The 144,179-nt window shown below is 38.0% G+C and overlaps 1 protein-coding gene across 1 annotated transcript; it reads right to left on the bottom strand.

Annotated features, from left to right (window-relative positions):
* Positions 1 to 32,331: 32,331 nt before the first annotated feature.
* LOC114652696 (G-protein coupled receptor 54-like) lies at positions 32,332 to 102,836 on the bottom strand. Its single transcript, XM_028803025.2, has 5 exons — positions 101,808 to 102,836; positions 95,639 to 95,763; positions 56,725 to 56,860; positions 54,983 to 55,221; positions 32,332 to 33,245 (listed from the first exon to the last, which is right to left on the bottom strand). The coding sequence occupies exons 1-5, from the start codon at positions 102,145 to 102,147 to the stop codon at positions 32,895 to 32,897; spliced, it is 1,191 nt and encodes a 396-aa protein (XP_028658858.2). The 5' UTR covers positions 102,148 to 102,836; the 3' UTR covers positions 32,332 to 32,894.
* Between the last annotated feature and the right edge of the window lie 41,343 nt (positions 102,837 to 144,179).

The following is a 144,179-nucleotide window of genomic DNA, read 5'->3' as shown; positions in this document are numbered from 1 at the left end:
CCTGCATATCAGAACATGAGGTAAAGATATGTTCATCATTACTCAATCAAGTTACAGGCTACCAGATCCATCATTTCTATAAAACTCTATTTAAGGTGTGTTTAAATTCGATCAGAATTTGAAGGGGCAACAAGTGTAAACAGCCTTTAATACGTCTTTTGGTCATTATGGATTTCTTGTCATGCCACTTAGTTTGACTAATACACTCGCCGTATTGAGATCTGTTGTTAATTACATTTTTTGAGATGTGTATTAGTTTATATTGATGATGAGGCCCACCAAATCAACATGCTAATTAAAAGGGAAGGCTCAGTTGTAGGATACACTCTGGATCCCCTGGAGGTAGTAGCAAAGGAGAGAATTAAAACAAAACTGATTACCATTATGAACAATTCTGCACGGCCTCTGTTTGACACACTAATACTGAGAAGTTCCAACCAATTAATTATTCAGCAGAAATGTGTCAAGAAACGCTACTGGGGCTCTTTTATACCAACAGCAATGCATCTGCCTAATGCCTCACTGGGACTGTGACTCCCAAGTCAGAACTTTTCTTTTTTTTTATATTTTCTTGCTTTATAGTCATTCTGGTGTGTTATTTGTTTGTGTTTATTTATTTAATTATCTACCCATTTATGTATTTATTTATTTATTTAAAGAGCTTCTGTAAAAAGCCAAATTTCCACTCAGGGACAAATAAAGGTCTTATCTATCTATATATCTATCTATGACATCTTAATATGCTCACAGAACAGCATATTCTACATGTGAGGAAGGAGTTGTCTGGACTGCATAAGAATGATGTATTTGACTTATTTAGACAAATGTTTGCTTTATCTCATATCCTGCATCTTCCTGAAGTTTCCTTACCGGTTGATGTATGATGCATCAAATATTGGGATTGGTTTACAGTGATCCCCCGCCTATTGCTGAAGTTACGTTCCAGACCCATCAGTGATATAGAAAGACCATATAAATAAATATTTTTTTATAGTTTAAGCCTTAAAATACCCCTCCCACCATGCTTTAAACACATGTAAACTTATTAAAATACACTTTGTAAACATATATGATATGTGGATGTCGGGCTAAGGATATGAGTAACATCTCTCTATTATAAAACATTTTAATGTCATGCAAGACAAGGCAGTGAGACAGAAGAACAGCTGCTGTACAGGCTTTTAAATTATCGACGCGCAGAGCAACAAGCAGAACAGGCATATTGGCAGAAGCAGCACCAAGCCAGCAGCTGATCCAACCACTTCTGCATAGCGTGCATTCAGCTCCCCCCCCTTCACAACACAAGCGGCAAGTGGCAGGAGCGTAGCACGCCTCCAGGGGGGTTGATCGAAACGATCGAGACCAGATCATCTCGGAGAGACACTTTGACGACACGCAAGACTAGACATTACAACCTTAGGAAGCAAAACCCGTGAGATGGTGACCTTTGCACATCACGCCCTACTTACAAACAATTTAAAACAAGTTCACTGACATCTAACCTAGCAGTTGTAGGAATGCTTTTGGCAGACAAACTTCATGTGCTCCCAGCTCATAAAACAACAACAAGCAGAACATGCAGCTTATCAGCAGCAGCTGCAGCAAGCCTGCATTTGAGCCGAGCACTTCTCCTTAGCGTGCGTTCAGCCCTCACCCCCCCCTCCTCCTTTAGAACGCTAGTGGCAGAGACGCGAAGTGGCAAAAGGACAGCTGCTGTACAGGCTTTTAAGTGATTGACGCAAAGCGTGACAAGTGCAACACACAGCTGGCCAGCAGCAGCAGCAAGACACCAGTTGAACCGATCACATCTGTTTAGCATGCGTTCAGACACCCCCTTCACAACGCAAGCAGCGTTATAAGTCCCGCGAGAAAGAGATTTAACCACACCCAGAGCAGGAAATAAAGGGCAAATATTGTGTTTAGAAAAGTTTTAAAGTCAAAATGAAAATAATGCATATGTAACAATTCCCATGAAAATAACAATCTCTTTAAATTGTTTATCCGGTAAACCAAACCAGGGGGTGGGCGAGCCCCCTAGTAATAATAATAATAATAAATCCGGGATATCGCGGGGGTGCGATAGCTGAACTGCGATATAGCGGGGGATCACTGTACAATAATCCCTCCTCGATCACGGGGATTGCGTTCCAGAACCCCCTGCGAAAGGTGAAAATCCGCGAAGTAGAAACCATATGTTTATATGGTTATTTTTATATTGTCATGCTTGGGTCACAGATTTGCACAGAAACACAGGAGGTTGTAGAGAGACAGGAACTTTATTCAAACACTGCAAACAAACATTTGTCTCTTTTTCAAAAGTTTAAACTGTGCTCCATGACAAGACAGAGATGACAGTTCCGTCTCACAATTAAAAGAATGCAAACATATCTTCCTCTTCAAAGGAGTGCGTGTCAGGAGCAGAGAATGTCAGAGAGAGAGAGAAAAGCAAACAAATCAATAGGGCTGTTTGACTTTTAAGTATGCGAAGCACCGCCGCACAAAGCAGTTGCAAGGAAGGCAGCAGCTCACACCCCCTCCGTCAGGAGCAGAGAATGTCAGAGAGAGCGAGAGAGAGATAACAACAAACAATCAAAAATCAATACGTGCCCTTCGAGCTTTTAAGTATGCGAAGCACCGTGCAGCATGTCGCTTCACGAAGCAGCTGCACAGAAGGGAGCAACGTGAAGGTAATCTTTCAGCATTTTTAGACGACCATCCGTATCGTCTAGGTGTGCGAACAGCCCCCCTGCTCACACCCCCTCCGTCAGGAGCAGAGAATGTCAGAGCAAGAGAGAGAGAAAAGCAAACAATCAAAAATCAATACGAGCTGTTTGATTTTAAGTGTGCAAAGCACCGTGCTGGAAGTATATCGCTTGATAAAGCAGCCATATGTAAGCCCAGCAAAGAAGAGAGAAATGTGACGGTAATCTTTCAGCGTTTTTTTGAGGAGTGGCCGTGTCCTCTAGGGGTGCGAAGAGCCCCCGTGCTCACAATATATTTGAGGAGTTTTATTTAATAGGTAATACGCGCTCTGGTTGGGTAGCTTCTCAGCCATCTGCCAATAGCGTCCCTTGTATGAAATCAACTGGGCAAACCAACTGAGGAAGCATGTACCAGAAATTAAAAGACCCATTGTCCGCAGAAATCTGCGATCCAGCAAAAAATCCGCGATATATATTTAAATATGCTTACATATAAAATCCGCGATAGAGTGAAGCCGCGAAAGTCGAAGCGCGATATAGCGGGGGATCACTGTACTCCTTTTATAACCCTTCTCCTGATAGTGGGAAGCTTCAATCTTGTGTCTTCTATTCAAATAAATTAACTTCTATGGAGCAAAATTGTGAATTGGGCAATTGTGAGCTTCTAGCTAGTAAATTATTGCTTAAAGAATATCATTGGTTTGAGGATACCAAAGACCATTTGATTATTTTTATAGACAGTAAAAAGTTTATGTACTTGAGCTTAGTCAAATGTCTTAACTCCAGGCAGGCCATATGTTTCTTCTTTTCAGCCCTTTAACTTCATACTATCTTAGTATGATGGCGATAAAAATGTAGCAATTTATGGTCTTTCCAGACAGATAATGATAAGATTATTTTGAACCTGAGAATACTGTACTGCCCAGGAGGTTTTTAGCTGCCACCAAAGGAAAGGTTTCAGTAATTTTAACAGTTCAAACTCCTCAGAATGTTTCTAGTGATGTTCCAGATGGAGTTTTGCATGTGCCTTTTTAACTCTGGGGCAAAGTTTTACCATAGGGATGTTCTACTGCTGCCTTGGCTTACTCTGATATATCTCAAACCACTGAATTAATAAAAAATATATTTTAGATGGGAAAATATGCAATACAATATTATGGGCTTTACACTATCCTGTAGCATGTGTAGTCAAACTAAGGCTAATCATGATTTCCCCATGAAATTATCACAGACACTTCTGCCACACAACAAACCCCTAGAGAAACTGACAATGGATTTTATCATAAATTTCAAACCTTCACAAGATTTTACCTCCATCTCGGTAGTAGTTATTATTTTCTAAGGGTGTACATTTTATTACCCAAAGAAGCTTCCTGTCTCCAAGAGGTTAGTGGGTATCTTTATAACAGAAGATGTTTAGATTACATGATTTTACAAAATCAGACATTTCAGATAATGGCCCTTGTAATCTGGATTTTGACAGTTCTTCTACTGTAAGGTGGGAGTTCAGACAAATGTCACGTCATGCTAACATCCAAAGTGTAATGGGTAGACAATGTGGGTTGACTTTGAGAGGTTTCCAAGATATAAAGTAGAATCATTTTGGACTTACTGGAAATCTGTCACCCATTTCAAGTAAAGTTTTGTATAATTCAGCAATACAGATCTCATCATTTGTGTGGTTTTAAATCAGAACTCTCAACAAAAACACCCACCTCATGGTTACATCTCCTGAAAACTGGCTCCACATATTCTCTTCCCAGGCACTGTTGGTTCAAATAACTTTAAATTGCTTTGCCATTCATTTCAAGATTCATTCCATTTTTTTAACATCTCTCTCGGTTTAAAAATGTACACTTGTGCATTTATCAGGAAATCAAACCCTATATCCACTCTTTTAGTTGAAGGTGAACATGCTGCTAGTTCTAGTTGAATTAGGGAGACAGTACTCTTGCCTTTACTTTTATACAACTTTTGTTTAGTGTGTTGGGTTTGGTATTTCAGCACTTTGTGGTTTTTCATCCTTAAGCCTAGGTTATTTTTCACAAAGTTACCCCACCTTTCTGGTTCCTTCCTTAAAGCTCGGCCTTAGGTTTCCCCTTTTTTCAACTCTGGAAGTATAGCATGATGCAGTAGACAATTATAAAATAAGAGGGAATTCACATAATTTCCTGAAGAATGCAGTTGACCTCATTGGCATTTTTTTTTTCAGGCTTAGAATTCTAAGTAAATATCCAAGTCCAAGGGTCTCTCAGGGATAAGCTGTATTGTTAACATGTATGGTGTTAAGCCTGAATAGCAATTGCTAATGGATAAAATTGGACCATGCATACAAAAATTAATGAATATTTCTGTGCATTTTGCCAACACTATGGTAACTACTGAATATTCATGAGTGAGTGCAGAGCTATCAACTCAATACACACTAATGAAAAAAATATAAAGTCATCAGTTGAATCAAGTGATAGTGATGACAATGTGAATTAGCCATCAGATGTTGACACATATTGTATAGTGAAAAATGCTTACAGCAGCACTGTACTAGCGAACCACTGTGATACACCTGGTGAATTCAGTTAGCATGGCAAAAATTTTTAAATAATTGCAATCAAGTGGAAGGAAAAGAAATGTTTAGCCTCCTAAGCAATGTTCAAAAATTCAGAAGTGTTCAGTGTGGAAGTCACTAAGCCTTGTGTTGTGGTAGCCACTATAACACAATGGGCATGCCCATTGTGCGGATCAGGCAGCTGACATTCTACCCTGTCATGCGCAAGCAACAGAAAAAAATATTATAAGAAAATTGCACAGATACAGCGGACTAATATAGAAGATGACCATTCAGTCTTCATGATTATGTTGTCTAGTTTTTAAAGTATTTAAAGCATCTATAAATCATTCTGTCTGATATGAAATGGAATTGTGCCACATAGTCAGTCTGAGTTGTAAATAAAACAATGCTTTTCTTAGATTTCACACTGGCAGTGTGTTGGAGTCTGCTGAATTACTTTCCCAGAAACTCATTTCTGCTTTAATGGAAATTATTATGAAGTTTTGTGAAGCTTGTTTTTTTTCTGATTTTAATTATCACTTTTTGCTTTTCTCATAGACTTACAGTATTGCAGTACTGACATTCAATAATTTCATCTCACACTTTTATTTAGCGTCTTCACTTCATTGGTAGCAGGATTAATCTTTTCTTGAATGAAAATGAATTTTTCATCTAACTCGCACTTCATGTTCTCTCGGTGTACATGAATTCCAAATTAGGGAGAGGATTAACTTTAAAAGGAAATAATGGTAAACAACTTGCAGGGGTAGGATGTTATATGTAGGAGGGTGATCCACAGTGAGAAACAGGGAAGTCATATCTTATAGCAGCTGTATTACTAACTAGCTGAAGTACCCAGCGTTGCCCGGGAGGAAAATAAAGTGTTTTTTTTTATTGTTTGAGAAAAACATACGTAATTTAAAAAAAACACAACTTTAAAAATAAAAATAAATTAACAAACAATAAAAACTCACTAATGTGCTTGTCTTGCGGTCTTGTATGTATGTTATCATCCAGTTGACGCTTGGAACCAGCCAACTCTATTTAATTTGAAAAACAACAGGGGCGCGGTGCCGCTTAAACATAAAGAATGCTGGCAGTTGCCTGCTATATACTAACTGTGTATAGCAACGGGATCCTAGAAAGCTATGAAATCGTCAGAACTACTCAGGCAATCTCACTCCTAGGAGGATTTGTGTTGCTGACATGCTTGCAGCTCGTTTGTCTACATATAGCAGCTAAGCGACTTTCTTTCTTATGAGCTTTCCTTTTGCCGGTATGCTGGCCTCGCTTACGTATCCTCAGAGCTGGAGCCCTCACACCCGACTCTGCCTCTCACTTCCGGGCCGGACCAGACCACATACACTTCCACGCATAGATGTTTATATATAAGATATATATACAGTATGGCTGTTCGAGGTCACAAAGACAGAATGAGTCCCCCCAAAAATAGTTGGGATCCCAACCCCCGGTAAATTCTATTTAATTTCAAAAGCAACAGGGGTGCGGTGGTGCTCAGACATAAAGAATGCTGGCAGTCACGTCCAGTTCATCCTCTGGAGGTCGTTTCCGAGTGTCAATTGGATGATAACATGCATACAAGGCCGTAAGATCACCTTCCAACCCTACCCAGAAAGGGGGTGGGGTAGGGGTGATTTCACCCTACAGTAATTTTTAGTCGACCATTGAGAAACATGTGTACCCAAGTTTCATGAAAATCGCTTCAGCCCCATTTGGGACACAATGCTGGAACATACATACATACACACATTGACTTTTTATATATAGATACTGTAAGTAAGTTGTTTTGTCACAAACAGTTGATGAGGGTTCATATGTGGAAGGCTGCTATGAACCATGGCAGAGAATCCAAAGAAAGAAACATATCAACCACATATGTCAAGAAAGAGTTTTGGGGGGAGATGCCAGCATAATCAACAGTTGAACTGCAATCATCTAATCATGTGAGCAGTCCAAATCAGTTACAAAAAATATGTCTTACATTGAGATATTAGTTTCTGTTCTGAGACACCTGTATCTTAGATCAACCTTCATTGGTGTGATGAGTGGAGTAGAATTACAGATGTTGACCCATCCCTATGACCTATTACAATTCAGCCATTTTAAAAAACAAGGCGGCATATTTAAATGGAATCATTGTGCTCTAGAAACATTACATTTCATTTACATTAGTGCGATCCGTATCCCTGTTATGAAATAGGTCACCATTTCTCTTATATGTTAAAAAAGATGACTAATGAAGGTTGGAGTGAGGAATTGTAACTGTCTGCTCCAATACTCATTAGAATCTGAGATTCCAATGAAGATGGGTGAAACCTGATTTGTGATGGATCTAGACGCTTGATAACTAGGGTGGAGGGCAGTATGGCCACTTTGGAGACGAAGGTGGGACTATTTTCAGTAACAATTGTGGAGGAAGGAAAGAATATAAGTATTGTGACTTACAGTAGAATATTGGGAGTATGATGGGAAAATCAGGTGAAGTGGAGCAAGTGCCGAACAGAAGGTGAGTAGAGATGTGTTGCATAAAAGAAAGCAGGTGGAAAAGAAAGGGGCTGAAAATGCTTAGTGGTAATGGCATGTAAAGATGTACAATTTTTCCGGTCAGGAAAAAAGAGGTTGATGGTAATGCTGGAGTGGGTATAGTTGTATCTAAAAATAGGCAGACAAAATTGTAGAGTTGATGAGAGTTAAGCAGTGTGTTGTGGGAGATCTTTTACTCAGAGGCATGTAGAAAAGTAAGAGGAAGTTTGCACCATGGCTGCAGGACTAAAAGCTGAGTAAGGAAGAGAGTAGGAGAATTAAACTGGTTGGAACATTGGTAGCAGGAACGAATGAGGTTTCATAAACATCATGTGTGAATATGTAGTTGCACAAAGAGACTACTGAGACTTAAGAACACATTGTTGTGGAATGCTGAGGTACAGCTGAGGAAAGGAGAAAGTGCCTTAGGAGTGACAGAAAACCAACGCAAAAAAAATCACTGTGTCACGGACTACTACCACTACTTCTAGATACACTGCAACACACTGCTTTGTGGTTTGAATGTTGCTAGTCTACACAGAGTATTGCATTCATTATTTGTACTACTGTATGAATTTATGTATGAATTTCTGAAGGCTTGTGAAATATGTTTTTCTTGCTTTTTCTCTGCATTTTTGATGGTACCATGGACTAGGCCAGTGGGCCTCTTGCAAATTGCTTCTGGGTTGCATGTGGCCTGCTGGCAGCCATTCGAATAGACTGGCTTTATGGGAATGACTCAGGGCAGATTAAAGCAGAATATGAAGCAAAGCTTGACAGAACAGAGATAAGAATGATTAGGTGGACATATGGAGTGTAAGGGTAAGACTTGGTGTTGAGGTGATATGCATTGTGCTGAGGAGGAACAATTTTACTACTTTACTATAAAGTAAAGTTTATTCATTCCTAAAACTTGCAAGAAGCTGGATGAAAGGTCAATAATGAAGTTATTCCACCCACATTAAATTATGAGATAGTCTTAACAACATTACCTATCACTTCATTCCTTTTTTTGGAAATTGCTATAAAAGGCATTTTACTGTTAAATTCATGAATGCTAGTGAAGGCTAAGTTCTGGTTTGTTAAGGTTGTTTAATTGGCTCTGTAGATGCAATAATATGAACATTTTCCGAATATTTACATAGTCCAACATTTGTTGTCAGAGACAGAAATGTGTTTTGCCACAGAAACATTTTATGTCCACTTGAGGTACTTGTCAGTGTCATTAAATCCCCAAAATTCTTCAGTGATATTTAAATCATAATCCACACCTGTAATGAACATGGCATAGTGTGATCTGTTTGATGTATGTGCTCTTTCATCAAGAGCTGTAGACAATTTTTGAAAGCTTTTATCAGTTTCAGTTAACTGTTATTGTACAATACCACCTACATTTACTAATCTGCAAAAACTGCATTAGCATTCAGTCTTATTTTTTCAAAACATTCTTCCTGTATGTTAAAGTGCCATTTCCAAATTACTCAATGTAAAGATTTATATCTCATGAAAAGACTTTTTGTTTAGTGTTTTGAAATATCCTTTTTATGTTCTTATTTTATATTACTAATGGACGGCTTTTACAGTTATTAGGTTTCTGAACAGATGAATCTATTCAGTTTTCTTGTTATTGTGATTTTTCAAAAAAAGTATTCTGTTCATATGTTTTTTAAACATGAATAATAAGTATCATGTTAATTGTACGGATGACACTGGCTAAAAAACTCCTGCTATGTTATACTTTTATGGTGCCCATAGCCAAGCGTCATATCATCATTGATAAGGCCAGGCACCAATTACGCAACTGTCACATATTGAAATATATATTGTTTGCAACAATTTAAATAGGCAATTTTTTTTTCTTAGCTTTACTTAATTATTGTAAATTAAAACCTTTACTTGTATTACATGTTCTCATGGTGAACCTTACTAAATTCTGAGATTCTAAGGTTTGCCCAGAGCGGAGAGGGAGAGGGTTTAGCAACAATAAGTATAACATTTATTTCTATACCACATACAGGTGCTACCTCAAGCCAGATGATGAGTTGAGATTGGGGAGACTTGACAAAGGTTTATAGGTGGCAGAAATAGGCTGGGGCATAATGTTCTTATATAGTAAGAGGGAAAGTCGTTTGTTGTGGTACTTGGAATAAGTCTGATTGGGTGTGTTACACTGTTTTTGGTATTTCTTTAACATTTAAAAGCTATGTATTAAGAGTATTAAGAAAAGATTACAGTATTTTCTCATTTGATGTAAAGACCTAAAAACTAAAGATGGCAAAACTTGTACTTAATATTCTAACCTAAACTGGTCACCACTGTCTCACTCAGTTTCCAGATTCTTAAGACATCGTAGTACTTGAGCTGGGTGAGCTGAGTGAGGAAGGCATTCAGCAGCCACACTTACAGTATAAAATAAACTTCAAGATGGTGCGGCTGAGTATGGTCGCCATTCCGACTGTACATTTACTTTGTATTAAGTGTTATTTTACTTACTAATTATGATCGACAGATACTCATAAACATGGGATCATGGGTCACTCACCTTAGACTCCATGCATGCTGACTCAGCTTGGTCGAGTGAGATCTATAGAAAAAACTACGAGAACAAAAGCAGAAACACCTGAAAGAAACACCGAGAGAAACTCACCTATAAAAATGAAGTGATTCAGGAAGCTAGACATAAGCTCTTCTCTGCCAAAGAAACTGGCTCCATTACATTTTCATATTGCTCCAGTAGATCCACAGAAAATGCCATGACCTTGATCCTTCATACAGTACTGACCCACCTGGACAAGAAGAGAGGTAAATTATGCGAAAATGCTATTTATAGACTATAGCTCTGCATTTAACACAATAAAGTCCTCTAAGGTCATCACTAAGCTCAGGAACTTGCATCTGAGCACTTCATTGTGGAGTTGTATTTTTAAATTTGTAACAGTCAGACCACAGGTAGCTGTACTTCATCATCCCTCAACCTTAACACAGGCGCTTCACGGAGCTGTGTTCTGAATCCACTACTGTACTTTCTCTACATGTACAATTGCATGGCTGCACATGTCTATAACATCATTGCCAACTTTGCTGATGATACAGCTGTGGTAGGCCTGATATCTAACAGCAATAAGCAGGCTTAGCTGGATGACAGGACAACAGTCTACTTCTGAATGTCAGCACAGTGGATTTTGGAAGAAAACAGCAGAGGCACTACCACCCCTCAGTATTAACAGCACTCAGATGGAGATGGCGGTTATTTTAAGATACCTTGGTGTCCACATCACGAAGAACTTGACCTGGTATAAGCACATCATCACCTTCGTGAAGAAGGCATGGCAATGTCTTTACCTATCTCAGATGCCTCAAGGATTGTAGGCAGTCCTCCCAGGTACTAAAGAACATATATACATTGTGAACCACTATAGGGTGTTGCAGCCCCCCAAACCTCAGAAACAACAACACAAACACAGTTTCAGATTCAAATAAAGAGATTTATTGCCATAAATACCTTAATGTATTCCACAGTTCCAGCAATATGTCTGTCTCCACCTAGGTGAAGTTCATCTGACTACTCTCCTGACTCTAACTCTCTAGGTGAAGCAGAGAAGCTTCCTTTATGCTGGAAGTACCAGGAGTACTTCCGGTGTCATCACATTGCATCCAGGAAGCATTTCCAGGTTAGGCGGAATTGCCCCATGATAGATAGATAGATAGATAGATAGATAGATAGATAGATAGATAGATAGATAGATAGATAGATAGATAGATAGATAGATAGATACTTTATTAATCCCAATGGATCTGCCTCCAGCAGCTCCCCATATCAGCACCTGAGGACCTCAACAGGGCTGCCCACCAAAACTACAATTCCCATGCAGCCCTGCTGGTGTCCAAACAGGATGTATACCAGAGGGATGTCACCACCCAGTATACTAGGGAAGCACATTGCCCTGGGAAGAAGTCTCCCCTGACCATCCATTATAATAGCCTCCCGACTATGAAACCTGGCCAGGGAGCTCATTCACCCACATCCTTCCATTAAAAGGGCCTCCCAGCCAGGTAAGAACCCATCCATTCTGGATGGGATGCCAGTCAACAAATGTTGCCTTTTACAAAATCCACCACTGAAAGTACTCTTACAGGAAGTATCACCTCCTGGTTTGAACACAGCATGCATTAGGCTCTGCAGAGAGTGGTGTGGTCAGCTGAATGCATGACTGGGTGTGCACTCCCTAACTCCCAAGACATCTATACCATGAGATGTTGGACCAGGGTAAAAAAAAATTCTCCTTCACACCAGCCATCCCAACAACAGTCTGTACTGTGGTCAGGTAAATGCTACCGCTGCCTAAAGTCCAGTTCAGGGAGACCAAGGAGAAGCTTTTTTCCCACAGTCCATCTCCATGTTAAAGGAATGTGTCTAGAACTACAAGATACCCTATTGTTAACTCTCTTACATTAAGTTATTTGTTATTATTACTATTATTATTTATCACATATTTATAGTTCATTTAACAATTCCTTGAATTTATAAAGTTATGTCCCATTATATTTGTCTCAAATATCACAGTCATATGAGTTGAGCAACTGAGCATTTCATTACATAGTGACAAATAAAATTTGATTTGATTTAAAACAAACTGTAAAAATAGTCTGCTGAGTCAAATTGGCAATAATAACTCATACACGTGGGCCTTTTAAAAACTAGGTGTACCTATGAACCTAGGCCATTTATCATGAGTTAATGACAAACATTAGCATTAAATATAGTTGCTCCAAGAAATAATTTTAATTATAAAACTTTTTTTTTATTATTAAAAGCAATTAAGAGGAACGCACAAACACCAGTAAGAGAATAACTGTAAAAATACAGTTATTTCACTTTGTAGTTGTTCTATGTATGAACATGAAAATGCTTGCTTCTGCACAAACCATTAATATCAACTGATGTGTTATACATCACAACAATTAATTCTTTGAAAAGATTTGTGTTTGTTAGCATGTTTGATTTGTGTTTCTTAAAAAGTTCCATTTGTAAAAAGACCTGCCCATAACTGTATGTGCTACCAATAGCTATGCCATGCACACAATAGGCTTGAAAGGCCTTAGAAACAAATTCTAAGTAACGTACAGTCAGTAGAAATCAATCAAGGAATCTTTGGTCAACGGATAATTTTAAGATCTCTAATGCATTGGGGTTCAGTTACTTCCAGTTGTAAGATGCGTAGGACATTGTCCACATTAACAGCAAAAGGATGTGAAAAAAATGGCAAAATTTGTCTTGCAGTGCTTAAAGTCCTGAAAGTGAAATGCAAATTTACAATGAAGAACCTTTCTTATTTGTATTCCTTAAATTTGGGGAAATCAACTCAAGTTTTGTCTGTTGCCACTGATATTAATGTAAACTTTGAAGAATACAAAAAAAATAAATTAACAGCGCTGTATCAAATCTGAAATGTCTTAATCAGGAAAGCCGTAACTATCCTCTGCTGATTTGGCAATAAAGCATTTCAAAAACACACACACACTGCCTAAAGGCAATGTTGGGATGCTGCTGCTGCTGGTAAATATATTTTACTCTCTGTCTCACCAAACATATGGGTTGAAATACAGAAATAATTTATTTTGGTCGATCCGTAACCAGAAGACCTCTCTCCATCTAATCTCCTTTTTCACATTTGTGTACAGACCCAGAGTCAGTGCCACTGCTAATCATATACTTTGCTAATAAATTCAGCCACTCACAAAGTCTGATTTTTTTTTAAAAAGAATGCAAGGGACAAAAGCAATCAAGTTGTTAAAAACATAAATCCTTACCCCTCTATGTGGCAGCGATACAGACTGTCCCTATTTGTAAGGTAAAAGCTTGGCTTATCCTATTATTTTTTTGAATGACATAACCCGGCAACTTGTTACACTTAACCCAGCCACCTGTACTATCATCTTGTTAAAAACACCTAATGTGGTCCGGAATATTATATATACTATACTAGGGGTTTCGCCCCCTGCTCACTTCACTCACCAATCCTCGTGGCCTGTGCTACATCAACAACAACAACATTTATTTATATAACACATTTTCATACAAAAAGTAGCTCAAAGTGCTTTACATAATGAAGAAAAGAAAAATAAAAGACAAAATAAGAAATTAAAATAAGACAACATTAGTTAACATAGAAAAGGAGTAAGGTCCGATGGCCAGGGTGGACAGAAAAAAAAAAAAAAAAAAAAAAACTCCAGAAAGCTGGAGAAAAAAAAAAATAAAATCTGTAGGGGTTCCAGGCCACGAGACAACCCAGTCCCCTCTGGGCATTCTACCTAACATAAATGAAATAGTCCTCTTTGTAGTTAGGGTTCTCACGGAGTCACTTGATGCTGATGACGTGACAGCCACTTTGCGTCTCTGCTGCTCATGTTGTGAAGAGGGGGGCTGAACGCACCCCAAGGAGATGCAGTCACTCTTCCGAAACCCCCTCTTAAACAGTGATACAATGGGAAACAAGTACAGTTTTTTTTTTACCTCCTCTTTGCTCGATCAGGTGCTGGCCTGCTGCTGCTGCTGCCGTGCCATATGATCTGCATTTCGTGCAGCGCTTTGAACATTTAAAATCCTGTACAGCAGCTGTCTTTGTCATCTACTCTTTGTCTTTTATTTTTGGCCCCCGGGCGTGGTTAAATCTCTTGGTACAAAGTCTCATCTTATGGGACGTGAGTTCTTCATATTTTAGTTTATGATTTAAAAATGGAATAAGAATCTGAAAATCTAAAATCACATTAAAGTTTGATAAATTCTGAAAAGAATGATACCAAACATATATATGTAGGTTTTAGAATATGCCCGATTTAAAGCGTGACAAAAAACGTGACATAACGATGTCATATAAAATCATTGCACAAAATCGTTGCACTTTTAGGTTTAGGATTTTATATATATTGAGTAGATTACTACAAGTAGCCCATGGGCTATAGTTTGCCCACAGCTGATATAGATAAATGTCAGAACTTTAAGAATAGCATCTCAAAATATTGTTATTCAAAAATTTTAATGGCAAACGTAATGCAGTTGCAATCATACTGTTATGTGATGTCTTCATGGAAGTCACATAAACTGTTGAGTGTATATTCATTCACAAACATTCACAAACACAAAGTACCTAAACAAATAAAGACAAGTGGATTTCAAATTCTATATTTTGTAATGGCAGTGCTTTACGTTTGTGTCAGCGAAGAGCTATTTACTGATTTGTTAACAGGATCCGCCACATGAAGACATGATTTTTATAAAGATGAAAGACATGATTCCAGTTCACCAGTTTTCAAACTAGCCAGGCTGCTTGCACCTCCAAACTTCAGCAGACTCCTACAAAATCTAGGAAAGACAAGAACAGGAACACAGCACCTCACCTGGTTGCTGCCTTCATCTGCATGCAGGAACTCTGTCGATTTTTATTGTGGTCTCCAGACAGAGCCTGTTTGTGGATTCCGTGTTCAAAGATTTTATAATACAAGCTAATTATAAAATGATTGTGTCATGGCATAGTTTTGTTGTTGATGTGGTTATTTTGTCACTTTTGTGGCTCTGAAGCAGCACTGTTTGCACAATAAGCTGTTCAAAGTGCAATAACCAGCATTGAACCTGGCACTCCCTGCTGGACACTGTATCCAGTTCTGCCTGCATGTCAGTAAATGCTGACTAAATGATTATATTTAGCATTGTTGAAGGAAAAGGTTTCTCACTGGGTCCATGTATGAGTCAATACTGACACTAGCTCCTACAGATAAATGTTGTGGCTCCTTTGGAAAGTTAAAAGTGCGTGTCTACAAAAAGCACCCATGTGCCTATAAATAATTCTGGGGCTCCTAAGGAGTTCTTTTTACTTTAATGCTTTCAAAACAATAAAAAAAAACATTCAGTTTCGCAAGGTAATGAATACTTTATTCAAATCAAATCAATGTGAAAGTATCTAATCTCATTTGAGGAGTTCTGCAAAACAGCTAAGATAATTCCTCGGTGAATTATCTTTTCATGATTTCCTTTGGTAAATAATGACCATTGTTCAGTTTCATGCTCTCCAATAAATTCCTTTTGCAATTTGGTTTCAGCTTAATTTTTTTTGTCACTGTTGGATATTTTAAGAGGCAATGAAGCTGCCCTTTTTTAGTTATTAATGAAGTCTCCATTAGAAGGCAGAATCTCAAAGACCCTTACTTTCACAGTCTATGGACATATTTTCAATTTTCAGCTGAATTGGCACCCTTTTATAAAAGTAATCTCTGAGTCATCTTTAATTCATTCTGTGTACTGGAGCAGTGGCAGACAATGATAAGTGGATGGTTGTACTGTACCCAATTTTATAATGTCAAACATAAACTGACACAGCTAAATAACATGTAATTTATTAGTACCTGGAATATAGTGCACTTTGCCAGGCGTCTTCAGTTTAATATTAGTGTTAATGAATGAAACATTTTAATTGGAGCACAATAATGTTTCTGCTTATTCATGGCACAAACAGAATGAAAACATTGTGCGCATAAATTAAACATAATGATACCCTTACTGCTCAAGTAGACACAATAGATGACTAAAAGAGATATCCATAGCATAATCAGCCTGTGTGGTATCTAGGCTGATACTCCAATGAATCTGCCACAGAAATAATGATGACTTGGTATGTAGAAACTCTAATTAAAAGGAGGTCACAATCAACACTGCTGACAAGCAGTGGTGTAACAGAATACAAAATATGTTTGTGCCTTTTTGACACTCCTGTCACTTTGTTGTTTCTTTCCTAACTGTTCACTCATGCTACATCTAGTACTAAACAGTACTAAAACTGTGAATTCTTATGTTATCAGGGCCGAGAATTTTATTATCCATTCCAGAATATATCTTCTTTCAGACCTCTCTGTTTAATTAATCAGTATACATTTTATTAATTCCCAGTATAGGCAGTGTCAAATGATGCAAAGGACACTATAAAAAGGTTTGGGGGTACCACCCTGTATACGTGAAGATTTAGTAGATCAAAGAGAAAAAAACAACATCTTTTTACAGAGTTGAGTCAACAACTGAACTGATTTGAAAACACAGAAATGGTGTTTTTAAAGCCAATCAGAGGAAGCAACACCATCGAGACCGGAAGTGATGTCATCGGGGCCAGAAGTGATGTCATTGGGACCAGAACCAGGCTGAATTTCCTATAGTTGGTCTGCAGAAGAATGAGATAAAGGATCAGTGCAGTCTGCCTCCCCCTGCTCCAGCATGGAATTACCCTCTTTTGAGCCCTTTAGCTGCCTCTCATGGGCACATGTGTGACAATAGATAGAACTTTATTTGTTTACAGGGGCTTTACACAAAAGCTTTTCAAATAAATAAATACAGTAAGTTCAGAAACAAAAACAGTGAGAAATACAATACATAACATAACATTCTACAACTCTTATACCAATTCAGGGCTAACACTTCATTATTGCACAAATCACACTTCTGCATTTTGTCAAAACAATGTCACTCTTAAGGAGAATGCCATCTCTTAACAAAACACATTTTTGACTTTGATTAGACTAGATAATTGTTTCATTTTAGAACATTTATCACTCACCCTGCAATGTGCCGACACAATTGGACGAGGACATCAATATCTAAATTTGCAAGCAGCTGCTGCTCCCACTTGATTCTACACTCAGCAAAGAAAATAATTCTCAAAAATTTCAGATCTTCTACATTGACTTGTAGGAAAAATATAAACAATACTAACATTTCTGTTCTCCAATCCATACTACATACATGTTATGAAAGCAGTCTTTCCACTTTGTCCTAACGTATTATTTTTGGGATTTCAGGACACACCACTGCAATTTAAAGGAAAGGAACACCAAGGTGTACCATAAAAAAGATGAGTCTTTTCCCCAAAAACACTAAGTGCATTCACAGTTACATCTGACTAGTGCAGCTAGCTCTCAAAATGTTTTTTTCCTGTCCTCAGTGGATAATGGAAAGTCATTCTTCAACTTATAAAATGACTACACTTCTTCATTTACTCACTGACTCACTCATTCGTGTGTCATTCACTGAAACTGTGAATGAGGGAGTAGCATTGTTATTGGAACATTGCCTAGTAAGACAAATAAAACCAGTACTCTGTTTTAGTTGTGATGGATTAGGAAAACCAACAAACAGACCAATAACCATTGTTCATCAGGGTATGGTCATTCATATCAGTGTCTCTATAGATGTAAACAAAACTTACAAAATAATCTGGTGTCACCCTATGGCACAGTGTACCCCATTGTGCTATTTGAAATCATGCCCCTGAGGAAGAGGCCCAATAGCTTTAAAATGCATCTCATGAAGACATGTAGACTTTCAGAATGGTGTGGGGTGGTGTATTCTAGCTGAATGTTAGGGCTGTCAGTGTACAATTGGTTGCCCTCTGCCTATTTGAAGAACCTCTAAGTTGTGTAATTATTGTAGTAAAAGAAACTTACATTTAGTTAATTTAGTTAACAGCAGCTTCCCGGGGGACCATGTGAGTGCGGACAGGAATGATCTTACATTGGAGAGTAGAGTGGAGTCGAGCCCGTGTAAGAAAAGAAAGCAAGAAAGAAGGACAGGTGGGAAAAACAATGGACATTATAGCTCTTGCAGGCGTTTAAAAGTGAGAGTTTAAGAAGAAAAGAAAAAACGTGCTGGTCAAGACAAAGAATACGGGCAAGGGAGACATGCCAGAGTGGGTGCAAGTTGGACCTTCTGAAGAGAGAAAAAAAAATAACAACAATGAACGGTTGTCCTTAATTTAGTTAAAAGAGATGGTTAAAATGAAAACAATGAAAGTGTGAGAAGAGTTAGGCAAGTCACCAAGACAGATGGAAGAGCGCGCATTTCAGTTGAAAAACACGGCTTGGTCACATGTGAAGAGGCGTGCCACAGGGGGTGCGTGGAGGGTAGCAGGAATTAATAAACCACCAACAACAGGTGTGAAAGCTCCTACACTCACTGGGAAAGAAAGTTTTGGGGGCAAAAATAGAGAGAGTGAGAGAGCTAAGCCAAACAGAAAACAACAGGACAGCAACACATCATTGACTGAGTTACAGTGCTTGGGGACTGGTAGAAAAAGCGCCTTCTCGTTAGTGTGTGTATATTAATATTGTCTTATGTTTTACTCGTCACTGTCTTTTGGGAATAAAGCATGCAAAAACCAAACAGAAGAGACTCCATTGATGGACTAACTATACAAACGATTGAGCACTGGAACCATTACAGAGGTAATTTTTTATTTTATGTTTCCTCATCTGTGTTTTATGTTTGCATAATGTTTGCGTGTTGTCAAAAGAAAGGGCAAACGCCACAAAAATGTTTGGGAATAGCCACTCCGTATAATAGAAATTGGGTTCAGGAATAAGCAGTGAAACTGTATTCCAACACTGAGTTCAAGACAGAACTGACTTATATGAGACAAAATGGTGGAGGAAGTGAAGTTAACAGGGTACTGAAACAGAAGTGATGTCATCGTGGACCGGAACCGGAAGTTACGTCATCGGGGCCAAGCAGAATTTCCAGTAACTGGTCTGCAGAAGAAAGAGAGAAGGGGTTAGTGCACTCTGCACCTGATCCAGCATGGAATTAACCTCATTTGAGCCCTTTAGCTGCCTACCATGCGCACGTGTGACAGTGTATAGTTTTCATATTTATGAAATGCATTTTATGCAGAATGAAATTTTTTTTGTACTTTACATGAATCTGTTACATTAAGAAGTACTTCACTGTACATTAATCTAAAAAATACTCGATAAGAATTATACAGTATACATAGAAGATATTGTTACTTTGTGATTTTATTATTGCCTGTTAGAGAATTAAAAGTAACATTATAGTAGAACAACTGACAATGTTAAGGCAAACCATTGATTTATAAAAAAATGTTTTATTTAAATTACTTTTATTATAAACTTTTTTTATATGTAAATGCATTTGTATTCTCTCGTTATTTATGTATAGTTTAATGAAGTCTCTAATGTTATTTTGAACAACTAAGTTATTTGTGTAGGTTAATGGAGTATTTACTGTTTAGGGAAATTAATTAAACATGCAAGGATTATTTTAGTTTATACTAAGAGTTTCTAAAGTCTGGATGAGAAACCCAGGATAACTTAAGTGCAGTAGTATGGTGCTAAGGTGAAGGGATGTTATAGGCACTTCTCAGTTAACACTAGAATCCCCAAAGCCTATGAAAAAACTTGGAATCCCGGCCCACCTTAAATCCCCTTGCACCTCTCCATCAGTGTCTTTTGTTTTGTAAATGTGTTGATTGTCTACTTAATGTTAGTTAGCCAACAATGTTTTCTCCGTCTCTCTCTTTTTTCACTACTAAAAATTGATTTTTGCAACATTAAAAAAGTACTGTTGAAAAGCACTACACAACAACAGCATCACAAATGACAAAGGATGTAATATGTTCATGGAGAATTTCCTTTTTAATTGTCAAGGTAAGTTTGTTATCTTTTTTATGCCAGTATGACAACAGATTCAGCTAATCTTTATTTTTTATTTACCTTTTTATATTTAACAGTAGTGCATTCTGTACTGACATACTGCTATATTGCAATATGTAATAAACGAGGTTAATTAGCTGTAATCTTATAAAAATGACTGTATTTGATCCATGTTTACTCGGTGACCATTTATCTCCATGTTGTAGTTAGCAAAGCTTCCTTATTGTTATCATGTTACATCAGGAGGTTGCTCATCATTACCTCTTGACCTGGAAGTCATTGAAAGTAATGAATAAAATATAATATCTTTATTGTCATTGCACAAGTACAATTGTCTTGCACAAGTACAATGGAATTACAATTTCACCTTGTGTACCTGATGCTATAAAGACAACAACTAAGGTAAAAACAGAACAAAAATTTTAAAAAGAACAGCAATAAATAGAACAACAATAAAATAAGACCACAATATTGTAAAAACAAAAAAAAGATGCTCTACCGCCTGACAACCAAGCTTTTGCATTTCATTTACCAACAAACGTATACGGTGATAGGAGACAGTTTTTCTTAAGTATATTTGGCCAAAGAATTTGCAGTTTTTCTTTCTGATTTCAAGCTTAGCTTACATTCTGAAACTGGCAAATTTTGTTTTTGTTTTGATTTCTCTGTATTTTTATATTTTTTCTTCTCCTTTTCTTGGTCCATCTTTCATTTATTTTCCTGCCTTTTCCTATTCCCATAAAAAACAGCATATTTAATATGTCAGCTAGAAATCAACTAACCATTGGTAATATATTATATGCAAATAATTTACTTACAATTACACCTCTAGATGAGTAATTTATTAAAACTATAAAAACAGACTATAGATTAAATAAAAAATATGCACAAAGCGACGCTAATATGAATAACAATCTTAATCTCAAATACTCATAATGCTCTTATAACTCAGTTCTGCTCTTCCGAGACATTAAATATGGCCTTATTAAATGTTAGAGCATTAACCAATCTTATTAGTGATAGGGAAATTGATTTTATTGAATTAAGTGAAATGTGGCTTAGCTCTGATGGTGCGGCTGTTTTAATCGAATCTGCGTCTCCGAATTACAACTTTGCTCATACGGATTGCCAAGGTAAGAAAGGCGGCAGTTTAGCAAACATTTACTCAAGCCAGTTAAAGTGTAAAGATGTCGGCTTTGGTACAGTCAAGTCCTTCAAGTATCTTTCCATTGTTATTCTTGGAGTTTCTCAGTGCCTAGTATTGTCCGTGTATAGACCTCCTAAATACAAAGCCTCTTTGTTTGAGTTATTCTCAGACTTGGTGTCAATTATAATTACGAAGTATGACACATTCCTAATAGTTGGATACTTCAATTTTCATATTGATAATCATTGTGACCCGAAAGTAAAAGAATTCATGAACCTCCTGGACTCTTTTGATTTGAGCCAGCATGTTAGTCAGCCAACACACAAAGCAGGGCATATGCTGGATTTAGTAATTACTAAAGGACTAAAAGTTGATGTGAAGCTGATCATTGATACTGGTTTATCAGACCATTTTCTCTTACTATTTAATATAGAAATAATGATAGGAAAAATTAACGAGAAACAAATTGTTAAAAAACGCTTCTTTGATTCTTCTGCAGCTTCAAAGTTTACAAACATTCTAAGTAACCAGTCTGTTTGTAGTACTTACTACAATAGTGAGGATAATGTTAATAGTAAGGTGGAAAATTTTACTACTAAAGTGAGAGCTGCTGCTGACATAGTTGCTCTTGAAAAAACAGTTAAAAAATCCTCTAGCACTGTTACACCATGGAAGACCCAAAGAACATGCCGGAGAGCTGAGCATAAATGGAGAAAAACTAAGTTGATTATCCATTATGAGATATTGAAGGCTAAAATAACAGAATACAACAACATAGTCTGTCTTGAGAGGTGTTATTTCTCTAGAATTATAAATAACAATGCTAGTAATCCCAGAGTTTTATTCTCTACAATTGATCGTCTGGTAAACTCAGGTCACATAATGGAATGCCTACCAAAAACTTCCAGTGAAACTTCTGAGGCTTTTGCTATATTTTTTAATCACAAAATGAATGATATTAGAAATAATATAGTACATCTCCCCAATATTGATCCTCTTAAACTCTGGTACTCCATTTTAAACAAATTAAATTCTTTCACCAGGATAGATTTATCTGATTTATATAAAATAATTTCTCAACTGAGACACACCACCTGTATCCTTGACCCAATACCAACAAGTTTTTTCAAAGAAGTATCTGGTGTGCTAATTGATAGCATTCTTGACATAGTAAACTCATCATTAGATACGGGGGTCTTCCCAGACCGTCTTAAGACTGCTGTAGTTAAACCCCTGCTCAAGAAGAATAATCTTGACTCCTCTGCTTTTGAAAACTTTAAACCTATTTCTAACATGCCTTTCTTAAGTACAATATTAGAAAAGGCAGTCATTATGCAGCTAAATGACCACTTCAATAATCATGTTATTTTTGATAAGTTTCAGTCAGGTTTCAGAACAAATCACAGTACAGAAAATGCACTAGTTAAAGTAGTAAATGACTTGCAGGTAAATGCAGACAGAGGCCGTCTATCTGTTCTCATCCTCTTAGATCTGAGTACTGTATTTGATAACATTGATCATAGTATTCTTAGAAATCGACTTAGTCAATGGTCGGGCCTCCCTGGCAGTGTCTTAAATTGGTTTGAGTCCTACCTGGCAGGTAGAAAATTCTTTGTTAGTTGTGGTAATTATACTTCATAAACACATGATATTCTATATGGTGTTCCACAAGGCTCTATCCTGGATCCACTGCTCTTTTTGATCTACAAGCTTCCATGAAGTCAAATTATTTCAAGGCATAACGTGAGCTACCACAACTATGCTGATGACACACAACTGTATTTATCAATAGCACCTGATGACCCCGACTCTCTTGGTTCACTGACACAATGTTGTGTTTCTGATTGGATGAGTAGTAATTTTCTCAAACTAAATAAGGAGAAAACAGAAATTTTAGTGATTGGCAAAAATGGATATAATGAGGGTATTAGAAATAAACTTGATCAATTAGGATTAAAAGTCAAGACGGAGGTAAAGAATTTAGGGGTAATTAATGAAATTAAATTTTAAATCACATATTAATCAGATTACTAGGACAGCATTTTTGCACTTAAGAAATATAGCAAAAGATAGAGCTCTTATAACTTTGCAAGATGCTGAGAAATTAGTTCACACTTTTATTTTCAGTTAGCTAGATTACTATAATGCACCCCTCTCAGGACTACCCAAAAAAGACATCAATCGATTGCAACTAGTGCAGAATGCACCTGCTAGAATCTTAACTAGGAAAAGAAAATCCAAGCACATCTCTCCAGTTCTGATGTCACTACATTGGTTAACTGTGCCATTTAGAATTGACATTAAAATACTGCTTATGGTTTACAAAACCTTAAATAATCTCGCTCCATCCTATATTTCAGAATGCCTTTCACCTTACACTTTGAGAGCTAAACTTAAAAGAAGTGGTGAGACATCCTTCTGCTGTTATGCACCTAAAATCTGGAATAGCTTACTAAAATAAATTTGCCAGGCTAATACAGTGGAACATTTTTAAAAACTGCTAAAAACTCATTTTTTTAATATGGTTTTCTCATAGCTTCATTTTAGTTTAATCCTGATATTCTGTACATGCATTTAATTATCATTATAATTCATGGTGGCTCTGAAATCCGTCCTAACTCCTACTTTCTCTGCTGTTCTTTTTCCGGTTTTCTATGGTGGCGATCTGCGCCACCACCACCCAGTCAAAGCACTGCGCTGTCCCTACAATGATGGATTGAAGGTCAGAAGTCCACATGACTGTCATAATCAAGATCTTCCATGTGAACCCTGAATATAATCAGGACTGATTGAGATCATTTATGTTATGTAGAATGCCTAGAGGGGGCTGGGCGATCTTGTGGCCTTGGAACCCCTGCAGATTTTGTTTTTTTCTCCAGCCGTTTGGAGTTTGTTTTTGTTTTTTTCTGTCCTCCCTGGCCATCAGATCTTACTTTTATTCTATGCTAATTAGTATTGCCTAATTTTATTTTCATATTTTGTCTTTTTTCTCTGTCTTCATCCTGTAAAGCACTTTGAGCTACATCATTTGTATGAAAATGTGTTATATAAATAAATATTGTTGTTGTTGTTGCACATGCCAGCATTCATTCCTCAGAACATTTGTGACCACAGTAGCTGTGTGTGTGTCCTGGTTTTGTCCTGCTATAGGATCAAATGTCTAGGAGATATGAGAAGAGGGCCTCTGATATTTGGCTTGGTCATAAGGCCAACAGCGTAAAGCCTGCCCCTCACTATCCTGTCAGTGATGAACTAATTACATCCAGTGGTAGTTTCAGCAGCAGTACAGATAATAGGTCTGGAGCAATGTCTCAAATGCACCAGTCTGATGTCTTGGGTTTTTGCTTTTTTTTGCTTCTCTGCTGAAAAGTAATTTGCAGTTGGGGCACATAGAGCCACTTAATCCTTAGTAGTAGGATGGAAATTTGTCACATTGCGCTTATGTGCATCTTTCTTTTCCTAACGAAGGTTGTAAAGTACAGTAAAACTGAACTATTTTTCAGGTTAAATTGCACAATTAAAAATTAAAAAACAATGTTTGTATAGTATTATTATGAAAAGTCATTTTAATTACAAGGCCTCACATAAACCATGTGCTTTTATTAAAGACAAGTATACATCACTAGTTTTGCTTTTTCCTTCAAAGCGCAGCAAAGTGGATTCAGTAAATCTGAAATCATTAAAAGCAACCAAGCTGCCACAGCAATATAAAAGTATACCATCATAAAAATAGACACCAAATGAACAATGACCTTAAAGAAGAAAACAGGAAAAAACTGTACAATGAATCTATATATCCCCTTATGAAAAGAAATAATAAAAGCTATGCACAACTATGATGCATTTTTCTTTTCTAAGGCATCATTTTTATTGCTAACAAAATGACATGGACTGTATGATCAAATCATAAAATATTCTAAATAAAAATACACTTTATTGACAGGTTATGAGTCACAAATTGTAATTCCAATTTCCTACAAGCATGACAAAATGTTTTGACCTCATTGTACACTAGATTTTCTGTTAAATTTGCATTTAAAAGTAGAGTCATCTTCTTAATGTTCAATATCCAAACTTAAAAGGCCACAATAGAGGGTGTCAAATAGAAACATTATTATGGCTTGATTTTATTTACCAATAAAATGTGACCCTTTCCCTTTGTAAAAGCCAGTGACTCATAACTGTACCAGACTTAAAGTATACAATAATAAATCTGAAAGACCATACAGTAGATGGATGGTAGAAGACACTCTTGTTTTGAAAGTTACAGCATTTTTAATTTTTTGCTTATTTGATCAAAGACAAGAGATCACAGTTTTATTAAATATTTTTGTAGCAAAGTCATTCGATAATAACAGTGATAACATAATGTAATTACACCTAGTAGAATACATAAAACATAGCATTTTAAAATTTCATGTAGTTCAAACCAAGGGCTAAATAGGCTTGGAATGACAGAAATGACTTAGATAGACACCTGATTCCAGCACAACTAAATCACCTTGACTGATATACTATGTTTAGTTGTCAGTTGTGGAGGGATAATGACTAATTGTAGTTTATATTTCCTAAAAATAAAAATTTTGAAATACAACTGAAATTAAATAAAACCTAGATGAGTATACAGTATGCTGAATTAATATATTAACTTAATACGTGGCACATATTAAGTTCAAATCCTTGGTACTTGCCTACAGAGTAGTCAGTGATTCTGCCCCTTTATATATTGAAGATACCACTGAGGTAGTATGCTTCTTCTCAACCACTGTGGTCCACTGTTGAGCAATATCTGGTGATGCCACCTCTGCGTGGTATCAAATCTCAGTCCAGAATCTTTATGTGTAGCTCCTGGCTGGTGGAATGAGCTGTTCATCCCCATTCAATACTATGACTCCCCGAATATGTTTAAGAAGTGTATGAAGAGATTCTTGTTCAGTGAATTTCTGTCTTACTGATATTAGCTGTTAAGTTTTGTAATCTAGGAATTGTAACTAGTTTGTATTTTCTTCTAAGCTCACTTGTGATGATCATTATTGTAACTTTGTACTGTAATAGTCACTCATACTCATGTTTACTCAATTATGTTGACCTTTTGTAAGTTGCTTTGGAGAAAAGCATCTGCTAAACAAATAAATGTAAATTTAAAATTGATTATGGTAACAGATAGTTGGAGCCAGTTAACTGGTCAGACAGCCATATATGACTCACCCTTTGTAATCAGAATTTAAGTTCTTTAAGACCTTCATTCCTTTTTTCTGCTTTTATAGAGTGTTTTTGTTTTTTGTGTTTTTATAACACAAATACAGGTCCCGGATAAAATAAATACCTCTCACAGGCTTCTCTCAAACATTGCACAATGACAAAATCCAAACAGTAATCTTCTTCCCCCTCTTCATCTTTCCTCTCCTTCCTCTCCTCCAGGTGAGCTTAGTCCTCTTCCACCCGACTCTAACTCCCTGATTGAGGAGGAGTAGCTTCCTTTATACCGGACCTGGGAGTACTTGCAGTGCTGCATCCAGAAAGCACTTCAGGTCAGGTGGAACCTCCCTAAAAGGAAGAAACCTCCTCCCCACAGCTCTCTCCAATTCCAACTCCAATTCCCATCAAGCCTTGTGGCAGAGTACATGAGAGACCTACTAGAGAGCTGCTGCCACCAATTAGGAGTCGGGGTGCAAATGGCTCCAGGTGGTGGTCTTCTATCATCTTTCCGTTAAACTGGCCTCTCAGCCAGGTAAGGAACCTTGAACCATCTTGGTCAGAATGCCAGTCCATGTTTGGTCTCCATCACACACGTATGCATGGGAGGCAGCTAAAAGGCTCAACTGAAGGTAATTCCACGCCAGGCCTGGGGGATAGCAGAGTACACTAATCATTACTCTTTGTCATTGGCAGACCAATAGGAAATTCCACCTGGATCCCATGACGACACTTCAGTTTCCAGGCCCAATGATGTCACTTCTAGTCCCGGCCTGATGATGTCATTTCCCCTGCCTGCCTTTAAAGCTGCCATTTTTGCCTGTCTTTTTGTTCTTGTTTTGCACTGAGTTCTATAAACATTGAACCAAAACCTTTTTTTTAGGCAGCCTATTTCGAGTATACGGGCGGCTGCCCCCAAACCTCTTTCTGTGTCTGTTGAATCCTTTCACAATATATATGTGTGTGTCTGTGTGTGTGTGCATGTGTGTCTGTGTGTGTGTGTGTGTTAATAAATATACTGTGATTTCTTGACCTGGATTTTGTATATCTCCATATACAGTATATTTTGGAGTTCATTTCAGTCAACATTTTATGGATATGTTATATCAAATATAAATTATATACATCAGTATACTTATTTTTAATTAGCAGTTGAATGTATTGAGTCATATTTTAATGTAGGATTTTTTTTTTGATCAGACTTGGATATTAGTTATCTCCATCATAGATTATGTGCTCATTAGGAGTCAGAAAATGAAAAATGCAAACTGCTGCTTCATGATTTTTGCCAAAGCAGCTGTACAATAAAGCAACTAAATATTGGCAAAAACAAAAGTCTTCTCGTATGATGACATTTTTTCTTCATCTTTAGTATGTAATAAATATGCTTGTCAATCTGAATAGCTCAGAGAAACAGCAATATTTGAACACAAAATAAAGAAAGCTCGTGATTTACTATTGTTAACATCTTTTTTTTTAAAAGTAATATCTTTTCAGCATAGGCAAGCACACATTGACAATGGAGATCAGTGATGAAAGAAACCAGGCTGTGAATACATAGCAGGCAAGGAAGCCTTCAGGGACTTGGATGTGATCCTGGCGCAGAAGATAAGTTTGTGCATTCTAAGATGAAAATATTGTGTTAAATGTTTGACAGTCTCCATACTGGAAGCATTTTCAATGCTTTCCAATGTTCAAGTGAATTTAAGACTATTGCAGATTGTTAAAACAGTAGACATTTTATAACATGCTATTGACATAACAAGCATTTAGTGATAAGGCTAACTTTGAAAGATCCTTTAATCCGTAATCCTTTAATTCCATTACAGGATTGTGAAGAGCTGGAGACTAACATGGCAGCTTCCAACTGTTTGCCAGGCTGGAGTCAACTCTGGACACTGTGCCAGTCAATCACATGGCATACTCAACATACACATCTACAATGGGAAAACGTACAGTCAAAAATCAACCATGTGGCACAAAACCCACACAAACATGGGATTAACATGTAAATTCAGGCTGCTATTTGAGCCAAGGTCCCTAGGGTTCTAAGGCAGCAGGATTAACGTCTCTTTAACTGTCCACTTTGCAACATATTGCACAAAATAATAATTGACCACCTGTTTGATTTTTATTCTGAAGATATGAAGGGGACAAGCTGACGTAATTAAAATGTAAAGGTTTTGGTGACCCTACTCGCTATTAAGAGAATTGTTCATTCTGCTGGAATAAAATTAAAGATTAACACAGACAATTCCAAACATCTGCGTGAGAAAAGAAAGAAACTCTATTTTAAACATGTTTTGTTTTAGTTTTCTTTGTAAACACATCGTCATAAAGTGAAAATGTGTGCTCCCTCCAATGCACAATTAAATGTATATCCATTTCTGCACTCATGTCTGAATTAAAAAAAATGCAAAACATGGAGTTTGTTTTACAGTGTTTAATCTACACGTTTGTTCTATATGCAGTTTAACTGCCTCCTGGACCCTTCCAAAATTTCATTATTTCACTTCATTTACTGTACATATCCAAAATGATGCATTTATTAAAACATAGAGTATAAGTGTATATGGTATTATGATTAAAAAACAAACAAAATCCTCCCTCCATTGATCCTGACCAAGGGATAGTATGTTGTACTTTAGGTTTAGTAGGAAGGCTTGCCTGCTTACGCACTTCCAAACCACAGCAGAGGCCCAGTACTCGCACCTCCTTTCTTCCTCACACTTTATATGTTATGCTGAATGAGTGAGCCTTTTCCTAAGTTAATCCCGGACTAAAAGGTCTGCTGTGTGAGGCCAGGATTTAGTTGCTGTTTTTGTACCTAGTTGTAATTCACATATGCAGTATTGTATGTGTCTGAGGTAAGAGAACACTGTAAAATAATCTCAAGCCTGTATGTTCTGTTATCTTCAACCTAAATCGGCACACTGCTATGAATTTTTTATAGGCAGAATTCCAACACTATATAGACAGGATAAGATATAAGAACTATAACTATTTGCTAGCCTAAGTCTTGCCTTTGGAATTCTTTTACACATTACTAGCTGTACAGTGACTATCTACTACCTACTAGTTACTGTATATCCTCTTGCTTTTTTTACATTTCTTCCTACATGTTCATTTCAAGGCACATTTGGAAACTCCCTGTGTCTGCCAACACTGTTTCAATTTGTAATAAAAGATAAGACTCTTCTAAACAAAGTACACCAACAGAAATTATAAAGTGAGTTAGATGCTTTCGATTAGAAAGTGTTTTAATTTGTTGCAAGTCATATGTTTCTTTCAATAGCAGAGAAAAGGCACCCTTTGCAACTACTTGCCAAATCAGTCTCTAAAACTGGAATGATGCCTATGGAGAAATACTATTCAATACCTAATTATTGTTGAAAAGAGCACTAATTATGTATTAGCTATTCACCAGACCCTTTAACCTGCAGTATTCCTGGAAATGAATTATAATTATAGTTCCTATTTTTCGGTGAATAATTCAATGCATTATATCTGATTAGTAATAACAAATGAAACAGATTCATTTTATTTTGCATAGTTTCATAAAATTAACCCTAAAATTTGAAAGAAACTCACTGAAGAATTTTTGTGGAGTTCTTTAAAAGTTTTTTTGTGGTACAAAAAGAGATTTTTTTGTATTTAACCTGTGTTTTTGCTTGCTTCTGCATAACATATTTTTGGCAGCACACCAGTAAAATTTATTTCATTTTATGGCTTTCATTCATATCATCAAGGAAGAGTGCAGTGCATTTTTAAAAAATGTGACATTCTGCATATTTTCTGCATGATAATGCACCGTTGTGCACACATCCTGCATTTCCTCTGCATTAAAATGCAGCATACAAAAACAAAAACCCTGTCTTTATGTAGCCACCACCATTTGCTTTTTCCAGCTCCTTGCAGATGAGGCTGACAGTACGCATGCTTTCAAGTGCCATGGAGAAATGTACAAAGTATTGTTTCCGTCTTCAACATATCTTTTGGTTTGCTATCTCCAAGACTGTCATCATAATTGGCAATGCAAGCAGAATACTATCAGTACAATCAACAACACACATTTCATGCGACAGAAAACGATCTTGGTGATATTTGTTTTTACTTGAAAACTTTATTTTAACACTTAACAAAAGTCAGAAGCATGTGGAATTCACCATGAGATGCTCCCAGATAGTAACTAACATCTTTCTTTCTGTGTCAAAGGCACAAATTTTGCTGGCTGTGAAGCAAATAGAGTTTTGCTCATCACTACAGAGTGTACTTTAGCTGTACTGTTTTGCTTTTTCATTTAAACATATTAGACTTGTTGTGTCATAACCTTTTTATATTTTAGGATCTAATTACACTATTTTGTGACATACCAGTTCAAGTTTGATTCCAGTGAACCATTTTTTTGTAAATACAGTGGAACCTTGGTTCACGAACGTCACGGTACACGTACAAATCAGTTTACGACCAAAAAGTTCACCAAACTTTTGCCTCGGTTCACGACCACACACTCGGTATACGAACATGCCAGTTTCCCTTTCGGTTTGTACATGTTCAGTCTCTCCCTGTGCATTTCCTGTGCAGCGAGCAAGAGAGAGAGAGTGACACACACACACACACAGGCAGCGCGAGATAGAGACAGACGCACACACACACAGGCGGCACAAGAGAGAGAGCTGGACGCATAAGGTAGGAAGGCAGTTAAAGAATGCACTGGGCTTGATTTTGTTTTCACTTCTGTTTACAGCGATCGGTTCGTAGCGTGTATTGTTGCAATGTTACTTTTCTTGGTGGTTTATTAAATTATGGATTTTTTCAAATGTTCATTTTTTTCCCTGTGCTTAAAACTCATTAAAAAAAATGTTTTTAGCCAGCGGTTGGTAGCGCTATAGTGCGAACTATTGCAGTGTTAGTTTTCTCTGTTGTTCAAGGTTTTCTCAGTGTTATTCAATGTTTTTACATTTACTTTACTATTACGCTGTGCATTCTATGGTTTAATTAACTATATTTGTGCTTTAAAACTTAAAAAATATATATATTTACATACAGTTCGTATGGTCTGGAACGGATTAATACTATATTAATTAATACTTTACATACAATCCTATGGGGGAAATTGCTTCGTTCACCAAATCGGTTTACAACCAGAGTTTTGGAACGAATTATGATCGTGAACCGAGGTTCCACTGTATATGGTGTTTAGAATAAATAACTTGCTTTCCTAGAAATGCAGTCTGGTAGCCAGCTGATTACTGGCTTAGAAACCCAAATGTTTGTGGGTTTAATCACCATTTCTGACTAAATATGAGAGTATGAGCAAACCACTAAACCTGCTAGTTCTCTGTATTTCTAAGCGTTTTTGTGAAAAATGGCAATTTGGGATTGTGCTCACTATGTAAGTCGATAAATAATGTAAAAGTACTTATGTTTAACTGAATTAAATAAACAAGTCTTATTTTAAAAAAAACACGTTAGCAAGAATTTTTTTCCCTACAAAGCCAAAAAGGCTTAAGAAAACTGGAAAAAACAAGGTTATAAATCTTTTCAACATAGCCAGCTTATTAAAAGTCATACAAGATTGACAATGAAATTACAACCTGTGCTTTCTTTTCCTTTACAGCAGCTTACTCCAAGCTAAGCATGACCACACAAAGTCATTTTGAGAAAGACGTAAGGAGTGATACCTTTTAAGCAGCTTTTAATAACTCTTTAGAACAGGGGATTCTTAGGTGCAAATATTAGTCATTTGCTGCTCTCTAACAACATCTTAAGAAATGCTTTGCTAGCTTTTAATTTGACATACAAAGCACCAATCACAACTCTTTTAAATAGAGGCTATCTGTAGGAACCAAGACTTTGTTTATGTTACATAGAAATAAGTCCCTAATGTTCTAAAGAGTTACCAAGAGAACACCATAATCTGTGGTTGCTGGTACATGTTTTAAATTTATTGTGTTTTTCACTATTAATATATATACCCGTACACAGCCCAATGTAAATATCTATTTAAAATTTATTTTCATGTCTGGTGACTCTTAAGTACCAGGAACAATACAGTTCTTCTTTGTCTTTGCAAATGGGCAAGTTGTTATAAGTCAGACACTGAAAGCAGTTTCCAATAATACATTTTGGTTATCTCAAAAGATGCACAAATAAGTTGATTTTGGTAATCAAAAGACTTTAAAGGGCAGTGGTTCAACTGGCAAGTGCTTCTTTTGTTTTCTGATTTCTCAGAGGTTCCAAAAACTCTTGGTGCCATGGTGTATCATTATGTCCCAGATGAAACAAATTGCATTTCTGTATTCACAACAACCCCCCGGGTGATTCCCACTCTCTGTTTGAAGATGAATGGAAAGGCTTTTTTAAAAGATTTTCTGAAATTGGCTCCCATGAAGGCATACACAATGGGGTTGATGGATGAGTTGGAGTAGGACATACAGTGGGCCCAGATTTTGATCTTGTACGTCTCATAGTTCCTCTGAAAGTTGGAGTCAAAAGCTTGAAACAGGATGAAAAACTGAATGGGACCCCAACAGATAGTAAACAGAAGGACTATGACCACCACCATCTTGGAAATCTTAGTGCGTGTGGCCTCGGATCTTTCTGCCAGAAGCTGAACCTGTAATGGATTGACAAGAATTGTATTCTAAAAAGGATGTATATGGTATATGAAAAACAGTAAACAAATTAGTATGACATCCTCTAATAAGCATATAATGAACATAATGATATAGCATTTTATGTACAATACAGAACATTTCACATTTATATTTTATATTTGTGATTCTGTGGTCTCAGCAAAATAACTACTAACTGTAACTACCCTGTAATTTTCATTAAAATGTGCAGTAAATAAAGTGCTACATGTAGACAATCTTCTCTATCCTATACTATATACTTTATTCAACATTTTACCACATCTTTTAAGTTCCTTAATATTTTGTCTTTATTTTCTTGCAGGCTCTGATGTTGAGAAATAAATTAACTATAACAGGCTGTAGATCATTTCCCTCCTACATTAACATTCTTTTTTTTCCCTTTTGACCTATTTTGTAAATAAGCAGGAAATATGATTCATACAGTTTATAGTTATGTTTCTTGTGTATATTCTATATACAGATTTATCCAATGGTGGATAAGTGGGGTGTTAAATTATCCATGGTTCAAGCAGCTCAGTGTATTATTAGACATATTAACCGCTTGGCATTGTTGCATGTTGTACTCCTGCCAATGCCTTTTGGCTAGATGCACGGCTATCAGCTGGGAGCCATTCCCTCGCTGATGTTTTGCAAGCAATAATACTGTAGCAAACTATAAATGCCATATTTTATCTTCTGCACCATCTCTACAGTTATCCAAAAGCTGAAGTATGCTAGCTGACGTGTGCTGGAGCTCAAGAACTGTAATTATTTTTCCCTGAATATACAATTATCAGTAAGTGTCACTTGCAGAAATTGTCATACGATTCTGCACTTATGAGGTGTATTGATAAACGGGATGAGACAGAGTATATGAGTCAGGTGGAGAAGTTTGTTTCTTGGTGCAAAGAGAATTATCTGTATCTTAATATCAGTAAAACCAAGGAAATAGTTATTGACATTCACTGCACCAAAGAGCCTCTGTATCCAGTCCCTACTCAAGGAGTGGATGTAAAGGTGGTCCACTCCTGTAAGTACTTGGGGGTCCCCATTAATGAGAGGGTGGACTAGTCTTGGAACACAGAGGAACTGTGGCAGAGCAGGCCCTTTTTAAGTGGTACATTGTGTTCCTTTAAGTGACATAATTTGCATCTTCTATAACTCTGTGATGGCCAGTGCAATTTTCTATGCTGAGTTGTGCCGAGCTGGTAACATCACTTCAAGAGGGGTGCACCGAATCAACAGGCTAATTAAAATGGCAAGCTCAGTTATAGGATGGACTCTGGACCCCCTAGCAGTAGTAGCAAATTAAAACAAAACTAAACGCTACTACTGCGGTGGGTTGGCACCCTGCCCGGGGTTTGTTTCCTGCCTTGCGCCCTGTGTTGGCTAGGATTGGCTCCAGCAGACCCCCGTGACCCTGTGTTCGGATTCAGCGGGTTGGAAAATGGATGGATGGATAAACGCTACTATGAACAATGCTGCACATCTTCTCTGACACACTAACACTGAGTACTTTCAAGTCAGAGGTTTTTCTTTTTTTTAATTTTCTTGATTTATAGTCATTCTGGTGTGTGTTCAGACCAAAGTGTGTTTATATTGATTTATGTATGTATGTACTTATCTACCTATTTAAGTAGTTATTTATTTAAAGAGCTTCTGTAAAAGTTGACTAGTGTGGTGTCTGCCATTGCACAGCTGCTCTTGGGTCCTAATTTGGGATTTTCAGGTGGTTCATCGTATGGTGGGTGCGTCAACGTGCCGTATCAGTGCATGCTCTCGACCAGTATAAGTCAGATTTCCCCTGGGGACAAATAATGTTCTATTTAGTATGGGACAAAATGTACAATAGTGAATTATTAATAAAGTACAATGGTATTTTTTAAATTGAAATAGATTTTTATAATATCAGACACATATACTGTGGAGGATATGGAGGATACACATCTGGATGTTCCATGGAGCCTACTCCCAGTTGGACAAAGCTGGCCCTTACTGTCAGGATAATGTCCTTTTACTTTTCCACTGCTTCTAACACTCACTGATTGCGGAAAAAGTGCAAGGCTTTAAACCTTGATGCTCTCACAGTCTCCTGTATCATGGACTATCTGACAAACAGACAGAGGTTTGTGAGACTGAGGAACTGTGTATTAGAAATGATGGTGTGTAATATTGGAGCACATCAGGGAACTGTCCTGACTACCTTCCTGTTTACCCACCACAAAACAGACATCCAGAACATTATCAGTGCTTGCAATCTACAGATATTTTCAGACCAGTCACCATTGAGGGCAAGGATAAGGAAGTGATGCAGAGCTATAGGGTCATGGGAAGAAGATGTTCTTCTTTTTAAGCCAGCGTGTGCTGGGTTCATGTCCAAGTGTCTGTTAATGGCGTTTTCGCTTGATAGCCATGATTCAGCCTGCTCTCTGGCACTGTTGGTATTTGCTCAGAATTTTACTTGCACCATGTCCCAAATGCTTACTTAGAAAGATAAACACCAAAATAATAAAAAAGACTTTAAGATCAACACCCTCCATACCCCACCTTACTAATCCACCCCTCTTACACCCACCTACCTCCCCCCCTCATTTGTTATATATGGCCTTTGATTCCTGTAAGTCTAATCATTTTCCACTAATAATGACACCTGAAAGGTGTTGAAAGCTCAGGAATAAAAGACTATTTTAAGATATGTGATTCATTTTCTCCCCTTGTGGATTTCCGGTTCTAAATATACTGTATATATTTATATTTTTAGCCATTTCATTAAGTACACCTTGCTAGTACCGGGTTGGACCCCCTTTTGCCTTCAGAAGTGCCGTAATTCTTCATAGCATAGATTCAATAAGGTGCTGGAAACATTCCTCAGAGATTTTGGTCCATATTGACATGATCTCAGTTGCTGCAGATTTATTGCCTGCACATCCATGATGTGAATCTCCTGTTCCACCAGGACTCAAAGGTGCCCTATTATATGGAGATCTGGTGACTGTGGAGGTCATTTGAATCCACTGAACTCATTGTCATGTTCAAGAAACCAGTCTGAGATGATTTGAGCTTTGTGACATGATGCATTATCCTGCTGGAAGTAGCTAGCAGAAGATGAGCATAGTATGGTCATAAAGGGATGGACATGGTGAGCAATAGTACTCAGGTAGGCTGTGGCATTTAAACGATACTCAGTTGGTACTCAGGGCCCCAAAGTTTTCCAAGTATCCTTACATCATTACACCATCAACAACAACCTGAACCATTGATACAAGGCAGTATGGATCCATGCATTCATGTTGTTGACACAAACTTGGTCCTTCTTTTAGGAATAGGAGTAAAAGTATTTTATCGATTTTTCTAATTTAGGAGACTACTCCTAACTTTACGAGGATATAGGAAAAGTCGTGAGCTATCCTTACTCACTGGGAGTTGCCAGAAGATGGCATTCAGGCAGAGATCAGCGTGCACATCCTGAAGATGCAGAATATTTTGGAAACACTGGACAACAATGAAATTGTAAAAATATAGCGATTTGACAGAGACGGTAATTTTAATATAAAAATCTTATACATTATGAGACTGCTCTAAGCAGAAAAGCCATACGCTGTCAACCAACAGAAGGCATTGGTAACGTTTTTGCCACAGGAAAAATGCAGCTTTGCAATAGCAATGATTGGTGTATGTCACAACCAATAATTTCTCGATTTGTCATCAAACTATTAATGCCCTTATCACCTCTAAGTTAATATGTAAATTATTCGTTTCCCCAAAATGTTTTAATGCACCCTACAGTATATGGCTCCATGTTGAAATACTATGTGGTTTACTTGTAAGGTTTTATGGCTTTGTTCACAATTAAGTAGACAAGTAAAATTTTCAGGAATTCTACTGCATGAAGTTTTGAGTTGAGAAATGCTGGCCTTCATTTTCCAGGGTAGTTTACGTCTTTTTATTTTTTTTACTTTTTTTTTTAACCTGGCAATATTCAACGAAATTTTGAAAAGAAAAACATTGGTATTTGTTTGGCAAAACAAGTTGTTGTCATGTATATTTTTGTTAAATTCTTATTTTGTTACACCAATCCAGACCATTTACAGAGTGTGCTGCCCCAGGAAAGTACCGGTTATGTAATATACTCCTCTCATTAGGTATAAACTCCTGCACCTTTTATCTTTCATCTTCAAGTAGTATTGTTTCTGCAACTGCACCTCTTAGTAACTCCATAACTCCAGGTTGTGGCAAGTCTTGCCCTGTGTTTCTTCAAAAAGCAATTACAATTCCACAGGCTGCATGTCTCATTCACTTTGTCATGCTGTTAATTTGTTATACTATTAGCAGTACAATTAAATTGACTTTATTCTTTAATGTCCCATATGATGCACTGGACTTCTATTCATGATTCAGAACTGGTTCCTGCCTTGCACTGGCTACTGAAGAAGACATTGGTTCGTGGCTCTCCCAAGACTCTAGCTTGAAATAACCAGGTTCAGAAAAAATTGGCTAGTAGATCATTTTGAATATGATGTAGCAGAATTCTGAAACAAATTACAGTATTTTTGTTTTGGCTTCTGCCTTAGTCTATCACTGAATTAATATGATTTTCTCATCAAATGTAGAAGTTGTATGTTTGCCTCCAAATATATTTTTAATCCTGCTTTGGGCTGTTATAAAGCTTGATCTGCACATTTCAAGTATTTGAAGTTTCTTATAATGTGATTGCTATATCCATTTGCCACACATAATCTTATACAACAGATGTAACCTTACCACTGTGATACATTTTATTCACCCGTAAGGGTAATTTATGCTATGTTCTCCTTATTATCGCCAGTTCACTAACTCCATTTCTCTTATACATGTAGCTGACTAACACTCTTGCTTCTCAATCAGCATGCATTGAAAAAAACATATTTGTAACACTGGGGCAAAGCACTGCACATTAAGCTGCATATCTTTTTATATTTCATTAGGAGCTATGAGGGCAGCACGGTGGCGCAGTGGTAGTGCTGCTGCCTCGCAGTTAGGAGACCCAGGTTCACTTCCCAGGTCCTCCCTGCGGAGTTTGCATGTTCTCCCGGTGTCTGCGTGGGTTTCCTCCCACATTCCAAAGACATGCAGTTTAGGTGTATTGGCGATCCTAAATTGTGCTTAATGTGTTCCCTGCAGTGGGCTGGGGTTTGTTTATTGCATTGCACCTTGTGTTGGCTGGGATTGGACCCTGTGACCCTGTGTTAGGATATAGGGGGTTGGATAATGGATGGATGGATAGGAGCTATGAATGTACGATCTTGATTACCAGTAAATAAGAATTTGATAAGTGTGCTTGCTCGAGAAATATGAGAAATCTTATTCAGGGTAAATTGTACACTAGAAATGCAGCATTTCTATTCATTTTTTGTTACAGTTTGGACTAATCATGTATCTCTTAAAAAACAAAAATTGGAGATTTATTTAACACTTTCTTATTACACTTCAGTTAAATCCATTACTATTACTTGACATTTCAGTTGCATATTTGAGATTTCATTAATGTCAGCTTCTTTGTGACAGAAGACACAGATAATTACTTTGGTGTTTAAATGTAAATGTTATGCTTGTCTTATCAGGTTGTAATGTGTTAATAGGCAACAAGATGGTTTTGCATTAAAATAATAATTTCCTTCTATTTAAACATAGAAGACATCTTTTCAGTCTGCCAAGAAGACATCTATAAAATGCACTCCAGTTTTGTAAAATGAAATCTGGATTTAATTATTTTCAAAGTGTAAATAATAAGGGATGGTTACATATCAATGAAACTTAAGTAATTTTTATGTAATATATTATGAAAGTTTGCTTGGTTGATAAAGCATTGCCAGAAACAAAGACTACAGTCTGGGTGGCAAGTACAGAGTTGTATTTAATATAACAAAAAACAACAACGGCAGTGTTAATTGGGGCCAGAAAGGAGCAAATAGTGACTGCAATATGCAACACTGATGCCAGTTCTTTGAGGGCACCATAGTGAGAGACATGTTTGGTAAACAACTAGAGACCTTCTATCTAGCTCAACAAGTGGAGATTAAGGGGTTCCCAGGTGGAAAAGGTAAGATCTTGTTGCCTGCAATGGCAAGGGAAAAGCACAATTAAAGACAAGAGTGCCTATTCCTCAAACGGAGAATACATGTCTATAGGGGAATGCTAGGAGGCTAGGTGAATTCCTTTGTACCAGCAGACAATAGAATGTGTATGCTGTCTGATAAAAGTGGAACCCTGCTTCAAAATACAGAGACCTGGCAGCCTAGAAAGTGCCATTGCAGGGCAGCTCATGACTGAAATACAAATATTTTAAGTACTGGCAGCTGCAATCATGGCTTAAGGCTATATCACATGTGACGAACGGTCAGATCCCATGCCCGGCCAGGACGCCCCTGTTGCTTATGTTCCGGGGGAGTAACCATGGGCAGCTCAATACCTCCCCCGGGACGCTTGGTGGCAGCCTCCCTGGCCCACGGTGATTCCCCAACCTCCTGCAGGGCTCCATGGGCGATGGAGTCCTCCACAGCCTGGTTGGGGCCCGGGGTGGCCGCTAGAGGGGGCTGTCTAGTGTCAACAGCCCGGCTGGATGAATCTTCAGCCCCACCCGGAAGTGCAATTAGGACCAGGTGGTCAAGCACCTGGAACACTTTCGGGTGGGCTATAAAAAGGGCCAGCCACCACCACTCAAAAGCCAGAGTCGGGAGGAGGAGGACTAAGCTTCAGGAGTGGTGGTAGAGGAGAAAGGATTGTTGGTGTGTTGTAGAAGTGCTTTATGGACTGTGTATTGCCTGTGGGTCACAGGGAAGACGTGCGCCCACGGGTGAAGAAAATAAAAGTCTATTGTGTCCATCTGTGTCGGGTCAGGCACCTATATAGTGCCTTCTGTTACACACATTATGCAGCTGTTCCAGTGGCTTTTCAGTTGTAGTCTTCATTTACATACTGTTAGCAAGTTGGTGGCTTGCTCCTGTGAAACTAGCCTTGTAATGTGATATACTCAGCAATTCCCTCCAACTAGTCCACAACTTGCTCCGACAAAACCAATCAGGTTCTGTGCACATGAGAGCTGGCAACCAATGAACGCTCATCTGGAAGTGTAATGCATAGAATGCAGTGATGAGGAATAAGCAATGCAGGTGTTTTGGACCTCACAAACAGAAGAGAAGCTCATACATTTTTTACATACCATGAAAGAATGGGAAAAAATAAATAAGGCAGAGCAAAACTGTGCTAGCAAGTCAGCACTCAGTCAGTAAATGTAACATTGGCAGCGATTTTCAGTCATTTGAATTGATCGGTAACATAATGTGAAATCAGCTTTAGTGGGGAAAAAAGTTTGTAACTGCACCTACTTCCCTTTGTAAACACACCCTGAGACCAGAAATGTTGTTCATCTTCAATAACGTACAGTGTTCTAAAGAAAAAATAGGACTACAGATTTAGACACGAGAGTCAAATGGTTTTGCAGTAGGAGTTAGGATGTGAAAGTGAGGAAGTCACGCCATATAAAAAGTGCTATATAAATGTAATGAATTATTATAATTATTATATAAAAGGCATACATAAAAACCTGACGGACTGTCTTTTGTATAGTATTCTATATATTTGCTACTTCAGGTTTCTATTTGTGTTCATTCAACCTTTGTGACTTACTTAATTAAACCTAATTTAGAACTGCAGGTAGCTTCAGTCTGTCCTGTGAGTATCAAGCACAAGGCTCAAAGCAACTCCAGCCCATCACAGTGCACAATTAACTACACACTCAATCTCTCTAGTGCTACCCTCCGCGTAGTGCAAATCACCCGTCACCCTCAGCAAGCAAATGTCTTTAAAAATGCTTAAATACATTTTTATGCATTAATGGACTCTCGGTTTGTGCAGGTGACAGTTAGGCCGGGTTTATACTTCACGCGACGCGACACATGCTGCAGTGGACGTTCCTGCTATACAAGCGTTTCACTGTTTATACTTGTGTGCATACTTTACATAAATCTGGAGGAATCCACCAGGTGGCAGTACGAGATATTATCACAGGGAAAACAGGTTCAGCTTCGCTGTGTTGTGAATTGCCTGGAACACCCATTTAACTCCAATGTCACCTTACCACAATCTCTGAAAAGGATGTTTAATGATTAAATCCATTAGTCCAGGGATTTGTCCATTTCAGCTATTATTAGGCATGAGACTGAAACAATCCCTGGACGAGGCATCTGCTCATCGCAAGGTGAATACAAGCACACACACATACATGCTGGCGTCATTTTAGTGTAACCAAATCTGCATATTTTTGGAAGGAAACCGAAGCACACTGTGGAAACCCAGCAGGAAAACATGTAAACTCCAGGCAGGGAATATCAGTGACGTGACTCCCTGCAAGACAGGAGCGCTAACGCTCAGCCACAGTGTCACCCCCATGTGTGTCATTATTAACAGTATTCATTATTTAAACAAAATTACCGATTTATCTGTAAAATGTAACATATATACTTCAGTGCATTTCATCATGAAAGTGATATAAAGTATAAATCTAAGGATTCTAAATGTGCAGAGAGTTGGAATATCATACGTTTAATGTGCTAAGTGTGGCGATCTATTGCTGTTTGCCACTGCTGTCAGTACCGGAGGAAGCCCTAGAAAAAAAGATGGCACAGAAGAAGGTATGTGAGACTTTTAAAATGTATCGTGTCATTACGATCAGGAATATGCAACGCTTGAATATAAAAGCACCACGAATGCATCTGTATTTTGCCATTTTGCTTCACCACTTTGAACCATTAACAAGCGCGCACACTGATCTCGTAGGATCCGCAAAGCGGGTTTCTGTCACATGTAGATAGTAACCAGAGACTCTGATGTCACATTCCAACTTTTAACACACTGTGCCCCCCGACTTTTTGCTGGGACTGCAACTCGCATATGCGGCGCGTTAATTTCTGAGTACCTGTTCAGAGGACACATCAAATAAACGCTGGAAACGCGTGGCAGCCATGATGCGGGCGCATACGCGTTCTGAGCGTGAAGTATAAATGAGACCTAAGAGTAGACAACTGGCTGCTGAACACAATGGATTCTCTACTGCACAAGAAGCTAAAGTGAGGATCTTGAGCAGAGATTTGAGAAATGTTGAGTATTTACTTTACAAAAAAACGTTTAAATTACATTAATGAACTCCAGAGGAGAGCAGGCTACCTGGACAAATGCCCAGTAAATAAAGAAAAGGCGTGTGGCTAAGCCATATTTAATAAAAAGTGCAACAGACATCTACTAGTGCCATATTCCTTGGAGAATGGAAAACTAAAGTCAGTAGGATGAATGTGGCACTGCAGGAGCATGTAAATGTTAATGAGGCTCTGCATCCCATCAGCTAAACTTATCCAAATTACCCACCTCATGCCAAGTAATTTAACTTTCTGCACCAATGGAAGTATGCAACCAAATGTGTATTTTATCTCACACAGAATAATAATTGGATGGATTATTTCAGGTATTATTTTCTATCTGATACTGTGCATTTGTAAAGGATTAGGAGAGGTGGAAAGATTCAGCATTTTGAGAGACATTACTAGCATTATGTAGAACCTAAATCTTACACACACAAGGTTATTGTAAAAACCTGTGTTTTAGCCAGCTGTACATCTCAAACATCAATTTACAAGCACCAGTTGTCACAATATTATTGCAGGATGTTCTTTTACTTGCAGTTTTCATTTGTCAGAACATCTGGATTTGTTTCAGCTCATTTTATTGCAATTGTTATTAAATTCTAGTGTGATGTAATTTCAATATTTTCTTATACTCTTTTGAGAAATGCTAGTGCATTTTTCCATTGATAACCATTCATACTGTTGATGGTAACAATGCACAGTGCTTGACATGTAGACTAATGAGCAAAGGTGGCTGTTTCTAAAGACCTGCATCTGAATTTTGGAATATTAAAAATAAAATGTGATAGGTATTGATAAAAGCAAAGCAAGAAAAGGAATATAGGTTTGCTTAGCAACACATTCCGTTATGTTTTGAATTTGGTAAACAGTTCTGAAGATTTATGTGTATAAGACTTCTGCCTATGAACAATATCTTTCACTATTCTCCAAGAAATAACAATATTGTTCCTCCTTGATGCTTAAATCATTCCAAAGTCCATTATGAAATTAACTTAATACCAATAATTCCATTAAGCAAGCAGTAATCCTCCCATTTTTTGTATCCTTTGTCCTTATACAGAAAACAACTATTACAAAGCAGATCTTTTACACATGTTTCTCTACTTTCACCTCTGTCCTCAATCCTCCATCATCTCCATCCTCAGCCTTATTGACTACTGATGGCTTTGCCATCTTTTTTCAGGAAAAGGTGTCTGTCATCAGCAGTCAATTTTTGTCACCCCCTCCTGCCAGTCTACTTCCTCCTAATCATATGACAGCAGTGTCTTTCTTCCCTCTTTTTTAAGTCACTTTGAATAAAAGTTTCTGCTCAGCAAAAAAAAAATGTACTGTAAAATAAGGAACCAATCGTTTCACGCCTGGAATGTGGCTCCATAGCTGCAATGTTTAAATTGTTCTTAATTTCTTTACAGTACTCTTTACAAATTACATTAATTCATTCTTCTGAGTTTTGTTCTCTGTCAGCTCCTAGATGCAACACATAATTGCTTAATCAAGTACTGAATGAAAATAAATATACACATTAAATAATTTCTATTTGAATATGTCTTGTCAGTGTCAAAACATATCAGAATTAATAATAATAATAATAATAACAAAAATTGGTACTGCAGTGAATGTTCTCCTCATTACTAAGTAGGTTTCCTCTTGGTGCTCTGATTTCCTCCCACAGTCTAAATACATGAAGGTTAGGATGACTTACAATGCTAAATTGGCTGTGGTGTGTGCATGTTCACCCGCTATGGACTGGTATCCTGTCCAGGTGTTGTTCCTATCTTGCACCTGATGATTGTGTGATAGGCTCCAGCTGCTCTCTGATCCTGCCCTGGACAGACGGATGGATGGATTTATCCATGTGAGAGAAACAACTGCAAAAAATAGTATATTCCTCCTTTGAATTATCATTGATAACTGATAAATTATTGGCTGGCAACTGCAGAACATCTGAATGTTTTGTCTGTAATATGTACAACATGATGTTAGCTGAGTTTCAGCAATTATATGGGCCTTAGCACTAAGTTAAAAATATGGACAACAATTGCTAACCTCTGTACAGTTTACTAATGATAAGGCAGGAGGTTAACTAAAGGAAAAATTTAAACTCAGAAAGCATAATAAGTATTAGATATGCTGTGGTGCTGAACACAGCAAGATTCCAAATTAAATAAGTCGTTTTCATTGTATTATGTGCTGGAAAGCTGGAGTTGCACAAACCTTTGCTTAATAAGGACTCCGAGCCTGAACTCAGTGAAGAGCCCTGAGAAACATTAAATAAACCGTTGCCTGCTGAAAGTAAATGAAATACTTAATAAAACAGCCATAGGGTATATGACATTAATCTTGCTAATGAAACAACCATAGCATATATAACATTAATCTTGCTGTATATTACCATGTGTATTTTTCTTTCAAATATCACAGATAGCCCTTTCATTACCATAGACCTCTATATCTAGCTCTAACTTGAGGCTCTGTCAATGACAGCTTACTGTGTTTATGTTGTAGCTGACTCTTTTGTATAGACTCTATTATAATTATGCTGCCTCTGCTATGCTTTCAATTGTTACTGTCAATTTCATTTCTACAGCACATTCACTTTCATTTTCTTTTCATTTTCATTCAGTCACTTGTCTAGTACTTATCTTTTATTCTACTGAATCATTTTGTTTTGCTTTGTATTATATTCTTTTGAGTTTTGTAAAGTGTCTGGTGATCCAATTCCATGTCAAAGGTCTTTTTGAAAATAAAGACTGAGTGTTTGGTTGATATAATTTTCTTAGCGTAACTTTAGCAGGGAAAAAATGCTTTTCTGCCTTTAACAGTTTCAGCCTTTTGTTATTTAATGCTCATGCCCTCTCACATGTGCTAAAATAAATCAATTATGGCTTGTGGAATAACCTTTTACTTCCAGTACATAAACATCTGCTAGATTAGTAATTAGGTGACAAAAGGTCAAACCTTATATATATTTACAGAGAATTAGCCCATAATATGCACATATACAGACTGCCAAGTCATTCTGTGGACAACATGTAACTATGGTACAGTACTTTTGATTTAATGAAGGTGTATAGCGCATCACTATAATTCAATGCATACAATTCCTATACAGTATATTTTCTATGTTCTTTTAGCCATTTTGTGAGTACAGCTTTATTGTATATCTATACATTTGCTTCATCTTGTAAAAAGTATTTAACTGTATTCAAATATGTAAGTACAGAAATGCATTTACTTGTGAAATATGGAATAACTTGATGGTAAAATCAAACTTTAGATCTGATACAAAATGCAAAAAGCCTTAAAAAAAGCTTTTCTTTAAAGCACCACTTTAGGGAAGCAGATAAGCTTTTAATTTGCAGTTGAGTGATATGCTGTTTTCATGTTTTCCCAAATAAACAGCAATTTTCATATTTTTGTCTGAATAGTTTATATGTTATTTTTTTATTCTACTCTGAAATATTGACTGGCACTTCTGGCAACATGTTGCTGACAGGAAATCAGCCAGATTGACCATATATTACAAATGAATTGTGACGGTGCTGCATGAATTCCTTTGGTTCTTGGCTTGAATCCGGACAGGCTGATATAGGTTGTAGCCCCTTAAAACATGGATTAAGCAGGTTTAGAAAAGTGGACTGATGGAAGAAAATGCAGTACAGTACACATAAAAAGGAGCCTTCGACATCTGAGATATAAAGTATTTAAAAGGTGACCTTTCAGAAATGAGGACTGCCTTTAAGAGAACATAATCAGCATGAGGAGCATGTTTCCATAGAAGAGAATAATACAAGAAACAAGCCTGAGTTAAAAGGACTAAAAAGGTATTACTTTATGAGACCTGATCAATTCATTTCAAATCATTATGCACAGCCAAAAATAAATGGAATATACATATTACACAAATTGAAGTGATAATTTTCCAGTTAAAAAGAAGGGTAGGACATTGGGTTTTAGAATTTAAGCATGTTGTGGGTATGATGCTTTGGCATGGGCAGTACATGTTAATACTGTGTCATGCACGTGTGCCTGTAGATCATCCTGAGGGCTCCTCTAAGGTATCTAGTACCATCTCAGGCTGAGAGGGGCCACTGTCACTAGCTATATCCTCTGCTTTTCCTTCAGAAGCACAGAGAAGATGCCCCCAGAAGGTATCTGACTCTGCATCATCTGTTTTTTCCGCAATAAACTGCAAACTGGTTGAAGGAGAAAGAGCACTGCGAGCAAAGCACAGTAACATTGATCTTAACTTAAGCCCGTCTTTGGATACTTTGTTGATATTATTTTGTTGCTTTTGCGCCTAGCAGTGCCTGAATTTTTGTTATCATCTGAAGAAGTAATCAGGGATGACCAATTTTGTGCCCCAACATTCTTCTGCTTGGGATATGCAATTCTTCACTCGCCCACAGCTGTCATTGTGCAAATCCTCACATTCAATCTAAACAAATGGCAAAAATATTTAAAAAATCCACAAGAGCTGTATGATAATAGCATAAGAATATGCTCAAATTTCCCATTATCTTGACAGCAGTGGGTTGGAGAGGGTAGTTAGAGTTCTGATTCCCATCAAGACTATTTTGCTACAGACGGAGCCAGAATTGCTTTCATTATACTTATTGCTTATCAGCCACAGCATTAAAATCACTAACAGGTGAAATATCTAACATTAATTATCTTGTTACAATGGTACCTGCCAAGGGGTGGGGTATATTAGGAAGTGTAGATGCCACAGGGGCAGGACAGGCATCCTGGCCAGAAGAGGGAATGGTTCCTTACCCGGACGGGAGACTCCTAACAGGCAGATGGGTGTTCTCGCTGGGGAGGAAAAGGGATCAGACCCAGAAGGAAGGACCAGAAGAGATGGACGGACAGCCCACTGAAAACGAGAAATGGCGCTGGGGTTTTTTTTCTCCCCCAGCACTCTAGATGACAGCAGCCCCAGATATCTATGCCCACTGGGTGCCGTGAGAGGGCACTGCAAGGAAAAAAGCTCCCTGTTATAATGGACTTCCATGTGACCTGGAAGTGCTTCCATCGGGCAATCACCCTGGCACCGGAAGTACTCCCGGGCCTGTAATAAAAGGGGCCACACTTCCTTATTCAGGTGAGTCAGAGCTGGGAGGAAAAGAGGCAACACTCGCCTGAAGGAGGGCAGTGTGGTAGTAAGACTTGGAAGGAGAGAGAGATTTTGTGTTTAAGGAGAGAGAAACCTGTGTTTTGGTGCTTTTGTTACTGGTTTAAGGAACAATCTGGTGAATAAAACGATCTTTATTTGAACCCGGGACCATGTTTGTGCGTTCATGTCAGGGTTTGGGCTCGCCGACACCCGCTTTCCATCACAGCAGCAGGTTAACATTCAGTTCTTGAAGATGATGTGTTGGAATCAGGAAAAATGGTCAAGTGTAATGATCTAAGCGACTTTGACAACCGCCAAATTGTGATGGCTAGACAACTGGGTCATGGCATCTTCAAAACACCAGATCATGTGTGGTGTTCCTGGTATGCAGTTGTTAATACCTACTAAAAGTGATCTAAGGAAGGACAGCCAGTGAACCGATATCAGAATCATGGGTGCCCAAGGCTAATTGCATGTGGCATGCAAAGGCTAGCCCACCTGGTCCAACCCCACAGAAGAGCTACTGGGCTCAAATTGCTGAAAAACAATGCTGGCCATGAGAGAAATGTGACAGAACACACAGTGTACTGCAGTTTGCTGTGTAGCCACAGAGTTGGTCAGGGTGCCCACACTGACACCTATCCATTACTGAAAACACCTACAATGGGCATGTAAGCATCAAAACTGGACCATGGACCAGTGGAATAAGGTGGCTTGGTTTGATGAATCATGTTTTTTTTCTAATTTTACATTATGTGGATAGCCAGGTACATGTGCATCATTTGCCTGGAGAAGAGATGGTAGCAGAATGCACTATGGGGGAAGGAAAGTTGGCAAAGGCAGTGTGATGCTCTTGGCAATGTTCTGCTCTGAGACCTTAGGTTCTGCATTCATCTGGGTGTTACTTTGACACATACTACCTACCTAAAGATTGTTGCAGACCATGTAAACCCCTTTATGGCAAAAGATACCCTGATGGCAGTGGCCTTTTTCAGCAGGATAATGTACTCTGCCACACTGCAAAAATTGTTCAGGGATGGTTTGAGAAAAATGACAGAGTTTAAGGTGTTGACCAGGCCTCCAACTGGTAAAGTCTAGGTGCCAGATACCACAGGACACCTTCAGAGGTCTTGTGGAGTCCATGATTTGAGGGAGTTTTGACAGCATGAGAGAGAATATACAATATTTAGCAGGTGGTTTTAATTTTGTGGATGATCAATGTATGACTTCTGCATGGCAAATCTTTACATAGTGCAACAGCAATGTTTAATAATGGAAATCCCAGCTTCTAGAGACGGATTTGAGGCTTCTGAAAAAAACAATGGGACACAATTTGAAAGGAAATTTAATCTGTTGTTGAAATTATTCATTTTACATATTGGCATCTAATTCATATGAACCCAGAAACATAAACTGACTCTTGGGATGTGGAATGTCACTTGTCTTGGTGGGGAAGGGGGAGCCAGAGTTGGTGGGTGAGGTGGAGAGATACCAACTAGATATAGTTGGGCTCACGTTCACTCATCTCACTTGGTTCTGGAACCAAACCCCTCGAAGGAGGCTGGACTCTCCTTTACCCTGAAGTTGTCTGGTGGGGTAAGGCATCAGGCGGGAGTGGGGTTCTTTATTGAGTGCCTGACTGGTTGATGCCATGTTAGAGTTTGTGCCGGAGAATGAGGGGGCTGTCTCTGTGCGGCTGAAGGTTGCAGTGGGGAGGACTCTGACTGCCATATACGCCTATGCATCAAATGTCAGTTTGGAGTACCAGGCCTTCTTGGGGTCACTGGAGGGGATCCTGAAAAGGGTCCCAGCGGGGGATTCCATAGTTCTGCTGGGAGACTTCAAAGCCCATGCAGGTAATGATAGAATCATCTGGGGAGGCATGATTGGGAGGAATGGTCTCCCTGATCTAAACCTGAGCCGTGTTTTGTTATTGGACTTCTGTGCTATGTCCATATAGGACTTCTGTGCTATGCCCATGGTTTGTCCATAATGGACATCATGTTCGAACATAAGTGTACCTGGTAAGAGAGCACCTTAAGGCAAAGATCTGTGATCAATTTCCTAATCATATCATCACATTTGCGGACATATGTCATGGACACTCGGGTGAAGAGAGAGGCAGAGTTGTCAACTGATCACCACCTTGTGGTAAGTTGTGTCAGATGGTGGGAGAGATACCTGGGCAGACATGGTAACCCCAAGTAAGTAGTGAGGGAGGCCTGAGAATGTTTGGGAGATGCCCCTGCCTAGAAGACATTCTATTCCAACCTCTGAAAGAGCTTTTCCAGCATCCTAGGGGAGGCTGGGGACATACCTGTAGAGTCCGAATGGGCCTTGTTCAATACCTCCATTGTGGAAGTGACTGCAAAGTATTGCAGCCTGAAGGCCATAGATGCCTCTCAAGGTAGCAACCCAGGGACCCAATCGTGGTGAGGGATGCCATCTGGCTGAAAAAGGAGGCCTTCCGTGTATTGCAAGCAAGGGAGGCTCCTGAAGCAGCAGGGTGATGCCAACAAGCCAAATAGGCTGCAGCCTTGGTGGTCAGGGAAACAAAAAACCTGGGTGTGAGGGAGTTCAAAAAGACCTTAGAAATTGACTGTCAATTGGGCTGAAAGATGTTCTGGCAAACCATCGGGCGACCCAAAAAAGGGAGGTAGGGATTTACCTAGGTTGTTCTCAGCAATGGTGGAGAAGTGCTGACCCAGCCTGAGGATTTTGTCTGGCAGTAGAAGAAACACTTTGTGGAGCTTCTGAACACGATGAACATGGCTTCTGTGGAGGAGGCAGAACCAGAAGCTAATGGGGGATCAATGCCCATTTCTCTGAGGGAGGTCACTGAACTAGTTAAGCAACTCCACAGTGGCAAAGCCCCAGGGACTGATGAGATCCTCCCTGAAATGCTGAAGGCTCTGGACATTGTTGGACTGCCATGGCTGACATGCCTGTTCAGTGTTGCATGGTCATAGGGAGCTGTTTCTGTTGAGTGGCAGACCGGGGTGGTGGTCCCCATATTTAAAAAGGGGAACAGGAGATTGGGCTCCAACTATTGGGGGATCACAGTCCTCATCCTCCCTGGGAAAGCTTATGCCAGTATACTAGAAAGGAGACTCCGCCCAGTCATGGAATCTCAGATTCAGGAGGAGCAATGTGGGTTCCGTCCAGTAAGTGGAACAGTGGACCCACACTTTACCCTCACAAGGATTCTGTAGGAGGCATGGGGTATGCTCAATTGGTCTACCTATGTTTTGTGGACTTAGAGAAGGCATATAACCGTGTTTCGCTTCCCGGGTCCGCCCTGCGTGGAGTTTGCATGTTCTCCCCGTGTCTGCGTGGGTTTCCTCCGGGCGCTCCGGTTTCCTCCCACAGTCCAAAGACATGCAGGTTAGGTGGATTGGCGATTCTAAATTGGCCCTAGTGTGTGCTTGGTGTGTGGGTGTGTTTGTGTGTGTCCTGCGGTGGGTTGGCACCCTGCCCAGGATTGGTTCCCTGCCTTGTGCCCTGTGTTGGCTGGGATTGGCTCCAGCAGACCCCCGTGACCCTGTGTTCGGATTCAGCGGATTGGAAAATGGATGGATGGATGGATATAACCGTGTTCTTCGAGAGATGCTGTGGGGGGTACTGGAAGATTATGAGGTTCTGGGGCACCTAGTAAGGGCTAGTTGGTCCTTGTATAATCACAATGAGAGCTGTGTCCACATCTTTGGAAAAACATCAGCACTGCTTCCAGTGGGTGTGGGACTCCACCAGGGTTGTGCTTTGGCACCTATCCTGTTTGTTGGTTTTCATGGTCAGGATTATCAAGACGCAGTTGGGGAGGGGGGTCCAGTTCAGTGACCTTAGAATCGCATCATTGGTTTTTGCAGATGATGTGGTCCTGTTGGCTTCGTCAGGCTGCTAACTCCAGCATGCACTGGGATGGTTTGCGACTAAGTGTGATGTGGCAGGTGTGAGGATCAGCTCCTCCAAATATTAATTTATGGTCCTCATTAGGAAAAAGGTGGACTGTCCTCTCAGATTGGAAGGTGAGATACTGCCTCAAGTGAAAGAGTTTAAATATATCTTGTAGTTAGGCTGTCGCTGTACTGATCTGTAGTGGGGAAGAAGGAGGTGAGTCAGAAAGCAAAGCTCTTGATTTAGCAGTCGATCTACGTCCCTACTGTCACCTATGGTCATGAGCCTTAGGTAATGAGAGAAAGAATGAAATCATGGGTACAAGCAGCCAGAATGAGTGGCTGGGCTCTCCCTTAGAGACAGGGTGAGAAGCACAGACTTCCGGGAGAAGCTCAGAGTAGAGCTGCTGACCCTCCAAATAAAGAGGAGCCAGTTGAGGTGGTTTGGGCATCTGATATGGATACCTCCTCGACACCTCCCTGTGGAGGTATTAGAGGCATGACCAGCTGGAAGGAGACCCCAGGGAAGACCCAGAGCTTGTTGGGAGGATTATATCTCCCAGATGGCCTGGGAATACCTTGTGATTCCACAGTATAAGTTGGCAATTGTGGCTGGGGGAAAAGGTCAATTGGGCCTCACTGCTAAGACCGTTGTCCCTGTGACCCTGCTTCAGATAAGTGGTGGAAAATGAATGAATATATGAATAAATCTAATTTAGATGGAAGAATACACTTTCATAGCTATATTTCATGATTGTTTATCCAAAAAAGTGTCATTATTTCATCTGGCTTTAAAGAGAGAGTGTAGGAGGCATAACGGTGTAAGTATCAACAGTCAGATATATATTTGAATCTAAAAAAGCAGCTCTAAATTGTATTATACAATTGTTCAAAAATACACTCAAAATGGGCTGATTCTCCCCTTGCCTACGTAATGATTTGTCTTAAATACACTTTCCCTTAATTTCCACTGGTCTTCTGGAGTACATGATTCACCCTTTAGCTGAAAATATTTTGCTGGATCTACTTTATCAATGCCTTTAAGGATTCCAAAGAGCTTGAGACTGAACAGATGTAATTCTCCAAATCTGTCAGTGTATGACAGGGGTGGCCAACTCCGAACCTGGAGAGCCACAGTGGCTAAATATTTTCTTAATTAGTGACTAGTTTTTTTTTAGTTTTTTTCTTTTTTTAAATTAACTTCATTTAATTTACCCTTTAAATCAGGGCTGAGCAAGATTGGTCTTGTAGGGCTGCAGTGGCTTCAGGTTTTTGTTCCAACCCAATTGCTTCATGAGAAATCATTCATTGCAGATGAAACACTTGTTGCTCAAGTGATTTTTTTCTGCTTCATTTTATTTTTTTTTTTTTTTGTTTTGTTTTTTTTTTTTTGTTCTTTATTTCGCCTTATACAATTTCTTGTATTAGGAATTTGTTAGTTTTCGCATACCCCATGGGGTCAGAGCGCAGGGTCAGCCATTGTACAGCGCCCCTGGAGCAATTGAAGGTTAAGGGCCTTGCTCAAGGGCCCAGCAGAGTAGGATCTCTTTTGGCAGTGACAGGGATTCGAACCGGCAACCTTCGGGATACTGTCTCGCTTGTTAAGATTTTGAACCCTTAATTGCTTGTTTTAGTCTTAAACAGCTGTATTAATTGTTTTAACTGCTCCTTATTTGTAATATGACACAAATAACAAAGGAACCAGCAGTTCCTCATTTAGCTCATCTTCATTTCCACCCGTGTGTATTCATCATTCACTATTTGGTTTAATGAAATACTCAGAAGGAAACTGAAGAGAAAGTGAAGAACTGAAAATTGCTCATTCATTTTAGGCTTCAAATCACTTGCATGATACATGTATCATTAGAAAGGAGAAAGATCTATGATTTAAGAATGAACTGACATGGTGGAGTTAAAACACTAACAAATCTTGAAATTAAATAAGATCTGTTATTGGTGAGGAATTGGCTTCTAATTAGGCAACTGGGTTGGAACAAAAACCTGCAACCACTGCGGCTCTTCAGGATCAGAGTAGGCCCCCCGGTGTATGACATGTTCTTAAGTCCTGGGATGAACCTGGTTGCTCTCCTCTGGACTGCTTCAAGTGCTGCTATGTCTTTTTTTGTGGTGTGTTGACTAGAACTGCACACAGTACTCCAGATGTGATCACACTGGTGCATTATATAGTCTGAGAATAACATCCCTTAATTTATATTCCATAGTTTTTAGAATATAACCTATTTTTGTTTACCTTTTTAATTGTTCCGCACATTGTTTAGATGATGAAAATGTTGTGTCAACACGAAACCCTAGATCCTTTTCGGAGACTGCTTCCTATATGATAGTGTCTCCCATCTTGTATTCATAATTGATGTTCCTTTTGCCCGCATATAGCACTTTACTCTTTTCTACATTAAACTGCATTCTCCAGGTGTTCGCCTAGTTCTGAAGCTTTTCTAGGTTTTTTTGAATTTTCTTTGCTGCCTTCTCATTGTCTGTCATTGTCTCCTCCAGTTTTAGCGTCATCTGCAATTTCTCAGGTCTATTATCCATACCAAAATTAATGTCATTAATATAAATCAGAAAAAGTAGTGATCCAAGAACAAATCCTTGAAGGATTCGACTGATGACCTTGCTCCATTTGGAGTATTCTCTTCTTATTTGTACTTTTTGTCTCCTGCTGGTTAACCATTTTGAGACCCTGTTTCATAAGGTACCTCTGTTGCCCACAGCTGCTAAATTAAAGTCTAAATACATGATATTTATTGTGGCTTCAATAGCAATTTTTTCTCTTTTTGACCTTTCAAATGCTTTTTTGAGCTCTTGATGTAGTTTCCAGTAATCCTGTCAGAATTATTTGGGTGGTGTTTAATGTTCTTGTACAGTGATCTTTTCAGTTGTATTTTTCTCATAATGTCCTTCTTTACCCTTTTTAGATGATTTTTTAGTTGTTTTGTTTTGTTGGTTTTAAGAATAAACTTATTTTCAGCCTGGATCAGGTTGTCTCTGAAGGGAGACATTCTGATAATTCATGCATTATTGTATAACTGAGCATGTGCTTGGGCAGAATAAAATATGACTTCTAAACACTGGGCATCTTCAGAAGACCATGAAGAAAAATGCTGAAATGTAACTTGACAAGCTGGCAAGGTCAGCAAAAAAACTTGCTGCACTTTAAGTGAATGTTTATTCAGATATGTGTCATTGACACCCTAGAAATCTCTGTCTTGACTATATGTTTTCAGTTTGATTCAGTGTTCATAACCAGAGGATCCCATGCCTTCCATTCTTATAATAACCAAAATCTTTGTAATTTTTGATTAAACACCCTGTTGACTTTTCTATTATGCTTTTATTTACTCCTTATTTTGCTGACTCCATAAGATATTGTTTTAGAAATGGTTCACTATGAAAGTCATCACATAATGTACATGTAACAATAATGACCAATAAATATATAAATCTATAACACAAAGACCTAATGAAGAAATAGCATTAGACTCAGCATGCTGTTACATGCAGTTACACCTTACCTGATAGTTGTTATCAATTGGCTCCACCACTGGTCTGCTCATTCTTTTTAGCATAAATGCATAGCAAACACAAATTGTAATAAGTGGTAGAAGATAAACTGCCAAGAAAGTATAAAGAATAAATGCTTTCTGGTAATAAGGAGAAGGAAAATCTTCAATGCAATATGTCTGGGGTCCAAACCAGTATCCTGTGTCAAGTCTTTGATATATTGCAACAGGAATAGAGACAACAAAAGAACCTAGGAGGAACAAAACAAAAAGAATTTCAGTGAGTTACCTACCAAAGACTAAATTCATTGGATGATTTATTGTAATGTATTTAATACATTTCATTATGCTTGAAGCACTTGGTTAGATCATTTCTCAACTTAGTTTTCCATCATTCAAATTTTTTTATTGGTTTTAAGGATTGTCAAAAACATTGCTCTCTTACACCTTCAGGTAAATAAAATTCTTTGTATTCACACACAGTTTAAGTGTAAAATGTAGTACAAGCCAAACAAAATTAACAGGCAACCACTACTGCCTGCTACTACTGCACTTATAAGTAAAAAAAGTAAATAAATAAGTTTTTAAGGCGTATTGGCTTTTAAGATACATTTTTGCACAGGAAATAACTGCTGCACACATGTTATTTATTTGTATTATGGTTAGCTGTCTGGCTATTAAAGGTTAAATTTAAAACTCTTTCCCACTGTCACTTCAAGGCTGGCCCTTTATTGCTACATTGGCCCATGGTGTCGCTCCATTCCAGAGCCCCAGTAGACCTTAGGGTTTTTGGTCTCCAAAGCAGCTACAGATCCACATTTTATTTAAATGGACAACATAATTCTATTTTTTCTAAACAAGGAACCTGGAGGACTTCTGGCATCTTACAATCCCACTACAGGCTCACATTCACTTAGTATTATCATGTGGTTGGTTTCATTTCCTCTAGTGCAGTAGCTCTCAACTGGGAAAGGGCCAGTAAACTGTGGAAATGATATAGAAAGGGTGTGCAGGTTGCTAAATAAAATCATATTGATTCAAAACTCTTATAAAGATATGATAATGTTTTATGGCTACATTTCAATGACTGTATTAATCATTTATATATTATTTTACATTAGATATGCAAGAGAAATGGCTTATTTTTTATGTTAAACTTTGTCCAGTAATCTATTTCTGCAAATTACGGAGCCGTCTGCAAACAGTTTTTAAGACATTATAGATTATACAAGTCCAAAGAAGATGAAACAAATTCCATTATTTAGCCTTCTCAATGAAATTGCAATATTTGCCTGCAAATTATTCTAAAGGATTACACTTAACTTGCCCTAGAGGTAATCCTTTCATAAAAATGTTAAATATTAAAGAACACAGTCTCTACTTTGAAGATCAGTTTGAAACTAAAAATGCATTTACATTACACTTGTTTTATTCATCATTAAATTATATTCAGAGCTTTGGGAAGTACTTGAACTTAATTTCTCATGTACGTTTTACCTGTCAAAATAAAGTGCAGCACTCTTCCTGTGAAAAGACAGGCTTGACAAGTTATGGAAGACAGGAAAATCACTACATTTAAACCAATTTACTGAAAAGTAAATTATGTGTAACTTGCAATAATCCCAAATTGTTCTTTACTGTTAATTATATAATTCGTCATATGCAGTAGTGTGGGTGTGATAATAGAGATAATATTATTTAGATGAAAAGGAAATGAATTGCAAATAATGCTTGGTTAAACACAAGACAGATACCTATCCAGATGCCAATGCTAACTGCTGTGGCTACTCTGGGGGTGCGATGCCGTAAGGATTGCAATGGGTACACAGTGGTATAGCAGCGATCCACACTCATAGCTGTTAATGTGATGCAGGTGGCTTGTGCTGTAACCTAAAACAAACAAAAAGAAATTAAAAGAACATTAAAAAACAGTATTTTTAACTTTGCTTCTTTTTATTGTAATTTGTTTTAATGATCTATATACAACATCCAGTTGTGTTGTATATACTGCTTTTGAATGCACGATTATTGCCATTGTTCATTAGTGTTAAAACACTGTGAAGTGTTGTTAATTAAAATGATCCTTCTAAAATGAAGACTGATTGACCAGCCATCAACACTAGTTGTCTAGTTGCTTAAAGGCTAGAATCACTCTTTCATGAAGCTCGGGTCTCTTAGCCTCCTGCTGTCTAAATAGAAAGGTGATATAACTTATGTTGTAAGGAAACTAATTAAATAAAATAAAATTAATTCAGGATAACTGTTAATAAGTGGTATATTATATGCTAAGCTGAAGTTGGATATTAGAAAGAGAACATGCCTTTGGCACACTGGCTTGATGAACAAGAGCAACACAGCTCTTAGAATGAATAAAATGAGAGGAAGCTGAAGATCTGGGTGAGAAAATTACTGGTGTCTAATAATTATCTGCATGTTTGGAAGATCACCTGTAATATGGAAGAAAACCTGCTGGATGTATAATGAATGCAAAGATGGTACTTGTGTTGCTTGAAAATTGTTTATAATTTTTACAACAGAAACATTGTGTATCTAATTTGGATTGAACAAAATTCATAGATTCAAAATGAAATAGTAGATAAGGGGGAAGTGTCTGAGCACTTGTCTCTTTGCATGAATGTCATTTGTGGCTCAGGGTGACGTTTCTCCAATGTATTTAAAAAGGCGTGGGGGGGGGGGGTTAGTTATTCTTGGAGGAATTTCAACATAGGTGGAATAATTTATGTATCTTATCACTGACATTTTTTGTTTAATAAACAAAATTGCTGGGGAGTTTGTGTCTTTTGTTTAATAAACAAAAAATAATTGCGGCCTGAAATCAAATCTAAAAAATATTAAGATATCAGTGACACATAAATTCGTTTATACCAAGATCATTCAGGATATTTTCATTTACACAAAATTGGCTTTTGTAACAACTCTTCAAAACATGTTGGCCTCCTAATCACTTTGCTGGGTTCTGTGATATTTGCTATTGATATTTATATTTGTATCAATATATGGAGGAAACATTACACAGTTAATAACACTTACAGGATAATAATATTTAATTTTACAAGTCCAATGAATTTAAATTTCAAATGTGCCATAGGTCTTTTTTTACATTTGTTCCACTTTTAAGACTGCTTATGTGAAATAAAACATATCACTTAAAAGTTAATTATGTATTTGAAGATGAAGTAAGTAAGGAACACTATTTTGTCTTTATTAACCCAACAATTGACACAAATATAGTTATTATTTTCTGAATGAAGCATGCTGTTGCAACAGCCCTGTTAACTGTGCATCTCAGTGATTATGCAGTTATGTTAATGCATTGAAGATCATATCATCAGAGTGGTCTCCCTCGTGCTTCAGAGAATTATGAGCTGAGCCACATGAATGTCTGGCCAGTGTGAAATGTTTTGAAGCACTAAATAAATATATTTTATTTTGGAATGGGACAGATTATTTTGTTACCTTTGTGGAATAGCCACAGGTATGGATAACTAGGTTAGAAAATGTATGAATGGTTGAATGAATAAACATAGTTAGGTCCATTTAATTCAAAAAATAAATGTGAAGCCTCCATTCATTTATCGAGGTTACGTATGGAAGTGTATCAAAAATTGACTAATTGTACTATCAGTTGTAGCTTAATTATTGAAAAGCGTGACGTACGTTAAAATGAAAAGTAACAGCAATCATGTTTTTTATTTCAGAACTAATACCATAATGGGATAAATGCAGTGGCGGACTGTGCATTTCACACCTAGGCCTTCAGTAGTGCTCCGTCTGAATCAACCCGCCCCTCAAAAACCATCTTAATATGCAAAAATACAGTATAAAGAGCTGTTGCATCGCAGATAGATAACTCCTGTAGCCACAATAAATGCCTTTATTGAATAGACAAACCGGGGGTGAACAAGTTCCTTTCTACTGCAGCTACAGCCCGTGACACACATAAAAAACATCAATAATAACTCATAAACTTGCAATATTATTTAGGAAAATTGCAACATTTTACTCACCAATAATTCAGATTATTTGTAAACAAAATCCATCCTCCTGTCTTTCCTCAAAAACAGTTCAATTACTCTTTCGTTCAGATTATCCGTGCACTTCAGTTCCATCACCAAGTCCCTTTCTGTCACCATCGAAGCTAATGCTGAAAGTCAAACCTGCCCTGTCGTATTTCTGGCATCAGTTTTAATTCGCTTTAGGGGTGAAAATGTCTGCTCGACAGAAGCAGTGGACACGGGAATGGTCACTGCCAAACATACCAATGTGTACAGCTGCCCCATGATGCTCTCATTCAGATTTATCTATTACACCATTCGCACCATCCTATCCAATCAACGGGTATGAATACGGTGACGTTGCCGTACACCTGCTAGAGGGCCCTAGTGAAACCAACTCAAAATCTGATTGATTGAAGCAACAGTTTAATCGACATTTATTTTGTGTTAGAGGGTCTGCAGAATGGATTGTGAAGGCCTCCTGGGCAGACTTCTTTGATTTTGACCCTGCCTGGCAACAAATGATGGCTGAAATGTGATTGATTAAATGCTTTAATATGAAAATACATGTCTGGAAGCAGCACAACCATCGGAAAAGCTATGAAAGGAAGCGGACAGACTATTTGGAATTATTTAATAAGTATTCATGGACAAAATATAATTAATATCAGTTTGTGATTCAGATATTTTTTTAGGCCAGCAGAGAAGGCCTTGCAGGCCCTGACGGCCCGCCACTGGATAAATGTGGCAACAACAAAAGCCTTCTTGCTTTGAAAGAGTAGTGCAGTTTTAACTTTATTAATTTATTATTTTTTATATTTTAACTTTATTATGTAAAAAAACTAAATAAAAAATTAATCTTAGTAATTAAATGTAAATGTGATTTAACCACACAAACATTTGCAAATATGGAGCTGTTAAATGATAAACTTATTGCTAGTGCAGTGACCAGCAGACAGGAACCTTTACAGCTACATGTACTGTAGTGTTTATTGTGTACCACAATCAATATGTCCGTAACATGTGTCTCTCTCATCTTTGTACTCATGATGCAATCAAAATGCCATGTAGTGATGAAAAAGAACTTCATGTAATTTTCTTACATTCACAAACAACTGAGTTGAGTATTCTTTTAAATTACTTGTAGATAGTCTTCACCATTTTTGTGGAGACATTAAAGAGAAGTGATAAAAAATTCAAAATGAATGTCAGGATAAGAAGCTACATTTTGCAGCAACTGACCCCATTTTCAATCAATTGAATATTAAAAAACGTTTCTGTCTCTGTAAATCTAATTCCTTAAAAATGTTATAATTTTAAGGCTGAACATCGCATTGAACAAAATATTAACATATCTATACATATTAATAAAAGGCAAAGCCCTCACTGACTCACTGACTGACTGATTGACTGACTGACTCACTCATCACTAATTCTCGAACTTCCCGTGTAGGTGGAAGGCTGAAATTTGGCAGGCTCATTCCTTACAGCTTACTTACAAAAGTTAGGCAGGTTTCATTTCGAAATTCTACGCGTAATGGTCATAACTGGAACATATTTTTTGTCCATATACTCTAATGGAGGAGGCGGAGTCACGTATCGCGTCATCACGCCTCCTACGTGATCACGTGAACTAAAAACAAGGAAGAGATTTACAGCACGAGTCAAACGCGGGAACGAAGGTAAATGACGTTAATTTTTGACTGTCTTTTAATACTGTGTAAGCATACATATTAACACGTGCAATTAAACGTGTGCATTTACGGGGTGATTTCTCAGGCTTTAAAGCTCGCCTTTTATCAAACGCGGGAACAAAGGTAACTGACGTTGTTCACTGTCTTTTAATACTGTGTAACCATACATATTTACACATGTGCAATTAAACGTGTGCATTTACGGGGTGATTTCTCAGGCTTAAAAGCTCGCCTTTTACTAAAAAGGTAAATGCAAAACCATTTTCAATCATTCTATGATCTGCTTCTCACAACTGAAGGCACCGTGGCTGATGGTAAATGACGTTAATTTTTGAGTGTCTTTTAATACTGTGTAAGCATACATATTAACACATGTGCAATTAAACGTGTGCATTTACGGGGTGATTTCTCAGGCTTAAAAGCTCGCCTTTTACTAAAAAGGTAAATGCAAAACTATTTTCAATCATTCTATGATATGCTTCTCACAACTGAAGGCACCGTGGCTGATGTTACGTCACTTGCTGGCCAACCATAGGCTTTACCGGGTGGTTAACCGGACACTCACTTCACTCCCTTTCGGGAATCGAAGCTCTGAGATTTTCTTTTGTTCTTAATTAAAATTTAAAAGCAATACTTCACCGCTGCTAAGCCGCTCTAGCGCTGACGTCCGAGGTTCGATTACCGTAAGCAAGTGCAGTGAGTGTGTAATTACATTCACGGCATTCGTAGTCTGATTCACAATCTGATTGTATGGGTGGTTACCTACGAGGTAATGCTTATACTTGGCCACCAAGTCAGGTCGAAGTGATCACTCGAGTAAACGCAGCTTCACAAAAAAACAGATCCTTAACAAACTGTTATTAGTATATTTTCCCTCAATTTAAAAACGTTTTATTTTCTTCTTAATAAAAATTTAAAAGCGGTACTTCACCGGTGCGAAGCGCGTTGATTTGACCGACTGACACATACAGACATATTCATGAGTGCAGGTACTTCGGAAAGAAAGCACCGTGTAAACCTAAAGTTTAAATTAACTTCATAGACCTACAAAAGGTTGCCATTCATTTGAGGCAAGATTGCTTTTCTTCTGTACAACTATACGTTGCATTCTCAAGAGTGTGCTTGCACGGCTTCAGATATAGATATATATATATATATGTATGTATGTCTATATATAAATATGTAAGCTTATAAGTACTGCCTTACTTCTCTTTAAGAAAGGAAGATGTAATGATACTTGATTTAAACGATTCCATGTCTTCCTGGGTTTGCTTAGCTTATTGTCAATATCTTTACACCTGTTTTTAACACTTATTTACTGAAACAGGCTTTCACGAAAAAAGTTAGGGCTTTGCTACAGGATACACCCTCCACAAGTTAAGCAAGTAAAAATAAAATATATATTTATGTTTTATTTAAACCTTTTAAGTTCGTATGCATAGCCCCATTTGGCTGTTTAATTTTTTTTTTCTTTCTTCAGTAATATTTAATCTCCTTAAAGAAAAAGAACATATCCATTTTACTTTTTTTGTATCTCTTTAGTAATATTTTAGTGTAAAAGAATAACCAGTATTTAAAGCTTTTATGTTACTTTATACATTTATTTTACACAATGTTGAAAAATTAATAAGAAAGCTACATATTTTGGCAGATGCTGCTTTCATTTTCAATGAAATTAAAAAAGCTCTCCAAGAGAAAACGTCAATGAAGAAGAAACAGTTTGCACTATCTAAAAATCAGAAACCCTCATTTATAAAAGTTTGCTGCAGATGACTTAACTGAAAATAAATGAATAGTTCCTATGTGTATAATACATATTTATCTATTTTACTTATGCCTTTATTCCACCAACTTACAACATCTGAGGTACAATTTGTTACATTACTTTTGTTTTTTGCAGCACAGGCAGGTGAAGTGACTTCCTCAGGGTCACACAGCGGTGTCAGTACCAGGATTTGAACTGACAAGCTCCGGGTTTGCTGAAATATTACTGAAGAAAGAAAAAAAACGAAAATGGGCAAATACGGCTATGCATACAGATGTCCATCCGTCCATTATCCAACCTGCTATATCCTAAATACAGGAGCCAATAAGTACATATGTTTATATACAGTATATATATATATATATATATATATATATATATATATATATATATATATGTGAATGTATGTATGTATATATGTATGTATATATGTAGATATGTAAATTTGTATATGTATATATATGTTTATGTGGATGTGTATATGTGTATATACGTATATGTAGATATGTGTATATGTAGATATGTATATATATATGTATATGTATATATATGTTTATGTGTGTCTGTGTGTGTATATTATATATATAAAAGACAGCAAACACTCATAACAATGACAACACAATTACATTGACAATCATGTTACGTTATTTTTAAAATTTTTCCTTTTTTTTTCATAACCTCTTTAACACACTACTTCTCCGCTGCGAAGCGCGGGTATTTTGCTAGTATAACTATAAATGTAAGATAGTTAACTTCCCAGATACACACGGCAATTCACTTTGCTCCATCTTCCTTAAACTAAAATTAAGTAGTTTCTATTCATCCTATTGTAGAGATCGTCTTAAAAAAACACTTGCACTGTGATGGAGATAAAAAAAATAGTGTGTTGACTGTTTAATATAAATAAAATGAAAAAGAGGGAAAAGAAAATTAAACTTATTTAAAACTTAGCTACCTATATACCCCTTCTGGTTCTGCCCAGGGGGCGGGGGGTGCCTTTCTTGTTGTCTGGTGTTGTGGTCCTGGAATTGTTACAGCAGTTCTACTTGTGCTGAAGTCGCTTCGTAACACGCCATACTCACACTTCTACTGCAAGTCCATACACGAAATATGTCCTGGTGAAAACACACCATTCTGACTTCTTTCCACTTCAGGACATCAACACAAACATTCCACAAGTTCTCCAGCAATACATGACGTGAAGCACTAGTCAATCCCCTTCTTTGTTCTCAATTATGTGGATTCCTCCCCACTGTGAATCACAGCTGTTCTTTTGCATGTGTCACGCACGAGCGCATAGGGACCCAACGAGCACTGTGGCAGATCGAACCAGGGGACAATGATGGGGTACTAATCTTTCTTTATTTCTGCAGAAAGAACGAAGCACCACCGCCGTGAATTCACCCGGACTCGCTAACAGAATCATGCCACTTCCGGGTCCCTTCCTTCCTTCTGGTCCCCTTCTGATGACATCATTACTCCCATCTACCACCATGGTTCCTTCCCAGCATTCCATCTGCCTACTTCCGGTCCCACCCCATAAATTTTCTGCCTGTCACTTCCACCATTTTCTGTTGTAAACTATTGTAAAAAACACTGACCAAGATTCCTTTACAGTATACGGGGCCAGAAACCCCAAACCATTATGATTGTGTTCTTCTCTTTATTACACATGATAAATCCAATCCTGGTCAGATTTATAGCATTGATCGTTCTGTTACCTGTTAGAGCTCAGTTATGTCATTTAGCATATACAATGGAGCTCATGTAACAGGTACACTTTTCCTCCCATGTTTTGGTTTGTAGTCAAACTGGTTAGTAGCCCCACAACATTTTTTTCCCCTATTTTTTGCCAGATCATTACAATATTCTATCAATGCATTGTAAAACTGAAAATCTTTCAGTTTCTTAATAAAGACAAAGTCTACTTCAGTGCAGTCACAAAATAAAATGAACATATGTCATGTGTGAAATAGAGTGTTTGCCATTCAAGAAAAGTGAGACACTTACCGGTAGGTCTTATTTTCTTAAATTCATATTTGTAATGCAAGTCTAGAACTGTAATGCAATTACAAAATTTTAAACTTTAATGTGAATTGCAATCAGATTACAGTAACATGTCACTTTGTACTTCGTTATCCCCAAATTTGGTCATGATAATCTTGAAGTGGAGTACTTGTGCTTGGAGTAAAAATCCATAGTCATTAGTTGTCTGCATTAATTTTTCATAAATGAAAAAGTAAATATCCTTTAAATGTATAAAAAATCAAATGAGGAGAAATATGATTTATGCTAAGTAAATAGCATAAAGTGATTACTGTGACCTGGTTTCACAAATCTGTGTCTGCAGCTCTTGAGCTAGTTAACATATCTGCTAAGAAAATTACATAACATAGATCCTAAAAGCAATGATCAGGCACTTTACACTTTGTCCTGTAATCAGTTGCTCTTTCATACACATCTAAATGGGACAAAAAGAGTGCAATTAGCTACTAAAAAATAATCAACTCTATATAGGATGATATTTCAGAAACTGAGCAACTTTTCAGTGAACAATTCTGTACCTGCAGTTTTTATATTCTTATATGGATACAATGCTATCAACACTGCATTTTATACTTGCAGCTGCTGGTTGGTATAATTGTACATTACAACATTTCAGATAATAATTATTAAAGCCAAAGACTTTTTTCTTAACAGTATATAGGATTTCACATGTAATGTAAATTCCATGAAGAAATTGTACACAAAGTGATGGAGGGCCTTACATGATTTTATGAAAATAGTTAAAGTGAAAGTAAAGTCCTGCATCCCCTGCCTTTCATTGGTCTTCAGTTCAAAAGCTTGAATTAACTTGAATGTGCTTCACTTTTGTGAATTACTGTAATTTTCTGGAAGTATTTATTTAACAATACTTGAACAAAAATACATGTGTTTTTAACATTGTAAGCATATGACTGGATAACTAAGATTCGGCTAATTTGACATGAGTAACCTTTCTGTCATTTTTTAACGTTGTTTGCTATTTATCAGTATTTGCCCCTGCTGGTCCCCATTAGGGAGTTCATGAGTTTGGCAAAATTGTGCAAATGTTCAAGAACTTTGTTGAACTCTGTGGAATGCATTGAAGTCTGAACTGAACTAATCTTGAGTGGATTAAAATGATGCAGTGGTCTTTTAATATTCCCTGCGGGCTAATGAAATGTCTGCTAACTATGCTAGATCAATTATTTTTGCCGAAAATGTGACTTGAGCTGTGATGCCACTGCACCTCAAGCAACTAGAGATGTTAGAACAATAATAATATGCAACAAATGGCAACAGACTAACAATAAATAAAAAAAAAGAATACTCACAGAGTTCCCATCTTTGGGGCACTGATTGGCAATTCAATGCAGCATATTTTGAAGTTGTGTAGCACGCAGCTGGTACGTGTTTTTTTATTTCCAATCTATCTGTGCAGATGCTTTGCACTTTTTTAATCAATCAAGAAGACAGAAACCTCTTGTAAATAGTCATACATCTATTCTTCTTCTTATTATTATTATTATTATTTCTTCACAGGAATTCTTCTACTTTCTGATTTGGCCATGTAGCGGCAAGGGTGTAAGCACAGAGAGATCAGCATTGTATCCTTAGTGGCAGTGTAAATAGTATTCATAATGTTATTGTCAGCTAATATTCCTCTCAAATGAAAATACTGTATGTTTACAGTATGCATGTGTGAAATTTATGCACATATGTGATCAAACAGTGTCACCAACAACACAGCATATTCACTTTGAAGAAACTTTGGCAAATTTCACATTAACACTAGTCCTCATTGACGCCCATTACACTAAAAACTTTGTTATCCCCATTCTCCATGAAAACATGAGATTCAAATATTTTTCACATCTATTACTGCAAACAACACTGGGTAAGTAACAAATAAAAAGATATAATTTTGGGTGGAATATTCCTTTAAAGCAGGTACATCGGTGCCAACAGATTGTGTGTTTCAGAAAGAGAACAGGTCAAGGTAAAGGTTTAAGTGGCTTTGAACACAGCAAGACACTGTGTGACAAAGAGAGTATCAGAAAGACCAACGTAGATGGGATTTGTCCACTGATATTGTCATAGGGGTATATTAAGATTGGACTACCAAGGCAAAAAAACATCCAGCTAGTGGTGGTCTTATGCAGGGAAATAGACCACTTCATGACCAAGGTTGTACAGACTGATCTAAAATGTGCAGAGTATTAAAAAGTCTACAGTCAATCACAGCAGTTGTGCCATAATAGGCATATCAAAGTCAATAGCTAATTAGTTTGTCACAGTTGGAGTAAAATACCCAATGACATAACTGAGTTCCAAAATAAGTTAAAAATTGTGAATGTAATTTGCTAAGAAACATAAAAATGAATATGACAATTCTGAAAAGAAAATTACCTGGTCCAAAAAAATCATTCTGAACTTGAATATGTCTGTGGTGGGAAGCAGCGCGCTGTAATCGGCGTGTGCTCCACTTACATATGAATCCACACAGTTTACCAAACCATTTGGTTTTCAAAATACCAGTGTGGAGATGGTAGTTTAATGGACTCAGATATGTTTTCATGACATATACTGTATGTGGTCCATTTATCCAAGTAGCAAAACATTTGTAAGCATCAAGATATGTAAATGTAATAGTCGAAATCTGTCTCATTCCAATTGAGATGAGATGAGTTTTCAAATTCAGTTTAGATGCATTCTCATGTGCTACCAGTGTACCAATTTGCTAATGAATTCTATCAGGATAAGTTTAGGAAAATCCAAAAAAGGTACCAAGTACTAGAAGATTAATTTAGCTTCCCCAGTCAAAAGATCTGAATTCAGTCAGGTGGATGTGAATACGTTTTTCAGAACAGAGATATTGTAAATTAGCAGTTAATTTGAAGCAGCTATGGGACACTTTCACAGCAACATGAGAGCCCCCCCCCCCCCTCGTCAAGTCATTCTACCAGCACAATCAGATTATTCTTAGGGCAAATGGCACCATTTTGCTGTTAGGTAAGTGTACTTAAGAAAGTGCCCGCTCACTGAAATTTTAACAATAATGGGATTTTAACACAAAGGGCTATTGTTATTATACAATTTGGATATTATACAAGTACTGGAATTCCTTTGATCTCCATTTTTCTATGTGGTTTTTCATGTGAAACTACATTATTTCAATCAATTACTCTTATTAAGTGTCTTGTTATAATAATAATGTGAAAATTGCTATTAACTAAGATAGAATAATACTTCTTACCTCTATTTTGCATTTTGAACTCCATAAAATGTGTCAGTGAGGAGACCTGCTGTGCATAAAGCTGTTCATCATTGATTATGCGCTTTGAAGATGTTTTCTGGATTGTGTGTGTACAATGAAGTATTCAAGGATTCCGAAACAATTTATGTATATTTTACTCCACATGCTTGGTGCTGTGGAGGTCATATTTTCTACCTATTGCAATATTCTGTTGCCTTTTAAATGTTTATATTATGTATTTTCGCACACTTAACTTAAAAGTTACATTAATATTGCCTGTGTCTTGGTTTTTGCTAAAGAAAATGATCAAGACATTTTTTGCTGTTAAGGTTACATTTATAAGACTTCATTCATAGTAATGTATTGAAATGTGCACTGGTCCATTATCTAAACAAGGTTTTACCAGTATACAACTTTTATTAATGTACAGTAAGTGAAGGCTCTTAATTATTTTGGGTATATTTTGTAGCATTGAGAACATATATGGTCTTGCTAAGAATAATCCATCCATCCATTTTCCATCCATCCATCCATCCATCCATTTTCCAACCCGCTGAATCCGAACACAGGGTCACGGGGGTCCGCTGGAGCCAATCCCAGCCAACACAGGGCACAAGGCAGGGAGCCAACCCACCGCAGGACACACACACATCAAGCACACACTAGGGCCAATTTAGAACCGCCAATCGACCTAACCTGCATGTCTTTGGACCGTGGGAGGAAACCGGAGCACCCGGAGGAAACCCATGCAGACACGGGGAGAACATGCAAACTCCACACAGGGAGGACCCGGGAAGCGAACCCAGGTATCCTTACTTCAAGGCAGCAGCGCTACCACTGCGCCACCGTGCTGCCTGCTAAGAATAATGAGAATATATAATATAAAATATAATTATAATATATGACACAGGACCAGAAATAATATAACAACATTCTCAAACCCTCCTGAACCAATTAAGAGTTGCAAGGTGGGCAAGAGATATAAAATTGAAAATTTATAAGAATTAAAATAAGTTAAAAATAAAAAAATGTATATTCTAATAACTACCATATACAGTATATGTGTTGTAAAGTTTGTAGTTTTAGCTCTAAATAGCTCTAGATGGCTAAAGTGTTTCCAGCTTTTTATAACTGAATAATCTCCAGAAATGTTCAAGTTAATGTTTTGTCAATTTGTTGCGCTGTTGTCAACACAGTCATTTGAAACAGGTGGATATACAGGCCACCTTCTTAAGCTTTTCATATCACAAAAGAATTAATCAATTAATATAACAAACATTGATCATAGCAATAATTGCAAATGAGACAAAAAAATAAATAAACAGGCATTTTGATAAGATCAATGATTTTAGTTATGATTAGAACTACTGCAAGTTTTCATTGTGGCAGGAATTTCAATTATTTATTAAATACACCAAAAACACCTTTAATTATTTCACAAAACACTTTCATGTGAGTCATACAAAGAATTAAAATAATTAATTATATTTGATAGAAGGAGAAGTAATGTAAGAAGGGAATAAGGCCAGCCCCTGTTAGGTTGTCTTTTCAGAGTTTTAGAGTTCTTAGTGTCATTAGTCCATTTATCAACTAACATAATGCTGTGAAATTGATTTCCATTGCAGTTTTATTTACCCTGCAAATAATTAGGTTTACTTTTGATGACCTGCACTGTAACAGTGGCAGAAGTAGGGATTTCTGCAAACTGTGGACATGTCCTCCTTTTTGGGCTCTAGCAGGCAAAGCTAAAAAACTTGAAAAAAATCTGTCTTTTTTAAGGTGTACTGGCACTATTCCATTAAAAGGGTATGAGTACTGTAATTGGAATTCAGCTCCAAGGAAAGACGCCAACCCTTTAGATACAATGTAGATGCAGTATATCACCACAATCACAACTGCCAAAGGAAAAAAAAACCCTCTGTGTGCTAAAAACTCTGCCTTGTGAGATCTGCTTAGGAAACACCCCGAGTAAAAATGTCAGTGCATCCTCCGTTGTCCTCCTTTCCCGCTTTCTGTGTCCTCCATTGGCTACTCATGTATCTGGCAACTCTAGTCAGAAGGTACAAATTACTGTGAGATTTTGTTATTGGAGTTGTAATTACTAAATTTACATAAGGTGAGATGTGGAAATTTGTTTACCAGAAATTAATTAAATTTTACACATTATAAAAATAATGAAATAGGTAGCACATTTGTAGGTTTAATCAGCATTGCAGTTGCATAACATGGATTGATTTTTTTAATTAAAGCTGGCAGATCTGAATTTCAGAGTTTAGCAAAGGAAGATTCCAAAAAGGGAATAAAATGTTTTTCCTGACCAGTTTAGTTAGGCTTCTAGCATCCCTTAAACTGGTGTTATTCCCTCCTAAACTGGTATTATTCCCTCAGCAGACCACACTGTAGCAACAAGGGAAAGAAAATCACTCCAGCAGCTTGTCACATGCATTCAAGAACCAGATTCTCATTGAAAAAGAACAGGCTGTTCTGGGCCTTTTCATACAGCATGAGACAGGCACATGTCTGAAACTGTTTGGCACAGCGAAAAATATATCCAAATACATCCAGCATCTCTCCTTTGCATATGCCCAAACCAATGCAAAATCTCTCTTCTCTGGCTTTGTCTCCAAAACATCCAACCTGAGCTCACTCTCTAATGTACTCATTTCTAATCCTGTCCATCCTCATTACACCCAATGCAAATCTTAATATCTTTAACTTTCCCACCTCCAGCTCTGGCTCCTGTCTTTTCTTTAGTGCCACTGACACCAACCCATATAACATAGCTGGTCTCACTACTGTCTTGTAGACCTTCCGTTTCACTCTTGCTGGTACCCATCTGTCACAAATCACTTCTAACACTCTTCTCCACCCACTCCACCATGCCTGAACTCTCTTCTTCATCCCTCTTCCACACTCCCCATTACTCTGCAGTGTTGACCCCAAGTATTTAAACTCATCCACCTTTGCCAACTCTACTCCCTTCACCCTCACCATTCCTCTGACCTCCCTCTCAATCACACGCATGTATTCTGTCTTGGTCCTACTGACCTTCAATCCTTTCCTCTCCAGGGCATATTTCCAACTCTCCAGGGTCTCCTCAACCTGCTTCTTACTCTCTTTAAAGATCACAATGTCATCTGCAAACATCATAGTCAACAGGGACTCCTGTCAAATCTCGTCTGTCAACCTGTCCATCACCATTGCAAATAAGAAGGGGCTCAGAGCCGATCCTTGATGTAATCCCACCTCCACCTTGAATGCATCCGTCACTCCTACCGCAGACCTCACCACGGTCACACTTCTCTCGTACATATCCTGTACTACTCTTACGTACTTCTCTGCCACTCCCGACTTCCTCATACAATATCACAACTCCTCTCTAGGAACTCAGTCCTATGCTTTTTCCAAGTCCACAAAGACGCAATGCAACTCCTTCTGGCCTTGTCTGTACTTCTCCATCAACACCCTTGGAGCAAACATTGCATCCATTGTGTTTTTTCCTGGCATGAAACCATACTGCTGCTCGCTAATCATCACCTCCCTTCTTACCCTGGCTTCCACTACTCTTTCCCATGACTTCATGGTGTTGCTGATCAGTTTTATTCCTCTCTAGTTACTACAGGTCTGCACATCACACTTTCTCTTAAAAATTGGTACCAGTACACTTCATCTCCACTCCTCGGGCATCCTCTCACTTTTCAAGATTGCATTAAATAATCTGGTTAAAAACTCCACTGCCATCTCTCCTAAAAACCTCCATGCTTCCACAGGTATGTCATCTGGACCAACAGCCTTCCCATTATTCATCTTCTTCATAGCTGACCTTACCTCCTCCTTGCTAATCTGTTGTACTTCCTGCTTCGCTATCTCCATATCATCCAAGCTTCTCTCTTTCTTATTCTCTTCATTCATCCAACTCTCAAAGTACTCTTTCCAACTATTCAACACACTGTCCTAGCTTGTGACTACGTTTCCATCTTTATCCGTAATCACCCTAACCTGCTGCTCATCCTTCTTAGCTTGGTCTTCTCCTCTTAGTCTCCAGCCTCTCCTGCAACTCTTCATGTGCCTTATCTTTAGCCTTTGCCACCTCTCTCAACCTTGCAGACTTCCTTTTTCAACTTCCACCATTTGATCCTCGGATCTGCCTTCACTCTCCTCTTCTTCTTGATCTTTATTGACATGCTACAGACCACCATCCTATGCTGCCTAACTGCGCTTTCCCCTGCCACCATTTTGCATTCTCCAATCTCCTTCAAACTATGTTTCCTGCATAGGATATAATCCACCTGTGTACATCTTCATCCACTCTTGTACGTCATCCTGTGTTCCTCCCTAATCTTATAATACATATTTACCACAGCCACGTCCACCACTTTTACAAAATCCAGTATGATATGACCTTTTGCATTTCTCTCCTTGACACCATACCTACCCATTACCTCCTCATCCATTCTGTTCCCTTCACCAACATATCCATTAAAATCCACTCCAGTCACCACTCTGTCCCCCTTGGCTACACTCTACACCACTTCATCCAACTCATTCTAGAAATCTTCACCCAACTTGTGGGGCATATGCACTAACAACATTCATCATCACACCTTCAATTTCCAGCCTTATAATCACTCTGCCTGACACTCTTTTCACCTCCAAAACACTCTTGACATGCTGCTTATTCAGGATAACTCCTACCTCATTTATACCATGGCAGAATAATTTGAACCTGTCTCCAATACACCGATACTCCCTTTTCATGTAGTCCCTTGCATGCACAATATATCAGCTAACTCTCTCCCTTTACCAGTCATACTGTTAACATTCAAAGTTCCTTCCCTCACTTCGATTCTCCTACCCTTCTTCCTCTCCTCCTGGCTCCAGACATACCTTTCCCCTCTTCTTCTCCTTCAGCCAAGAGTAGTTCAATTTCACCCAGCACCCTGTTGGTTAACAGTATTTTTGGTGGCTGTTGTTAACCTGGGACTCGACTGATCCAGTATGGAAATCTGTAGTGTTGTCCAAATATTGATCTAGCAAAATTTTACGGATACCCTTCCTGACGTCACCCTCCCCATTTATTTGGGCTTGGGATGCACAAAGAAACACACTGGTTTGTGCATCCCCCCATGGCTGTGTTAGGACAGCACTAAAACTCTGTGTTTGTGAAGTTTATATGCACTCACCAAGCCCATGTGATTCTTCATGAGGCATTCAAATCAAATCTTAGTTGGCCTTGTGCGACTGACAATGAATGAATGTGCCCTATTGCAATTAGTTCCTACAATGAACTGATTTAGAATAAGTATTTTTAAAAAGATGAGTGGATGAATGTGTTATAGTCAGTGGATTTTCAATCAAATAGTTGTAACTGGGAAGCGGTGTACATGATTCATATCAAATCCCTTCCAAAAATTCAAATTCTTTGTTATAGAGGAACGACAATTACTAATCAAAAGGGAGAGACCAGCTGAGGCTAGTGTTTGGAAAAAAAGGGGAAATTTATATAATTGTTTGTTTCCTTACAGGAGATCATATTAGGTCTTTTTAGTAGAGCTTCTTTAATCATCATTTCTTAATATAAAAGAATCTGATTTCTGCTAATTGTAGTTAATAAACCTGAAATGCCCTAATGACTGTTCATTGAAATTGGTTTAAAAGAAATATGAAAAATTGTTCTCTTTCCTATTAAACAAATGTTACTTATGTATGAAGGCCAATAAAATGTAATTTCTTCATCTTTTTTATGCATGGCTATAGATTCCTTCAGATCTATTTTCTGACTTCTTTTTAGATATTATTTTATTGTGGCAGCTTTTCAAGATTTGAAAACTGAATGAAAAAAATCTGCTTGGTTGGCATTAATATAGTTGGCATTTTCATTTGGTTTACTTGTTTCTCTATTAATCACAAACTTATTTCATTCTAAATTGACAGACACAACCCGAGTGGATGAGAGCATGAATGTACCATTCCATGGACAGGCATCACAGTGGGGCTGATGTCTGTCTTCTACCAGATACTGCTTCAATGAGCTAATCCCTCTGTGACCCTGTATTGAAAAATTCAGAAGTGGGTGCATAGATAAACCAATAAGCTAAACCTAAATGAGAGTGTGGTAATTGAGTGCTTTCCTATTCATAGTTGGCCACATGATGGATATTGAGATCCTAGCTTACCACTGATGAAAAATGTGGTTTCAGAAAATGGACAAATGAGCATACTATAGGGGAGTATTGTGAGTTTGTCAGGATTAGAGCAAAATATGAAGACAATTTCAATCAAATAAATGGGTTCAAAGTTTTAACTAATTTCTGTTTTTTCTTATTCTTTCCACTGGAGAAATACCAATTCTATACAGTATATCACATCAAATTAAATTTTATTTGTAACATACAAATTATACATACAGTACAATATGTAGTGAAATGATTAGTTTCTCAACTCCAATGACCGTGCATTTAAGAAGAATGGTTCATGCCTTGCGCCCTGTGTTGGCTGGGATTGGCTCCAGCAGACCCCCGTGACCCTGTGTTCAGATTCAGCGGGTTGGAAAATGGTTGGATGGATAAAGGGACAATAACAATAATGCATGACTTTATTTGTTAATATAGTATTCAGACATTAGTAGCATGAGTATGAATGTGTAATAAACAATAAATAATAACTAAATGAATAACTAATATAACAATGTAAGAGCTATTTGGGGGGAAGTGAATTGGACCAGGCAAAGTGTTAACTATTTGTATGGGTAGACCCGATGGACTTTATATGTTTTTTGCTTTTTTTTCCCTTTATGCAGCAAATTTAGATCCTATTGTTGTTTTTAACTTGCTTATATCGCCTATTTTTTCTGCCTCATGTTATTTTTGCTACTTTGGGTCAAAATTGTCACTACTTTACTTTTTTCCACTCAGCACATTTGAAATTATAATATAAAACTCCACAATGCATTGTGCCTGTCACCGAGACTTAACCCCAATACAAAAGAGACAATCCAACTAAAATTGACACCACTGTGGAATTTTTGTCATGCAATTAAAAAAAACCCAACTGAATTAGTCTTAGATGACATTCAGTACTTAAATAACCCTCTTGCAGGTTAAAGTAGGTGAACTACATCATATTGGGTTAGAAACAATTGCATTTATATGTTAGGGTCTTGGATCAAGGACTCTAAACCAGTCATTGGCATGCCATTAATTTGCTTTATCACATACTGCTACATGCAGTATATAGCAGTAGGGCTTAATACAGTCCAGGGTTGAGAACAGGTCAAGCATTAATCCTGGCTGGATGCTAGTCCATCAGCAGAATCTTGCACACACTTACCATCACTGGTATAGGTGCAGTTCAGAAGTACCAATGAAGTATTCAGCATAGCAGAGACATTTTAGCAATGAGGGAGGAAATCAGGGTAACTGGGCCAAAATTATGCACACTAGAGAGGAATCTATAAACTTGAAAACAACTGACCGGACTGGTATGAAATTGTGACTCTGTCACTTTTAACCCAACAGTACTTAATATTGCGGCACCCACATATTTTATAGTACGTGAATATTTTTTATGTAATTGGTTAGCAGGGATGGACTCTGAATTCTTGCAGTCCTTAAATGAAACAAATGATTTTTGATGAAAGATGTCTGCTGAAATGGATTTTTTGTGTCTTGTCAAGCTATTTTTGCTGCTTTGGTTTCAGCTATACATCAATTTTCAGGTCTGTTGTTGTAATTGTTCACCTCCCCTACAGACTGTGACACCAAACCATATTTACTCTGTGCTGGAAGTTCTCACCTTCAGCCATGTTTACATTTGAATTAGAATCTGCTCGTTATTGTTGGACATCCTGTATATCCAGGAAGCACGTTTAATGCGATCCACATTACATTTTTAATTTGGAATGTTGTTTGTATGCTGCCAATGTATTAATTAAAGTAGAAGTCCTCAATTTGATTCTAAGAATTATACCTACTTCTACACTGTTTTTGCAGGAATAAAATTTTGTTTGAAAATAAAGTAGTGAATTAAAGGCCCAACTGATGTGATTAACAAACATAATGTAAAGGGTTACCAGAACTGCACTTCATTGTTACTCAAGTCACACACACTGACAAGATATACAGTAAGCCCAGTAAAAGATGCACAAAGGAAGGGAAACAGCAAGACATACTTTAGGAAGTCAGGCCAAGGTGCAGTGACTACTGTTCAGTTGCTTAAGTATTTAGTGAGATTCAATGATATTCAGTACATTGAAAATGAGAAATCTATGCACCCCTTTCTTTTCTAAGATTTCAACAATAGATTCTGTAGTTCAATATCTTTAGAATCAATACATTCATTGAATGTTCTGATGGGATTATTTACAAAATAAACAGCAGCAAAAGTGCTTAGATCGATAGGGAATTTAGTAAAATAACAAAATTATATACAGCAGACTCTTCACATTCATTGTTTGATTGATTTCAGAAGCTCATGGGAGAAAACTCCACAAAAGGGCATTATTTTTTTTATTACATATTCTACCAGAAGATGTAGAATGTTGCAAAGACCCAAAAGTCATGAGTAAAGACAACTTCCAGTCAGGGATTAACAACGGATATCAAATAAAAAACAATCAAAATATTTAGGGAATGTCCAGTATAAGATTCACTTGAGCTAGTCACTATTCCATTCAAGTTCTTGCTTCCTCAGTCTGCTCTATCCCATAGTTGTCCGTAACTGGTCATTCCCAGTTAAAATCCTGAATTGTCTGGTTCTCTCTGTGTTTGCTTTCCTATAGGTTTTGTTGTAGTTAGGTGTTCTAGAGATGTATGTATCGATACATCTCATATTCACCTTCCCAGTACTGCTGCAGCTTGACCATATGAATGTTATCCACTTTATCTTGAGCAGGACAATCAGATTCAGCAGTTAAGCTCCACTCTTAACACCATTTCTACAAGGTTCAAGGAAATATTTTAGTTAGTTGCTCCTTCAAATGTAAGATAGATTTTTCTCAGAGGCCATGAAAGGGCATATTCAGAAATTAGATGTATTGCAAATTATGGCACCTATAAAAGGTATTTACCCCCTTGGAAGTTTTCATATTTTGTTATCATGCAAAATTGAATCATATTTAAAACGGATCTCTGCAAAGCAATATAAATAAATTTCAAATATAAAATACCAAAGGATTGATCACCTAAGTGTTCAGCCCATTAATACAGTAATCCCTCCTCCATCGCGGGGGTTGCGTTCCAGAGCCACCCGCGAAATAAGAAAATCCGCGAAGTAGAAACCATATGTTTATATGGTTATTTTTATATTGTCATGCTTGGGTCCCAGATTTGCGCAGAAACACAGGAGGTTGTAGAGAGACAGGAATGTTATTCAAACACTGCAAACAAACATTTGTCTCTTTTTCAAAAGTGTAAACTGTGCTCCATGACAAGACAGAGATGACAGTTCAGTCTCACAATTAAAAGAATGCAAACATATCTTCCTCTTCAAAGGAGCAAACAAATCAATAGGGCTGTTTGGCTTTTAAGTATGCGAAGCACCGCGGCACAAAGCTTTTGAAGGCGGCAGCTCACACCCCCTCCGTCAGGAGCAAGGAGCAGGGAGAGAGAGAGAGATAGAGAGAGACAGATAAAAAAATCAATACGTGCCCTTCGTGCTTTTAAGTATGCAAAGCACCGTGCAGCATGTCGTTTCAGGAAGCAGCTGCACAAAAGATAGCAACGTGAAGATAATCTTTCAGCATTTTTAGACGAGCGTCCGTATCGTCTAGGTGTGTGAACAGCCCCCCTGCTCACACCCCCTACATCAGGATCAGAGAAAGTCAGCGCAAGAGACAGAGAAAAGTAAGCTGGGTAGCTTCTCAGCCATCTGCCAATAGCATTCCTTGTATGAAATCAACTGGGCAAACCAACTGAGGAAGCATGTACCAGAAATTAAAAGACCCATTGTCCGCAGAAACCCGCGAAGCAGCGAAAAATCCGCGATATATATTTAAATATGCTTACATATAAAATCCGCGATGGAGTGAAGCCGCGAAAGGCGAAGCGTGATATAGCGAGGGATTACTGTATAACTATTTTGTTGATGCACCTTTGGCAGCCATGACAATCGTGTCTGGACAGTGCAATTTTCCTAGTCACCCTGACATAGACATACAATGTATATGGCTGGAGACAACGATGAGTAAATTATAATTAAAACTGGGTAGAACAAGTAGACAGCTTACTAAGTGTCACGTTTCTAAACCAATCCAATGTTTCACAGAGTTGGTGCTCAAAGTAAGGGTGGTAATAAACCTGGTCTGACAGAGAGCAAGTTTCTGATTGCGATAAACTGTCTACAACCAAAAAGTCTCCTAAGAAAACCCTTATTAAGCATACTGTATAAATGGGTGGTGCATGTGTGGAGAGCATGTTCCATGACATAAATGTAACCTGTTGCAAGAAAGAAACCTTTCTGTAACATCAGATTATACATTAACATTCAAAGACGTCAGTGGCATTGTAGTAAAAGTGCACAATCATTGTCACAGGTTCTGTGTGTGCTCTTTACTATTAATTTATGTGATAGTGTCAGATTCAATGTAAGGTTGAAAGAACTGGGAGATGAAAATATGAATTTCAAAGTATGTGTTTGAAGTAAACAATGTGTCACATGCTGTCAAATCAGATGGAAAGGACTGCCGTAAATAAAGTTGATCACGAAGAGTCACAGGAGATACATATTTCAGTACTCAAAACACCCAATTTTGCAATTGTGCTTAACAGCATCATAAGGATGCACAGCATGTATCTTCTGACTGCACAGCTAAATGAATAACTAAATTAACATTCCTGTCTAATTGGAAATGCAAACATGCCCTTTCAGAATATAGCTGCATAATATCAGCACGTAGTATATACCTAGACCACAATATTTAACTAAACTCTACTTGCTGTTGTTATGCCATATATTTTTGCAATAATCAATTGACAGAAAGATATTGTATTATTGTAGCAGACTGAAGACACTTGTCAAACATGAGGAATCAAGTAACTGCAGTGGTCTATGTATGTTTTTGTGTCTGTCTGTCTCTTCTATCACCATGCTAATTACAATGTACAAATTAATCATTAAGCTTCAGTTGCCTTGTGCTACTGAGATCCTGAATTAATAACAGTTATTTTTTATCTTTTATTGAATTTATTAAAAGCATGTAACATTCCATACAAGCAAGTCAAACTTAACAAAACTAAATTCAATTCAACCCCCACCCATGAGAAAGAGAGGAAGGCCAACAGCCAGAGTAAAACTTTTGAGAGCAGAAAAGAGACAAAGAAATCTTTCTCCCCAATATAAATGCTTATTCTAAAATATTATTGATCAGATCCTGCCAAGTTTAAAAAAAATTTTGAACTGATCATCTAAGTGAAAATTAGATTATTTCCAATTTCAAATAGTAAATAACATCAGTTACCCAATGACTTATAAGAGATGGGTAAGGATTCTTCCAGTTGAGCAAGATAAGTCTACATGCTAGTAGTGAAGTAATGGTAATTATATTTTGTTTGCAATGTCTGCAGGTTGGATCTTGCCCAGGAAACATTTAGGACAATATTAAATGAGATAGATGTGCTTGATAAAAAATGTTAAGTTGAATAATTCAATGTTTTGCACATTTGCAGCTAGAGTGAATTCTGTGCATGACTACCTTCCACTCCTTTTCTGAAATGTTGAGTAAGTGATCCTTTACCCTCTGTACTCTGGAATCTTTAAAAGGAAGGGACTTTAAAATGGCTTTATATATTATAGAAATGTCTGAGTCTTCAAGACTGATCAATATCTCTTCTGGAATTGAATATCTAAATGATTTTATCCCATTCCTTTTCCAAACATTAAAAACTGTGTAAGTTCGAGAGGGTGGAAAAAGGTGGTTATCATGTAGAGGTACCATTATATTCTCTAACTTGAAGTGCTTCCAAATTGGTTCCATATTCAGAGTGAGTCAAGAACAATTGGGTTGTTAGTATATTGACGATACCTTGTATTTGCTGGTGTACAAAGCAAGGAATATAAAGAAGTACTGCAGGATTTCATTTCTATTGCAGACCAAGCTAGTGTGTGTTCATCTGTTTGTGTCAATGTCCAGGTTTTTATAGCTTGTATGTTTGCTGCCCAGTAATAAAATTGAAAATTAGGTAGTGCCATGCCACCTTCTGATTTCGATTGCTGTAGGGTTGCCCTTTAATTGCGTGGATATTTCAGGGGTGGGGGTTGATTTGTTTTCAATTCTGTTCTTGTAAAATTGATCTATATGTGTGGAATGTTGTGTGATTTCAATAAAATCAATAAAATAAATAAATAAATGCATGGATAATTTGAATTCCAAATAAATGATGTTACGATTGAATCTAATTTCTTAAAAAATAATTTGTTAATGTATATGGGGATGTTTTGAAATAGAAACAGAAGCTTAGGGAGGATACTCATCTTGATAGTGTTAAATTTCTCTGCTAAAGTAAAATGGAGGGTAGACTATCTATGCACATCTTGTTTAATTTTGTCCATACAAACAGCTAAATTTTGTTGAAAAAGAACTTTATATTGTGATGTTACCCCTAGATAGTTAAACTGATCTACAATGATCTATTGTTGTTTGCTAGAGAATTCACTTGCAAAAGCACACTTTTGTTCAAATGAATTCTGAGTTCAGACATCTTTTGAAATTCTACTAGTACAGTTAAGGATGCAGGCACAGAATTTTGTGCAACTCATATATATACACAGTACCATATCGTGTGCATATATTGATATTCTCTGTTCAAGTCCTTCTCTGAAAATCCCCTTTATCTCTGATGCATTTTGAAACTGAACAGGCAATGGCTCAATGGCGTTTGCAAATAGCAGTATTGACAAGGGGCATCCTTGTCTAGTACCACGTTCTAGTTTGAAGTAGTCTGGTATAATGTTGTTAATGCAAACTGAGACTTCTGGACTGGTATACAGTAGTTTGATCCATGCACATATGTTTGGGCCAAGCCCAAATTTATGCCAATATCAAATGCTTTTCTGCATCCAAAGATAATAAGAACTCTGTAGTGTTAGACTTTATGAGTGAATAAATTTCATTAAATAGGTGTTGAAGATTGGAAGCCAAATATCTACCTATAATAAATCCAGTTTGGTCTTATGATATTACTGAAGGGAGCACATTCTCAATCCTTCTAGCTAGGACTTTGTAGAGTATCTTAACATCATTATTTAGAAGTGAGATTGGTCTGTATGATGCATATTGTAAAAAGTCCTTATATTTCTTAGGAATAACGGTAATTATTGCTTGGATAAAAGTTTGAGGTAGAATTTTATTGTCTCTGGCTTCTATAAATGTTGGTAACTTAAAAAACAATTATAAAATTTAGCAGGTTAGCTATAATGACCTGGTGCTTTCCCACTCTGAAGTGATGTTTATAACGTCTAGTAATTTCGAGCATCAAGTCTTCTGTTCAGTTTCATTTGCTCTCTCACTGAATCCCTGGTGATTTAACATGTGCAGACGGGAGGAGTTCGAGGGGGTGGGTGTTTTAGGAGGAAGCTGTGTGGGTGTAACCTTTACATAATGGATTTGTCTGCTATTCACTACAGACATTTTAAAAATTTGTCCCTAGTTGTATATTCTTGTTTGAGAATCACTTCTGGCCCTGCCAAACTATAATTTTCCTCATTCTTTTTTTAAAAACTAGTCAAGTTTTGTCAGGTTGCATAGGGATTGTGAGTGAATTGCCTTTTTCAAGCCACAAATACTGAGATTGATTGAAATCTAGACTCTGGGACATTAACACTGTTTTTTTTCAGCCATTTATGTGTAACTTTTGCTTTATGCTTGGGTTCATTGTGTTGCTGGAAATCAAATTTTGCCCCAAAGTGCAGGATTCTTTAAGACTGCATTAGGCTTTCATCCAGGGTTCCCCTGTATTTTACTGCATTCATTTTTTTTTTGTTTTTTATTTTACCGTATATGGTTTCTTGTATTAGGAATCTGTTAGTTTTCACATACCCCTTGGAGTCAGAGCACATGGGCGGCCATTGTACAGTGTCCCTGGAATAATTGCAGGTTAAGGATCTTGCTCAAGGGCCCAGCAGGGTAGGATCTCTTTGGGCAGTAAGAGGGATTCTAACCGGTAACGCAGATCCTTAGCCTCAGAGTCACCACACAGTCAGAAGCATCCGCACAGCATGACCCTGCCACCACTGTGCTAGACAAGGGGCAGGATGAGCTTTTGATAATATGCAGCATTTGGATTATGTCAAAAATGGCATTTAGTCTGATGGCCAAAAAGCTAAATTTTGGTCTCATCAGAACATGGAACTTTTTTACAGATGACTTCAGAGTCACCTGTACCTTCTGGCAAACTTTAGCTGAGATGTCATATCATTAACAATGGCTTTCTCTTTGCCACTCTCTCATAAAACTGTGACTGCTGAAAAACTTGGGCACCAGTTGTTGTTGTTTTTATAATACATGCATATTTTTAATATTGTCTTAATATATTCAAAACATATTTTATATACAGTGAATATTAAAAGTGCATTCGCCCTTATTTAAATTACAACTTTAGTAATGTAAAGATTGAAATCAAGACTAATTATGTCAGACTTCTTTTTTTTATTTGAATCTTATAACCAACAAAATTAAGCAAGACAGCGAAATGTGTAAAGTTTTAAGTACTTTTTTTTTTGCGGTTTTTGTTGCCAACTGGTGGTGTGCATTTGATTGAGCGTTGGAAGCGGTGCGCAGGGATGGGGTGTTGTGGGTGAGCATGGACCAGCGCCATCTAGTGAGCTTTAGTAAGAGGGATAGCAAAATGCAATCAAAAATGGAATTAAAAGAGAGTGATCTTATTAGAGACTGAATATGCTGGGAGTGAAGTGGCCAGATAGAACAAAAATTGGGTGGGTGCAATTTTCACAATATATATATTGTTTTGCTTGAGATATTTATTGTGCATTTCTAGTACATTTTTAAAGCTACTTGATTTCTTTTTCGCCTTTTCTAGTACATGCACTCTTTGGAACTGTTTTTGGGTCTGCCTCTCTTACTGTCCCAGTGGCCTTGGTCCCTCTATTAAAGACCTGGGGTCTGCCAGATTTACCTGTTAAGGACACGAAGACCTGAGGGGGTCACTCTACTGAGACTATTGCTTTAAGTCACAAGTACACTTAGACATTTGATTATTTTTCCTCAGCTTTTGGTACTGTTAACCAGTCCCTGCTGATATCTTCCTTAGTAAAGTTGGAATCGGCAATTCTGTTTTGGGCTGGTTCAAGTCCTACCTTTCTGCCCGACCCTTTTCTGTCTCCTAGTCTAACTCCTTAAATTATCCACAGAAACTTTCCACAAGTGTTCCTCAAGGATCAGTATTTCTTCCATTTCTCTTTTCTCTTTACATTAATTCCTTTTGCAATGTTATCTCTTTTCATTCCTTCTTCTACCACCACTATTCTGAAGATGTACAGATCTTCCACTCATTTCACTCTTACAACCTACAGGTTACACCCCAGATCTCCAGCAGTCTCGCTGTCATCTCATCATAGCTGATTGACCATCACTTTAAACTAAACCTTTCAGAGTAAGATTTCTTGTACTTGCTTTGTGAGTCTCCTTCATTAGATTTTCTCTGAGCATTTCTCTTGAAGATGTTACTCTTTCACCGTCAATCAGTGTCAGGAAGGTTTGCTTGATTCTGGACTTCTCACTTTCATTAATCAAATATATTTCTTCAACTACCCAATCCTGTCATTTCTGTCTTCATAATATTCAGAGTTTTTGACCCTTCCTCACTAATTATGCCATGCCATTCCTTGTTCAGGCATTGGTTCTGTTGGCTGGACTACTGTATCTCTCTCCAGGTGGTTCTTTCTACAAATGCTATTAGACCTCTGTAGCATCTCCACAATGCAGCTGCTTGACTAACGACTAGTTATCCTTGTTTCACTCTTACTTCTCCTCTGTTTCAGTCTCTCCATTGCTTCCTGTTTCTGTAAGGATCCGGTTCAAAACTGTAGTCATTACCTATGGTTCTCTGAATGGCTGTACTTCTCAGTATGCCCAGTCTTTGGTCTTTCCATATTTCCCATCAAGAAATCTCTGTCTGTTTTTGCCTGTCTATTAACTATCCCTCGTCTTGCCAGATGTGCCAGGACTAGGCAATGCTTCTCAATTCTTGTTCCAATGCTGGATGATCTCCCTTTGTCTATTTACATCCAGTTATACCTTAATTTTTTCATGAAATATTTCAGAGCTGCTTAGTTTTCTTTTACAGGATAGCTTCTGTTATACTGACAAAGAGTTTAGGATACCAATTTATGTGTTAGTCTAGTTGCAGCTATAATACTGCAAAATAAGACATGTGAAATATAAAGCAACTAGCAAAATACCCGCGCTTCGCAGCGGAGAAGTAGTGTGTTAAAGAGGTTATGTAAACATATATATACATAAACATAGTGTATATACATAAATATATACATATACACATCCACATATATATACATATATCAACATATATATACACATACATATATATATATATATATATATATATATATATATATATATATATATATACACAGATGCAGACACATATACATATATATACATGTACATATTTGTATATCTACATATATATACACAGATATACATATATATACATATACATATTTGTATATCTACATTGTCTACCACCTTCGCTAATCATTCTTGAGGCAGATTGAAGACTTAAGTGCCAGCTTAACTGAAAAATTAAAGAAAACATACTAAGTTTTAAAACAAATCAGTTTTAACGGGAAAAGATGCCGACGAAAGAAGAGAAGCAGCGGGACGCTAGGGTCAAGAGCTGCTCATTAAGCAGCAAGCGCATCAACCTCTGAGCAAACGAATGGTAAACGTACAGAGAAAGAGGATAAATACTATGAATGGTCATGTGAAGTGTATTCACTCCACGTTATCGTGGAGTGCGCTGTTACTGGTATTTTGATAAAAGAATCTGAATAACATATAAGAATCGTATAAATTATTAAACAGTAAAACATTAACATTTAAGAAGTAAAGATACATTGAGTACTACTGTAGTGCTTTCGGGTATAGTACATTTTTTGTTTGCCCATTACATGCATAAATGTATAAATGTTTTGGTGTACCTACGCAAGAACACGCGACATGACCCGGCAGTTAAAAATGTATCGCTCCAGCAATTTTAACTCTGTTACAAAGTCATCTAATATGGTATTGCAAATGGCAGCGGGAGCGTTTCTATAAACTCAATTTAAACTTACTGTTTACACCGTGCTTTGAAGATGCATAGTATGCGACACGTGTTTCGCCGTAATTGTGGGCTCATCAGGAGTACACAGTCACTGCACTCCCTTACGGGAATCGATCCTCGGACGTAGAGGCGAAGCCCCTAACGTTGTGCCACGGCGTGAGGTTCGTTCATTTGACAGCATGTAGATCGGGGTAATTACATTGCAGGCATTCGTAGTCTGATTCACAATCTGATTGTATGGGTGGTTACCTACCAGGTAACGCTTGTGGTTGGTGAGCAAGTCGGCTAACTTCTGCCACGGTGCCCTCTTTCAGTTGCGAGAAGCAGATCATACAATGGTTGAAATAGTTTAATATATATAGCAAAATCACCGCGCTTCGCAGGGGCGAATATGGTATTGCAAACGGCAGCGTTTCTATAAACTTAAAGTTACGGTTCATACCGTGCCTTGTTTCATATTCTTTTCCTACCTTATCAATTGTGTAATGTGTTTTTTGAACAGGTTTGATTAATGCAAGTGATCACTCCTGCTGCGTTCAGTCACTTCACGTGAGCCACTCTCTTGTGTGATGTTGCGATGTCCACGGGTTTATTTAATGTTAGCTAAGACCCGGCAGTTAAAAGTTTCTCGCTACAGCAATTTTAACTCTGTTACAAAGTGATGCAAACTGTCGTTTATACCTCGTGTCTTCTCATTAAAGTTGTATCTCGCGAATATGGCATTGCAAACGGCAGCGGGAGCGTTTGTATAAAGTTAAGGTTACGGTTTACACCCTGCTTTTTTATACCTCGTGTCTTCTCATTAAACTTGTATGTCGCGAATATGGTATTGCAAACGGCAGCGGGAGCGTTTGTATAAAGTTAATTTAGACTTACGGTTTACACCGTGCTTTTTTATACCTCGTGTCTTATGAAGATGCTTGTATGCGTCACTCACTCGCTTCTTATTGTTTCGCTGCCTTGTCAATTGTGTAATGAATGTTTTCTTCTGCGCTCTTTGGGGCTCCTCCTTCTTTTCTACGTACTGACTTCACAGTCAGTTCACGTGATTACGTGTGAGGCGTGATGACGCGACACGCAACTCAGTCTCCTACGGCCATCTTGCTGCCTTTTTCTATAAACTCAATTTAAACTTACTGTTTACACTGTGCTTTGAACATGCATAGTATGCGACACGTGTTTCGCCGTAATTGTGGGCTCATCAGGAGTACACAGTCACTGCACTCCCTTACGGGAATCGATCCTCGGACGTAGAGGCGAAGCCCCTAACGTTGTGCCACGGCGTGAGGTTCGTTCATTTGACAGCATGTAGATCGGGGTAATTACATTGCAGGCATTCGTAGTCTGATTCACAATCTGATTGTATGGGTGGTCACCTACCAGGTAATGCTTGTGGTTGGTGAGCAAGTCGGCTAACTTCTGCCACGGTGCCCTCTTTCAGTTGCGAGAAGCAGATCATACAATGGTTCAAATAGTTTAATATATATAGCAAAATCACCGCGCTTCGCAGGGGCGAATATGGTATTGCAAACGGCAGCGTTTCTATAAACTTAAAGTTACGGTTTATACCGTGCCTTGTTTCATATTCTTTTCCTACCTTATCAATTGTGTAATGTGTTTTTTGAACAGGTTTGATTAATGCAAGTGATCACTCCTGCTGCGTTCAGTCACTTCACGTGAGCCACTCTCTTGTGTGATGTTGCGATGTCCACGGGTTTATTTAATGTTAGCTAAGACCCGGCAGTTAAAAGTTTCTCGCTACAGCAATTTTAACTCTGTTACAAAGTGATGCAAACTGTCGTTTATACCTCGTGTCTTCTCATTAAAGTTGTATCTCGCGAATATGGCATTGCAAACGGCAGCGGGAGCGTTTGTATAAAGTTAAGGTTACGGTTTACACCGTGCTTTTTTATACCTCGTGGCTTCTCATTAAACTTGTATGTCACGAATATGGTATTGCAAACGGCAGCGGGAGCGTTTCTATAAAGTTAATTTAGACTTACGGTTTACACCGTGCTTTTTTATACCTCGTGTCTTATGAAGATGCTTGTATGCGTCACTCACTCGCTTCTTATTGTTTCGCTGCCTTGTCAATTGTGTAATGAGTGTTTTCTTCTGCGCTCTTTGGGGCTCCTCCTTCTTTTCTACGTACTGACTTCACAGTCAGTTCACGTGATTACGTGGGAGGCGTGATGACGCGACACGCAACTCAGTCTCCTACGGCCATCTTGCTGCCTACCATTACAGTATATGGACAAAAAAGAGGTTCCAGTTATGACCATTACGCGTATAATTTTGAAATGAAAACTGCCTAACTTTTGTAAGTAAGCTGTAAGGAATGAGCCTGCCAAATTTCAGCCTTCCACCTACACGGGAAGTTGGAGAATTAGTGATGAGTCAGTCAGTCAGTGAGTGAGTGAGTCAGTCAGTCAGTCAGTGAGGGCTTTGCCTTTTATTATTATAGATAAATTATTTCATGCATTTATAACCAGTTTACGCGTCTCAACTTGTTAAATATTTGTATACTAAAAAGTATTTCGTACAATCAATTTATATTAAGTTTTTTTTAATAATATACACATTATGTTTATGTTGCATGCGCACCATGCTGTGTAATTATTCCAATGAATGCATCTTATTGTGTAAAATTTCTATTTATTCCCCACCCCCACTACACCATGGATGAATTTGATCACGCATCACACACGTCCGCTTAGGAGGCAGCTGAAGTATCCAAATATAAGTGAAAGTACAATGGATACGAGGTTGGAAAGAAGTACAATACCTTTTTTCCTTTTCCTACAGACCTACCGAAGAATAATACCTCTTTTCAATTCAAACTAGATGACCATAATCCTACCTTTTTGATGACAATTCCGGCCCCGAACAATCCCGTAACTTCCAGTCCCCAAATGATGACGTCACTTCCGTCCTCCAGCAAAGATGACACTTCTGGTCCACAAATGATGACATCACTTCCATCCTCCAGCAAAGATGACACTTCTGGTCCCCAAATGACGATGTCAGTTTCGTCCTCAAATAAAGACGCCACTTTCAGTCCCTAAATGATGACGTCACTTCCACTTCCTCCTTTTTATTACTTCCTTCCTGTCTACATAATATAAAAGAATGCATCTGTCTACTTTTGGTTGTCAATTGTATATCTTTGCATCTGACCCTAAGTAAAAGTCTTTTCTGACTTCTCCATGACAGGAGATTATACGGGGATGGTCCCCCAAAACTTTGATTGTTTCTGTCTATTCTTTTTTGTGAAAACACGTATAATAATAATAATAATTCTTTACATTTATATTGCACTATTCTCATTACTCAAAGCGCTTTGCAAAAAGCACTCAGGGAGGGCCTGAATCTATGATCTCTTTGCAGCAGCGCTACCACTGGGCCATCTGCTCATAATACAGGTAAATGCACCTGATGAATCTGAGTATTATTTTTTTTATTACAAAGTATTATAAATTGTTTCAAAAACATTTTTTAAAAAGCTACTTTGGAGCAAAAAGCACTTCTTTATGCAAAGTGTTGTTGGAATCTGTAACAAACTACTGAGACATATAGTTGAAGCAGAAGCCTTGACAACCTTTATGAAGTATGTGGATTAAAAATTGGGACATTTTAGCTATTAGCTAAACAAACAAGCTTGATGGACTGAATGGTTTCCTCTCGTTTGTCAAATATATACTGTATATATATATATATATATATAGTGGTGCCTCATACTTCGAACTTAATTAATTTCATGAGGCTGTTTGAATCAGTTTTCCCCATTAGAAATAAGGGAAAGTGAATTAATCCATTCCCAGACACTAAATAATACTTATTTCGATACACTTAAACAGCAAATACACATAATTTAAGGTAAAATGAACACAGTTAAATTCCCTAAATAATAAATTAAAACATGAAAACAATAAATAAAATGCATAAATACTGTATTATAAAATGAAATATATGGTGGCGTGCATAGATGCAGCAGCTCGGTGCTGTTCCTTTTGGCAGTTTCCCCATGGATTAACACCACCACAGGTAGGAGATGAAGGAAGTGCAGGGCCAGAAGGTAGAAGCAGGTCTGCAGGGATGGCGTGCTGGTGAGGCTATGGAGGTAGCCACACAAGTCACCTCTTCCTAGTATTTTTCTCACCAATGCAGGATCCCTTGCAAATAAGATGGACAAATTGAAGCCAGAGGGTTCAGCGAATAAGATTGTTAAGGACAGTTGCATTCTGTTAATTGCAGAGACATGTCTTCAACCACTCTAACAATAACGCTATCGAGTTATGCCTGTATGTCAAAAACAGCTGGTGTACTAACACAAAGACTACACAACAGATGATGTTTACACTTGCTACGTAAGAGCCATCAGTTGTTAAATTTGTTTTATTTCACTGCATGCACAGTTCCAACTTAGAAGCATCGTTCGAACTCCGGATCATATTTATCTTGAATTTAGCATTCAAACTCTGGAATGTTCAAAGTTAGAATCATTTGTAGTACGAGGCACCACTGTATATTATGTATGAATATATAAATATATATATATATATATAAATATATATATATATATATATATATATATATATATATATATATATATATATATACAGGTTAAATTCCACTAGAACAAACTATTTTAATGAAATCTTTGTTTTAACAAATATTTTTTGGTCCTGGCCAGTTTCTTATAGAACTAAAGTTAAAAAAACACATTACAACAAAGTCTATTTTATCTGCTTAATTGATCACAACAAAGCAATTTTTCATTAAAGAAAAAGCCAAACAGGTGTTTTTTTTCTGAACTTTGTGCAAAAATCACGATTCAAGAGCTCCGCTGATCAGCCACTTAGATTGCATATTTATGTCTCTTGGTTTATTTGACTGTGGAGCTTGAAAAAGATTACCGCAAACCAGAGGCATTGTGGGTGTATCCACGTGCAGGATAACTGTCAAACAAATTTGACTTTAGCTGTATTTGCACAACTCTAGAGGTCCACCACAGGTAGATTCTGTCACTTATTTTCAGGATTCTCAAGATATGGTACTGTATGACTTCGCTGAATACATTGATCGGATTAAAGTTGAATTTTAAGCTCACCCGTCAGCAAAGGTACTGACTGCTAAGCATCCCTTGTGTTTATACTATTAAACTACTGTTTCATAAATTCACTGAGTTTTTACCCTATGAACACCTGCACACCATAATCTTTAAGAAAGATGTTGCATTAGACCACATGTTTTGGGCATGTACCAAATTAACATCATCCTGGACAATACATTTTAAATGACTATCAGACAGCCTTAGTGTCACAATCCTTCTTAATCCACTAACAACTGTTTTTGGTGTAATTCCAGATGATCTTAAAGTGGAGAAGGACAAACAAACTAATTGCCTTTACTTCACTATTGGCATGTAGACTTATCTTGCTCAACTGGAAGAATCCTAACCCACCTCTGTTAAGTCAGTGAGTAACTGATGTTATATACTGTTTGAAATTGGAAAAAATCAAATTCTGTCTTAGAGGATCTGTTCAAAACTTTTTTAAAACTTGGCAGGATCTAATCAATAATATTTTAAACATTTATACTGGGGAGAAAGACTGCTTTTCCTTTATACTACTCTCAAAAGTTTTACTCTGGCTGTTGGCCTTTCTCTCTTTCTCATGGGTGGGGGTTGAATTAAATTTAGTTTTGTTAAGTTTGACTTTATTGTATGGAATATTATATGCTTTTAATAAATTCAATAAAAGTTATAAAAAAGATGTTGCATTTAAAGGCGACTTTGAATTTGTGCTCGCAAATGTATACATCCAACGATTCGTATTTATGAATGTGACCTTCATTTCCTTGAACTTTTTATCACAACATTTTTAATTAAAAAGTGGTGACTCACAAAAGAACAGACGGCTGCCAGAGAAAGCCTGTCAATCCATTAGGTAACATCATCTGAAGTGTGCTGTGTATGAAAGATAAGGGGCACATGTTATGGACACTCTAGGGTGTCGTTTATGTAACACACTGTGGGGAACCCCTACCCAGAGACCTTGAAGTCTAATAATACTGATTGCACACTATGGAAACTGAGGGAAGCCATTTAAAAAAAGTTTGAAACTTCTCACTGCCATTGATTCTAGCAAGACAAAAATAGATGTTGCCATCAAGTTTGTCATTCCTCACCATGTTGCAATTACATTATAATGAAATCCCTGTTATGATTATTTTTCATATATCTGAATTATTTTCATTTTATATATATATATATATATATATATATATATATATATATATATATATATATATATAAAACTGCTCAAAAAATGAAAGGAACACTTTGAAAACACATCACATCTCAATGGGAAAAAAAAATCATGGTGGATATCTATACTGATATGGACTGGGTAATGTGTTAGGAATGAAAGGATGTCACATCGTTTGATGGAAATGAAAATTATCAACCTACAGAGGGCTGAATTCAAAGACACCCCGAAAATCAAAGTGAAAAAATAATGCAGCAGGCTCGTCCATTTTTCTGAAATTTCATTGCAGCAGCTCAACATCATACTCAGTAGTTGTATGGCCCCCACGTGCTTGTATGCATGCCTGACAACGTTGAAGCATGTTCCTCATGAGACGACGGATGGTGTCCTGGGGGATCTCCTCCCAGATCTGGACCAAGGCATCACTGAGCTTCTGGACAGGCTGAGTTGCAACCTGGCGGCGTCAGATGGACTGAAACATAATGTCCCAGAGGTGTTCTATTGGATTTAAGTCAAGAGAGCATGGAGGTAAGTCAGTGGTATCAATTCCTTCATCCTCCAGGAACTGCCTGCATACTCTTGCCACATGAGGCCGGTCATTGTTGTGCACCTGGAGGAACCCGGGACCCACTGCACCAGCATAGGGTCTGATAATGGGTGTTCAAGGATTTCATCCCAATACCTAATGGCAGTCAAGGTGCCGTTGTCTCGCCTGTAGAGGTCAGTGTATCCTTCCATGGATATGCCTTCTCAGACTATCACTGACCCACCACCAAACCGGTCATGCTGAATGATGTTACAGGCAGCATAGCATTCTCCATGGCTTCTCCAGACCCTTTCACGCCTGTCACATGTGCTCAGTGTGAACCTGTTCTCATCTGTGAAAAGCACAGGGTGCCAGTGGTGGACCTGCCAATTCTGGTATTCTATGGCAAATGCCAATCGAGCTCCACAGTGCCGGGCAGTGAGCACAGGGCCCACTGGAGGATGTCTGGCCCTCAGGCTATCCTTATGAAGTCTGTTTCTGATTGTTTGGCCAGAGACATTCACACCAGTGGTCTGCTGGAGGTTATTTTGTTGGGCTCTGACAGTGCTCATCCTGTTCCTCCTTGCCCAAAGGACCAGACACCAGTCCTGCTGATGAGTTAAGGACCTTCTACAGCTGAGTCCAGCTCTCCTAGAGTCACTGTCTGTCTCCTGGAATCTCCTCCAAGCCCATGAAACTTTGTTGGGAGACACAGCAAACCTTCTGGCAATGGCACATATTGATGTGCCATCCTGGAGAAGTTAGACTACCTGTGCAACCTCTGTAGGGTCCAGGTATTGCCTCATGCTACCTATAGTGACACTGACCGTAGCCAAATACAAAACTAGTGAAAAAACAGTCAGAGAAGATGAGGAAGCAAAAATGTCAGTGGCCTCCATCTGTTAAACCATTCCTGTTTTGGGGGTTGTCTCATTGTTGCCCCTCTAGTGCACCTGTTGTTAATTTCATGAACACTAAAGTAGCTGAAACTGATTAACAACCCCCTCTGCTACTTAACTGACCAGATCAATAGCCCAGAAGTTTCATTGACTTGATGCAGTACTCTGATTAAAAAGTGTTCCTTTAATTTTTTTGGGCAGTATATAATATAGAAGTGAAGGTTTCTTATACGGTTTGCATATTTGTAGCTAGAAATCCACAAAGGGAGAAAATGAGTCACGTATATTAAAATAGTTTTTTATTAGTTTAAGCTTTTGAAATACAGGAATCAAAGGCGATACATAGCAAATTGGGAGTGGGGGGGGGGGGGGTGATTAATAAGGTGGAGTTCAGAGGGTGTTGATCATAAAGTCTTTTTTATTAATTGTATGTTTTTCTTTTTAAGCCTGCAGATGCTGAGTTCATAACAAGTATCTGTTAATGGCGTTTTTGTTTAATAGCCACGATTCAGCCTAGTATTTACTTCTAGTATTTGCCCTGCATCTTACGTGCACTGTATCCCAGTTAAACATGTGTCTGGTTAAACTGGTATGTGTATATATATCAGAGACTGTGTGTCCTTCCTTTTGACAGCACTGCAATGTTCTTGCATAGGTGTTGCGAGTGTTTTAGATGTTTGTCTTAAGTATACAGCTGGGTATGCACTGCATGATATACTGTATACTGCATTCCATGTCTCTGCTGCAGATTCCCCGCTTTTGGCATTAAAAAGGACTGTTTGCAGAGTGTTGGCCAGTTTATGTGCTATTTTAATATCTGATCTGGAAAGGATGTGTGCTGATACATCACGGTGATAAGGAAGGCTGCACCAGGAAGAATGGGAGATCAGGTTGGAGTCAACTGTTTGCTGAGGTCTGGGGAATTTCCTATGCAAGTATGTTTGATAAATGTCTTAGGGTAGCTGTTTGTATTACAGTGAGTGCAAATTCATTTGAGCAATGTCTTAACACAACTCTGTTTACGCGATGAGGGGTGATTGCTAGAAAAGTGTAATATTTTGTTTGCATAACATTCCTTGTGATAAATAATTGTAATCAAAGTGGAGTCATTACCTCTTTCAGTGGAGATGTCTAGGAAGTTGATGAGTCTGTTCATTTCTCTTTCCATAGTGAAATGAATTGCAGAGAATACGGAGATGATGTGGTTGTGGAATTCATTCAGTTGGTTTCTTTTTAATATGATAAATGTATTGTGAAGGACAGCCGGGTCCCATGCCCGGCAGGGACGCCCCTACTGCATCCATTCTGGGGGAGCCAGCATGGGCAGCTCAGTACCTCCCCCGGGACGCTTGGTGGCAGCCTCCCTGGTGGACGATGATTCCCCAACCTGGCGCAAGGCTCCATGGGAGATGGAGTCCTCCAGAGCCTGGTTGGGGGCTTGGATGGCCGCCAGAGGGAGCTGCGTGGACTTACTAGCCCGGCTGGTCAATTCCTCAGCCCCACCCGGAAATGCAATTAGGCCCAGGTGACCAAGCACCTGGACTACATCCGGGTGGGGTATAAAAAGGCCAGCCACCACCACTCGAGAGAGCCAGAGTCGGGAGGAGGAGGACTAAGCCTGAGGAGGAGTGGTGGTGCTGAGGTGAAAAGAAGTGTGGTTTGTGTGCAATTTAAGTGCTTGTGGGACTGTGTTGGGCCCGTGGGACACGGGGAAGGCGTGCCCCACGGCTGAAGAGAAATAAAAAGTCTTTTATTTAAGTACGTGTCTCTGCCTGAGTCTGTGCCGGGTCGGGCGCTATATAGCACCTTTTGCAGTATCTTTGACATAGAGAATGCAAAGTTTAGGTTTGAACTGAGGTAAGAGTTATATATATAGTGAAAGGAAAATTAAAAATATATGGTATTGCACACCATTTCCACAACACCAGACAATTGGATGAACACTCAGGCAGAGCCTGACATTTATATGGATGAGCAGGCAATCACTCTACTTTCAGGAACACAAAATACATGACACCCAGTTTATTGAGGACCCAAATTAAGTGACTGCTGTGAAGATCCTGACTTACTTCAGTGCTCTTATAATTTCTTCTTTAAAAGGTGTGAAAAAATTATCAAAAATATCCCTGTACATAAGCAGTTTACATAAGGAATCCTCCCAGCGGGCTCAGGAATATTAGACTATCTGATCTCAGTCCATTTTATGGAATTGTGATAGTACACCTCATTTTACTTAACAGTTCTTTGAAACCAAAGTTTAAACATAGACGCGTGGAGACAAAAGTTTAATATGGAAGAACATAATCCCCAAAGTAACCAATACATCACATAATAGTATGCACAAAACGTAGATTAGGGAGGTGTGAGCAAATTCTTACTTACAGTGAGGAAAGGTTATCTATGAAAAGAAAGAAACAAGATGTGTGAAGAGAACACAAAAGGTGAAATTTGACAGTGAAGGAGAAAGCAGCTGCTTGACACAATTGCAGTTACAAACAGGTATTTTGTTGTTTCAAGATGTATGCTATTCCCATGTTACCTTTCCTTTTGTGTTGGGACATATGGAATGGCTTCAGCTTTAAAATAAATTCTGACTCTAAGTTAGTTTTGAGGGAAAGGACAGATCTATATACAGAAACACTGGCAAAATACCAAGTCTAGAGCTGCTTATGAACTGTTAATAAAAGAACTGGCAAAGGTCCAGTGAAAGAAAGATCAATAATATTAGCTTTGTAGTAATATTTTAAAGGTTTGAATGAAGGAATATTGTAAATTTTAAAAACCATGTGTTACATTGCACATTCTCTATTTCTTATTCCATATTTTCCATATAATATTTTAGATGTAGAGTTTTACAGGGTAACACCTCTAAACCATTTCACTGAACGTTACTGCAAATATCTTTAGCATCAAGAGGCACTGACCTGTTGAAGGTAGCTGACAAATCTGCACATGAAATCTCCAAAAATCCAGCTAGGCAAAGGATAAAGTGTGGCAGTAAAGGGCACACAGCAGACAAGGAAAATGATATCTGTGGTGGCCAGATTTGCTGTGAAAAACATAACGTACCCATAGTGATGAAGTAGAAGCATACAGAAAAACAAAAAATTAAAAAGTCATTTGGCTGTCTGTCAGGTTAAAAATATGCAGTGCAAACAGGGTTACATTTTGTGCATGAAACTATATTTTCAGCTGAGGTCTCTGTAACTGCTACTTCACCCAACAGTGTAAGTTAAGACAAGGATTAAACTCTAGAGAGATATCTTTCATGTTTCAAAATCATCAACAGACATTACGTTTTATACACTGTTATCATTTAGACTGAATATTTCATACAAGAATTGACATATATTTTCATGGGAAAAAATATTTTACATTACTGTTCATGTATGTTGGTTCCTCATACACATTTATAATGCTGCTCTTTGCTAGTAATAGCACTCCATGTGAAATGTACTATGGAGACTAATTAATTACATTTTTGACGTCCTTTTATTTAAAAACTTCAGTGTTTCATGCTTATTATATCTGTTGTTATATATTTGGGCATCTTGACAGATGTTTTGGAGCCAGTTTTGGCAGCACATGGTGAAGGGGTTTGAGGGAACACCAGGAACTTACTCTTTCTCATCTACTTCTACTTCTACATCTGCATCTGACCTGCCCATAACACCGCTTTCTCTGGTCTGAAGGGTGTTAAACCCAGAAAACAGAGCAAGATAACGTATCCACCAATCAGTGAGTGACAAAGGCATACTGGTGTGACTGACACACAAGCTTTCCATTTTGCTTCTTTTTCTTGCCCACTCAGATCCAATGTGGTTAACAGGATGTCTGGTGTGGATTCCCTCTTTTTTGCCTTTTATTTAGCAATGTCAAAAGTCTGATGGTTTAAAATGTGAAAGTTTTTATTAATTTTACAAACTGTCATTAAAAAAAGGGTATCAGATCAGCCAGATTTTTTTCAGTTTTATGACTGGGCTGTTAATTGAGAAACACTAAAGACTGTCATTCTTTTCATCTTTTTATTAGTGACGTTATAAACAAAAGTCTTCAGTCACTGATTGAAACCTAATTTCAATGTCATAGCTGGCAAATTTTAGGTGAGGTGGCATGGTGGTGAAACTGTCTGCAACTTCTTTTTGTGTCTAGATGAGTTTTCTTATGGATAGTCCAGGACCAGAGTTTGACACCCTTGCCGTAGCATTTTGTACCAAGAAAGGGATAGCTGGGTAACTCCAGTGTTTAATGATTTAAAGTAGTCCAATTGCGAAAAACAATCAAGGCATGAGTCACCTTTTCAAGATCAGCAGCGGACAATAAAAGCTTGGAGCACTGGAATAGCCTATTTACTCTCCTCTTGGCTTTTATTTTTGCTCTGCTATGTATTTTTTTGTGTGATATGGAGACCAAACCTGTTTGTAGTATTCCAGATGAGGCCTCAGTAGTGTAATATATAAGTAAAGTGTAACTTCCCTTGATTTGTACTCCACACATTAGGCTATTCTTCCTAACATCTTAATAGCTTTCGTGATCACTTCTGTATACTGTCTTAATCACAAGTCCACTTAACTCAAAGATCCTTCTCACAACATGTACTCTGAAGTTTCAAACCTCCCATTGTGTATTCAAATGTAACATTTTTACTTCCTCTGTGTAATACTTTATATTTACTTACAATTAATTTAATTTTCCATAAATCTGACCAAGTCTGAATTTGGCTCAGAGTCATCTGTAATGATTCATCTGATTCTACATTATCTATCATTACACCTTCTTTGAGACCCCAAACTAGAACAATCCACTTACTAATATTCACTAGCTGGATTGAGCATTTAAGTAAAAGCCAAAGACTCATTAATTAGCCTAACATATTCTAGGAAGACTGAGTCTGTTCATGTTGCTTTTTAATAGTTATAGCCATTGCTCTGATTAGGCTCTACTAAGTCATTTTCATTGGCTTTCTCATCCCACTTCCCTGCCATGGTATCCCTTGGGATTAATAAAGTTTTCTGATTCTGATTTTATATAGTCTGCCTTAGAGTGGATGTATCATCTTCAGTAGGCCTGAATTTCCTGTTGTTTGGATTCATTATAGTTTACCTCCACCATTCTTTATCACTTTAACATTGCATTTGTGTTTTGTGCTCTTGCTGCATGTCAACTTCTGGTTTAATTCAACTATACTCTATTTGTAATAGTGCATAGCATGCTTGTCTATGAGCACAAATGTACCTTTAAAGTACTCATTGAACTGAACTGAATAGTAATTGTACAATAAATAGAATCTGAAAGAAATGTGTCCCATTTTTACTTGGAGGCAGTATAAAGCATTTGAATTTTTTTTTCTTGATTGTAAGGTGTTTAGCATTTAATTTTTCAATCATTTCCTCCTGCTTCAATGAGGTTGTTATGTATTTTTGTGTTTTCCTAAGAATAGCTGTAGAAGATTAGGATAACCACTATGTGGCAGCTGAAGTATCAATAATCAATTGCTTGTATTATAGGGCAGTAACTCATCAGTTTATCCATTTATTTTCAGAGTTTTTATCTTCTAGTCAGGTTTGAGCTGCCTTCAGTGTGGAGTTTGAATAGTCTCCTTTTTAAAATTTTGATTTAATTTAATGAATAGTTCAGGGCCATGTTTTACATTATCATGCATTATGTCTGAGTGCAAACAAATCTCTGAATAGCTAACAGTTTTTAACCATTTGGACAGCCATCCGCATGTTGGGATTGCAATTATGGCTGCCTATCTACTTGAGCCTGTCGAACTGCTGAACGGCGTTGGAAAAAAGATGGACCGATTGTCTCTAAACAGATTTTCAGGACTTCTCTTTTCAATTTCCAGGCTGAAGTTAAGATAACAAAAAAAAACTTCTTTGCCGATTTAGTATCCCGTCACTCAAAGAATCCTAGGGTCTTATTTAATTCAATTAATGCGGCCATTCACCCTCACTCTGCAATGGGATTAAATAGCATTGTTCATTCATGTGACCAGTTTCTATCATTCTTTGTCAGCAAAATCGATACTATCTGCCGTGGCATTGTTCAAACGGGCTATGAACTTCCTACTGATAATTATGACATTGTCTTAGAATCCTTTGATCTAGTCTCACTTTCACAGCTAAAAAGAACTATTGACACCCTTAAACCAGCCCCCAGTCCTCTGGATATTGTACCACCACGTCTCTTAGTGGAAGCCTTTGATGTGTTGGGCCCACCCTTATTAGCCATCATCAATGATTGTATTAGTTCGGGGGTTGTGCCCTCATTTTTTAAACTTGCTGCAGTCCATCCCCGTCTGAAAAAGGCAGAATTAGATCCTGGAGTTTTAGCCAATTTCCGTCCAATTTCCCAACTGCCATTTCTGGCTAAAATTCTAGAAAGAATTATTTATAATCAATTGGTTGATCACCTTAACTCCAATAATTTATTTGAGATCTACCAATCTGGCTTTAGGCGTTATCATAGTGTTGAAACGGCACTCCTGAAAGTGTTCAACGACATCTCTCTTATTACTGACTCAGGTGATGCGGCAGTCCTTCTCCTCCTTGACCTGTCCTCTGCCTTTGACACTATTGACCATATTACTGTTGCAGCTTGAACATCTTGTTGGGCTTAAAGGGGCTGCTCTTAACTGGTTCGGGTCATATTTAACTGGTAGACACTTTTCAGTGACTTTTTATTCCTCTTCTTCATCTACTGCTCCTCTTAAATATGGTGTTCCTCAGGGATCCTTTTTAGGTCCTATTTTATTCTCTATATACCTTCACCCTATTGGATCTATTTTTAGGAAATTTAACATTGCTTTTCACTGCTATGCTGATGATACACAGGTTTATATTCCTGTCTGCAACTCTACAACAAATCAACTCCACAACTGTCTTTCTGAACTAAGATCCTGGATGGCTAATAATTTTCTTGATCTAAATCAAAATAAAACGGAGGTGCTTATAGTGGGTCCATCAGCTAAAGCCCAAATTGGTCTTGGACTTTTCGGCTCTTTCTCTGTCTTTTCCAAACCTCAAGTCCGCAATCTTGGTGTCACCTTTGACAGTAACCTCTCTTTTGAGAAACAAGTAAATTCTGTAGTCAAGAGTTGCTTTTTCCAACTTCGTCTATTAGGTAAGATAAAGCCTTTTTTATCTTGTAGAGATCTTGAGATAGCTACTCATGCGTTTATTTTTTCTCGCCTCGATTACTGCAACTCGATGTATTCTGGGATTAACAAATCTCTGATACGCAGGTTACAGTTGGTCCAAAATGCTGCCGCTCGCGTTCTGGTTGGGGCAAGAAAGTATGACTCTGTTTCTCCTATTTTAGCTTCTTTACACTGGCTGCCTGTCAGTTTTCGAATTGATTTTAAAATCTTGCTGCTAGTTTTTAAATCTTTACATGGGCTTGCTCCCGCCTATTTATCTGAACTGTGTGTTTTACATCAGCCATCTAGAGTGCTTAGATCTTCTGGTCATCTGTCTCTGGTTGTCCCTCGTACCAAGTGTAAAACCAAGGGAGACAGGGCTTTTGCAGCTGCTGCTCCTCGCCTGTGGAACTCTTTACCTCATCACATAAAGGAGTCGTCTACAATTGAACTGTTCAAAACAAGACTAAAGACTCATTTCTATTCACTTGCATTCCATGACCTTCAGTAATACTGATGGTTTCCTCTTTGTGATTATATAACATTACTTCTATTTATTATGTGTTTTATTTTATGTTCATATATTTTATTTCTATTTATGTTTTATGTTAATTATTTTGTTTTTCTTTTATTCTATTATTGTAAAGCACTTTGGCCACAGCATTACTATGTTGTTTTAAATGTGCTATATAAATAAATTGACATTGACATTGAGTGACATTCATGTCCTGATGATCAATCAATTAGCTTGATTTCATTACATCTCATGGAAAAGGCCTTCGAATTAAGCCAAATTTTTGCTACCAGAAAAATATTCCCAACAATTAAAATGTGATCAATTTACCTTTGCAATATAAACACTTGGAAGAGGGTTGAACTGGGTGAAAGGTAACTCATTTTGAGAAGTGGGTCAGGCAGCATGGAGCAAGGATAACATGCCATGACAGAAGTATCTGAAATCTGAGAATGTTCGTGTTGGGAGAGACACACTTGAAGGCACTCAGAATCCAGCATGCATAGAGAGAGAGGTTGGGATCACGCACTGATTACAGCACGTTGGTGTACCCACCACATGACAAACCACCCAGATTGGGACCTGAGTGCAGCCGTGTAATGGGTGACACCTTAGCACCACACTGGAACAGTATGACTGGAGTGCCAATCCTGCCATCAACACCCCCAAATTTTCCCTTGCAAGTTGGAGGACCTGCTTGCAGGACTGCATGCAGGTTAACGTCATACCCAGGACAAACTAATTGCTGGTTAAGGGCCTTGCTCAAGGATCCAATGGAGTAGGGCGTTTACAGGATTCAAACCGACAACCTTCCAAAAGCCCGTGCAGATCCCTAGCCTCAGAACCACCACTCCGCACTCAGAAATCATCATGCAGGGCACTTCAAATGAAAAGTTATCTTTTCAAGTTATTCTTAAGGTAGGGTCAGAAGCCGTGAGATACGACTGCATGCTTTTTAGTTTAATTTATCGTTTTGTTCAAAGTAAAGACCTGTTTACACTGCACATAAAAAGCTAGACATATAGAGGCTGCTTAAATGAACTCTCAGTGATATGACATTAGGCTGTCTTTACTGACTGAACATTTCTTGTCACCTATAAAAAGTGCAGTCCATCTTATAAAAGATGTGTCTCAGTTAATTTATGTAATCACTTCCTGCATTTTATTTTTAATAGTGACTGATTTAGTTCTTTAATGCATTAGGCTATTGTACAATTACATTGTATTATACAATGTAAGTAATGTTTTTATATAAAATAAAACAATGTCTTAACTTGCAAAAGACAAAAAATAGACAAAAGACAATAGAACATACACCACAGAATAAGCTGGTTAATAACACCTTGGTAAAATAATGCCCTTCTGTTACAGTACATATGCATATTAAGTTAGACTCACTGTTCCTTTGATGAAGCCTTAATCTGGAGTCTCTTACCTATATAAAAGTTGGTGACGGTTCTCATCTGCTTGTGTTTTGTAATCACATATATCACCAAGGAGTTGCCCACTAGCCCGATCAGCATGATTAGAGCAAAGAAGAGTGGAACTAGCCAAGCATCCACTAAGAGAGGGGGGCTTTGCTCTGAGTCAAGAAGTGAGCTGTTACACATTGGGAGAGCTCCTGGTCCCTCTAGAGGAAGGCTCGCATCACTTCCACTCTGACAGTTCAGCAGCTTTGTCTCGTTTGCAGGCATGATGATGGAATGAGATGAATCCACAAAGTGCAAACTCTCCCTTTTACTTACTATGCAGTAGTGGTGATCAAAGTTAAACATATACAGCACAACAATTGAGAAGGCAGGCCACTAGGAAAACTGCTGAGCTATTGAGTCCAAAAAGCAGAGAATGAAAGAAAAAAAGCAAAGCAAGCTTCTTTTTAAAAGTCCAGTTTCTTCAGGAACTTGCCTTGTCACAATCATTGTCCTGTTGTGTAGTAACAATTGGGTTTCAAATTTACCTTTAATCGCAAAGTACCACCGGGTGGCCATTCAGAAAAAAGAAATAAAATCCACTTATTGAATAATTCTTCATTCCAGAGGTGCTTTAAAAATTGAAAGCTTTCAAAGTGAAAGGAGTAAGAATTTATTAAAGGGAGCACTCTGCTGAGAGCTCACAATCTTTTCTTACATTGGACTATATCTTCTTTCAGAAGCAAAATCCAGTTTAGGTTTCAGCTTGATCCAAATGTCTTCACATTATGCCTCACAAAAAAAGCAAAATAAAAAATAAATGATAAATGTGCAGTTTAAATTTAAATAGTGAATCAGTGAATGAGATGCCTGCTGAACTCAAATATACCTAGTCAGTAAGTGATGCTTTTTTTTAATTTGTCTGTTTTTCTCTCAATTGGATAATCTGACTCAAATTTATACACTGCATATCTAGACTGAGATGTAGTCCGAAAGCATTATTAGTGCAGATGTTGAGAAATGTATAACAAGAAACAAAGCCAGATTCTCCATCTAAAGAGAGCAGAAGAGAGGCTGTCAGCTCAGAGGAGCTCGGCATCTCAGGGACTCTTTTATTTATATATTTAATTATTTATTTCTTAAAGGCACAGTAGCAAAAGGCCAATAGAAAACAGGAAAGAATTAGGTTTTAACCCTGTGAAAGACCATGTCTGCTAAGTTACATTTGCTTATTAAAATACTAAAGTTTAGGTAGTTTTTATACCCTATATGGAATGAATAGAATTTGGATGCCTAAAAATAAGAATCAACCCCATGTGTGAATGCTCTGTTGTCTGCCACAAAATACAAATAATAATGAAGATGAATAGGCATTTAACCTCTTATCAAATGTGTCTTTGATATTTTTGATTTTTTCTACCTCCCCTCTGATTTTCTACATAAACAAAGGCACGCACACAAGAGAGACATCACAACATTCACACTACACGGTGCCTGCTCCTGATCTAAACGCTCTGACACCCTTCACTTGGAAATATTTACACCACTTAAACTAGCTGCATTACTTTTTGGATTATAATATATTTAGCTTTAAAAATATCCAAGTCCTCTTTACCTTTTTTATGTAGGGATTTTTATTGTATGATTTTCCATCATTTGGTCACCAGGTGGCAGATGAAACATCAATAAATGACTGTAATCTGAAGTTTTATAGTAAGGGTTAGAGGAACATTTGTGTGGAGATGCTGTTCTTGGAGACATTCTCGCCTTGATCATGTGAATTTCCTTTGGGGATTTTGGTTCATTTTTACACAATTCTGAAGCATTTTATTAGTTAACATATATTGTCTTTGAATGTGCATATAACTTCCAGAACCTTTTTTATAATTTAACAGGCCTCTTGTTTTTCGGTGATTTAAAATGTAATTGTCTTATCAACAACAGTTGTTGAGTATTAATTATATAATCGGTTGGCAGTTTACTGATGGGATGCATCATACCTTATATTCATTTTTTTGTTTTGTGTGTTCTTACTGTTTCAGGAGCAGTGGTAATCCATTTTTTAAAAATTATGCATTAAAACTTTAATCTGGATTTATATATTGAGTCATATACTGGAAACACTAATATTAGAGTTTTCAAAAATTGTCTAAACCTGAGTCACATTTTGAAGCTGCTGCACATTCTTAATGTGACTTTCCATAATGGTAACAAGCAAAGTACAGATTATAGATATGCATCACACAAATCTGCATTACCAGGTGGTTTTCTATCAAATATGTTTGGAAGGCAAATTAAAAGAAAAGTAAAAGGGTTAAATAGTCTGATCTGCTTCTTAGAGTGTAATGTATACAGAGCCTACCCATTAAAGCCCAAGCATTTTGTAAAATAATGTTACATTTTGATATTTTGTTTTGAGTTTGAGTTAATCTCAGCCAAATTGATTTTTTGTTATTATGTGCTCTTTTCAATACACACAAAATGCAGAGATAATTCATATTGCCTTGGGCATATTGAAGGATGATTCACATCTGCAATATTCCTCAAGATAAAGATGTATAAAGAAAGAAACATCACAAAACAGCTACCTGAAAATTGTTTTGTTTAAAATACATAGTGAATATGTATTGGTGAATTAAATGATATTTGGCAGATTTTCTCAGGTGACTTGTCCTCTCCATCATAAAACATTATCCTTGATAAAGGTGTAGCTTTCTTACAGTAGCTAAACATTAACATATCTCATCATCACTGGCATTGTCACAGTCCGAAAGCATACTTGATGATGCATTTCATAACATAAAGGTAGATATTTAATATGACCTTTACCTCCTAACTACCTATCAAACATGTATTTTAAGATTATCTTCAGTTAATAGTGTTCCACATTTAAATGTGGAGATAGCTGTTATTTACTTAGCCAGCATCATTCATACTGTATCTTCTATCCACTACTGCTCCATCATAAAGAGATATGAATGACTCGTCAGACCATCTGCCACAGTTGATGATGAGAAGCAAGTCACGAAATAGGAGTTTCATGGTTAACATTTCTAGGAAATTAATCTGCTTTTCATGACACAACCAAAAAGATAAAAATAAGAACTCTTAGGCTTTCCATATTCAATTTAGCTTAACCTGCTATTAACATTGATTTGATTTTATATATAAAGAAAAAATAATAGCATACTCTAGAGTACTATAATAATTGATTAGCATATTAGGGTGATTTATGCTTTAAGTAACATTAAAGAAATACATTGGATATTTGGGATCGGAGGGTGTGTTCCAACTACAGAGGGATCACACTCCTCAGCCTCCCTGGAAAAGTCTATTCAGGGGTCCTGGAGAGGAGGGTCCGTCGGATAGTCGAGCCTCGGATTCAGGAGGAACAGTGTGGTTTTCGTCCTGGTCGCGGAACAGTGGACCAGCTCTATACCCTTAGCAGGGTCCTGGAGGGTGCATGGGAGTTTGCCCAACCAGTCTACATGTGTTTTGTGGACTTAGAAAAGGCATTCGACCGTGTCCCTCGGGGAATCCTGTGGGGGGTACTCCGAGAGTATGGGGTACCGGCCCCCCTGATAAGGGCTGTTCAGTCCCTGTACGATCGGTGCCAGAGCTTGGTCCGCATTGCCGGCAGTAAGTCGAACCCGTTTCCAGTGAGAGTTGGACTCCGCCAGGGCTGCCCTTTGTCACCGATTCTGTTCATAACTTTTATGGACAGAATTTCTAGGCGCAGCCAGGGTGTTGAGGGGGTCCGGTTTGGTGGGCTCAGGATTGGGTCACTGCTTTTTGCAGATGATGTTGTCCTGTTTGCTTCATCAGGCCGTGATCTTCAGCTCTCTCTGGATCGGTTCGCAGCCGAGTGTGAAGCGGCTGGGATGAGAATCAGCACCTCCAAATCCGAGACCATGGTCCTCAGCCGGAAAAGGGTGGAGTGCCCTCTCAGGGTTGGTAGCGAGATCCTGCCCCAAGTGGAGGAGTTCAAGTATCTCGGGGTCTTGTTCACGAGTGAGGGAAGAATGGAGCGTGAGATCGACAGGTGGATCGGTGCGGCTTCCGCAGTAATGCGGGCATTGCATCGGTCTGTCGTGGTGAAAAAGGAGCTGAGCCGCAAGGCGAAGCTCTCAATTTACCAGTCGATCTATGTTCCTACCCTCACCTATGGTCATGAGCTATGGGTAGTGACCGAAAGAACGAGATCGCGAATACAAGCGGCTGAAATGAGTTTCCTCCGCAGGGTGTCTGGGCTTTCCCTTAAAGATAGGGTGAGAAGCTCAGTCATCCGGGAGGGGCTCAGAGTAGAGCCGCTGCTCCTCCGCATCGAGAGGAGTCAGATGAGGTGGCTCGGGCATCTGATCAGGATGCCTCCTGGACGCCTCCCTGGTGAGGTGTTCCGGGCACGTCCAACCGGGAGGAGGCCCCGGGGAAGACCCAGGACACGCTGGAGGGACTATGTCTCTCGACTGGCCTGGGAACGCCTTGGGATTCTCCCGGAAGAGCTAGAAGAAGTGGCCGGGGAGAGGGAAGTCTGGGCATCTCTGCTCAAGCTGCTGCCCCCGCGACCCGACCTCGGATAAGCGGGAGACAATGGATGGATGGATGGATTTTGCTATATTTACAAATATATTGTGCTTATACATTATGAAAGAATGTTAGCTTATACTAGACTCTAAGACAAATATTGTATGCAATAAGAAAATATCTTATATAAGCATCCAAAGGCAAGGCACAAAACAATACACAGTTGTAGGTCAAGCACAAAATCAATGAGATAACTAATTTGGAATTTTTGAACTGCAGATAGAAGCAGGGAGGAGAAGGCTGCTGATAGCAATTGTGTTGTTTAATTAATAATTATTATAAAGTAAATTACATTTCAAGATGAAGATGATTAAAAGGGGTAGCTAGCAAACCTCACTGCTACTGCCTGTCTATCACAATGGTTTAACATCAAAGTCCTATCCTATTGGAATTTATCCAACTGTCCTCCCCAGGCTTCTACCAAGAAGGCTATAGGCAGTGAGCAATAGTACACCAGCTTGGTGTTAAAGCTTTTATAAAGAGTGTAGAAGACACCTGCCAGGTTGAAGAGAGAAATGTCATGAAAGACCCAGAATGCTGCTTGTATTTAATGAACAGTATTTATAGGTCACTTACTGTAAGGGCAAAAGGGAATCCATTGACGTTTTTGCTCAGCATCTGGCAGAGTCATCCACCATTTAAGTGCATGCATCTACCATGTTATGAAGTCTTAAATAGTATTATCTTGTTGGGCATGTTATAACTTTGAAACCATTATTTAAGAAAAGCGACAAACAGAAGAGACTCCAGCTCGTGTTCTGAATTCCAACTTCTTTTAGTTTGATCACTAATCTTTCATGTGGTACCTTCTCAAAAGCCTTCTGAAAATCAAGATAAATAATCTCATACATACCATCTTATTGTATGCTTTTCTTGATTCCTCATATAATTCTGGGATATAAGTGAAAGAAGACTATCATCATCTGAACACAGGTTGCGTATTTGCTAATACTCCTGTTCTAGACATGTTCTTTTCCTTAATAATTCCTTCATTAATTTACCTGTTATTTACATTAAATGTACTGGCCTGTAAATACATGGATCTGCCAGATATCCCTACTCATACAACAATATTTGGTAGTCTCCAGTCTAAGAATTTTTCTTGTGTGCAGAGATTTTATTGTAGTATTTATAACAGGTAATCCAAAAGTGTTATGCTAGCAAACTAGTAAAGAAGTTTCTGGTGAGAACTGGGGTAAAAAGTCTAGTTGAAAAGTAATCAAAATGTCAGAAGCCATGTGATCTACTGCACTATCACCAAAACCAAAATGAGAATCAAAAATCAAGGTTAAAATTACAGGCATGAGTTGAAATCAGAAAAGATTTTGAAAATAATTTAGGAAAAGGATGTTCATCAAAAGGGTTCTATATCAAACTTGGATAAGGAGGTGCTTCCAAAGATGACCTTTTAACCCGAGGTCATGAACTCTGAGGACACACATCTAACACTCAGGAAGCTGACCTTGAGAAGATGACATGATGGTGATTGTCAATAAACAAAATGGCAGTGAAAACAGCCAAAAATAAATAACAAAAACAAAACTAAGCTTTAATTCAAAACACTAACATCAGATTAAGATTCCAAGACTAAATAATATCCAAAATGAGTACTACATCTTGTAAAAAAATGAGAAAAACATGCAAAAAAATCTTAATAATCAACCCATTCATAACAAGTGTTTATTGTATAATAGCAAAATACCCGCGCTTCGCAGTGGCAAAGTACTGCTTTAAAATTTTTATTTAGAAGAAAAGTAAACCTTTTTAAACTGAGGGAAAATGAATCAATAATTATTTGTTAAGGATCTCTTTGTATACCACGTTGTCAGTTCGGCCCTCCGGTTGTAATATGACCAAGCTGTGCGCTGAGCATACTCTTGAGCATGCAATGTATAGTTGGCCATGTGAAAAGCAATCTTGGCTCAAATCAATGCCAACCTTTTGTAGGGTCTGTCCCTGAGACTTATTAATTGTCATTGCGAAGCACAGCCTTACTGGAAATTGGAGGCATTTGAATTCAAATGGGTTTCATCGATAACTTCGCATCCAGCTTCTGAGAGTTTAAACATTCATAAACATGAAAATGTCCACTACTCAAATTGTCACCTGTGAATCTAAGATGTTTAAGAGGCATTGGCGGTTGTCCAAAGGTGTAAAATATTTGGCCATTTCGGTACACTTGAAAGCGACAACCGAACAATTCAGCGGCAGCCATCAACTCACATGCAGAACCATAGGTGAAGGGCTTAAGCATTTCACTCTTATAGTGCTCCTGTGTAGTATAATTATCTCCTGTACCGTCATCAGTCCACATCTTGAACCTGTCCCAGTCATTCAATACATAAGACACAATGTTCCTCCGGATATCAAGAGTGAGCCTGATATGGCTGTGCAATATGTAACACAGAGAATGGAAAAGGCAGTCGCCATCTCCGGGCATGGAAACCACTCGGTAAGTGACAGTTCTTTGATCGATGGTGATCACCTCAATAGACATGTTAATGGGGGTACGGTTGGAGCGATAAAGGAAATGGGTACCTGAACAATGTAAACTAAGTCTAAAATACCTACACAATAACTATAACCGTAATAAATGAACAATAAAACAGCGGAGAAACCGTGGATTAAATAAAAAGGCTGCAGTTATCAGCAGGGAGGCGTGAATACTGTGGCGAAGCAAGGAAGGGAATGAAGAGACCGGAGAGACGGACGGCCTTATATAGGCAGGCAGCCAACTACGTGGGAGGCGTGGGGATGGGGGACCCAACGCCGCCTCACATGGTGACCGAGCTGCAGGCTATGGACGTATATATGTACGTAAGTAGGATTCAATTAGCGTTGGGAACCCGCGTACCAAATTTCGTGAAGATGGGGCCATAAATAAGAAAGTTTAACATGGCAGAAGTTGTCGACCATTATGACCGTTACGCGTAGAATTTTGAAATGAAACCTGCTTAACTTTTGTAAGTAAGCTGTAAGGAATGAGCCTGCCAAATTTCAGCCTTCTACCTACACGAGAAGTTGGAGAATTAGTGATGAGTGAGTCAGTAAGGGCTTTGCCCTTTATTAGTATAGATCAGCAGTTATAAAGGGTGTAGTGCAATTGCTTAAAATATATGTTTAAAATCTTAATTGAAAAGTATTAAGATGTTTTACCCAAACAAACGAAACAATGATACCAAAACAATGCAGCCCTCAGACAACAAAGAAAACTAAGACATGAACACTCTATGTGGGTATCTCTGGCACTGCCCTCCAGTGGTTCAAGTCCTATCTGACTGATAGGCAAGAGTTTGTTAGTCTTTGCAACAGCAGATCCAACTCCGTGCCAGTCACACAAGGAGTCCCTCAGGGCTCTGTCCTTGGTCCTCTGCTTTTCTGTATTTATATGCTTCCCCTTGGCCATATTATCCATAGTTATGGATTGGGTTATCATTTTTATGCAGATGATACTCAGCTCTACTTCAATGTTAAAAGTGGAACTTCATCAGAGCTTTCTCAGCTCACAACCTGCCTTAGTGAAATTAAAACCTGGATGGAGCAGAACTCTTTAAAATTAAATTGCAATAAAATTGAACTCCTGCAAATTGGGACTAAAATGCAACTTAATAAAATGAGCTCCTTCCCAGTCCATCTTGGCAGTGATCTCATCAGACCTGCCTCTACTGTAAAAAATTTTGGTGTCATTTTTGATTCCTCCCTCACTTATTCCGCCCACATAAATCACATTAAGAAACTTTCTTACTTTCACCTCCGTAACATATCCCGTGTTCGCTCCTTCCTCTCCTTCTCTAATGCTGAGAAACTTGTCCATGCTTTTATCACATCCCGCATCGATTATTGTAATTCCCTACTGGCAGGTGCCCCTTCTAATCTTATATCACAGCTCCAGCTTATTCAAAACTCAGCTGCAAGAGTCCTTACTCGAACCAGCAGCAGCGAGTACATCACACCCATCCTGCTCCGTCTTCACTGGCTCCCTGTGTCCTACAGAATCGAATATAAAATCCTACTAATAACCTACAAAGCTTTAAATAACCTTGCACCAAACTACATCAGTGACCTCCTCCATCACTATGTGCCTGCCCGCCCACTAAGGTCCTCTGATTCTGGTAATCTTGTTGTGCCCCTCACTAATCTACAGTCTATGGGTGACAGGGCCTTCAGCTGTATAGCGCCCAGACTCTGGAATGACCTACCAAAATTAATCAGGTCAGCTGACTTCATGAATTCTTTTAAAAAACAACTCAAAACTCATCTGTTCAGGAAGGCTTTTAGCTCTATTTGACTTTATTACCTTTCTTTATTGCCAATGTAACCTGTATGTGTGTGCTAGACCATCAATTATGTTGTCTGTTTTTTTTCAGAATTTACTGTCTTAATCTTCTTTATTTATTTATCTGGTTTGTACAATGCTATATACTGTATATTCTGCCGTTCTTTATTACATTCTGTAAGTGCCTTTAAGAATGGGAAAGGCGCTATATAAATAAAATGTATTATTATTATTATTAAGGTTGCAGAACCCCCTGATAATCAATATGGGGGACTGCCCTAGATGTCCAAAACGAGATGCTTCATATTGTACTGAAACTTCAGTATTGAGTTTTTGAACTAGATTTATTTTAGTATTAACTTTCAGTTTCATTTTTTTTACTATCTTTTTTTGTTTAATTTACTTGTTGGCGCATTGTCTCTTTACCATTAATGTTATTGTGACAGGTCGAACTAGTGACATCACCTGTATTTCCTGTATAATATGGTGGCACATGCCTGCAGTGAATACTCCGAACAAAGAAATGCTTAGCGTTAGCTTAATTTCCAAGTAGGCCATAGTGTTAGCTTTCTATGGCCTTGATTTTGGTTCTATCTCTTGATCAACATTGTTGTCATTGACCATTGTTTCTTTTCATTTTGACTTTCTATCTTTTTTATTTTTACCTCCAGGTTTTTTCTGACTTTGTCTTTTGGCTCTTTGATCATCTACTGGTTAATTCTTTGCTCACAATAATCACCGAGCACCTGGTTTGCTTACTTTAGGTTTTGCCCTTTACACACACACAAAAAAAATTCTTGTTTTTCTTGCCTTGTCTGTACTATTTTTGATTGCTTCTTCATTTTATAAATGAAACGTATGCCTGACAACGTTGGGGCATGCACCTAATTTGACGATGGATGGTGTCCTTCCAGATCTGGACCAGGGCATCACTGAGCTCCTGGACAGTCTGAGGTGCAACGTGGTGGCATTGGATGGGCCGAAACATAATGTCCTAGAGGTGTTCTATTGGATTTAGGTCAGGCGAGCATGGGGACAGTCAATGGTATCAATTCCTTCATCCTCCAGGAGTTGCTTGCATACTCTCGCCACATGAGGCCAGGCATTGTTGTGCACCAGGAGGAACCCAGGACCCACTGCACCAGCATAGGGTCTGACAATGGGTCCAAGGATTTCTTCCCGGTACTTAATGGCAGTCAAGGTGCCGTTGTCTAGCCTATAGAGGTCTGTGCATCCCTCTTTGGATATGCCTCACCAGGCCATCACTGACCTACCACCAAATTGGTCATGCTAAACGATGTTACAGTCAGCATAACATTCTCCACGGCTTTTCCAGACCCTTTCACGTCTTTCACATGTGCTTAGGGTGAACCTGCTCTCATCTGTGAAAAGCACAGGGCGCCAGTGGTGGACCTGCCAATTCTGGTATTCTATGGCAAATGCCAATTGAGCTCCACAGTGCTGGGCAGTGAGCACGGGGCCCACCTCATGAAGTCTGTTTCTGATTGTTTGGTCAGAGACATTCTCATCAGTGGCCTGTTGGAGGTCATTTTGTAGGGCTCTGGCAGTGCTCATATTGTTCCTTCTTGCCCAAAGGAGCAGTTACCGGTCCTGCGGATGGGTTAAGGACCATCTACAGCCCAGTCCAGCTCTCCTAGAGTAACTGCCTGTCTCCTGGAATCTCCTCCATACCCTTGAGACTGTGCTGGGAGACACAGCAAACCTTCTGGCAATGGAACGTATTGATGTGCCATACTGGAGAATTTGGACTATCTGTGCAACCTCTGTAGGGTCCAGGTACCGCCTCATGCTACCAGTAGTGACACTGACCTTAGCCAAATGCAAAACTAGTAAAAAAATAGTCAGAAAAGATGAGGAGGGAAAAATGTCAGTGGCCTCCGCCTGTTAAACCATTCCTGTTTTGGGAGTGATCTCATTGTTGCCTCTCTAGTGAACCTGTTTTTAATTTCATTAACACCAGCAGCTGAAACTGATTAACAACCCCAACTGCTACTTAACTGACCAGATCAATAGCCCAGAAATTTCATTGACTTGATGCTATACTCTGATTAAAAAGTGCTCCTTTAGTTTTTTTGAGCAGTATATAAAGAAGCTGATAACCTTTCAGTAGCTACATAAACTGTTAAAGGATGTGCTTAGTGATTAGGCAACAGCAGATAATGAAGTGTGAATAGAATTTAAAAATTAGAAATGAAATAAATAGAAAAGACTGGAGAGAGTATTAAAAGGAGTCAGTGATAGCATATATAAACTCTAAAATGCATACAGTTCAGAAATCACTGCCCAATGACTAGATGCTTGCAAATGTCCCATTCTATAAAAAATGTGATTGGACTAATCCTAGTTACTATAGGCTCAATTAAATTGTACAATCTGTATTACTACTTTTAATATTTGTTTGTAAAGTGACTTTTAAATTTGTTGACAGCTTAGAATTGATGTCAAAAGCTATGACGCAGATCCTTTCCTGCTAGTTTCTAGCATGTAGTTCACAGATGCCTAATTTTACCTTACATTGTATAAGGGTGACATTAAATTTACACCACATAAATTCAAAAGTGAACAGTTTCCTCTTGTTAACTGGTATTACTTTTACTTACTCCTCTATCTTCTGCTTAAACATTTTTGTTATGTCCTAGAGAAATTTGGATCCTGCATAGATGATTAGTTTGTTAATCAACTCTAGTTCTCTATAAAGGAAGTTATAATTTATATTACCCTGCTTAGGACAGGACTGCCTTCTGAGTTACCTGTAAATCTAATATGTCAGGATCTGGCAGTGGTTAGTACTTTTTTGTACTCTTTACCAAGAATTTGGGTTAGTAAGTTTTTTTATTTCTAGGCATTACAAGATATCAGCATAGTAGCATGCACATGATGTCATGGAATCCTCCTTATTTAACACTGGAAGCGCAGCGAGTGGCACCTATTGGCGTGGTGTTTTTAAATCTTTAATTATTTCATCAGTGTGTGTGTCACGCTCAGGTCTTTACTTGACGTTTTCTAAACAGCTGCACAGCAAGTGCTAATGTAGTCGTAACTTTAACATGCTACTCAGAAAATGTAATTGATATTATTTTTCTTTGGTTTTATTGCATCAGATAATGATTTATTAACACAAACAACAGCTTTGAATGTTGGAACCCAGGTGTAAATTGTTGTCTCTCTCTCCTTCAGCATGAACTTGACCACATTTGTATAACCTTTTCACCTTGGAAAAATCACTGTAGTCACTGCTATCAAGATTAATGTATGTTGCTACCAGAAAATGAACTCCAGGCTCTCTCTCCCTCTCTCTCTCACTCTCCTCCAGGCAACTATACAACAATCACAGAACAAATATTACTAGTATACACACACACATATATGTATATATATATATATTAATATATATATATATATATATATATATATATATATATATATATATATATATATATATATATATATATATATACAGTATATACACACACAGATATATATATATATATATATATATATATATATACACACACACACTCACACACACACACATATATATATATATATATATATATATATATATATATATATATATATATATATATATATATATATATATATATACAGTAATCCCTCACTTATCGCGGGAGATAGGTTCCAAGGCCGACCGTGATAACTGAATTTCCGCGAAGTAGGGACACCATATTTATTTAATTATTTAACGTGTATTTAGACGTTTTTAAACCCTCCATGTATTGTTTACAACCCACCCTTTACTAAGCAATATGAAATCAGTAGATAAGTTTACACTTACTGTATAGCGAAGTACACGTAGCTATATATGACGTGATGATGGTTATGAATATGCTGCACAGTAAAAATGATGACAATGAAGGTGATAATCCCCTGAATGCAGTAGCAAGAGCAAGTTAATGCTGAATGAGTGAGATGAGACTTCCTGGTTAATGCAGCACTCCGTCGCTGAGCCAATCAGCAGCACACAGGAACTTAACTGCGTGCTGTGATTGGGTACCTTCTCAGCCATCCGCCAATAGCATCTCTTGTATGAAATCAACTGGGCAAACCAACTGAGGAAGCAAATACCAGAAGTAAAAAGACCCATTGTCCGCAGAAACCCGCAAAGCACCGAAAAATCCGCGTTATATATTTAGATATGCTTACATATAAAATCCGCGAAGTCGTGAATCCGCGAAAAGTGAACCGCGAAGTAGCGAGGGATTACTGTACACACATATATATATATATATATATATATATATATATATATATATATATATATACATACAGTAGGGGGTTTCGCCCCCTGCTCACTTTGCTTGCCAACACCCCCCCAGCGTCTCTGCTGCTCGCATTGTGAAGAGGGGGGATGAACGCACCCCAAGGAGGTGCGGTCACTCCTTTGAAACCCCCTCCTAAATGGTGGTACAATGGGAAATAAATAGTTTATTTTTGTACCTCCTCTTTGCTTGATAAGCTGCTGGCTTGCTGCTGCTGCCATGCCGTGCGATCTGCATCTCACGCAGCGCTTCGAACATTTAAAAGCCTGTACAGCAGATGTCCTTTTGTCTCACTGCCTTGTCTCTCTTCTCCACCAGACATCTTCTGCTCATCTTGGGGGTCCCGCTCACTTGGCGCACCCCTATGAAGAGGAAGATTTTCTATTATTTTAATTGAGAGATGGAATATATATATATGAACTCCGTAACACTCCCTCCCAACTCCAACTCTGTTGCTGGGTCTCTAATAGTCCTTAATATAGTCCTTGACCCGGAAGTGCTTCTGTCCTTCCGCTCATGTTGAGACACCAGGTAAAATGTCCAATAATTAACTTTATTATAATAACAATGTGCACAAAGCACCTCCACTCCACAATACTCCAATAATCACAATAATAATCAACGCACTAATCAATCCTCCACTCCCAGCAGCTCTGTTCTACACCCTCCCAACTCGGCTCACTGCTGGGATCTCCCACAGTCCTTTTATAGTCCTTGACCCAGAAGTGCTTCTGTCCTTCCGCTCATGTGATTCATCAGCACTTCCGGGTCAGGTGGAGACTTGTATTTTCTTCAGCCCGGAAGTACTTCTGTCCTTCCATCCCCATGACTTGGGCTATATTGGAAACAGAAGTCCCCATGTCTCCCTGCAGCATCCCCTAGCGCCACGGTTTTCAAACTTTTTTGAACAAGTACCACTCCGTGAGAACCAGTAAACTGAAGTACCACTGTCAATGAATTGTTAATTTACGGCCGTGTTGTTTTGAAGAAAAAGTCACTATAATCACTATAATGACTATAATTATGATGTTAAAGTGATATTAAACTAATTAAAGAATCGTTTTAAAAAAGTGCGAGGTGTATAAACAGGTAAAACGACTGAAAAGTCATATGCTCGGTTATTTGACGGCAGATTCTCGCTCACGAGAAGAATTTTAATAACTTTGTTCACATGCAAAATACATTATCACTTGTAAGGTTACTCACTCTTACTGCCATGCTTAGTGCGAAACGTGCGCTTTTTTTGCCATCAGGTCCTGGATCCGTGGAGAAAGTGTGCTTACCGAGACCACCAGATCGTATTCCAAATACAAACAATTTCTTGGTTTCGTCTTTATGCTTGTCATGGAAGAAAAGGCCTTTTCGCATAGATACATCGACCCGAAGGGTAGCAGAGCTGTAATCGCCTTAGCACCGAGTTCATCATGCTCTTTCCTCACTTGACTCCGGAATTCTGTCACTGATTTTTCTTTGAACATTTCTTGGAAATGCTGATTATCTGTCATATCTATCAATATCTCTTGCTGCTGGATGGAAAGATCGGCACTCATAATGTTCTCCATATTAAACGGCGATGTAATCCAGCGCTTTCCAATGTCGCTTCCTGACATCAAGAATGGAAAATATGATACGAATTCCGAATGGAGCTTCTTCAGATGGTTGGTAATAACTTTCTGTATTTCCCTTGTATCGATGGCAGTGCTCATTGCTAGAAATTCCGAGAGAATCGGAAACATTTCTAAGTTTCCATTTGCGACCCGATTCATCCAGAAATAGAGTTTCTTATGAAAAGCTGAAACTTTCTCTTCCATTGTAAAAATGTTGTGTCCGTATCCCTGGAGGGACACGTTCAGTTCGTTTAATTTTTTAAACATGTCTGCAAGGTAACCAAGGCAGCAAACCCATGACACATCTTTAAACTTCTCTGCAAGGGATGATGAATCTTTCAGGAAGAGATACACCTCATCACGGAGCTCAAAAATCCTCATCAGAACTTTTCCTCTTGAAACCCATCGAACTTCTGTATGGAAAAGCAACATCTTATGGTCAGAACCTATTTCTTGGCACAATTGACAGAACAACCGTGCGTTCAAAGGGCGGCTCTTGATGTAATTAATAATTTTTACAGCATCATTCAAGGTCTCGTGCAAAATCTCACTCATTCTCTTCGATGCCAGCGCATGTCTATGCAGGATGCAATGAGAAGAAATTATCGAATTATTTTGTTGCCTTGCTCTCGCAATGAAACCAGCTGTTCTTCCTGTCATTGCTGCTGCTCCATCTGAAAAAATTGCAACGCACCAAAACCAAAGAATATCATGTTCGCGGAAGAAATCATTGATATGTTTGAAAATTTCCTCACCAGTTGTTCTCTCAGGTAAAGGTCGACAAAGGAAAATATGTTCGATAATATCTTCAGAATCTGGAACACGAACAAAAACGACCAACTGGGCTTCGCCTGAAATATCTGTGCTTTCATCCAACTGCATCGAAAACTCCTTAGCTGCAATTATCTTCTCAACCACTTGTTGTATCAAATCCTCCGATATATCTTTAATTCTCCTGCACGGTGTTATCAGAACATGGGATACTTTTCAAAACGCTGGCCATTTTGTCGTCGAACATGATTGATATGATTTCTATTGCCGAAGGAAGCACAAGTTTCTCAACAACAATATGGGGTTTATTTTGTTTTGCCACTAGCAATGACAGAGCATATGATGCCTGCAAACACTTGTCAGGCACACTTGTTGTTTTTCTGAACACTGTCTGCTGCTTCAAAAATTCGTCTTTACTCCTGACAAAAAACGACAACGGCTTTCTGTTGTGATCTTTGCGCTTAGTTGTAAAATGTCGCTGAAGTAAGGATGGCTTCATACACTGGTTCAACAGTACCTCATTGCAGATAACGCACACAGGCTGCTGATGAGTGTCGCTTTCAATGTAATAAAACCCCCATTGCAAATAGTCTTCGCTGTACTTGCGATTTGGTTGAGCTGTCTTTATTTTCTTTTTTGGTGGTTCTTTCGGTGTATCTTGTCGCTCAGAATTCGGTGGAAATGTTGTTTTGATAGCAGTTCGAACCGCCTCTTTGTGATTCTTGCACAGATGTTGCCACTTTTCTGATAACGAATTTGTCCATCTTGAAAAAACTGCGCAGGACACAACACAGTAAAATGGGTAAACGGCGGGTAAATCACTTTGCACGCAGATCGGAAATGCTCCACCTTCTTTGAGACAAACCATAAATCGAACTGAAGAAATGAGACTGCTGAGAAGCCAGTTATCCTTTGCTCCAACTTCTGGTGATTCACCAGCTGGACGAAACTTGTTGTCTATTTCTGTGCTATTCCAATTTCAGACCAAAGATGTGAGTAGGTAATGAGTTTTCGGGAAATGGGTGCCCATGCTAATAAAAGCTGGCTTGGAGACTTCCACGCATTTACAGTAGTATACTTATACTATATATGATTATATACAACATATTGGCATTCTAGCAACATCGATTCGTGGAAAATAAAGGAGCACACGAGTACCACTTGGCATGACTTGAAGTACCACCAGTGGTACGTGTACCACAGTTTGAAAACCGTGGACATAGACACTGCAGACTCAATGAAGTATGCAGATAAGAGAATGAATAGTGGAATTTCTTTGAGGACATGGAAGGACTAATGGAACATAGCATATGGCCGCAAATGATGTGCCATTAAAAAAAACAAAAGAAAGATCTGAGTACAGCTATACTGAAATGCTGGATCACATATGCATACTTGCACATATTGAATCACATAGACACTAACACAGGTTTATAGCAGATGTGTACACATTCAAAGAAAGCCGAATATTTATTGATTTTGCATTCATTGCACCAGTATGTAGTGTCTATGCATTGTAATGTTTCCACAACTCTTGCCAAAACAAAGTACATCTCTGGTGCCTATTTTACATTCAGCAGCATTTTTATCATTTATATTTTATCATCCCTTTTGTTTTTTCAAAAGGCTTCTCATTTTGTGGTCAGGTACTACATTCCATTGGTCCTTCCAAGTCCACAAAGAACATGTACAGTTCCTTCTCTTACCTACATACTTATTTATGGATGCAGTGAATACAGGCCGATTTACTCACAAATCACACTGTCCACAACCTGCCAACTCCCGGGTATTCCTTTCCCCACATCAAACTAATAGTGGCAGCGTAGTTTGTATTGCTGAGCTGAATATGTTTATATCATCTGAACTGAGTTTACAGGTGAAAGGCTTAATATATTGAAGAAAATGTGCTCTGAAGCAAATAGATAAACTCAAAGACAATTTTGCGATATCAAGTTTAAAAATGGCATGGTGATATATGGTAAGTTATAAGTGGTAATTTATTAATTGAGCCGTGTGATTGAAAGTGGAATGAAAATTACTGAAATGAAACATTTCTTAGAAAAAAGTAATACTTAACATGTAGTAAAAAAACTTTTTTACCTAAAGTTTCATGTGTCATGTGACACAAAGAACAATTTAAGTTGTACAAGAAATATGGGTCAAGATCATGTCAACGTTTGATGAACAAGTGAGAAAGGCAGATATGACACTAGGCAGATAAAGAAATAACATGTTTTCCAATATCAGCAGAAAGAGAGAACAGATTAACTGGATAGTTTATTTCCTTGCCGGCAACCAATGGCTGTAGTTGGTTGATAAATGTGGACGTTTTGAGTAGAACTTTTTAAAGAAAGTGTTGGGAAAGGTCATTAAATGAAACCAAAATTTCACTGACTAAAACCACTGTGGGTAGCAACTTTATATAAACGCCTCCTGTTTCCAGCAGGGTGCGCTCTTTCTCCCTTGGGATGTGCCCTTTTTGATGCAGAACAGACTAGAGCCAATACCCATCCCTTTTATAACCATGGCGGGAAAATAATCAAACAAGAGAAACATGGTACAAAAAGAGATATATTGCATGTATTTAACTTTCTTTAAAAGAGAACTATCATTCCCAATAATACAATGTTTAATCCTTTTATACATACATATTCAGGCCAGAGAGAAGCCAAGGAACATCATAGCCAAGTAGGGGAATGCTGACAACCAGTTGTCCCATCTGGTGGATTGTCGATGGCATGGAGGCATCATTATAACCACTCACTTATTTACATTTTCATAAAATTCTTCTCAGATATGGGGATGGGCTATTTATTTTTGGAATAAACCCAAATAACACCTTCACCTGTTCTCATTTATGGCAGACTGTGTTTTGTAACCATATTGGTCAAGCAGGCATCAACATGTTTAAAAAAAGCCTGCTTGTATGTCCCTCACATGTTTTCTGTCCATCTCTCTAGCCTGTGCCTTCCATTTGTCATTTGTCCATCTCTCTTCCAGTCTCTCTCTTTCAAATGAATTGCATGGCTTTGAAATACATTTCACAGATTATATTGGCACAAAATAATCTTCACGTTACATTCCACCCTTTGGCAATGTAATCTGTGAATATTCAAAAAAATCTTGTCCAATGTACCTAGAGAAATGGAGTGTACCTAATTCTTATGGTACTTTTAGCAAGTATACATAATTTGCTTATGAATTACAACTACACACGACAAACATAATTGGAGAGACAGTTACATTTAACATATTCTAAGTGGATGGTGATCACTTAGTGCTCCTTAATTTCTTCCGCAGAAGAAATGAAGGTAAAGAAGTTATGTTCTTTCTCATTTTGTGTCTTACATTACTTACATAATTATTGTTGCGACCAAATATCCCAGGGCCCTTGCAGTGGGTATCATAGTCCCACATTATATTATGAATCTAAAGCACTTTAGTGGACTTTACTGTCATTTGGCACTTATAACATTTCCAACTAAGGTGTGTGGATATATGTGCCCACCATTTGATGTATAATCCCTTTTTATGAATTATAACAGTTATAACACAAATCAGATGCTATTGTAGTGTTTCCAGATCTCTTGCTGTGATTATTATAATTGATCTCTATTAGTCTTATTGCATAATTAGAGAGAAAACATTCCACTATATTCTGTCCTCCCCATCTTCACTTTGGGATGCTGTATTCCCCTTTGGTTAACAATTCAATATAATTTGTTGTGAATTACGCATACCCTCGTACCTCTGTGCCCTTCTTATAATACTTTAAAATATTTTTTTCCTAAACTGGCTATACATGCCTTGTCCAACCCAGTGGTTTGTAGATAGAGTCTTTCATTTGATGGCTTTGTAGGTCCCTCCATTACAAAGCAAATGAGATGCATACATGGTGACTTTCTACATCAGCAGAGTACCACTTCACATTTGCAACTTGTGTGTTAGTCAACCATGAGAATCTTGCGTCCAACAGCTGTTTTCCACCTTAGTCCATAACCTCTTTGCCTCCTTTACTTATGTCTGCACAACCATATCATGCCATCAAGTTTACTTAGCTGGACTTACAATCTTCTTTTCTGTGGTTTTTCCACCCTGCATAAATTCTTCACCAGCTGTTATCACGTATGTGCAGCAGACCAAGAGTCATTGGTACAGTTGTGTTGAATCATCGTAGAACACCACCTTTTCTTCGTTGATAAAGCACCACCACTGAGTTGGAGAGGTTTGAACAACCACTAAATTGAGCGGTCAAACTAAAACACTTGCTATACTACTAGAGTTAAGAAGGGTGAAGGGTAGAGCAAATACATAACATAAAACAATGCCTTATCAGACATCTGTATAATAAGGTACAAAATGCTATTGGTGAAAATCCTAGACTCTCACTTCCTAGCCTCATACCATACATTGTGAATGACCACTAGATAAACCAATGTTGCAGGTTGTTACATTTTAACCAGATTAGTAAAAATGTTTCCTCAGTCTTACATTTATTTGCACCTCAAAATTATTTTATTCAAGGCTCTGGTCCCCTTCTTTTTCTTTGCTTATCATTTGAACATTTTATTATACAGCATATCAAACCTTTACGCTTGGACAAGTAATCAGCTTGCACACAAAATAAACCAGATAATTACTGCTCATGATTCTATTTTGATAGGCAAACATACACCACCCAGTCATCTAATTACTTCAAATTTGTTTCATGCAACATTTAATTTCCAGTATCTCATGTGTTTCATCCTTTGGCCACAGAGAATTTGATGAATCTGCCAGGGGAATAAAATACAATATACTGTATATATTCGTAGTTACACATTTTTATACATATAATACTGTAATTTATTAGAATTCAGGCCTTACTAATCACTGCAAGCTGTTTTTTCCCCTGTGTTCTAAACTTCACTGAAATGCAGTAGGGTCAGTAGATCATTGCCTTATTTAATACTGCATCTGTTTTCAGCTTAAACATTTGACCTATGCCTTGTACAAATGACAGGCTTTGTCCAGCATGCAGCTTGAATGTTTGTTTGATGTTATATTAATTATGCATCAGTATGGAAAATATTATTACTACTTTTTAAAATTGACTTGCATTACTATTTACCTGTAGGCATCAAGTCTAAAATATATGATCCCCTGTTACTATTTGGGGTGTCCCCCCTCCTTTGGGATCCGCTTTAAATTACTAATTAGTCCGCTGACACACAAAGAAGCACATATGTTTTATAGACACATCTATACAGACATACATATAATGACATATGAGGGCATCTGCTACCCCAAACCCTGAAACAGATATTTTAATCTTCTTCAGACCCCTTTATCATGTCAACAAAAATACTCTGTTTTCATCTCTAACTAGATTTTATCCCACTTCATTCCCAAGTAGCTTACCTGGCTAAAGTAGAAGTACATTATTTCATAAAACAGGACATTTAACGTACTGGAAACAGCTTTTCATAAACCACAGCTTCTACTGTCCCTCTGTAACAGTGGCCTTCCATCTTTGCCTTCATTCATGCACAATAAGTATACACCATTCAATGCATTTACACATTCCTTGCCGTTCATGCTTATATTTATTTGTCAGAACAAACACCAATCAGCCTGTCATGGTGCAAGTTGCTGTTAATTTCATCAAATTGGAAAAACGTCCAGCTGAGTTACATATGGCGCTGGTCTCCAGATCAAGGGGACTCTGTGGCAAACCAGTTCGGTGACAACAAGGAAAGAAAAATCCTCCTTGGTGATCCAATTCTACAACAATAAGGACTAACTCCAACCATCGGGAAACCACGTGGCATAATTCCATTGCAAGAAAGCATTCGCATACAAAAGCTACGCAGTCATAGGGAATAATACAACTCAACACAAAAAAAATACATATCTATTTAAGCTTGAACCTTCACTTCACATCACCGGGTAAGAGTGCTAACCACTGTGCCACCACATGCTCCACTGTAATAGTTCCTCAAATACACAACCTCCACACACAGACATTGGGCACATTCATATTATTGCAAGAAGTTGTCTCACTTGTTGTTTATCCTTATCCAAAGAACATTTTTCCTTAAAAGGTGATCGCAGTTTGAAGGAAAGATGTTTTGCACATTGGAAACATTGTTTAAAAATAAGTGAAGACATTTTCATTTTACTGCGGTGGGCTGGCGCCCTGCCCGGGGTTTGTTCCCTGCCTTGCGCCCTGTGTTGGCTGGGATTGGCTCCAGCAGACCCCCGTGACCCTGTAGTTGGGATATAGCGGGTTGGAAAATGGATGGATGGATAATGAATGGATGGATTTTCATTTTACCAGATTCTTTAACCCAAAATATTTTTTATAAGATCAGATTTCTTTTTCTCATGTGAGAAGTTGAGATCCAATGGATACCTTCCTAAAGTATGACCAGTACTCACAGTAAGTTAATGTATGCATTTTAAACCAAACTTAGAGACATGCTTCTCATTGCAAGGTTAAAACCAATTATTATTATTTGTTCTTTTTTCAGTTTAAGTCAGAGCTCTTTATATTTTTTCTTTATTTGTGTACACAGTGTTCTCTTTCATTTTCAACAATTGCTTATAAAGACAGTGTTAATACAAGCTTATAATTTAAGCAATACTTACCAGATAACTTCAATAGCTTTCTGTTTGTTTTAAGTTTCCTGAAGGAAACGGCATATTAACATTTTAACACATGTTTTACAGCACATATCATTTTTGGAGGGCTGCATTAACCTTTTTTTTTCTTTACAGCTCAGAACTGCTACATGAATGACAGAGTGTGACAGCAACAGCTGCACAGCTCATAAACTGCGTTTTTAACGGGTAGACGAGTCAAGTATTTTGGATTATATTAGACTGCTATTATGCCAATACTTAGTGTCAAAAAGCTTTTCTACAATTCTTTTAGTGAGCACAGTTGAGATTTTATGGGCTTCATTGGCACTGAAGCTGTTTATTTTTAAGTGATTGACTGCCAGCGCCTGTTGTACGGGTGTCTTGTCTTTCAACAACGTAACATAACGCATGCCTGCTTGCACATTTCACATATCTGCCTGCACCGACTCTTAATAATGCACAGTTTCTCGTAACTTTTCTAACTTATTTTTTAATGGTTAACGTTGTAACATAGTTTGTGAATAACTGTTCCCCAACACGGCACTTATTTTTTAGCAGACTTTGGATATCCGACCCGCTGGTTACTAATTGATTTTATTTCTGTTTTGTAATAGTGCTTGTTTCTTCCTCTCGGGTTTTGGCGTTTGTAGGGGAGCTGGGGGTGAAGGGTGCATGATTAGGAATGGGATCAAAAATACTAAACTAAAATACAAAAACAACTGCACTGTACTAGCATTATAAACCCATTAGATATTGTTGGAGTCTATTAAATGCCAAAACTTTGCTAGACAATCCTGGATAGCTTCTGCTCAAGCATAATCCTTCATAAAAACCTGGACATGGACACAAATAGATGAACATATGCAGGCTTGGTCCACAATAGAAATAAAATCCTGAAGCTCTTCTTTATACTCCTTGCTTTGTACTCCAGTAAATACAAATTATTGCCAATATACTAACAACCCAATTGTGCTTCACTCACTCAGAATATGGAACCAATGTAGGAAGAATTTTAAGATAGAGAAGCTTTTATCTGTGGCACTTCTGCACGATAACCATCTTTTCCCACCCTTTCAAGCGTACGCAGTTTTTAATGTTTGGAAAACATTTGGGATTAAATCACTTACGTTGACTTATCTTGCTCAACTGGAAGAATCCTAACCCATCTCTTTTAACTCAGTGGGTAACTGATGTTATATGCTATTTGAAATTGGAAAAAATCTAATTATCACTTAGAGGATCTGTATAAAACTTTTTAAAACCTGGCAGGATCTAATCAATAACATTTTAGAATAAACTTTTAAATTGAAAAAGTGGATTCTCTTCCCTTATTTATCCATCCATTTTCCAACCCGCTGAATCCAAACACAGGGGTCTGCTGGAGCCAATCCCAGCCAACACAGGGCACAAGGCAGGGACCAATCCCAGGCATGGTGCCAACCCACCGCAGGACACACACAAACACACACTAGGGCCAATTTAGAATCGCCAATCCACCTAACCTGCATGTCTTTGGACTGTGGGAGGAAACCCACGCAGACACAGGGAGAACATGCAAACTCCACGCAGGGAGGACCCGGGAAGCAAACCCAGGTCCCCAGGTCTCCCAACTGCGAAGCAGTAGCGCTACCCACTGCGCAACTGTGCCGCCCACTTCCCTTATTTATTTTAATTATTTTTCTTTTTTTATTTATGTATTATTTACTTATTTTTCCTACTATTAAAGTTTTACTCTGTTGGTCTAGCTCTCTTTCTCATGGGTGGGAGCTGATTTAATATGAAATTATTTTTGTAAAATTTGACTTGCTTGTATGGAATGTTATTTGCTTTTAATTCAATAAAATGCTTTAAAAAAGAAAGCTGTTTTTTTGATATTCTGGATAAAGTAATTTTTGACATACAAGTATAAGATGGTCACTCCAACAGGCTTTTGTTCTTCTTTATTTTCATTCATTGCATTTTTTCACTGTTATTTGATTTCTTTTAATCAGTGTGTTATTTTAATGTACTTTAACATTATCTCATGACAGATACAGAGCATAACAGAGACTGATTTGTTGAGAAAAAGAAGAGAACGGGACTAGTTATTCACACATTCTCTATTTCTCTCCTCACTAGAATGAACAAATAGAAGAAAAAGAAGAAGTGTGACATTACTTCCAGTTTGCTTACACCAGTGGTCTCAAATTCAAATTGGCTTCAGGCCACTGCTGGTATTGTCATGTCATACAGGGGCCACGTGAATGTTCAAGTACAGCAAGAGACAGAATATTCTTTAAATCTATTTTGTTTTCCGTTACTAACATATTTTTTCAAAATGCATTGTAAACATAAATTCATTACTTTTAAACATGCAATTCTCTTTTCATTAAATTAACTTAAATACATTTACCACACTTTGCATTAACCTAACACATGGAACATCTGAATACATCTGAACTTATATTCTATTTCTGTCCAGAAACCTGGCAGCGCTTCTGTTCACACAGCCTTGCCACATTTGCTCTAATGGAGTTTACAGTAGAAACTCTTAAGTAAAGCTTCAAGATTAGCATCAGTAAACCCACACCTGTACTTGCATTTATTAAAGTTCATAATTGAGAAAAGTTTCTCACACAGATATATGCTTCCAAAAAGGCACATTAGCTGACTGAATACTTTGGACAGCTCTGGGAAGGATGGAGGTAATTCTTTCAGAAACTGCCCAGTCAAGTCTGCTTTCCCCTGTGCCTCTCTGAACTTAGATTTTAGCTCACTATTGTACTGCAAGTCAATTAGTTCTGTTTGGAGCAAACTTGGAACACTCTCCACATCAGCTGAAAAGAGGTCTGCAAACATCTGGAAGGTGTTGCTGTGTAATCTAAAGTCAGCAAAACAGTGATCAAATTCCTGCAGTAGGTTTTCAATAGCAGATATATATGTATCACTCCTGAATGCTGTGCCATCCTCCACAAGAAATCTACATGTTGGGAAAAGAGTGAGATTTTTGGCAGAAAGCTGTATTTTCCATAATTTCAATTGTGTGGTGAAGACTTTCATAAGCTGCTGGGATGAGCTGATGAGGGCCCTGGAGCTTTAAGTTAAGTATGTCCAGCTCCTGTGTAATATCCACTAAGAAAGCAAGGTCCATGACCCATTGTGGATCCTCCAACTCAGGAACATCCATTCTGCCATCTGCCATGAAATTTTTCATGTCTATTCTCTATATAAAAAATTTCTTCAGGATATTTACCCTGCTGAGCCAGCACACGTCAGTAAAGTAAAGTACATCACCATAAGTTGACTCAATTTCTTCTAAAAAGGCGATGCTGTAAAAACTCCTTGACCTGATGTAATTAGTACATTTCAGAACAACAGACATGACATGTTCAAACTGTAAGCATTTGCTGCACAGTGCTTGTTGATGAACAATGTAGTGTAAAACTACTGCTGGATCAGATTTTTCCTCTTCTAATTTTTTTTGAACCAACACTATCAGTCCATTTTATTTGCCTGTCATGGACGAGGCTCCATCTCTGGTGATGCCTACCAGTTTGTTCCATGGCAAGCCAGCAAGCTCAATCACGTCACACAAAATCTGACATATATCATTGCCTGTGGTACGGCTGTGCATCGGACATAAACTTAGCAATTCTTCAGTCACATCGAATTGGAAATTAACACCCCTAATGAAAATCACTAGTTGAACAGTGTTGATTTTGTCGGTGCTTTTGTCAAGCGCTACAGAGTATGCAGTAAAAACTTTAGCTTTCTCGCGTAATGTCATTTGATAACTCACCTATTCACTCTGCCATGGTTTTTGCTGATAAGGAGATATTTTTGAACAAGCCCATCTTTTCTGGACACAATATTTTAGTGACTTTTACCGTACAGTCCTTAAGAAACTGCCCTTCGGTGAATGGCTTTTCTGCCTTAGAGATTAACTCACTTACCACATAATTTTCTTCCACCGCACCATCAGCATCCTTCTTTGCTTTGCAAAAAAGACTTTACTGTAATTTCAGGCCTTTGCGTAGCTAGTTTTTCCCTGATGCTTATCATACTGTTCTCTGGGTTTAGTCAAATATTGACATTTGAGATTATATTCCTTCAAAACAGCAACTTTTTCTTTGCATATAAGACAGGTGGCATTCCCACTGAATTCCACAAAAAATGTGCATCTTTCTTGAAATTGTCTGTGTTCAGCATCCACCTTCCTTTTTGGTTTGGAAAGAGACATCTTTTTTATTGACAACTAAGCAAATGAATTCCAAAAAAAATAACTTGCTTTCTTTTTACCAAATACTGCACATTTGCACCAAATGACAGAACTGAAATATTTACATTAATTTTAAATTATTTTTTAATTTTAAATTATTATTTTTAAACTAGTTTGGACTTAAACGAGTAAAAGACGGAAGTAGGCGAAAAGAGTTAAATAAATTTACCATTCGCGTGCTGGATTGCATTATTTTGTTGACGTAATATACGGGCCAGTAGGAAAGGGACGGGGGGCCGGAAATGGCCCATGGGCTCGGAGTCCCTGGCTTACACCTCTACCCTTTCCATCAAGGAAGGATAAAAGTGCATTGTCGAAGTGAAGTGGCCATTGTTTGATCAACAAACGTGGTATAGTGTGGTAGATAGGGGGCGCTGTCGACCCCTTGAACCCTCAGACAACACGTTGAGACACCAGGTAAAATGTCCAATAATTAAATTTATTATAATAACAATGTGCACAAAGCACCTCCACTCCACAATACTCCAATAATCACAATGATAATCAACACACTAATCAATCCTCCACTCCCAGCAGCTCCATTCTACACCCTCCCAACTCGGCTCACTGCTGGGATCTCCCACAGTCCTTTTATAGTCCCTGACCCGGACGTGCTTCTGTCCCTCAGTCCATGTGATTTCATAGCACTTCCGGGTCAGATGGGAAACTCTCCTTTTCTTCAGCCCGTAAGTACTTCATTTCTTCCATTCCCATAACGAGGTAGTACTTCTGGGCTATAATAAAAACAGTTGTGCCTCCCTGCAGCATCTCCTGGCAGCCCCCATGGCATCCAGCAGGGCTGTGCATCCGAACTCCATTGTTCATAATGCCCTGCAATGATTTGGGGCACTTCTATGCTGCAGGGAGGACTCCCTCTAGCGGCCAGGGGGTGTGAGCCGGGAAAGACTGCCGGCCATCCCTCACAATAGAAAAAAAAATTAGCCCTCCTTGTTTTTCTAAAAACACAATGTTTCCTTGTGCATTGTTTTCAGTGTTTTTTTCTCTTTGCGTCATCACTACAACAACTAACTGGGTCTCCTGGATGGAACTCATTTTGTGTCTTTGTCTGCTTTATTCTCACTACATTCCTTAAGAATGTTTTTAAACAATTGTCATCTTATTTGCAGAATAGTTTATGTATTGTTTTACAATTGTTATTTATTGCTTTATTGTTTCTTACTTGTGCTGCTGTTATGTCAGTCACCTGACATTACCCTAGTTAAAGACTAAGGCCCTATCCACACTAGTACATTTTTGTTTAAAAATGCAGACATTTGTCTTTATTTTTATTTTATTTTTATGATATTATTTTATTCAGCTTACCCAATCTGTTTGTTTGGGTCAAATTTTGCAATCAATTTTTTACCAAACCGATTTTCTTCAAACTTTGCATGCATTCTGATCTCTGATGACAATGCAATATTTCATCAGTTTTGACACAGGATCTGTATGTTAATTACACTAAATATAAATTTCTCATATCCTTATATTATACTTTTAGCAATTACACACACACACACACACACACATATATATATATATATATATATATATATATATATATATATATATATATATATAAAATGCTTTTAGCCAACACACATATACTGTATATGAAAAATTAGCGGTGTTGGTCAAGTAGTTTGCATGTTGGACTTTCAGTCAAATGGTCGAAGGTTCAAGACCAATGTGGATAATTGATATTGAAATTTTGTCAAATTACTTCAATAGATAGATAGATAGATAGATAGATAGATAGATAGATAGATAGATAGATAGATAGATAGATAGATAGATAGATAGATAGATACTTTATAAATCCCCAAGGGGAAATTCACATACTCCAGCAGCAGCATACTGATAAAAACAATATTAATTAAAGAGTGATAAAAACACAGTGCAAGGTGGAGAGTGTGAGGCAGGTATAACAGTCAATAACATTGTATAATGTTAATGTTTACCACCCCCCAAGGTGGAATTGAAGAGTCGCATAGTGGGGGGGGAGGAACAATCTCCTCAGTCTGTCAGTGGAGCAGGACAGTGACAGCAGTATTGGTCAAGTGGTTAGTGTGCTGGATGTTCAATCAAATGGTCTAAGGTTCAAGACTAATGTACACAAACTACTTTTTTTAAATGTTGCTATCTTTCATCATTTAATACAAATTTGGTGAAATACTCAAATCACCTTCCCACCCAAGTCAAGGTTTTTGTAATGTGTCAAGGACTGTGTGGCATGAGGATGGTTAAATAATACATAAAAAAGACTGGATTTTATTAAAAAAATTATTCATTAAATGATTCCAAAAAAATAACTTACAATTTGGAAATTTCTCCAATTTTAAACATTATGCTACATACTTTAATCAACTTTTATATGATGTGTTATTTTCTTTCCATGATTAAGCTGATTAGAAATTTCACTTTAATGAATCTATGCATTTTAATTGAATTAAATTAAGTCTTTTATGGGTGCATATGACCAACAAAATCTTAGTACAAGAAAAAAAGAAATATTTTAAATTTTTTTGTACATTTTTGAATAAAATCATGTCACTTAAAAATCTAGCATGGTATTTCAGCGTGGATGAGTGAAAACAAATATTTCTGAACACAGTACTATGTGACTCCATCACACTCTGAATGATTTGTGCATATTTTGTGCTTCTTCTCTGACTGGATCCTGCTGATTATGTCTACTTCCCTGATTGGTTACCATTCATGGAAGAAACACAGAAGGGTTGCTTTCAATGGCACCATTGGGTTGCATACTTTTATGCATCAAACTTGTGCTTTGTACGATTTTTAGAAATTGTGGACAAGTGAGTACTCACACTGCACGATAGAGTTGGCAGTCATATATGTGCTTAAAATGCATGAGCTTGTCCAATCCAAATGACATGCCATGATATGGATGTACTATATATGTACATTGCACACTCACTGCTGTCACTACTCAAAGAAGTTTGGGAAATTTGATGCTGACATCAGAAAATCAGCTCATGAGACAGTTCGCTGTGCAAGACAACTGACTATAATTTCTGACATGACCAAAATTCTTCTGACTTTTGCTATTTTCCAATTGTGATAAGCAATCAAGCTTGGCAACCAAACTCAAAATGCATGTGAAATGCAGCCTTAAATTCAGGATGACTCAGAAAATCAGTCAGTGACTGCAAAATGGGCTTAAAATCGTGCCAAACATGCACAGTGTATGCCAGGTTTAAGACATAGAAGCTGTGTGCATGTTCAGTATAGACGGACAATTATGGCATGTGTTTTCGGTCTGTTTAGTATGGACTTTTGTAAATGATGTGAAAACGATACTATAGACAGAGATAATTTTCATTTCTCTGCTTAATATAAGCTTTTAAATTAAAAGGTTGGACAAAATAAATCAGATAAGGAAGTATTGTACTGGAAGTCTTTAGGTATTATGCAGCTGTAAAGAGTAATCAGAATGATCCTGACTCTGCTAGAGTAGGGTCCAAAATAACTTTCAGCCATCCTTTGTCTTAAATAATGGAATTAACCAGAAGGGCTGGAAATGACATCACAGTTTATTTTTCTAAATCTAACCTAAGGAAAAAAAGAATTACTGACTGTGTTACACTCAAATCCTTCCCCATCACAGTTACCTGACCAGAGCCAGTGGCACACTTCTAGGGTTGTGTGTATGCCACGACTTAATGACTTGTACCACCAAGCTAACTGTTCAAATTTTAATTAATATCGGGACTATCAAAATGCACATTTTGTTACATATGTAAGCTTTATTTTGCTTCCAATATTTGTTCAAGGCATGCTCCTACAAATTTAATTGTATGATATTTGTAGTTTACCTTTAAAAGATTAAAATAGGCATCTCATACAGAGAGCAGGCAACACAGATTAAATTCTTGCGGAACCCTCTAAATGAAAATTTCTGTGGCTTGTGGAGCCAATGACTAAAGTATGGTGCCTGGGTAACAATATATAGAGCAAATGTTCTGATTCCTGAGCTGATTCTCTGATTCCTGTCTGGATTCCATGCCTTTTCTTATCACTAATGACCACCTTACACGATTAGAGAAAGCACAAGATTTTCTCAGCTGTAGCACATTGCACTGGCAAGATTAACTAGGAAAGAACTGGATAACTGTGAAGAACAGGCTGTGCACATGTATAATATGTTTATATTTCCAGCTGTTATAATGTTCAGTGTGCTTTAACAGAGTTTTACGTGTATTGCAGTTTCAAAAATGTATTCCCAGAGTTCGCAGAAGTCATTGGACACTCCTGTATGCATGTAACTGAACATGAATATTCACAATTGCATACATAAGTGAGAGTATGAAAGTTTATATATTAACATATTGAAATATCTATTTAATTTGTATTTGCCAGTCTTAATATTAGTGTTAAGCATTGATTTATGAAAAAAAAAAACTTTAAAGTACCAGCAAAAGATCTAACTACTATATATATATTTTTATGTCACTCTGACATAGGACATTTAGAGCATTAAAACATCCATCGATTACCTACTTTGTTGTTGCTCTGATATTAACAATAAAGTATGTTGTGTCCTGGTTTAATTCCAGCATTACTTTACCTGTCTATTCTTTTTTTTTAACTAGCACTGACATCCTGAAGATTGCTTTCTTACCACACTACATATAATTCATTTTGTAGAGCTCACTGAATGAATGATTGTTGATGCAGTCTGAGTTGAAGATAACTGTTCACTTAGTACAGATAAAGCGGGATTTGAACAATAGACTTCAGCAAAATGGTTAAGCTTCCTGCAGTCCTGGCACCTATGTCCCTTTGTGGGGCAGAACGTAGCTTTAAACTTATGATCAGTGGATCCACAGATGCCATAGTACTGTCTCTAGAAACAGCCTGCAACCATTTCATATCGTTTCATATAGTGAACATCGGAACTATCCTGAAATGTGTGTCCTCGCTGGCTTCAGTCACTTGTCGTGCGGTGAGGTGTTGCTGAAATAAAGAAACTACCTATGAGTCTGGCAGATGATTCAGTCTGAAATGCCATGTCAATTGCTTTTGTGAGAGTCATATCATCTGGTAACACCAGAAATCTTTCGCAAACTTTAGAGTTACTGTCATGTTCCTCAAATTGTTCTCTGATAAATTTGTCATGTAACTCACGAACTTGCAAAAGCTCGCTAAACCACACAGGTCAGCCACAAACTGATGAACTGATGGCACTGATGGAAGAGGATTCATCTGGAAATGACATTTTGAGATGTAGAGAAGTGAGGTGCCGGGAGTCTTGACCTTGAGGGATATGCAGCTGCAGTTCCGAGACATTTTAAAGATGCGTTGGCCTTCAATGCCTAGGAAGTGTACAAGTATGGCTGTTTTACAAGCATTGCTGACCACGTCCAGACCAACAGCTGTTAAATAGGTCTCTAAATGCTCAATCCAATCCAGTGAGATGACGTCACTGAAGGCTTGCCTGGCAATCGAAGGAATGCAGAAGCTCCATCCTTTTCGTCAATGTTATATTGCAAAAATGAAGACAGTACAATTATGCATGCAATAACTCTTCACACAGTCTCTCTCATTTTCCAAAACATGAGCCCTTTACTAACACATGCAAAGACAGCACGACACATTGCACTATCGCATGGCTGTGCAGATGTAACATGCTCCTTATGGTTCTTTTAGGTCTTCTCTGAAGAGTATTTAATGTCATTGCTAAGGAATAACTATTTTTTCTTTTGTCAATATAATATTTCAACTTCAATGTTCCCAAGATTATATACTGTACAATATACTCATGAGACTGATATTAAAGAGAATTGTATTATTTTTCCATTTTATGTCATTGCATGTAGTTCCTTCCACTCAAGGAAATATTCTTTGCAATTGTCTTCGGTGAGGTTTGTTTGTACATTTGCTGTGTCTCCTTGGCTGTTTTCATTTAGTTTCATGAAATTCATGTCAGGCCAATTTTCAAAATGACCATCAAATTCAAAATGAGCATACATTTTTCATGAATTCTCAGTTTTAACATCTAATATGTTGTTCTATTTTCAATTAAATATGGATTTTCAACAGATGTAGTTGTGATTCTGGGCCTTAAAAATTGAAAATTTTGAAAATGGTATGTGTCCATTGCTCAATGGTGTGTTTCTGTGAAAATAACAAGGAACTGTAGCTGTGGAAGAAATACAGAAAATTCAGCTGGGGTTGCCACACTCGGACAGATGGTGTAGTGGTTAGTGGTAGTTATGTGTTAATAATTTCTGTGATGTCACCTTATGGGTTCCTGAGTCATTGACGAGCAGTAAATTGAGGTAACCACACATATCAAATGCTTCTTCGTGAGAGTCCAAAAGGATCATTTTATGCATTCCTCAAACATCACTAGACCCAGGTGTGCCATGCAATTAAACTCAACAGCATGGAAAAAATAAAAATCTTTTTTTTTCTGCATAGGTAAAATGTGCCATCTTGTTATGAAACCTGCAATTTTTTTGTGTCGCCTGTGTGGTAATAAAGGGTCAGTGCGAGTGCATGGGTGACTAGTATTACTGTTTGTGATCACTGGTGTTGATCGGACAAATTCACCAAAGTGTTTCTCACAGCAAATATGCCATGTTCGCCGGTGACCTTGTTTGCAGAGTAATTTCCTGAAAATTCATTGTGCAGCCAGCTTAGATTCACTTTTATCTCCAAATGCCCCAGTGTGCTATCACAGAAGTTTAGCAGCCAGTGTTGCTATGTTGGATGGGACAGCCCCTTTAGTATCCTAATAATTGAGTAAATATAGGGTAAAATAAAGATAGCGTAAAAATAGTACATTAATTTGAGAGTCCTAAGAGTACACTAAAAATGACTGGAAAATTTGCAAAACATATAAACACAAAACATGCAATCACAGGGCAACTGGAAATGAGTCAGTGTATTTGCGTCTTAAAGGTTGTATCTTTTTGTATGGACTTGTATGTGAGCTGTGTTGAATATGTATGCCTAGCCCTTTAATAGTATTACCCAGAGCGCTGTTCAGTTGATCAAACAGGAAGAAGTGAAATTTCCACATGCTTTAGTGTTGTGCCTATTTGGTAGCAGCAGCAGTGAGCGAGCAAGTCTGTAAGGGAAAACCAAACAAACTGAATGTTTGAGTTTGAGAAAGGTGAGTACCTGCTAACAAATCTGTCGAGGGTATAACTTAGTGAATTCATTCTTCCTGCCCTCATGAACTTTTCCTCTTCTGAAATTAAATTCTATCAATTTTATCTCTAGTGGTGCCTAGTGGCGCATTAGTTGGCACTGCAGCCTCACAACTCAGGTTACATTTTTGGACACAATTTTTGGTCCAGAATAATTTGCAAACACTTCTGTTGACTTCAGAAACTCTTAAAAGACTATTGCACCTTCATAATCCACTCAAGTTCAATTTCTTCTTGCCCACTGACTTCAATGCATTTGACTGAATTCTGCAAAGTTCCCGAACAGTTCGCTTGAAAAGCGTTCAGGCTCATTGAAATTTTTATAATAGTGCATATAGCTTTGTTTTGTCACTAAACATGATCTATTTTGTATTTGAGGATTTGCCTGTAAAACTGAAGATCTCATTCCAAAATAGGGAAGTGTGGTCTGGTACTGGCAAAGATGACTTTCATACAGATGGCTCTGGTTACATAAAATGCATAGCAAGTCACATTGATGTTGAGAGCCCTGTAGGATTGTGCATGGTCTGCCCATTTCTTGAAAATCCTTGAGGAACCTTAGACTGTCCTTAAGAAATATTGTTACAGTCATGGAAAATCCCAGAAGAGGTGGAGTGGAGTAATGACAGGTATATGTAAGGTAATTTTTTATTTACAAAAAATTTGTCAGTCGTGGATGGAAATTGAACTTACACTTCCTGGTTGAGAGACATGTATCCTACCCACTACACTACCATACCTGGCCTGGGTTACTGTCTCAGTTGATGCTGTGGTATTTGAACAAAGAACAAGAAGAGATTGCGGTGGACTCTAATCGTTAAGCTTTACCTCATATTTGTGTTAAGTTCTTACTCAACTCTCTTTCAGTCTGTTTGAGGGCAGACTGAAAAAAAATAGAAATGTGTGAAATATCTCAACCCAAACCAGCATTGAGATATGGTGTTGTGGGTAGAATACCTGCCCTTCAACTAGTGGTAATGGGGTCAGTTCCCAGCCATGATGTTAAAACTTGTTTTTGTTTAAGAAATTTTCATGATTGTCTATATTATAAGTGAGTAAGGCCATGTTATATCAGGGATTGCATATTGTTATTTGTGGAGCAGGTATGATATTTCATCATATCATTGTAATCTTTTGGACACTAGGTAACTAAAGACTAAATTTGTATCACTTGGATTTTCAATAGAATCTCTGTGATCCTGGACTATTATCAAAATGTGACATGAAAACTGTGACATGTACTGTGTGCTTTGATGTGTGGTGTGCTTCTCTTCAAATGACATTAAATATACTTAATAGATTCTCCGTGATTCATGCAATCTCATCCCACAGGTTCAAGTCCAGGAGGAGTCACTCCTTGAGGCCTGGAAGAGCAGAGGAGGATAAGCAGAGACAAGAGACTCACTCCACAGTTGTGTTAGACAATGAAAGTTTTTTTTAATAGGTTATACAGTATATGCAAAGCCACATAATGGATGAAGTAAACATACTTGTCAATGTAAGTTTTCATGGGACTAATTCTGTGGCCAAACAGGCACTAAACGTTGCATAACTTTTAACTTAAAATGTGTTTCATTTTTATGTAAACTGTACATATATTTTTTCTTTATTTGCTGGATGTCTCTGCATGCCTGTAGCTGTTTCCTGAACTGTTTGTTTGGATGTTACAGTTGTTCTTATTTGCACACTCACTGGTACTGCATATTGGCACACAGTTGTCAACAGTTAGTGCTCAGTAGTCTGTTTCTTAAGCCAGTGGCACAAAACCCTTAACGCACATCCAGCAGTTTGCTCTCTGCACTAATCCCTTAAACACTTCCTGCACAACACATCACGTAGTGTTCAATTTCTAAGCACAAATTTCACGATCAATTCTCATATTATATTTTCATAATGCTAAGTTAGATAATGCTTACATTTGGAAATCAGCAAACTTAACACAGAGCTCCACTGAGCAAACACTGCAGATCTTTTCTCCACACTTCTCTACCAATGCTATCCAATGTGAAAATTGTATCATATATACAGTTAGAGGCATGAGACTGGATTAAAGAAAAAAAATATGTTAAGGTGGCGAGAGGAGGGACTGAACTCATGACCTCCAGGCTTACAATGTACATATCCAAATATTGACAGTGCTGTGACCGCTAAGCTACCACTAGCACACTACACACTGTACCGTCAGAGTATGCATACATATATACGGGGAATGGATGAATTAAACATGTCTTTCAATGTAACTTTTCATGGGGCGGCAGACGTTGAGGTTTGGTTTCTGGAACACCCAACCTTCTCTGTTGTAGACGTTCCACCATATTCTCCCATTCTGAACCTTATTGAGGAGTTCTTTACTTGATATCAATCAAATACAGTAAGAGGCATTAGACTGAAGTAAAAAAAAGAATTGACCATAAAGTTTCAGAAGATGGGATTACCCATGACTTCCAGGGTCATAATGTACATGGACAACTATTTACAGTAACTTGACCACTAGGCTACAGCAACTGCTGCTACAAGCCCACTATCACAACAGATTGTAACTTTGGCGTGAACATATACAGTATAAGGGGAAAAGGCACATAATGGATGAATTAGACACACTTGTCAATGTAACTTTTTATGGGGCAGCAGACATTGAAGTTTGCTTCCTGGAAGACCCAACCTTCTCTGTTGTTGACATTCCACCATATTCTCCCTTTCTGATTCAATGGATGAATTAGACATGCTTGTCAGACAGGGTTCAACCAATAATCCATTTCTGATCTTTTATTGTCTGCACCTATTCCGTCAACACTAGATAGTCTTGTTGACCACTATAACACAGCCCTTCATTCAGCATTAGATAAAACAGCACCTTTAAAACATAAGGAGGTTTCCTTTAAGCGTTCAGCTCTTTGATATAATTCAGAATTGCCATCTATGAAAGCAGCTGGCCGACACCTTGAGAGAATGTCACGTAAGACTGGCCTCACCGTGCACATCCAGGCTTTCTTTGACCACCAAAGAGCTTACAGAGAAGCACTAACTGCTGCCAAGAACACCCATTATGGCAGAATAATAGAAAGTGGCCACGATAACCCAAGGGTTTTGTTTTCTGTAGTTAATAAACTACTCGAACCTGCATCTGGCCCAACTACCTCTTCTACGGAAGTCTGTGAGAAATTCCTCCACTTTTTCCGTAACAAGATTAAAGATCTAAATAATTCAACTAACATAAATACATCATCTGTTTATATCTTTCCCTGTTTTCCCACTCCATCCAGCTCCTTCTCTAAGTTCTCACCAGTCACATATGCGTTTGTTAATAACCTGCTTTGTAAGATGAGGCCGACTACTTGTGTACTGGACCCCATCCCCACCACACTACTTAAATCCTGCTTTCATGCCATAATCCCGACTGTTACAACAATAATAAACTCATCCCTTGACACAGGCTCTAAGGTAAATGTAGATTGAGATATGGCACTTTTCACAAGAAATACAATAAGATGAGTAAATGTGTGTATTTTCAGAATTGCAAAAAGACCCTGAAAGAGGGAGAGGCAGCCTGTCTTTGCCCCTGACCAACAGATTGTAATAGTAAGTATGGTACTAGCCAACAATGCCACTGCACACTGAAATAGCAAAATGGATTGCTGTGTTTATCATTTATCCTATCAGTGTGTAGCTGATGTTTAGGACAAGCTATTCATGTGTTGGTTTGCATGTATAGTTCTGAGGCAAAAATAACCTTTTTTTAAAAGAGAATGGTTTTGAATGCAGTGCGTACTTTGTTGTTAGGTGTGTGACATGTTTTGGGTCGTGTGAGTGTTTGTGGCTATTATGTATAGAGTTTGCAAAAGATGAGCTGTAGTTTCAGAAGATATGTAAAAAGTGAGAAAGAACTGTAAAGTGCAGAATGCATAGAGCCACTGTACTGTATGTATTATCACACACATGCATTTCATCCTGGAAACTGTATCAATTCAAGTGCAAGTTTGAGCTTTTTAAATATTGAGAAAACGTAATGACATGAATTTAATAGACCCAGTTTGGTGACTACTGTCTTCCATCTTCTGTCAGCTCAAGAGGTTTCTAATTTATAGAACTCTTAGCGAGAGATGTTATAGAGAATGCGCTTTTTTTAGCCTCTCACTTTGAATAGCAAGAGTTTAGATATAAATCTCGAATATTTAACTCTTTAGTGAAATAATTAGAATCACTAAGTTGTTGACTCAAGTAAAGCATATGCAGCAAAGTGTGCATCATTGAAAACCTGACGAGCAGCAGCGTACAATATTAACAACTATATAAAATGTTTTTGTTTATTTTTCTTAGAGAAAATATTTAAGGTCATAAATTAGAACTGAACTCTGGCCTCTTGGTTGATGGACATGTATGCTATCCACTATGCTACCTCCAAACCTGGTCAGTAGGTCATTCTCAGTTGATACTGTACATTATGCTGTATGATTGGAACAAAGATCAAGAGATTGAGGTGGAAGATCAATGTAGAAGTGGATCTCATGTGGAATAACTTCAGAAACTGTGGTGTAGTGTTTAGGAAATCTGGCCATCAAATGAAAAGCAAAGGGTTCAATTCATGTCAAAGATAGTAAGATTGGTCTCGTCCGTTTATAGGAGATGGGCGTCTGAAGCATAGCTCCGCTAGCAGCGGCTTTGTTTTCCCACGTATTTCATATTATTTAGAGGTATCCTGTATTTAACCCGACAAAGGAACTTCCACTACAATATACAAGCATGAGTAACAAGAAGAAAAGTCAGAAAGAACCGGAAAAGAAACTTAAAGCTGCATCAAAGTCTGGACAGACTTTCGGCCTGAGTGCAAGGTATGGCCTCATGGAGACTGACCTGGAACAGGCAGACGAATGCGCAGATTTCCTGGAACCCCGCTCCATTGTATCGTCTCCAGTCGAGAGTGAAAATGGGAGCGAAGGTGCAAGTGATACAGGTCGCGATGGATCGCCGATTTCTGAGGATCATTCGAGACTAGAAAAGGCCCTGCAGGATGTGCTCTCATCTACTCATCGCGAGCCCACAGCACCTGCTGTAACAGGAGCTGCATTTCCACTCGCTGAGCACGAAAGCCGAAGCGAACTGTCCGAACTGAAAGAGATGATCGCTACACTGGCCACTGCCATGGTTACGGCCATAAATGAGCTTAAGAAAGTTAACAAGAATGATCTTAAGAAGGCGACCATTGAGCTTAAGAACGAGCTTAAGAAGGATAACAAAGATAAGGAAACGCGTCTATTTAAACGTTTTGACGTGAACTTTAAAGGCATGTTGGAGAAAGTAGTGGAACACATCGAAGAAACTAAATCCAAACTGAAAATGCTTGCTGACCAGATTAATGACGTTACAGATCAGCTGGAAGACGTTAAGCAGGGACTCACGGCTCGAGTTGAAACAGCGGAACAACTGCCGTCTAACGCCGATGAAAAAGCCACAGCTGCGAATTCCGAATGCAAAAAACTTGGAGACAGACTTGCAGTCCTGGAGGATGGGTGCAGAAGAAATAATATAAGAATTGAGGGTATACCTGAGAAACGAGAAAGCTCAAGCCCAGTGAAATTTGCAGTAGAATTACTGTCTAAAATAATTGGAGATGACTTTAAACTCGACATTGAGATAGCAGCGGCTTATCGCACAAACAGACCAAGCACCTTTAAACCTAGGTCTTTTATTGTCCGCTTTGAGCGACTACGATGTAAGCTTGATGTGATGGCACTTCTCAGACACAAGCAAGAGATTATATTCGAAAATAATCTTATTCGTATTTTCCCCGACTTCTCACCATCAACAACTGCAAAACATGCAGCCTACATTGACATTAAAAAGTTGCTACGGAAAGCCGATATCAAATACAGCCTGTTGTATCCCACCAAACTGAAAGTGGAAGTTCAAGATCAATATTATATTTTCCTAAGCAAAGAAGAAGCTGAAAAGGAATTAAAGAAGCTGTTTCCGACACTTTTTTGAAAGTTAATAAGGAGCCGTATTCTATCAAGGCATGGGAAGGACCTATGATCTGCTCTCTGGATCCATGTTTAAAGAGACTGGTATTATAATTATACATCCTTTTCTTTATCTGGACTTTATATGTTTATGTTTTAATTAGAGTTATAGAGTTATAGACGTGAGTGTGAAAATGTGGAAGTAAGTAAAGTAGGATTCGTTTTTTTTTTTTATTCTACTATACCTTAAAGTAGACTGTTTAACATCATACCCTTGGTTTATTGCTTTTTCAACTATTTATACTATTACCATTATACTATTACAGTAGGAATTACCAGGTTTATCCTAGACTAGTTTTTAAAATCATTCCTAGGGTTGATTCTTCTTTTTTTTTTTTCCCTTTTTTTTTTTTTTTAATCTTAATATCTTAACTTAAAAGCGCTGAAGATTATTTCAAGCTTAAATACTGTTCATGATAATATTTTCAGCAGATAGTATTGCTATTTAGCTGCAAAAGATATCTCTGTTTTAATTCTCTAACGCCGCTGCAGGGTAGGGTTTGTTTTGTTTTGGACGTGCTCTGTCTCTTCGTATGTCAGAGGACTGGGACATCGCGAAGTGGGATCTAGCCTCATGTGGGTAGGCAAAATGGGGGGGTGGGGGGATAAAGGGGGGAGAGAAGGAGAGCAGGTTATATCTAATCTATTCTTGTAATCCTTATAATTATAAATATCAATGCAACAATAGGCTAAAAGGCAATAACTCATGGGGAATCTTGAAACTAAGATTAAAACTGCCACATTACCAATTAAAACTATAAAATGACATTAAAAACTCAGAATCAATGTCTCCATGATGGGACAGTTAACTTTGTGAGCTGGAATGTTAAAGGCCTGAATCATGAATTAAAGAGAAAGAAAGTATGCTCTCACCTAACAGGCTTAAACGCTAAAATAGTATTTTTACAGGAGACCCACTTACTAACCAAGGATCAGTTCAGACTACAAAAAGACTGGACTGGCCAAATGTTCCATTCTAGCTTTATAAAGAAAAAAAGATAGTAAGGTATTTTTTTTTGTTTTGCACCCATCTTCTTTTTGAAATGTGAGAGATGTTATTGAGTCTGTGTTTTTTTAGCCTCTCACTTTGAATAGCAAGAGTTTAGATATAAATGTTGAATATGTAAGTCTTAAATGAAATAATTAGAATCACTTTATTGCTGACACAAGTAAAGCATATGCAGCAAAGTGTGCATCATTGAAAACCTGACGAGCAGCAGCGTACAATAGTGACAAATATATAATTTTATTTTTTTTATTTTTTCCCATTCATTAAAGGTCATGAATGGGAATTGAACTCAGGCTTCTTGGTTGATGGCCATGTATACTATCCACTATGCTACCACCAAACCTGGTCAGGAGGTCTTTCTCAGTTGATACTGTACATCATACTGTATAATTTGAACAAGATCAAAGGATTGAGGTGGAAGATAAATGTAGAAGTGGATCTCATGTGGAATAACTTTACAAACTATGGTATAATTTTATTTTGCAAAAATAACAAGAAGTGGTGGTGCAGTGGTTAGCATATCTCCCCATGATGTATGATGTATGTATATTCTATTTTGTTTTTGAAGTATCAATCAATTTCTATAGAAAAGTTGTATTGTTCTTTGTTATCAGGCATTGCCTTTTATTCTAAAAGGTGTTTGTTTGGAAACAATAGGAATGCCAAGAGACAAGTAAAACATTGAGGTATATATTAACATTTGGAATGTAATCAGGTATGGGTGTGATACTGGGTTATAAAAAATGGAAATGTGCAAAATGGAATGTGTCCATTGATGTACAGTGTACTTGTACTGAAATTTACAAGACAGTACAGTGAGTGATCTGTAGAAAAACTGAAAAATCATTTGGGTTTGCAACACCAACTTAGATGGTGTAGAGGTAAGTGCAAGGTGAGTCTCAATAAATCATGTAATCTCGTTGTACAGGTTCAAATCCAGGAGGAGGAAGTTCCTGAAACATGGAAAGAGAGGAGGACTTAGTTCCTAAGGAACAAGAAAGATGAGCAAGGAGGAGGTGACAATAAAAGGAAGAGGAAGAAGCAGGAGGTGACAGGAGAAGGAGGGAGAAGAAAAAGAAAAGTAAAACAACAACAAGAAAGAGTGGTGCTGTAAAAAAGAGTTACATTTTGGTCTGACAGGAACAATATTACAAGGAACTGTCTGAAGCGAGTTAAGAAAACCAAGATGGAGGTAGAAAACCAAGAGGTGCTGGGACAGGTTTGAGGATAACGAGGACCATAAAACATGTACTGTGTTGGCGTAACTTTATACCTTTCAAGTACATTTACTTCTAAGTAAATTTTGTTCTGTTATATTTGTACCTTTTATGAAAGTGCTTATTTGATATTTGGACAGCTGGGACAGGATAAGATGCGTTCTGTACAGGACAGACAGAGAACAGAGCAATAGGTGAGTAAACCATCTTTAAAGACTTGTAGCAACTTGCGTTGAGTGCTTTACATGGTATGAATGATGTATAAAAGTAAAACAAAGTTTTTCTTGTGAAGCTGCACCAGGGGATGAGACACAGTGCAAACGATCACATACTTTGCAGTATATCATATATATAGTAGGTGCCATGGAGGAAGGACAAGTATTCTGGTCAGAATAAAGGATGGATTCAGACAGGAGGCCATAATGGAGGCACTGGGCAACCAGTATACCAGGAGAAGTTTGTTTCTTCACATGACAGATGGCAGTGTTCCTCGGAGCTGGAAACACAGCCTGGTTGGGGTCTTTGGGTACCACCAGAGGACACAGCTGCGGGA

The sequence above is a fragment of the Erpetoichthys calabaricus genome, chromosome 5 (genome assembly GCF_900747795.2).
Source record: "Erpetoichthys calabaricus chromosome 5, fErpCal1.3, whole genome shotgun sequence".
NCBI classification, from domain to species: Eukaryota; Metazoa; Chordata; class Cladistia; order Polypteriformes; family Polypteridae; genus Erpetoichthys; species Erpetoichthys calabaricus.
Note: the sequence above shows the minus strand (reverse complement) of the source record. Positions and strands in the feature narration are given on the sequence as shown.

Coding starts and splice junctions, on each gene's coding strand:
- LOC114652696 (XM_028803025.2), bottom strand. CDS start 102,147: ATGTTTAACTTTGATCACCACTACTGCATAGTAAGTAAAAGGGAGAGT. Junction 95,764..101,807: donor CGTCACCAACTTTTATATAG/GTAAGAGACTCC, acceptor TGTTTTTCACAG/CAAATCTGGCCACCACAGAT. Junction 55,222..56,724: donor TAGCATTGGCATCTGGATAG/GTATCTGTCTTG, acceptor TGTTCCTCCTAG/GTTCTTTTGTTGTCTCTATT.